The following is a 144179-nucleotide window of genomic DNA, read 5'->3' as shown; positions in this document are numbered from 1 at the left end:
ACTAAAATGCAAATAATGTCCTGTAGTACACCATCAATTCTCGTCTTGCTGGTTCAATCATATGTATTTAAATATTAAATCTAACAAGGAAAAAAAATAAATCTTAGGTTGAATGAGTCCATCCAATATGAAGCATTAGGCTCTTCTTCCTTTTCCTTCTGCCTCCATTTCACTAGTCCTTGACATCCATTCCATTCACTTCTCATCTTTTGTCTTTTTCCCAAGTTCATTCTTTTGTATTGCTCCACCTTGCTTCCTTAATTTTTAAGGAATAATAAAGAATATTTATAAAATAATCCCTGCTGACCTCCTCACATCTTTATTACTGACATAAGCAACCCTTAGCCAGTGCACAATACAGAGAAGTGTCACGTTGTTGAGGAAGGAAAAAAAAAGTTCACTAAGCATCGGTATTTTGGCTGGGTCAGAAAGGACACATTTACCACAAGATAATCACAAGCAGGACTCAGGAGAACTTTTCCAGAGCTTGAATGAACTCCAGAGCCAACCATCATGAAGTCTCATATGCATGCAATGTCAAAATAAACTGATGTCATGTAACCTAGGTTCCTTTTTACTGCAACCTTCTGGGTTTTTTCCCCTTTTCTGTTTTTCCTGTTATTTGGGTTATTTTTGTCCCTGTTAGTTACTTCACTGAAGAACTTCTTAATATACACCTGAAGTAACTTAGAAAATGTGGTTTTAACATTAAAAGTTGTTTATTAGAGTAAACGTCACATCTTTACCTTACCTTAGAATACTATGACCGTGTTCAAAATTCACATTGAATTTCAAGAAATTACTATAGCCAGATAAATCAGCTTTGCTCAGAAAAGTACAAGTTTAGATGTAATACTGACTTGACTAAGTGGTTTCTGAGAAACTTGTGATCCTCTCATGTTTGGGATGTCTCTGTGATGTTCTGGAGCCACATTCACCTGCCTCTGCCAAACTTCAGGGGCACTTTTTCATAAAGTCAGTGGGTTCATCTGAATTCAGGCAGTTCCAGTTAGTAGCAGTTTGGTTACAAGGATTCCAGTTTGGCCTAACTGCCTTTCCCCAAAACCTGGTAAGAGCACTTGGCACTTCTGATCAGCTTGGTTACTATCTTTGTAACCAGTCACCACTACTAGCAGTACCACTGGTGACATCCCACCACACTGCAGCACCCAGAACCTGCACACCAAGGAAGGACAGCCTGGCTGGTGTTACAGTGGTTTGCCCTGACTGACTGAGGATCCTGTAAAATGCCCTTTTATCAGCCTCCAAATCAGAATCATGGTGCCAAGATCTACAACACATGTGCTTCCCAACTCTTGTCCCAGGTGGACATGCAGAGGACTAAGTATTTTTATGGTGTGAAGACCATGAGGCCATGATGGGCTGTAGACACACGTCCTTTACATACAGGTCTTTTACCTCTATTTCCTTGCGTGTACCTAAGCCTCATACATAGGTGTCTCTGGGATAATATAATGTTTCAAATGATGGACCAGTCTTAAATTCACCGTTTGCTTGAAGTCTCCAACCTCCAGATAAAAGAGAAGTATTATGCAGAATAGCTTGTACCATAAATGCACATATGGACCAAAAAAAAAAAAAAATCATTTATAGCTCTTTAAAGTTCCTTGAGATGTGCTGTCTACACATACATAAATTCCTGTTTTCGTAGTTTTTTGGGTTTGGTTTTGTTTTGTTTTGTTTGTTTGAGTAATGTAACTGCTGGTGTTTCTTGCATGTTTCCTTTTTTGGAGGTGGGCAAAAGAAAATCAATATTTATTTTAAAAAATATATAAATAGAACACATTTATGAATTCATAGCAGTTTAAGCCAAATAATTTAGAAGACAATATTTGTAAAAACAGTACTGCTTTCTTTTGGCATTTTCTAAAATAAGTGTGCCGGATTATTTGAGAGAGTGGTCTCTTTATAAAATTTGCTAATATTTTGAAGATGTTACTATTTTAAAACTCAAAGACACAATGAAACATTCCCATGTGTGACAAAAATATCAAGTTCAATTTTTTGCTTTTCTGTTTAACTAGAAAGAAGATTATTCAATAGATTTTGTGGTCTGCCAGGAAACCCACCCAAAGCTCTCAAGCTGCTTTCATATTTAAATGAAAATGAAGAATCTTGGGCATAAGGAGAAGATATTTTCAGTGGAGCCAGGCAGCTTTACATCTATAACGAAGCTAGCCTTTGGGTAGTAAAGCCTGCTGTTGCTGCTATGAGGAGCTCTGGCTCTTCCCATCAGCTCACGTCAGGCTTTTATTTCAGGAAAGCTTCCACCTTGTAAATGCTGTGTGTCCCTCAGCACTCTGCTTGGTGCCCATCCACTGGAAAATTGTCATATGCATCCTCAGAGGGCCAGCAGGACAGATCCTCGACCCCTTAGCACCATACTGTTCTCCTACACACTGCTTTAGCTCTTGGTAGCTCGGTGCTAGTTCATTTTGCTCTCATTTGGGAAGGATAATGAGGAGAATCTTGCTGAGCCCTTACATCATATTAATAATTATATGTGAATAAACACAGTATGAAGAACTATAGGGTGCTATGTTCGGCAGGAATAACAACTACATATTTAAAACAGGATGCTCTGTGAAATGAAAGGCAGGAAAAAAAGGATTGCCAGAGAATGAGATGAGTTTGTGTTAGTTAAAATTAAAAAAAAAAAAATTCTTTGTCCTGCACCATCTACTGAGTGTAATTTTCTTGGGCTGAGAGTCTTCCACTAGTCTTGTTGACTCAGCAAAGACTGATACATAGTTCACAAGCTATTTTTAGCGAATCCATCATTGCAGTGGTAGTTAAGGTAAAAGACATTTAGTAAAAGCTAGGGTACAAAATGAAACCATGTTTTAGAAATTCAGCCATGAATCAGGCTGTGGGGATAACAGTGTAAGTTAATTATGCATGAGCTAAATTCACTGGCAAAAACCCTGTTAATCCGTAGAAAGCCTAACTAAGGAGTCGGTAATGCTTTTCTAACACATAAGTATGAAATCTACATCTAGACTCTTAAAAGTAAAAGTAAATATCCACATTTCAAAACCTGAGTTGCAATAGCACTAATTAGTAGTGACATGACCACATCATCCCCTTACCCTATGGGATATGTCCAGTTGTTCCCCACTGCCTTTTCATTAGTCTCATTTCAAAAGTCCCACGTGAAGAAATTTCTATCATTAACTTGGCTAATCTATAATCAGCTTTCATTGCCGAGAAATTTCCTTCATATTCTCAGATACGAGAGTAGCAACGAGGAAAGTATTAAATGTATTTATTTGCTTTGAAATATTTTTATAGCTAAGCAAGCATTGCAATGAGGTGCTTAAAGGATTAGATGAGTACACCTAATTAAAAGTTCTCTGAGCTGTTGACCATGGAGCTTGATGCAAGATCCACAAAAAGCCTTTCTGGCTCCCCCAGCAGTCAGCACGTCGTTGCTTGCTTATCCTCTAAGCACAGCTTGCCAAGGAAGCGCGGTTACGGCTGCTGTGGGATGGACACATGGACAGCACTGCACACACAGCTGAAAAACTTCCTAGGGTGAGTAGTGTGGACGTTCACAAGAAGCTTTGGAAAGGCTTAGTAGCTGCCATTTCTGAGGGTGCTTCATCTGTTGATGCATCAGTGACATCTGCCACTAACCTGTTCTGCTTCCACGCTGTGACTTCAGCTACCGAGTCGTGACAGCACTTATCTGAGACATGACAGAACTTGTCGTTCGATGACAGGAGAGAACATAGGTAGCAAAGATGAAAGACGTGTTGCCTCTAGCTCTAGATCCCACTGCTAGCACTGAATACTCAGCGTACAGCTTCTGTCAGAGGGTCTCCGAGCACCCCCAGAAACACACAGAAATTTCCAGAATTGGTTTGTATGCGTGTAGTCTGTTGCCACACTTATCTAGAGCTTCCTTTACGTAAAGTTACCGAAGTCTTCTGAGAATAAAAAGCCTCGAAACCCAGTATTTCCCCTAGCCATACAATAAACAAGAGAAAGAGGAGGCAACCATCCGGTTATAACCCCTAGTTCAGTACCCCACACATTGTGTGTCCTCAGATCGTTTTCATACATCTGCTCCTTGTGGCTATTTGTGTTTTCCATAAAGCGTGCCATTGCTTTAAAAATGCACACAATATTTTGTTTTATTGTTTTGTCATTCCTACACACAGACTGAACCCATTTTCATATTATCAGACAAAGTAAGGAAATCAAGAATTAAAACAAGGAAGTGGAGGCTTTTTGAGTTCTCCTATTTGTACTTCCCTTTCAAGAACCTTGAAAAATGTCCTTCGTCCTTTCCGTTTGCAATCCAGGAACAGTAATTTGTGCCAGAGCTGAACGGGGGGAGGATGCATGCTCTCGCCTCAATTAGTAGTGACTCTAGCATGGTCCGTAGTTGTAAACAATGCCGACAACACTTATCAGCAACAAAAATAAAACTAATCAATAATGGGTCAGGAGGACCGGCGGTACGTTCAGCTTCTGGGAATATAAATCCTTGGCAAGATAACAGGATTTTGGCTTCACACTCTGAAACTGCAAGACTTTCTGAAGTGTTTGAACCGGGTTTAGTTTTTAATCTCAGAATGTATTTGTTAATGTCCTCAATACCTGCCACCAACATAGTTGTTGTTATTGTTATTATTATCATTATAATTCCCCACTAACACAATCTTTTTTCAAGAATAAGCAGGTGTGTAATTCACCAAAAGAGCAGCAGGGATCCCAGTCATTTTCACTCTATGCCATTCAAGACAGAGTAAGAACATACGTGCCGGAAAGTTTTGTCAATAAGGAAGGTATCTGAAATTTCGGGTCTTGTGGGAACGTGATGAAATGCAGCAGATACTAAAGGAACGTACAGGCCTGATCCTGTGCAGGGCTGCCTGTTTATGTAATTAGCATTAGCAATAGCTGTACTTGCCGTTCATACTAAGCCACACACAGGACTTTAGATTAATGTAGAGACTTATCTGCTGGGCCTGAGTCAATGTGCCCAGAGTCTCCCTTCTGCTATCAGTCTGTCATTCTGGGATGTTGTTTTGCTCTTTCCTTGCGTCGGGCGTCACGTGGCCTTGGGGCCGCGCTGCACGCAGTCAGCAGGGGAGCAGCGTGCGTGCAGGGGTACGTGCGCAGTCAGTCACCTCGGACTTTGCAGGGAATCACCGTAGCCAAGAATATTCCCTTTCCTGAATTGTGGGAAACCATGACTAGATCCTGCATCGCATGGCTACCCTTACTGAACCATATTATGTCATCTTAAACACAGGTCACCAGCACAGTCTCCATTTTCTAATGAATATAAAAACATGTATTTTAATGGCCATTCTTTCCCAAATGCCCATTTTTCTTCTATATTCATTATTAGCGAACTGCTGCTGCCAATGACATTTGCATTACCAGTGACTGCACCAGACGGTAAAAAAAGGCTATGGCTGTGCTGGTCAATCACCACACGTGGATATAAACCCCTACAGCAAGGACATAAATAAGATCAGGGTCTGAATACAGTGAGTATTGGACTCAGTGAGTAGTCTGATATACAGCGAGTAGTCCAATTATATACGTGTTATATGTGTCATGCTAATATCAAGTATTATAGAAAACTGATGCCAAGCAGACAATACAGAGCTCTGAAAAAAATCTCTTTGTCCTGAGATAATTATATTTCTTCCTTGCTATCAGCCATTTGTGGAAAAGTATTACAAGGTGCTAAACCACAAAGATTCTTATAAAGAGGGTATTAAAGAAGTCTTCATCTCAGCACAAAATGGGAGAACTCCATTGTCTTCAACCTGGATTTCATTTTTCTATCTATGGCACATGAGAACCCACATAAAAAGTTGCAGCTATTAGAAATTATGTGTAGGTAGTGACCTTTAACTATAGCGTGCACCAGTTCAATAAATTAATTCAGCTAAGTGCAAAAATAAAATTGTGTTTCCCTTGGGTATGGCAACAGTGCTTGCCTTGCAGGGATTCATCTAACACTGTTCAAAGCTGCATATGAATATACTGTTTTTTAAAAATACAACAGCACATTCTTATTCTAAAAAGACCTTAACTCCCTTGGCGATTGCCGTATCTTGTGAAAAAATAGCAGGGTGCCCGATCAAGCCAATTGAAGATATAAATTATTGGATGAGAGGAAATCAATATTTTATTAGAAGCACAAGGCTTACTATGATGAACCTTGCAGACATGTGCCTTTCTGTTTATAGGTAAATCATTAGATTTCCTAAAATAGACAAGGCTGCTAGACAGCTGATTTCTTCAGCTCAGGGCAATGGGGATTATAATATAGGCATAAAGGAAGAAGGTACAGAATGGGAAATGTAGCTATAAAAATCCTCTTGAAGGGAAAGGAGAGGGAGGAAGGTACAAAAAGTGACTATACAACCAACATGTATCTGCCTCCTGCTTTCAGAGCTTCTCTTGAACCTTATACTACTGCTGGCAGTGTGCAAAGTTGTTAAATATAGCCTATTTTACAGTGCTGTTTTTCATTACAAGCCGATTTTGAGTGGTTCTGAGCACCTGAAACTCCAACTGAAGTCCATTTGCCAAGATCCTGAGAGGTCCTCGAAATCCTGGGAAGTCATTAATTATAACTTATCCGGAAGCTTTGAAGAGCAGGATCCAAGACAACATGGTGTTAACGGGAATGGCGGCCGCTGAGCTCCCAACAGACACTCAAGACCTCGCAGAAGTGGGCTCTTGCTACCTTCACTGAGGAAAGCGCAACATGTGAGCTCCTTCTGTGCACGTTAGGGAGAGAACTGTCAAACATGCAGAAGTCCCGTGACAAACACAGGCCTCTTAAATCACAGTGTACCCTTGGGCCCCAACACAGGCATCTATGGACATCTTTTGGTATCTTTTTGGCATATTGCAAACATATTTCTCCCTTCCCTCAAGCTGTCTCTTTGCAGGTAGATATGGTGGTGAAGAAATAACCTCACAGGGCTCCAGAAGGCTGGTGAAATGACCGTCCACATATTTGTAGTGCCAAACCCCACTATTGATTAAAATATGCTTGGTGGATTCTGATAGTTCCCACCTGCAGATCAAAGGAAAGCAAGAAGATGTAGTTCTAAGTGGAAAGACTCAATTAAGTGGGCTTACTGGAAACGTACACTGTTACCAAGACCTGAATTTTGCCTGAAACCCCCTGCAGAGAGTACATCAAGAATATTCCCTTCTCAAACCCAGACTTAGTGCAATTTGTGAATCGAACAGAAATCGGGTTAGAGAAGTGGCTAATGGTAACTGTAGTAAGGTATATTACTTGTTTCTCTTTCCCATTGTCTTATTGCAGCTTCTAAATGTTTTTTTCATGGAGCAACTTCCTTCCCAAACCCCAAACCAATATCAGTGTACAAAAAGCATAAGCTACCTCTGTCAGACTGTGAGGAAACATTCCGAGTGCCTTTGGTGAGATCTGGGTGACATCCTCTTTCATAGAATGAGTAGCACTCATGATATGAAATATCATAGCACTTGTGATATTGGTAACGGCAAGTTCAAATTTTAAATAGAAAGTAGTATTTAATCGGTGCGATTCACTTTTCCAAAACAGTGTCATTGCTAAAGGTTTCATTTGGTTAGGCTGCTTTTTTGGAGTATCTCAGTCAATCCAAAATAAACCATCAGCAGTCATACCTGAACAGGTTACATATTTTGTCATTCTGGCATACTATTCTAGAAGTAAAATACTGCCCTTGGCTGCTCCTGTGCAGCTGCACTGCCAGTGCTCGGGCTGGGATGCTCAGCGCTGCGAGCACGCCTGCCTTCTCAGTTGAATTATTTTGGAAATTGCTGGTGCTTTCTGCAAGTGCCACATTGCAGGCTGTTCCTGCTGGCGAGAAATTAGCCCTGGTGCTCTGCCCCAGTGTAAACCAGTATGAGTGACATAAAACCAGAGCCAGATCCATCTGCTCGGATCCATCTTTTTCCATCTGCCACCATGCTCTATAATATCTGTAGGACATTGCCTCAGAATTATGAATCATCCTCTCTAGGCTCTCGATATCCTACTGTAACAGATGGGCATAACATATATTCCATAATAACCATTCTGGGTAGAGCTGCCCTTTGTTATATTAATGAGTTAATAAGAAAAGAGCCAACTAGCTGACATTACTAAATTACTGACCTTTCAGGTAAAAAAGGCTAAAGTCTAAGTCTGCATTAGTAACACAAGAGAAGGCATACCTGTGAAATAATGCATTTCCTCTTCGTTTGACTGGAAGTTGATACGTGAGGTATAATCCAAATCTTTGTTAGTACCACTAACTATGGCAAAGTAATTCCTAGAGAGAGCAAGTCTAATGAGCAACAATAAGGCTAAATAAATGGAATGTTCAACAGCTATGGCATTTTGGCAATACACTGAGATATTTTAGAGATATTTTAATTTATTACTAGCGAGGAACAGATGAGCCCACAATGAGAAGCATCTCTCTGCTGCTTGTTTGGTATGATAAAATCTTAACTGCGTGTGAAGTTTTAAGACGTGAATTGCTTTCTGCTGCACAGTCTAAATTTCACAAAAATTATCCAGGGGCTAGAAAACCATATTGCATGTCACAAGGATTCAATATATTTGATTACCCAGAAAGAAAGCTGAGGAATAATTCGATCACTTCCTTACATGTTTTAGATATTGAAACTGTGTGTGTGACAGGAGCCAGCTTCTCTGCCTGGCTAGCCAGAAAGGCATCACAGGACCAAGTGGCCTAGAAGGTGAAGTTTTGACAGTCACATATGAGAATTTTTCCTTGTGACAGAGGTGTTTAAACATCTGTAAGTTCCCTAGGCAGCAGCACCATCACTTGGAGTCTCTCAAATGGTGTAAGACAGTTTCAAAAAAATCTATAATCCATTTTTTCCAGTAAATATTCTGCATACAAGGCTGCAAACTAGATAAGCAGGATAGACTGTGCTGGCCCTTGAGTCGGTGAATCCTTGCCACTTATCCTGAATGTGAGCAGAGATTTTTCCGGGTGGCTGTAGGAGCTAAAGCTGTCCCTTCTTCTGCACAGCTAGCATGGAAGTATGTATTATCTGTTCCGTGTAACACAGAGGGGAGAACAGGCTGTGCCTTGGAGAAGTTTCATTCCTGCTGCTTCCTCAGCATCGCAGCTACAGCCACTACTGGTGAAATTCAGTAACTCAATACCAAGGACAGGGGAAAAAAAGAAAAACGAACATGAGGCTCAGTATGTGCAACGAGTGGTCTATAACTGACTATTTATAATAGGAGATAGCACAAGAAACAGATTATTTTAGAGCTACAGGCTATTTATTGTAATACATTATAGGCTGACATCCAGGGGCCTAAGGGACTTCAGAATCACAGAGCACAGAGGGTCTCCAGGTCTCCCATTCTCTGAATTTCCATTTGGCTGGCAGTACTGGCAGCTGCTGGTTCCCCTTGGGCTATCAGGTTTTCTCTTAGACTGGTGGTTTCCACTGGATGTGAGGAGTGGGGTAGGTGCCCTGAATACAACAAGTGGTTTCCGGTATTGTTGAGGAAGAACATTTCTTCAGTTTCTTTGCTGATCTCCTCATTGGTGATGGGATTTTTCCCATCAGCACCCCAAAACCTTCAAAGGAACCAGTTACTCTATGTTTACTTGGTGGTGTATGTAACACTTTAGCACTGAAAGTGGCAAAACCAGTCTGCATTTTACATAAGCAAATGATTTTTGAAGACACATGCCCATCTAACTTCAGAGGATGTAGGACGTCATTGCCAAACCCATAGCTTCCTTGCCTTATATGTGTTGATGACATCTCCATAATAATCTACATTTTTAGGTCCTTACTTCCATGCAAATACAAAGCCAACTTGCTCTGAATATTGAAAACCAGGACTAAAATGTGCTTTTGTTCTATGCCTGTGGTAAGACCTAAAGTGAATTCATTTATTGTTCTTGACAAGTGACAGAATTCATTCTCATATTTTAACAGATTTTATCTAAACCTTTTATTTTGTTTTCTGTAATCTCTTATTTGGTTTCAATTCCACAGTGGCTAATTAAGATTTATAAGCAAATCCAGAAACAAGACAAATTCAGCAGAATTAACTGATATAACAATCATAATGCATATTTTTATAATGCAGCTTTCTAGTTATGAATATTCCTTAGACTGTGTAATTCCAGGCTATAGAAAAAGTGCTTGCCCTGCATTTATTTAAGATTTGTACTAATGGCTCTAAGCACTGTATCATCATTAATAACAATAATAAGTAGATCCATGAATCATTAAAAGAATCACTTCTACAGCAGTTCATGATGTTCCTCCACCTGTAAAAATCTTCTCTTCTCTTACAATGCTGAAGGGAGGGCTCTGAATCTCCCCGTGCTTTGCGGCAATTAGAAGCACTTGCTGATTAAGCAAACCCAAGACAGCTCTTGGCTGAGCCATCAGAGAAAGGCTGCTCTGTGGTAGGAACCTTGCCAGTAAGGGACCTTCTTTGCTTTGAGATGGCACACTGGCACAGAGAAAGACCTACCTTTTGTAAAGATACTTCGACATATAGCAAAGGGGCATATGCTGGCAAGACAACACCTCTCCTTGTATTCAAAGCAGTTTCTCCTCATAATTCATCTATTAGGACACAGAAAGAAGCAGCTGATGACTGATATAATGACACATCCCATGCAGTTGCCATTCTTTAAATGTATTGCACATGTGCTGGTGGTAGGAGATAATTGATCTTCATTGAGTTTCTAGGTAATAGCTTTCAAAGTTTCCCTGGAGACAGCACTATCATGATGGATTCATTCATTGAACAACCACGAGACACCTAACATGTTTCAATTAAAAAAAAATTTCCTCCCTCAACCTACAGTTCTTCACTCCTCTTGAAAAATCCAATGAAATATCTTTTGACAGAAATAATGTAGTTTCATACACATTCACCTTTATGCACACATCCATCCAACATCTGCTTCAGGACCACCATTTGTTAAACTGTACTGGACCTTAAAGAACTATAAGAGCCACTTTCAGACTCGTTGTAATGAGATGTAAATCCAGATCCAGTTTATTCATGCTCTGAATTTGTCTTGAGTACTTCAAGGTTAGTATTAGTTATTTGTAGGATTAATTTGGAGATATCCCACTAATTGAAAAATGTGTTAATGATTGTTATCATCTTACTATGTTTAGGTTTATAGAGATGTATATATTTTTAGGAAAAAATTATGATATATTTTTAGGAAAAAATATAGTTGATCTTAACCTTAAAATGTCCAAAGGGACAGAGTTGTTTTAAAGTTGTGATGTGGAAGCCAAAAAAGTATTAGCACAGAAGTATGTAATTCTAAGGGAGCTGAGGATAAAGGCACCCTGGCAGCATGTGTGAAATTCAGCTGCAGTTTGAAGCCAACTCGCATAGCAACAAACATTACAGGACACTGTTAGGAGTTTAAAAAGGAACTTCAGACTAACAAGAAATGATGTTACTATTTCCATACATCCACATTGACAGACATGAGCCACATTCAACTTTTTTTGCCCTGTAGACTCCAACATGAATGGATCAAAATGCTTTATGAAAAACAGTTAAACCAGCACTTCCACGCAGTAGATCTTATGCACTGTAAACAGACAGATTAAGATTTCAGAACTGGAAAGACTGAGAACCAGAGTCATTTGGGGGATCTCATTCGTTACCCATATTCAGAAATTTGATCCGTGACTCAGATGGATAGACTTGCCCTGGTGCTCTCAGGCAATGGCAGAGAACGGACACCCCCCTCCAGGCTCAATGCTGCCAAAACCCCCACAGCTGCACAGCTGTCTCCCCATACTCTCAAAGAGGCAGTGAATTGGTGACATGGTTATGGGTCTGTTGCAAAGTTTGTACAAAATCTGTAAACAAAATCAAATCTGACTATTCTAGAAAGGGAATAATTGCCAGATTGAATTGGAAAACAGATTGTTATAATTAATTCACTTGGACGACACTCCAGTCTCTATAAGCATGACACAATGACTCTTCATTGAGGAACGCGAATGTGACTGTGTCTTCCAATTCTTTATCTATTCCACCATAATGGAGCATGAATAATGTGCACGGAAAGCCAAATGTCACCCAAACTAATGCCATTAAGAATGAACGAACATCTATCTGTGTAGCTGAACTATTGCTGAATCTGCAGACTTATGCAATTCTTGTTCACTAAGAAGCCCATCAGCATTGTATAATGACATGCAAGTGAGTAAGAATTGTTCTGAATGAGAAATAGTAGACAAAAAAAAAAAGCACTACATATCAAAATATACATATAGAAAGCTCTTTTATTTCTGGTGGAGGTTCTCAGCCAGATCATTACGCAAGTAACTTCACATACCTGTGCCTCTCTCCTTACTCCCTTCTTTTTCTGTTTCGGCAAATAATTCTCATTTGTAACTTAACAAAATACATATACTTAGTTTATGCTTTGATAATGATTAGATAATAACACCTACTAAGGTGAACAAGAATAACTTAAAAATTATAGATTGGGTCGAAATGAATCTTTACATTTTTATATCAACAGAAGAAAATAATAGCAGCTAGCAAGATTCCCTGTTCTGCCTGTCCCTCCTTGCCTGGAAAAAGTATTTAAAGACTTCAAAATGCTCCACAGAATTAATTCATCATTTCCATTTTGAAGAAGGAGAAACTTAAGACACACTAGACAATTCATGAAACTCATATAGGAACATAGAATCATAGAATAGTTTGTGTTGGAAGGAACCTTTAAAGGTCATCTAATCCATCCCCCCTGCAATGAGCAGGTACATCTTCAACAATACAGTCAATCATATAGCTCAATAATTTCGTTCCAGCATCGCGTGCTTTTTAATTCCTAGCTCTCAGGCCTGTACACAGCCCCATGGCTTACACTGCTTTTTAATCCACAATGATGCTTGTACACAATCCCTTTTGTAGCCACTCATATCCGCACACCAATGTATATTTATACTTCATTTTCTTCTTCTTCCTTGTGTGCATACAGACAATCCTTAGGATTGGCCAGAAAACTACAATTTCATCATGTGAAGCATTTTGAACTTTCAAATATAGAGACAAAAATTATTCATAACCCTAAAAGCCCCTGACTATTTATAATTAAATCTTGAAATGTAGAGTTACAGTAATGGTACTGTGTAACCTAGCCAACAAAAACAACTATGAAAAATCCTTCCAAACCTTTTTAAACCTTTACTACTTATCCTCCTTATCAATAGGTGTTCATTATTAATTTTAACTAAAGCAGTGAAAGGGAAAATGCAGAGCCAAGGCAGCCTGATATCAGCCTCTCTACACTAATGGCTTGGAAGATATTGTTAGTATGCTCATACCCCTTCACTGAAGAATCAAATTATTTCGGCTTTCATACAGACAACATCCAAGTAAATTACCGGAGGTGCCCTTTACCCCTTGGTGCATTGCCAATTACCAAATGCCATTACTTTCAAATACAATGACATGTTGTGGTAGCACAAGGTTAAAGAGAAAACCTATTTGGAATGAATGAAAGGGCAGAAAATGTCACAAACAGAAACAGAAAGACAGATGGAATAGTTACAGCAGAAGTCAGAGGTCCAAAGCGTGGGTGAGCTGGTTTCCCCAGTAAGATTGCTGGCTGTGAATTAAATGGGATATTCACCTGAGATTCAGGAGAATCTGCACAGTAAAGGATTATGAACTATATGCTAAGTGCCTTATGCAGGCCCCAGTGAAGGAGACAAAAGGTTAGGTATTTACTTTGATGTGACATTTTGTTTAAAACATGTCAGAGAAAAAAACTTTTAGTAGAAAGTGCTGTGCTGTGTCAGGTCAGCCTTTCCGTATACAAATAATGTCCTTTAAACGTATGGATATTGTTGGGTTTGGGACTTGGAGTTTTTTGGTGAAACAACTATGGCATGTCAGATTTACAGATTTATGTTCAACTACTGCAGTCTCTAGGTAAGAATTACCTTCAAGGAGAAGTTTGCCTTCTGTTACTTCATGTTTCCTTATCATAAAAGGCATTTTGCAATCTAAACTGAAATCATTTCAGATTAAAAGCAGTCAAAAAGTCTGGAGTCCAGTTTCCATGAAAAAGAGTACAGCTTGACGTACAGATGTAAGTCTGGAGCACACAACCATTGTATCTACTGCAAAATGTCCACTGTCTTCAACAGAATGAAATTATTACAGGTATAGAAATTACTGGTGGTTATGCCGGTATATGCATTGCCTATCAAATCCAAGAACCTCCACTGACATGAGAAAGAGGCTTTCCAAGTATGTTCTCCATGATCTATCCACAACTGTGAGTAACTACTAGCAAAATAAAAGTAGCAAGTGTGTGGTCAGAAATCAACTGTCCAAATTATTAAAAGTAAGTAAACCAGGATATCTTATTTCTCTCCGCCCACAAAACTTGGCTCTGTAGAACAGCTATAGATTTTATCTTTTGTTGTTGTTGTTATTGTTGTCATTTTAGCTGTACTAGTGCCTATTTCCCAGCACTCTCATCCATTTGTCATTTCATTTTCCTGCAGTTAGTGATTTATTCTTTCCCTTCTGGCTAATAGTGTCTGATTTCAATTACTTCACTTCCTTGGAAGTCCAGTTCCTACAATGAATTGAGAAATTGCCATTTTCTTTATTACCTTGGGCACTTTATTTTAACATGAGCTATGAGAGAATATTTTAGCACAGAGAAGCAGACAGAAACACAGAGACATGGTAACTGAGGGATCTGCTCTGGGGGTATTCAAAGAAGAATGACGTGAGGTCAGTCCAACCTTTCTCTCCAGTTAAACATGTAACGACGGTGTATCTTACCAAGTAAATCCTGATTAATACATCACTTAAAAAATAAGCTCTTAGCTTGCTGTAGTAAGCCTTGTACCCATGACAGTGGCTCTCACAGCTGAAGAAGAGATAATCAAGGAAAGTATTCAGTGCCATGAGTGAGCAAAGGAGCAGAAAAAGATTCATATACGAAAGATCTGGGATGGGTATCAGTTTCAAGCACACTAACGAGACTGCCATATGTGCCATCATCTGAGCTGACTGACAGCTCCCTCAGTGGCCAGTCTGCCAAGCTACAAAGAAACGGAAACAAAAGTACTGCCTTGTATAAAACCAGCAGATGTATAGTTAGAAAGGGTTAAAACAGGAGGCAAACATTTCAAAAGCCCAATAATTTGTGCTCCTTAATTCTTTATATGCTTTTGTCAATCTCCCCCAAAAGACACTTCAGATTTCTAGAAGCAGATTTATGTATGTCTATAGGTGTAACAAAGCTTTTAAGGGTGTAGAAACAGCTAATATATTGAAAGTGGAACTGAAGAAAAATATAATTAAAAATAAAATTAATAACATCATCCTTGCTTTTCTAGACGGAAGAAGAGAGAAAACCAGTGCAATGCAAACTCTGCATGTGGGAATTTCTGTCTCCTCATCTACTGTAACCAAAGCGGAAGGCTGGGCTTCGTCCCTCTCATACAGAAGTTGGTGCTTATCATTGTTAATTATCTACACGCCAAAGGCAGGCTCTATGTGATTACGACTGAAGTCCAGTATCAAGCAGAAAGTGAAGGCTGTCAGTGAGATGCAAAGCTGTTATTAAGGGCTCCTGGGCTGCCCACCATACCTCTACCCCCCTGCTGTCATTTCCAGCGACTCCTCCTTCCTCAGTGGTGTAAATCAGGAATATTGTCCTGCAATCAGGGAAACAGCAGGAGAGTTAAAGGCTAGAGTAAGGGCAGGGATAACCAGACCTGTCTTTCTGGAGAGACAGCAACCCTGAACGGCAGCAGGTAAGGTGACAAAGTACAAAGCCTTCAACAACAGTAGAGGGAACAAAGGAAACCACAGACAAAGTACATTCCTCTCTCTGTAAAATTACCATTTTTTTAAACTTGCTATTATATGAAAAAGATGTTTTGAAGTTTGAATTAAAAAAAAAACGAGTTAAACAGATAACAGCATTTTTTGCTTTTACCAAAGCCAGTTATTTGCTCCAACTGGACTTTAGCTTGTTTCAAAGTCTCCTCTACAAAATGATTCAAAACGTTGGTGAAAGCAGCTGTAAGTGAACCAGAACTTTGAACCAAAAATCAAAATCAGAATCTGTAACAGTTTCCTTACACATACAGCAATGATTAAAGGGAAAAGAGAGTTTGATTACAGGAAGACAGCTGATTTTGGTTTTACTCAGAGTTAATTTTTTCGAATAATTAGAACTCGTCTTGTTTGCTAGATCAAAGTAGAGATGTCCTAAAATACATCTTTTCTGTAGCTATTCAAAACCTGAAATCCATTGGAGCCAGTGAGAATTCAAGAAGAAAGGAGTTCAGTATAAGTCTCTGAGTCTTTTCTTTCCACACTCCCTGTTGATATTGCCGGTCGCTATATATAATAATTCTCTCTAACCTCTGCATGGTTTTTAAACAGTTTCAGAGGGGTATCTCTGTCTACATTTTTAATAGGGGAGACAGATCATCATGCTTGGGGAAACAACTCTTTAAGTAACCAGGAAAATAAATGCACCTAACTAGCCATCCGTTAATCAATGGGAATATAATCTGTAATCGTTGCACAGAAATTCAAATAATTCCCTTGTTTCTTTCCATCCTTTATCAGAAGCACAGATGAATAATCTCATAAGCCCTGAGTATATTAACTGATGCCCTTGGAAGCCCAAGGATCTAATGGCTGTGGTGCAGAGAGCTGGGACCATTAGGCCTTATTTTTATACTATATCACAAAAGCCTACAGCACTCCTATTGCCAGATCACTTCAGCTCCCTGTGCATTTATTTATACATTAATTATGGGAGCAAAATGGAAGTAAAATATCTCACAGGGGTGCATTGAAACTTAATTCATCGGTGTTTATAAAACCATTTGAGACATGCAGATGAAAGCTTATACATTAAGTGTATAAATAGTTATTATTTTCATAACCATTTACAAGGAGTGTTTTCCCACCGCCTCTTCTGTTACGCTTGTATTTCAGCTGCTTTGCTAATGGTCCTCAGTAGATGCGGTCTCAGCCTGGTTGCCTGGTTCCCATGTGTGCCAGGAGAGACACTTAAATACTGGACATGTTTCCATGGCCGCTTTTCTTGATGCATCATATTACTGCCATGGACCTAGATATTTCATGTTATTATTGTAAACTTTCTGCCAACCACTGGTTGACAGCAACACGGACTGGGTTCAAATTTAAAGAGATCACTAATGGCAGCTGGAGCATCTGCTCAGAAACCCAAGGAAGACAAAACTCAATTTTCTGCCTTGACTTTCTCTTAGGCAAGCGAATCAATTGGCTTAACAATATTATCTTATAGGGAGGAAAGAAAGAAAAAAATACTAGTAGAGGAGATAAAGAGAGCGATGAACAATATCTAATTCCTGAAGTACAACAGTATCAGGCAACCCTTCCCACCACAACATCCAAAATAATATGACCAAGCTTATTCCATATGGTAGCTCAAGAATTATTTGGGCCTGATTTCTGGTCCGTCATGGCTCAAGCTGCATTTGAACCAGTGAACTGGAAGTCAAAGACTTGTTTTCTAAACATTACTAGTCCTTTGAGTCATCCACCTCCTGCTTTATCATGGAAAATAATTATTCATTGCCACTATAATTGTTCTGATCCATAATCAAGGAAAAGCAATCCTGGCAGATGGTCTGGGACTGTCTAGGTACAGATAAACACCACACAAGATTATGAAACTCCCTGTGCTGTAACCTTTGGTATTATGAAAGGATTATTCAAAACTGTACAATACTCCAATAAATAAGAAAATGGGACTCACCTAAGTGTTACCAGCTGCCAAAAGAATACGTTAAAGGTATTGAAAAGCTCAAACATTGTGAAATTACTGAGAAATACTATGCCTTTCTGGACCAGTAGTCTTCAGAATAAAAAGGCTTGGGGATCATTTCTTAACACAGCAAAAACTCATCAAGAAAAAAATAGTGTTTGAACAAAGGCTATCTGGTGCTAGTAGAAGCCTTTTTAGTATTTAGAATTGTGTTTTGTACACGTGCTAACACTTTTTAGGGGTCTTACTTGCCTTTCTAGAGAGTAGCCAGAAGACATCTAGTCAAGCTTAACTACAATCATCCTTAATTTAGGTCTGAGGCAGAAAACCACCAACAAAAATTACTGAAGACCAGGATTCCATTGAAATAAAAAACTCATTCATGAGTTATTGAAACCCCAGCCTATTTTTTAATTTCTCTACAAAGTGGCATTTGTGATTAATATGCCTGGGTTTGGTTTGTGGTTGATCTTTAGGCATAAAAAACCTGATTTTCGCGAGTGTCCAGAACTCCAGCTGGCCTCCAGCAGAGATGCAGTATTCATCCTCCTGAGACAACAAGCACTTATTTGAACGAATTGTGTGTCATCGCTTCCGTAACTTCTCCATTCTGAATGACCTAACCTTCGTGGTTAAACCCTGACGTCCTGAAGGTTGCGCCCATATGTTATTGGAAAGGTAATTTACCCTGGATTAGGAAAAAAAAAAGGTCTCCTATTTCACCTGTGCCCCTTCTGTCACCACACGTTAGCACCGGCTGCGCAGGGTAAGTAATTGTGCGGGGCTGGAGCTGAGCGGGTGACAGGCAGCTGCTCCGGACCCCCGCCCGTGCCGGCGGGCAGGGTCATGCCCGATTTCACATACGCAAAGAAGCCCCGGCACGTTCAGTGTTTTAGCTTTCTCGCTGCCACTGCGCTGAAAATTTGTATCCTTAATTTTCTGTTTCTGTGGAACAGTTATAAAGCAGGTGGGTGAAACAGATGGGAAATCGGATACCCTCTTAACACACTGCAGGGGAAACTTTGCAGGCTAGTGTTTCAGATATGAATTATATAATGAAATTAAATGGCAAGAACAAAATAGCGGCTTTAAATACAGCAAAGCACAAAGAAAATTATTAAACCATTTCTTTTCTTTACAATGGTAGCACTGGCACCTGGCTGGGAGGCGGGTAATATGCTCAAACACTACAGTGATGAACATGAGGGGAAACCTGTAGAGATGGCAAAAATAAAACGTAGTGCTCCCAGAAATGTGCATGCAGCTCTCATCCAGTGCAATAGAAAGTTTTATGGGCTATGAGAGATGGGTGAGGGAATCTCTGTCCACCTTCTAGGAGACCAAATATCCTCATGACAGAGCCCATGGCATCATTCATAGCTATTAGGACCAAGATGAAAGCACAAACTTTTCATTACTGCAGGTGTTTCTTCTGCTTCAAGAGTAAGGCCAGTGGAAGAAAGCAGAGGTCTGTGCTGTTTACCGTGTTTACAATGTTTACCTGTATCTGTGCTGCCTGTACAACAGGTAGCCAGTAGTAGAACTAGCATTTGATCTCAGGTCTGTCGACTTCTGTGTCACCTCCCAAGAAAGCCATCTCAAAAGTTTTCCAGATATAAATGCTCACACAGGTCTCCTTGCTCACTTCCCAAGGGCTGAGTACTTGCAGCACTCACTGAAACCAAGCCTTCACCAGTCAAGTATTCCTATTTGTACAAATTTTAGCCTTAATCCAATTGCATATCACTTCCCTGTTATGCATCTCAAAGATGTTGCACTTCACAAAATAGAGACCTTGAGGAACTTTCAACTGTTTTAAAAGGCACATGCTTTTGGTTGTAAGAAACATAGAAATACAGAAATAATTTGAGCTACATTTATTTAACATATCTGCTTAGGCCAAACAGTAAAGTTCAGTCTTCAGTTTCACCCATGCCTAAGGACTGCTTTTGTGAAAATTCAGTAAATGTGAAATTGGTACTGTTTTGCAGAAGCATTATGAAGTGGGGAGATGGAAATTTCATCCAAAAGCTGCTTTCATGGTAAATGTTTCACCCAGCTCTCCTTTCAGAAAGGAAATTGCTAAAAAGGTGTCTAAGGGGACCCAGGAAAGTGGTGGATTTTATTCCTCTTAAAAACAGCGGGGGGAAACCCTTTATAAAATGTTGATACTTCTGCATTCAAGCATTTTGGACAGAATCATTCTTACTGCTTCTTAGCCCAGTGGATTAAGTGACTTCCCATATCCCTTATATTTATTTTCATTTTATGCAATTTGTGAATAATAATGCTGTGGTTACTAATAATGCCATTAAAACCATTATTAGTTTGGTAATCTGTATAGGAATCTGCAAATCTGATTAACAAATGAAATTATTTAGCAAAATCATCTGATAGGTTTTTGAACTTTAACCCAAAGCCACATCCTGTCTACTCTTACAGAAAAAGAACTTTAAACATTTCTCCTCTTTTATTCTGAAGTGATCTCTTCAAAAGGTAGCTAGCTTGTGTAAGTCTTGATCTCATGCTTGTTAAAGTTAATACGTCTTACTACTGTTTTCAATGAGATTTACCTCTGAGTATTAATCGATAATGATTGTTACTAGCTAATATTTTACCAGTTCATTTAAAATCATAAAGCATAAAGTGGTGTGTTGCTAAAAATATCATTAAATGCAAAATAAACTTGATTTCCCTACTACTACCACCAAAAAGCACACTGTAAACTAGCAGTCATTGCACACAAATCATTCAGATATTCATCTCCATTTATCACAGTCATTGCCCTTAAACAGAGACAGAGAGAAGGAAAGACAAGGTGATGTCTATTATGATCTTTAGGCTTTCTGCAAATTCCCTGCTTCCAACACTTAAATAATTCAGCTCTGTGTCCCAAACCTCATGAAAACCTCCTATCAAACTCCATTGGATATTTTGCCATGGACTTAAATTGTATCTGGAACTACACAGCTGTAGGTGAGGATGCTGTTGTTCATTAGTCTTCGACTGAGCCCAGAGGCACTGAAGTTGCTAGGAAGTTTGCTATCAAATTCCAGTGGGCAGCTTCACCCGAATGGTTTCATCAGGGTCCTTGCAGATGTAGGGTCTATTACAGCTTAACAAGAGCAATTTACATGCAACTAATTTGTAATCATGTGGCAAACTATCTTCTAGTCTACCAGACGCTTCCCTCCTTAGCAGGATTTTCCCCTCAATTTAAATTGAGGCAAATTAAATATTTCATGAACTTTTTTTTTTTTAATGACTGCTATTTTTAGGCAAAGAAAACTGAATTTTATTCTATGGACCCCAGACAATTGAGTCATCTGACAATTCCAGGACAAAAACAAAGCTGAAGTAATTCTATGCTGCAGAGTATTCAGCCGAGTGCTTATGTATTTGCAGGTGCTAGCACCACAGAATGTATAGTGCAGCATTCAGATTTCAGGATTATTTTTCTCTTTAAAACATTGCTGTAAGAGGGCCTATTTCCTGTTTACTACCAGGAGTATGCCTATGAGTAGCACCCACTTCCATCTTCCTTTAAGCCTGACTTGCGCTGGCAGAAGACAAACGTATCCAGAACTTGAATGAAGGTGGCAAGAAAAACACTGAGCAGCGATGAGAATTTTCATGGGAAAAAATTATTACTTGCATGTATCTAACAAAAATGTATTTCTGCTCTTGCTTACACTACTCGGTTCCCTGTCATCTGAGCTTTAAAATAAAAACATTTCAGCTTTGCCTGATGTATTTTACCATAAACAAACACTCAGTCACCATGACGACCATGTTACTTATTGTAATGCTTTTAACTTCTAGTGATGGGCAGGGAAGGCTTCATTTGTCTTCTACAATTTATTTAATCGTTCTGCTATTCAGTTTTGCAGCCAGTGAATCAAATCTTTGGGGCCATTTTCATTTTAGCGCAACTCCACTGCAATGACCCTGGTTCTACCAGAAGTTAAATTCCATCCTTTGCTTTCAATGTGCAAAAACAAAGCAAAAATTCTACAAAGTAGAAGACATACGGTAGGTGCACTTAGTTGCTAGATACACCTCTCGTGTTACTCTGTGTGAATAGCCTCGATGCTCCAGCTTTAAGCAGTACTCTGGTGCCGTGGCTGTGATTCAGAGGCAGCTCGCGTGGTGAGCAGTCTTGGGATGGATCACTGTTTGATGGAGCTCCAAGAAACACCTACACGCCGCAGGAAATGGTGAGTCAGATGTCAGCAGCTTCCCCTCTAAAACACCGCAAAATAAATGCCTTCGTGTGGTGCAAGGGTGATGGATTAAGAATTAAGTTAAAGCTCGAGCTAGGTCATTTCGATGATGTAACACAGCTGTTACAGCCATGGCAGCCTAAGGATAGAACCTTGCCCGTACTGTAAGCTCTTACCTAGCACTTGGCTCGGTAAGAGGTTACTTCTAGATGGTGATGACTCTAAAGCCTTTTGGCTGATGGAGATCCCTGCTGAGGGCTACTGTGCGGGCACAGTGTGCTTGGGTGTCTTGGTGTGACGCGGTTAGGTCCTGCCTGTGTCATCACCATGTGGCACAGGAGGGAAACATGGCTTGAGGATTTTAAACCTGAGGTTTATGAAGCTCTGGTGGTGGTGGGACCCACCAGCCCCGAGGTATAAGGTGATACTGAGGTATGAGGGCCCTGTTTTTGCCTAAAGATTGTTTTGCTTAATATGTTTTCACATAAGCACAGGTGCACCCACAGACATGCCTGTCCCCTGCATAATCAGGAATAACAAGGTCAATGCCGGGAGCAAGCTCCCACCCTAATGACTATGTTATTCCTCAGCTTCCCCCTTGCAACCTCAAACAGCTGTCTCCTCGCTCACAGCCTGCCTGGTGTTGGGCTGTGCGGCCAGTCCTCCTGACTCCAAACCATCGAAAAATGGGACTAGCACAAAACTCAGTTGCAGGGTTTCGAGAGACCGTACTTCGCAGCATCCCCTGCCATTACAGATGTGGGGTAACTAAATAACTATCCAGCTTGACTTCTGTCATGACCTCACAGACTCCAAAAGTGAGGGTGGCAAGAAATAATATTCATCCCTGGGAGAGAAATGGAGGCCCTGATTTCAAGGGTCTTTGACGCTGAGGGTCCAGGAGGATCCGGGCCGCAACCCTCCCACGTTTCTGCTCACATGGCATGCACGTGGCAGCTGTGTTTACTGTAATTATTTCTTTGTGATCATGGAGGCAGAACATTTCCCCACTCTACTGTAGTTAGGATGAGAGAAAGGAAGAGAAATTATCACATTTAAGTGTTTGCATCAAATAATCCAGTCCGGATTCAATTTGCTGGTTTATATACGCCTACTATTAGCTAGAGACTTTTTGGTGATGAACGCTCCTTGGACAAGCTGCAGTCTTGACCTCTAGTAGCATCTGTAATGTGTGAAAAGATCACTGTTAACGCAAGTATTCTCCAAGGAAATATTTCATATATTGCTGCTTTTGCTTGCACTCTGCAGCAAGCTACACTATAAATCTCATGTTACATACGTAGAGACAGGACTTGACTCCCATGACTAACCTCACACACTCAGCTGCTTATTTATTGCATTACACATAAATTGCAGCCTGTGAATTATTCAGTACGGAAAGTCACAAATCTAATAACTAACAGATCCAAGACTTTGCAATCTGTCAGTCAACAATTCAGGAATGGTGGAAATCCTCAAATTATTATTTAGTGAAAATCCCGTTTCCTCCGTTGCATACAGGAATTTTTTAGTATCACACATCTCGCACGGAGCAGTAGCCATTTCTACTCCTGGTCCCCTTACACAGACTCTTCTCATGTACTCATTCACTAAGTACCTCTGTAAGACAGTCTCCAAATGGCTGCAGGGAAAATGTTTCTTCAATATTAATGTTTTTGATGCAAGACTGTGCAAAAATTATTTGGAGGTGACAGTGGGAGTGGTAGATCAGAGCTAAAACAGAAAAAGCAGCACAGAAAGAAAATACGTAAGTGCCTAATATTTATAAATAGAAATTATCCAAAGTAATTCTTTTTCTACCAGTCTCCTCCATCAAGAAATAAGGCTTAATGAAAAGACCTATAACCAAAGCTTTTACAGGATCACTTAAGCACTGTCTGTGCTTTGTTTTCTGTGGTGAGAACACGCATGAACAGTTTAATGCGCCTGTCACAGACTATTTGTGTTTAATGTACCTTTGAAACATACTGCACCATTCATTCATAAAGTCAACACATTCATGTGGACTTTCTTCTGGGTCTTTCATTACCTGAATCCGGTACATCTTGTCTAAGCACAAATGTTGTGTGACACTTCCATTTAGAACTGAAGATGAAACTCCTGCTTGGTGCTCCAAATTCATTGTGCATTTCTGCCTTAAAATAAACATAGTTTTCAGTTCACTGCCTTCTGACTTCAGGCAAGTCTTCTTCATGATTTCAAGATACTGGAGTCTTGGTTTTGGTCTTGGTCTCTGCGGAATGCCTGTCTATATCCAGTTGTGCAGCTGCAGCCAGTAAAAGGATTTCCTGCATGTTTACTGTTCTTTAATGACCATGAATTCTCTTAAAATTCATTTCCATCAGAATACTGCCCTGCCTCATGGACATGCCATTAGGACTGTTCATCTCAACAATTCTGTCCAGAGTTTACTCTCTGAGCACCAAGAGAGCACCAAATCAGCAAAGTATTATACGAAAATGGAGAAAGACAAAAGCATCTCACACTCTCACTGAGGAAAAAATGAAATTATGGAAGCCAGAACTCAGGTTTGATGAAGTGAGCAAGAAAAAAATGCTTTTGCAATATACCCATTTGTAAATCAAAAAGACTTTTAGTTTCCCTTGGATAGATTCTCCGGTTCTCCATTTGCCCAGCACTGAGGAGGTTCTCAAGTGACTGCCTTCAGGCTGGCAGAAGCAGGCATGTACAGGCTGTTTCCACAGTGATCTTTTATAGAAGAAATTCTCACAATAAGCTTCCTATTAATCAAGATTTTGTTATCTCAGAAGTCATACAGAATTGTCATCATTCTAGACACCAGACGGATTACTGATGACAGGGGATGTGAGTGGGCAGGATGGGGGCAAAACAGCTAGAATAAAACAGAATGAACCTTGCAAGCCAGACATACTTGGCAACTGTACATTTGTGCTTTAATATTTGTTAGGAACACAGTTCAGCCTTCTACTAAATGTTGACACTTTGGTATGTGGAGTCTTACAACAGCTTTAGTCACGACCCAACTGCTTTAGTCATGCAACAAGTTCACATTCATGACTTCTGTTGCTCATTTCATTTTCCGTTGGCGGCAATGTAAAGAAAGTATACAGCCACAAAGATACCCTTGTCCTCTCGCTGCCTCTACAGTTTCCTTTGTCAGGAAAGCTCTAGAACTGTTGTGGTTCATCAGGTGTTGAATACTTCTTGTGTGTGTGTCCTTCAAATCATTGTTACATTTACACCTGTCAGGGAACTAGGTGGTACAAGGTTGGCTATCAGTTGTAGATCCTCTTATGCTACAGGAATCCTCATCTGCTGAAATCCCTATTGACCAGCATCATTACCACTAGTCAGTCTCTTCTTCTGTAAAAGTTAAATAACTGTGCATGGTCTGCCATATATTTTTGCACCTTAGGAAGTCATTGACATGATTCCAGTTCTCTCTGGAGTACAGGCAAGAAACCAGTTTAGATGGGCAATGGAAGCTGGACAAGCATTCCACTAAATCACTGATGCCACCACTGCATGATATTGAAAAGCAGAAAAGGGTTAACTATGATCATAGTTAGAAGAATTATGATAATGCAAGTAGAGAATTTTGGGACAAAGCTTACTTTTATGTCAAGGAAGGGAAGGGAATGGGATGGGGATGGGGACAGGAAGAGAAAAATAAGAGAAAAGCTTTGGTCTTATATTATTCATTGAAAATAGGTGAATAGGTAGCTTGATTTAATATAACAAAGTATCAATACAATACATAATTGACAGTGAAGTCTATGGAAAACATATACAATCAGTTGATTCTGAGAAAAGATGACCTTCCAAACTCAAGCCAGTCAGGAAATGTCAACAAACTGTGGACTTCGTGTCCCCCACCCCCAGCCCCACCACCATTTTCAGACTGAATCTAACTGTGGAAAGTGTGCTTGTCCTGGTTTCGACCGGGATAGAGTTAATTTTCTTCTTAACAGCTGGTATAGTTCTGTGCTTTCATTTTAGCATGAGAATAATGTTGATAACACACTGGTGTTTTTAGCAGTTGCTGAGCAGTTGTGGTGCTTATACTCAGTCAAGGGCTTTTCAGCTCCCCATGCTCTGCCAGCGGGGAGGTGCACAAGGAGCTGGGGGTGACACAGCCAGGACAGCTGACCCAGGCTGGCCAAAGGGATGTTCCATACCGTATAACGTCATGCCCAGTATATAAACTGGGTTGGCTGGGGGTGGGAATCAGTGCTCAGGGATGGGCTATTGATCACCAGGTGCCAAGCAATTGTTGCATTGTGCATCACTTGGTTTTGTATATTCCTTTATCAGTAATATTGTTGTTACTATTATTTCCTCTTCCTTTGTTGTCCTATTAAACTGTTTTCATCTGAACCCATGAGGTTTTTTTCTGATTCTCTCCCCCATTCCATTTTGGTGCAGGGGCAGGAGGTGAGCGAGCAGCTGCATGGTGCTTAGTTGCCAGCTGGGGCTAAACCACAACAGTGCTTAAAACAGTAAAGTGTTGTGTTTTTTTAATTTGGTTGCCCCTCCTACCAATTGTTTTGGATTCATTCTTTCTGTGGGAACCTACAATTGAGGCAATTGCGACAGGCAAGTAAAATGCTGTATCTGCAGGGAAGGTACCTGGCATTGAACATGACCTACCTCATCCAGAAGTTTTCTGTCTGTGTCATCGCATGCTAGAATGTAAAAGAGGGTCCCTTCAGTGGATGCCGACAGACTATCTCCAAAACCAAAACCTGTTTCAGACAGGGCTCTTCCATCCCTGTGGGAGGCTGTACCCATCTGCCAGCAGGGGCTGCGGTGCAGCGGGGCACAAACCTCAGAGTAGACATGGTTGATTACCCATTTTATCAGGTCTGTGGGGAGACAGACAGCAACCGGCTTCATTCAAAGCAAGCAAATGAGGCATGAGCAAGTCCCAAGAAGGGTGCACGATTAGAAATGCAAGGTTGAGTGGAACAGGGAGCACTAGAATGAATGGTGGATACAACACTTGTGCACGGCTTGCAGACTTGGGTCCAGGCACAGGCAGCATTTGCTAACTCAATGTAGATAGAGCTTTCAACACCATCCAGACTTCACAGAGTACTCAACCCAAGCTATTTTTATTCTACATCAGTTTTATTCTACACTGGCATTACAGTCTTTCAGAGCTGCAATTTTATGATTTGTCTAGATTGATTGTTATAACAGCAAATCTTTTAAATTGGTACAGTTTGTTTGCACTGAAGAAGTGAGAACAGTCGTGTGAAGGAGCCTACCAGCACAGTATGGGATTTTTCCTACATTCATGCCAATTCAAACAGATGTATCAGTCCTGTGCTACCCATTAACATTTTAAGTGACAGAAGATATCATTTGCTGATATACAGAGAACATATAATTAAACAGCTGGCTAGTAAAAGAAACAGCTCACTGAAGAATCTGTTGAAAGTAAACTGCTAATAAATACATTTGGAAGCATACAGTAGTATATTAACTCATTTACGTGATCTGGAGGGAACTATGATTTGCCATAATGAGAAAAACCTTTGGGGTTTTTTGTTTGTTTTAATTTACCTGGCACACTACTACAATCAAATGGCATTAAGGATGACTTCAAAATATAAATTCCTGACCAATTAAACGGTGTTTAAATCATGAACTTAACCACACATTTATTAAAGTTCTGTCTGCAGTGCCCCAGCACTGCAAGCTGGCAAGACAAAACCATATTCCCTCTCATATGGCTTCTGCTGGGAGACTTTGAATATGATTATTAGGGATTGGAGAGAGGCATGGGAACTGATATTATAATGAAATCCACCGATTTATTACAAGCAGAGAAACAAAGAACATTCATTAATTTTTTTACACTGAGGAATAACTTAATGGAAATAGCTATTATTTCATTTGCGGTGTTTTCCATTCAAAAGTCAGCATTTACCCTCATATATTTCACTACACCTGTAGAAGCTGCTGTCAGATACTGGAAGGACAAAGGAATATATGATATAGGTAAGCATATTTTTATATGCTAGATAGCTGGAAAAAGTTGCTGTAGTATTTAATTCTGCAAAATATTAAGAACATATGCTTACATTTAAAATTTGTAAACATGCAAAACCCCCTCTGTTCAGCAACGTACTAATCCTTTAGTACTGTTGAAAGACTTTCATAGAGATAGTTGCTTTCCTGCTTTGAACACTACGTGTGCTCTCCAGCAGTAAGCCAGGCCCCACCTTACCGAAAGAGTAAATACACCCTGTCAATACAAACCAGCTTTGGTATTGAAAAGGAAAGTCCTCAATGGACAACCACAATTCAACATTATTTCCTGCTACAAATGCAGAACATTCATTAAAATCATGGCTGAGTATTGCTGTAATTAGCAGCCAGCCAGAGCAGAACAGCACTATGTACCTGAGGTAGCCACTGACATCTAAAACAAGGATCATTTCTCAATGATCTTTCACCCAAAAACAGTAAGAGTGGCATTGTGGGCACTTCCCATCTCCCATATTCACATATCATGGAAACACCTGCAATTTAAATCAAAATTTTACTAATATATTTTTCCCGTGTTCAGTCTATGCTTAAGAATCTGCCCATGTCAGCTGGTATTTCTAAATCTTAGTGACATTTTCTAAGCAGTTCATTCATAAGGATTAACTGCAGAGTGTCTTACAAGCATGTTACAGACGTGAGCAGTAAGTTACCAGAGGCGGGTATTTAGAAAGAATTATAAACAACACTAAGCAATGTAGTGGATTTCATAAGCTATCTCACATGAAACATTGCCGAAATCTCCTTGATCTTTCCTCTTGTTCTGCTAGCTATAGATATTACGAATATTCTCCTGTCTTTCCTTTGTTTCCTTCTGGTTGTCACAGAATTAAATCCTTAAAACAAAAGCAGCATGACTTGTAAAATAATGATTATTATGCACAAGAAAATTGTCCCCTCACACAAATATGTGTCCATTTTTTTAACGTGTAAACGGGGAGCTTTTGAGTTTTGAACATCACTGTAGAAAGAGAGGAACCTAAGTATCTCTAAACTTGCTGTCAATGTATCCAAATTCTCTGCAACTTGGCCCTTGCAGTAGTATTTGGCCCTTGCAGAAGTATTTGCACACACTCAAACCAACGGCAAACCTATGAAATCAGGCTGATTTCTGAGCTCTGAAGGGTGAGGTAGTGAATAACCACGCTGTACACGTCTGCCACGTCAATACTGTGGCCTGCTGAAACAGCCGTCTTTTGACGGGGTTAGAACAGACCAGAAAAAGGTGAAACTTTGCAGAAAATGTCAGAAGCCTTCATTGAAAAGCTAAACACAGAGAAGAATGCATATAAAAATGGCACTAATAAAAAACAAGATTCAAATATGTTCAGCATCAGAGGACATTTGCAATCACTGCTGTGCTACAGAACACACGGCTCAAGTTCATCCCTCTTTGAAACGCAGCTTCTCTCGTGTTTCCTGCCTTTGCTACAAATTTTGTTGCTCACGCAGCAGATTGTGTTGACGTAAAGAAACCTGAAAGCACCTTGGAATAAGTGGTCATAGCAAAAGAAAGCTGTCACGTGGAAGCAGACATCAAAAAATATTTTAAGACGTCTTTTCTTTTCTCCTTTCCTGTACAGTCTCAGCTAAAATTTCAACCATGACAAGAAAGGGGGTGGGAAGAGCTAGCAGTGCCTCTTTTCAGAAAAGGCTGTTGGCTGCACATCTAAAATCCCTTGTTCAGAGAAAGAGAAAATTTAGGAACAATCTAAGCATCACTGCAGTATTTATTATCAAACCATCCACCTGAAACATGGAGCTCTATTATAAAGTACTGCAGAGGAACAGGGTTGCTGCGGGAACAACAGTGGTCAGACTACCACTGCTCAGTGATGGATGAGGAATGCAGATCAAGAAGCTGTCAAAGAGCTGGCTATTGCCATAGACCATTACTTGCTTCTTTACCTGACAGATGAATTATTTTTCAAAAAGAAATCAGGGCAAAAAGAGCCTTGAAATGCATACTGTGCATCTTTAAAAACTCTTAGTTTTACCTAATGCTAGAATTGTTTTTATCAACAAAACCAATTACTGGGTTAGGATTGCAACTGAAACAGCCTGGTAAAATATCTCTCCACAATCCACAAAGATCAATGGTTAATAGGGCTGAGAAACTTAATTTTTCATCTGCTGCTCCCAGCTAGGAGAAAAGTCAGGCAAGAAACATCATAACCTTCCTTTATATCAAACTTCCATTAGAGTCACTGTTACCTGCCAGCAATATTCAAGACTACTACACTGACATGTATCTTTAATGTTTTCTACATTTCTGACATTGTTCTAGTCCTGTATTTTTTAGCTGTCAGATGATCCTTTTCAGCTAGAGATCAGGGTGGAAAACTGCTGACTACATATGTGAGCAACACCAGATGAGAACATAGTTCTAAAAAAATTCCTATCTCATTATGTGCATACAAATTATAAGGCACATGCCCAATTTAGGATTGATATATATGAACACAAATAAGCAGGCAGCCCAGCGAGCAGTGCACTTCAGAGAGCAGAAGATCCTTTATTTCCAGTCTTATGGAGAGTGAGAATTCTCGGTTCCTGAAGATGAAAAAGGCAGCTCACAGAAGGCTGTTTAAAAATTGACCATCTGAATTGTTTCGCAGAAAACTTTGGGAAAAATGCAGCATGTTTGTCCTGTATTTACCTTTTAATTTTGTCGGGGTTTAAAATATTTGCCATAAGACTGTAGCATTCCTTATCGATCATAAGGGGGGATTTTTAGCCTCTTTAGATGTTGACTTAGATGCATCTCAAATAGTTTCTAAAGGATAAAAACTATCAGGGCTCATTAAACAGCCTCTGATCACTCAGACCTGTTTGAATAACCTTGCCTGCTACACTTATGCTCAGTCTGGGACCTTGATAACAGAAAGCCAGCAACTAATGGTGGGTGGAGCAAGAAGATAAATAACCGGCTCCTTCACCCAGTGAAGTGGTTGCACCGGACAGCCTGTCCTTCCCTGTGACTAAATGCAAGGATTCTTAGGAAAGGAAGCAGCAGACACTGTTCTCAGAAATAAAGGTCAGGTCAATACTAGAGGGGATTTCACTACTCTCTGTGGTAGTTTTTCAGCTGTCTCCTTCTCTGCTTCCTGTTCAGACAGAAATATCTATAGTCCCTGTAGTGCCCTTCTAAATCAGCCTTGTGTCAGCACACTGGTGGTCCAGAGCGGAGCTGGGATTAATCTTTCTTCTCCATTCTGCAACAATAACCCTATGTTCCACTGGAGGGGAGGCACAAGCCATTTTCTTCTGGCTTGTGAACAACGTAACATCATATTATGAGAAGCGGAGAAGAGGGAAGCTTATGTAAAGAGCAATGGAATGTAATGTCCACTTCATTTTGGGGGAAAAAAAGGAACTGTACAAGCAACAAAGTACAAACTTTTTGAAGGAGGGAGAAAGAATCAGCATCCTACTTTTAGAAACTTTCCTTTCAAAGGTGAGCAAAATAGGCTTCATGGAAAAAAACCAAAAAAACCATGTATCAATAAAAACACAAACTTCAGAGGTAGTTTTCAAGAACTGCTATGTAACATCCACCACTAAGGACAGAGACTCCTTTACCATAATCACCTCAAAATATAAATTTAATATGATGCTTTTGATACAGCTAAAAAGCCATACATGACACAGAGGAGTATTAGCAAGGTCATTGCAGGAGTGTCTATATAATGCAGTTCCTGTTGGATGAGTTAAACAAACATAACCTGTATTTGAGCTCTTACATCATACCAAAACTGGCTGTACCTGTTTGTCCTAAGCTTGTAAATTTATGAAAATGTCAGCCACAATAACCTATCTGTGGCTTTGCAGGTATGCCAGGAACATGTGCTCATAACAGGGCTTATCAATTTAGTCTTTAGAATGCAGTTCAGCTGGACTTGAGCTAAGGGTAGCATATTCCCACAGTCACTCATGTTGAATTACGTTTCCCAAAGTCATTTGAATTTAAATTTTATATGACTACTGTTTAAGTACCATGGCTCCACTTCCTGGGAAGTAATTACCAGCTTAATTAATAATGATTTATCCATTCATCATCTCCACAAAATAATTAATTCCCCCCAAAATATCCTTTTCTTGGTCATTATTAAAAGCAAAATACATGCTTATTAAAGTAAATATAGAAATTAATCACCATTCAGGAAGGCCTTAGGGAGTGGGGTTTTTTGTTTGTTTTTTAACTGTGGTCTTTCAGGCACTTGTTTCGTAAGAATTTGGTCAAAATTGTTGTCAGTTGTGCAATGTAATGGTCATCTATGCAACAACTTGATGAAACTGGGGGGAATGCTACCAAGGCCTGACTTTTGACACTTCTACATACACATTAATCCACAAAAATATCATAAATTGATTTTAATGTAATTTATTACATACATAAAGAAACATTAGTTCTGCCTATATCTATTCCTGCTGGCAGCCCAACCTGTATTTGGGTCTGAAGAATAGCTTGGAAAAAGGATGGGCAGGAGTGGGCTGCTTCCATCAAGGAAATACTTTTCTGCCCACTTCCCCAAAGGGCTCCTTAGATCTGGTTTTTGTGTCAGAAGTTTTCCAGAGAGCACAGGACTAGGAATCACACCCAGAGTGGTGCCCTCTTAGGCTACCATGTGCTGCATACAAATCTACTTGAGGAGCATCAAGGGGAAGTCTACAACATATTCCACCAAACAGCACAAGCCACTTCCCAACATTTTCAACAAAATTAAGATCTCTGGTAAAGAAAAAAAAAAAAAAAAAAAAAAATCACAGCTATAATCTGCCACAGGAAATTATATGGAGATATCAATGCCACAGCTGATGCCAGTGGTCTCTAATTAAGTTGCTGGTATTATAAATCAAGTTGTATCTTGAAGTCCCCAAGCACTAAGAGACACAAAGCACACACGTGGTTCTCAGGTCAGAAAGGTTAGTGCTCTGGGAGAAGTTCACACAAAGGAACTGACTGTAGAAAAATAACAATAACTTCCATCACATGTTTTTTTTCCCCATCAGTCAGATTCATCATCTATGGCACAAATTAAATGCTTTTTCTTCTTTAAACATTATTCCATCACCACATCTTGTCCCTGAAATACACTCATAACAACTCATTCTAACCCTCTCTCTGGCTAATTATGCTAAATAAACCAGGGTTTGCTTCAAATATCAGGTTCCCCAAATCATCCTAGTGGACTTACTTGCATCTATTTAAATCCCTTTTTTGATAGCAATATGCCGTATTGCAAATCAAAGTTTACTGAATAGTAAAAGCAGGTTCACATCTGCTAAAATTCCCTTTCCAAGATGAACCAGCTGAACATTTCTTAATCATCATCCAGCCAACCCATCCACCCAGACTTTTCTCCTATTCTTCAAATTAGCAAGGCCACAGTTGAGAGCAATTGTTGTTCCTCTTAGTGTACTAAGTGCACAATCTGGCATTTTATGCAGGTGAGCTCCAGTTAGAACCCCATCTAATTCTGCTTATACAGGAACTTGGTCCTTCTTTTGAGGCCAAAAATCCCTACTTTGTTTGTTTCTTCCATTGACCAGCATGGTTCTAGGCAAATCACATACCTATGAAAATTTATCATTCTTGGTCCACCTTTTTTGTGGATATTTTTGTGTGTGTGGTTTGTTTTTTTTTTTTAAGAAATCATTCTGTAAGTCTAAAAATCTTTTTTATAAGAACTTTGTCAATTTGGCTCTGGAAAACCAAAAACTATCGGGGTGTAGTCTTTCATTCTGGGGAGATAGACTCAAGTTCAGGGCTTCCCAGGGAAAAGCGATGGGTAATGAGTTTCAGAAAGCTCAGTATTCCCTCCAAAGAGGAAGCACTGGGGGTATCTTGCCCTAGCTGTGCTCTTCCCCTCAAAAAGCATTACAAGAAAGCCTAGCATGAGTCAATCCTTCGTCTCCCTTTGGCTAACCACTGTAGTGGTTAGTCACATATTTTTACCACGAGTTTAGTGCAATTTTTCTTGTGCTTTGGTTTCAGTAGGCTGGCAGTTTGCATGCATTATTTTGAAATAGTATTTGATGCTCCATAGCTGAGACTGAAATTGGATAAATTTCATCTGCACTTCTACCCCATTAGTTCTCCAATCCAGAGAATAATGAGGCTGAACTTGCCACAGAAAGGCTCTCAGGTGAATGCAACAAATGACAGTGTAAATTAGAAGTGATTCCACAGCAGTGAGCCTGGGAGGGTCCTTAGCTTCCCACTTCTTGCTTTTTTAACCTTTAAGGTTTGAGAGCAGTGTGGAAGGGTTGTTATTTGCCTCCACCCTCCAACTGAAGGACCCTTGATGGTGGGAGAAGCAATGAAAGCAAGGGATGGGCAAATACTTTGCAGATTAATAAAACATAGAACAGCCTCTCATTCTGCAAACTCTACAAGGTAACGTTCAGACTTGGGAAACCCAAAAGGTATTTGGTAGACCTCAGTAAATGTTTTAGTTTAATTATGAAATTTCTGTTTGGTAATTTTTAGGTGACAGAGGCAAAAAGAAAATAACCTTGCATTGGAAGGAGTCAACATCAAAACATGAAGAAAAAGCAGCCAAATTGTCCTGTCTGCCTTCCAGTAATTGCAGAAGACTTCAAATCTATGACAAAAAAATTGTTATGGAAAGATTTGTGTTGGTTTTGTTTGTTTTTCCTGCATCAAGACATAGATTTACAGTTCTCACAGCCTATGAAATTTATGTTTCCCAACACAGAGCCAGCACAGCATAGATCGGATACCTTCTTGCCTAAACAGACTATGCCTGTAATGTAAAGAGATGCCTTGAATAATATTAGCAGGAAAAAAAAAAAAAAGTCTGCGGTCTTCACTTATTCTCCACCTGCTCTACACTTTTGGAAGAAATTAGGAGCCCAGGTCACAGTCTAGTGCTTTGTGCAGCACTTCTCTAGCAGCATGCTGCTCCTAATACAAATAATAAGTAGGAAATGCTACAGGGAATGTAGCACTTACAGACTTTTTAAAGTCTCTTTTTTTAGGCTGCTTTATAAACTAAGGCTTAATAAGACTCTTAGCTTAAGCTTAATCACCTCCTTTTGACCTGAGACAAAAGGAAATGTTCACAAGCAAGAGGAAGCACTAGAAGTGAACTTTTCACCTTCAGGTTGGAGAGGATCCCAGAACGAGATCTGACTAGCTTAGGTAAGCACAGATACAAAAATAAATTTGAAGGTTAGAACTAGTTTCCTTATCAACACTTTGATAATTTAGTTACACCCACTTATACCTGCAATGATGAAGCTCTCCATTAGCGGTCAGCTAATAAAGATGGGTCGTGCCCAGGCACAGCATTCCTGGGACCTGGACTCACGGTCAGTTATGCTGAGGCTCCTGCCCTTGCCACCTCTCAACTTAGCAAGTCCAACAGCTTGGTTGAGGTTCATCACTAGTGGCCTAGAGATGTATTAGCATTTCTCAATGCTGTAAAGCTTATAAGGATTCCAGCATGAAGGTGCTTATCGTCATGTGTTAAGTGTGTATGTGAAACTACCTTGAGCATTTCTTTAATGCAATATTGGCTTTATAGTATTTCAATTCCCTGTTTTCAATTATTAACATTTTCCATAAATTTCTTGTAAAATCCGTTCTATGGGATTCCTGGGAGGAAAAGCAACACTGTTTCCTTTCATTTTGGTCCCCAGCTCATATCTGGGATCAGCACAGTATTTCAAATTCAACAAAGAGCAGATGCTTGGAAGTGGGTTAATAACTGCCTGGGGACTAGGAAAAAGAAGTAAAGATCTTTAAAGAAGATGTTTAGCAGTCATGCGACAAAAAAAACGTTGAATGTCACAGCTATGAACATGAACGCTAAACTATAGGCCCACAAATTGCTTTGTGCAGGTTATCTGAAGAAAATGGGTGATATGCAGGTAACTTCAAGCGTAAAAGTATTTTTCTTAATTACTTTAAACTAAAAACAAATACAAATAACATCTCTTTCATTGTAATGATCATATTCAAGCAGAATCCATCCGACCTTGATAGAATTTTTAAGAATGTTTCAGCACACAGATTTGCTCCATAATAGCTCCCTCTGCCAATAGAGCAAGATTTTATTACATTTCCACAATTCTCTTGGGAGGCATTTGGAGGTTGTTTTTTTCTTTTAGAATACAGCTGTACCTACTTCTAGCAACTTGCAAAACAGCTAAACTCTGGCTACACTGGAGTCACATGAGTTTCCCCAAATTGCGTCATTGGCTCTCCTGGGAGAAGTCTCAAATAGGTCTATCCAAAATAATTACTGTTTACAATGAGTTTCTATATTTTATAAAAAATGAAATCTTATTTTCTGTTTATGTTATTTTCTGTTATCTCACTTGCATGAAAAAAAGTGGAGATAAACAGTGGTTAGCAATCACAGGATTAACAGTTTTCCTTAAAGGCATCTACATTCCTAATTGTATTTAAAAAAAAAATTATGGGAGTTTTCTCTCAGAAATCCAAATATGCATCATGTTTTGAAAAGTCCATTTATTGTACACTGGGAGTTTTTGTATTTCAGCCATCAGACCTGTCTAGACTCCGGTTATAATATTATCTCCATTTTCAAAACAGCTGCTCATGACCTTCCATGACCTCCATCACCTCCACATCCAGGGAGGATGAACATGCCAGTATTTACCATTTCAAAGAGACCAGCCTTTTATCTCTGCTAACAGCACTAAAACTCAAATCCCTCATAACTTCTAATCTCTTGTGCATGGGTCATTGCAGAACGGAGCTATGAAATCACCATCCTCTCTGGAAAAAAACCTCAAACAAAACCACACACCCCCTACGGTGCCAGTCCTTTGTACTGGAATATCTTCTCAAGACGTCATCTTTTCAGTCAGATACAGTATAACCTTCTTGCAGCCTTACCAGCTCTGTCCCTCCCCGCTTAATCTCACATAGCCCACTAACCCACAGACGGGCACCCTTCCCTCCTTCCCGCCACCACTGCCAGCTCACAGGTCTGTCTGCACACCCAAATGCCCTTCCCACTCCACGCCACGCATACACAGAAAACCCTTGAGGGCTGTGATAAAAGAGCCCCTGAATGTTTTAAGAAGGAAAAAAAAAACCCCACCAAAACAAAACGAAAAAAAACCCCAACAAAAAAACCCCAGTAAAAAGACAGCAGAGAAAGAAATATCTTTAATTCACACAAGGGGAGCAAAGAATCAACGAGCTGACCCTGCCCTTGATCTCCTCCCGTCCCCTGGCCCGGCAGGCAGCCCGCTGCGCCACCGCAGGCGAGGGAAGGAGGGCAACTCGTGCTGCCAGAACCGAACACTGTGTCCGCCAACGCAGGAGTGCTCCTGCCTGCCCCGGAGGCCGCACCAGCGCCGTGCGCCTGCAGCCGAGGCGGAGGCGCCTGCCGCCTCCGTCTGCAGGCGTGAGCAGCACAGCGGGGCGGAAGGGTGTGCTCATGGCTGCTGCGGCCATCCCGCGGCGAGCGAGGGCCTGGCCGCACGCCCTGGTTTTGGAGGGCACGCTGGCGAGCTGCCTGGCACGAAGCTTCACCGTAGCTGGCGAGGGGCAGACTGTGAGCCAGCCTTGATGGGATGTGGCATCCCAGGCAGCGTGTCCTGCTTGGGACACCTACCTTTAGGTGTCTGCTGGAGCACTAAACGCGTTTTGGCTGTTGGATACCCAGCAAGGACAAGCAACGGAGCAATTGATATCATCAAGACCTAAGCAGTACCCACCGCAGTGTGGAACATGAGCTGGGTGTCTAAATGCGCACCTGACGGAGGCTTCTAGTCACAGATGCCCCAAACTCAAAATGAACCCCCCTCACTTCACCACCTTTCAGCCATCTTAGGCCCTTATACCGTCCTTCTCCTTGTAGCACCTTGCCGTGCATAACACCCCGATGGAAGTCAGAAGCATGAGAAAATAAAGCAAACGAAGCTGTGGCAAGGCAAGGAATTGCACCCGTATTTACCCAGCGCCACGGTTAACGCACGGCTCCGAGGACTGTCGTTCGGCTACCGCAGGCTTGCCAGGCTGGACTCCTGTTCAGGGCAGGCAGCTCCTTCAGTATTTGGGCAAGACTTAACATAAACAATAAACCAACAAATATTTAGATATCTATGACAACCCAGAGTGATGGAGGCTGAGATTTCAAGGGCATTTTACAGTTTTGATAATATCTGGCCTCAGATGGGGTCACAAGCAGAGAGAGCTTCCCACAGGGAAGACAATCTCCACAGAGCAGCACATTTACCTACTCTCATAATTTGTTTCACTTCCCAAGGAATAAGCTGTATCTAAACCTGATAAATTTTTGGCCGAGGAAAAAGAAATAGACGTACTAGAATGGCTCCATTAGGCCATTACAATAGAGACCAAGGGAATGTATCTGCATAACAAGCTTGTGCAAGACACACGGCAGTTTCGGCCTGCCTGAGCGCGGCGGTGCGCGCGCGGCCGCAAGGATACGCGCCCTGCTGCTCCCACCTTGCAGCACGGGTAACACGAGCAGGGACGAGGCAGCCGCACGCGCTCCCACGCAGTTTTGCAAGCCAAGCAGAGTGCAGATGTCCGGGGTTGAAGTTGTTCTCCTTCATACCACCAATCAGCTGGTGCATGTATTTTTGTGTCTTCTGGACCTGTAACAGCCCCCTCACCCCCACTTTCTAGGTCTGCTCCTATTTACTTGTGCCAGCTATTATGAAGCTGCTACAGGGATGCCTAGCTGTCCTGAAATTCCTTCAGCCGTTATTTTTTTTTTAGCCCTAGAAGGTTCACCATCACTGTCTTACCTTCCAAAGTTACAGCTCCTGCTATTTGCGGCGGCAGGGTCAATATGTGTCTTTGTTAAATCTAGCAAGGAACTAATTTATTTTAAATTGTTTTCTATTGTATTTTACACTACTGCCTTGAGCCGTCTGGATGATAAGTGGTAATATAAATGATTCCTTCAATTATTAACACTGGTGACCTTTGCTAAAATGCAGCAAGGGGGAGAAAAATACACGCAGGCCGCTTTGCTAATAGTAATAATCAGCCAGGAGGTCTCAGTGGGAAGGGGAAAACGTGGAGCTATATTGTCTGGCAGTTTGAAGAAGGAGGTTGAAGAGAAGCAGCAAGCAGGAGGAGGAGGATTTGGTGCATGTTTCACTCCTACCTCTATATCTCATGGTACTGTCATGTAAAATATAACAGGAAGTTTAGTGAGACGTAAAGCCAAGATGCACACCTGGTCTGGCCCAGCACAATGATATTCTTACTGGGTATGGAGTGATAGGTCTTGCTCCAGCACAGAGCAAGTATGGAGCACGGTATGGAGAGCTAAAGCGCTTTTCTAAAATGCTCTATGATCCTCAAATAGACAACTAGCTTCCCAGTAGTGTTCTGCAGTATTTAATTTCCTTGGATTGAACCTCCATGGACTGCACACCGTTACTAACCACTTGGATCTTGCTAAGCTTATTTCAAGCGTTTGGATTTATCATGATACTCAGGCAAGGGAGTGAATAGATAAGCAATCATCTGCCCCTGCGGATGATGGCAGTGGGTCTGAGACACTTGGTAGAGTAGGTTCTCCTCAGCTGAATGTTGTGGGTCAGATTTCCCAGGTAAGAGTTTTTAATTCAGTCTTCATAGTTTTTAGCAGGCAAAGCATGCGACTTGAAGTGCTAACCCTGATCCCCTGGTATTAGTTATTGTCTTTGATGGGACAGCTTAAACTGTACCAACCCCTGTGACTGTGGGGCAAATACTCGATAGATGCTCATCATTTGCAAGTCAGTCCGCTCTCTGGAGGACCCCACTAAACACCTAAGAAAGACTTTCACTCCTTTCCTCTCCTGCAATAGAAAGCCTTGTCCATGCTGCCTTGTGATACCTAGGCTCTCCCTTTCCCATGGGCTGGTGAATTAAAGAGGTGATGACTGACAGCAGTGCAACAGGTTTTACCCACAAGCATGTCCTGGCAGTACTCACTCCCCTTCTAAACCCAGCAGTGTCTGTCCACACACGAGTCTGGTGATCAGTGACCTTCCCTGGGAGCAGGTGGCAGCTCTCCCCAGCTGCACTTTACGCAGCACCAGGCACTGCAATTAGTTGTGATGTAATTAGGAGTGAGGAGCAGAATATACTTTTGCAAAGATGGTTTGGGAGCCTGAGGCAAAAGGCTTTTGTCCATCAGCTGGTGGGCTAAGTAATGTAGAGATCCTTAAATAAGTGATGCTTAGCTCTAGCAAGGCTTCAGATGATCAGAGAAGGAACTTCATCTCTGTCTCATCTGAGAAAACAAACAATAAAGGGAGGTAATAAGTTCCCAGTGGTTTCTTTTGAAAGTATATCATGAACAACATGAAATAATGTCAAAAGCTTGTGTATAAAAACACACACACAGTCTAACACGTGTTGACTAGAGACTTTCCTCTGATAACAGGATAGTGGAAGAGCTATATTAAAAAGGAGATAACTGCTCTAAAAGGTAAGACCCAAGTAACAAAGGCTTCATCACTGTTTTTCTGACAAGTCCAGACAATGGCTGCAGTTTTCCCCACACTGAAAAAGAGAGGTGTTTTTCAGTGACTTAAAGGAGCATCCAATATCCTCTCCCTCCTCATCCTGGGAAAGAATGTTCTCATCCCATGAGAACATAGCATGGAAAGGGCAGGTGGGGATGGCCTGCAGTGGGGAGAACCTGGCACCCCAAGAAGGGGCAGAGGAGAAACGCCAAGCAGGCACCACATGGCCAGAGCGATCCTGGGTGGTTGCTGCGCCATGCCAAGTGTTGGCATTAAAGCCCAGAACCACCCCAGCACATGCAAGGGCATATTCATGCAAAAATTATCCTCTCATCTCAGTGAGTAGATTTTGCTTTCCTACCATGTGCTAGTTGTGTATTTACTGTACAGTGAACACTGAAATGTATTAGAATAAGTAAGCAAAAGAACAAGCCATATGGTTTCCAATAGTCCTTTGAATTATCTGCAGGCTCATCAGGAATCACTCAACCATGTAGCTGAACACTGAGACCTCAAGCAGCCAGTGACAATTCTGCAGAGACAATTTCATCTTTCTCTCCCTTTCCTGTGGGTCCTTTGAGCTTTGAAGGAGGCCAGCATTTATTTCTTCAACGTTGTGGAATCTCACGCTTCAGAGCCACAGCTAATCTCCACTGCAGAGCTGATGGACTGCCAGGGAGCCACATACAGCACAAAGCAATGGAGGGCAGAGCAGGTTTGTCATCTCCTTGCTTGCCTAAAACCATTTTATCACAAAGCATCCAGCATACATGATAGCTTTGCCACAAAGGACAGCTGGTCCCAGCTGATATGCCGGAGTCCACGTTCAAACGGGAGAGCTCGTCCCCTCTCTCCTGGCTTCTTACTACCTTCAGTCCTCACTTTCTGGATGCTTTGGTCCCCAGACAGACAGTCAGCACCTGCCAGGCACAGTGACAGTATGTCCCTCTGGATGAAACAGCACAAGCCCTTTTTGAAGCTAATCTTCAGTAAAAATGTGTGAACTCCCAGGAGGGGGAGGGAGACAGGCAGCCTCATGGGTCTGGTTGAAAGAGGCAGATGTGAACACCTCTAAATGACATATTTGAATTCGGCTCCTTTCATTAACCAAAGGTCTTTGTTGCCTTTATACCTGCTTAGGAGACAACAGAAAGGAGGTATTGTTGTGAAGCCATTCTGCAGCAGGCAGGAATCCACATTAATCACTCCATACTGTCTGCTGAAAATCTCAGAAAAAAGGGCACATGCCACTTTGAACTAGCCTGACAGTTAGAAGCCACTTGTAAATTAATGCAGATAACCTCAGAAGACTAAGGCTGGCTAACACGAATGTCGTGAGTGACTCGCAAAATGAAAAAAGAAAAGAAAAACGTAATCAATAATTCAGAAGGTTTCCTGAATGAGATATTGTATGATGCAGTATGCTCCAAACTCTCAGCTATCATCTATTCTCTTTCTGCTTACAGCTCACTGAAGCAAGTTAACCATTTTTTGCTCCTCTTTGATGCGTATATAAACATCATCTCATTGAAGTGGCATGGCATGATAACATGTAGTGATGATACTGGATGTGTGCAGCCCAATCTATTTATCTATTACCATTAGCAAGGGTCCTCAGAGACATATTGCCATATTGAAATGAAGTCCCCACCCTTATTCAAGACACAACACTGTATACTTATACTGGTATGTAAATCTAGCAGTGTAATTTTGGATTTACACATCTAAGAGTACAGGAGCTAGTCTTTACACAGTACTCCAGGACCTCACTTCTTGAAACGAAGAAAATTTGTTTCAAATATTTCATTCTATACGTAGCAAAGGCTATCAACTGTTTTGTTTTTCCCCCAGTCCTTATCCATTAGCCCCACAGGAATATTTTCTGAAATTTAATTAAAAATACATATTTAAATTTCTCATTTTGAAATGTGTTTTCCTATCACCATTCCTACTTCCAAACTCTTCAGTTAAATGAGTACATTGCTGTCAGCAGAAGGAATAAGAAAGACTTGTGAACGCTGGACCTTGAAGAGAGCTATCTAGTTGGTAGGATTTTTCCTCAGTGACTTCAGGACTTGTTCTAGCCCATGCTATGCAAGAACGTGCCCCCTTCCCAATTTAAATTAATCTGACTCCTGACGTAACCCTGCAGATAAGCAAAGCTGCTAGAGTTCTCCTTCGGCCTTAATACCTGTCTTTATGTCTTCGTGTTTCAGTTCATTGGCTCAAAGGTGTTGAGTCAAAAGACACTGCAGCTAGAGTCAAAAGCAGCAAAGAGAAAATGCACAGGTACTAGTGGTCCCAGCTGCATTGCTAAAATCCTGAAGATTTGGTGAATCATTAGTCACACCAAGGACAAGGCAGAGTCTGAAAAATCCTGTCTTTTCAGATGCTTCGAGTCCTGGAGAAACCTCACTGCTCTAGGGGGAAAAGTAGAGATGAAGATTCATCTGGAAGTAGATGTCTCTGCCAGGTTTTTTTCCCCACACAATACGCAAGGAAGATGGATGCATATTCAGGGCTTAGCTGCTTACAGATAATCTCAGCTATGGGATATACCTGGAAGGGATTCTATCCCTCATCCCCCTCATTTTCCAGAATATAAATATCCTGGCCATTCAGTTTTCTAGAATGGGGCTCTTTCAGTTGCTGTTTTTGAATAGTATCAATTAGATATTGTCTGGTCAGCAAACAATTGATCTAAGGATAAGGCCCACATCAGGCAGCAAGGAGATACAGGTCCCTACTCCTGACCAGTCCCCATTCCTGACAAACGTCACATTGGCTCTGCCATGCTCAGTCCTCAGCTAAACATGAAAATGCAGTGCATAAAGAGGTCTTTGAAAATGCTGCTTCAATGTCTTTGCAGTTTATGGCTGTAAATCAAAATATTTCCTGATGGGACTGGAGGGTGAATTTCCATTTCTCTGTTCCTCTTTGCTCACAGAGGTCCACAAATCCCTACATTAAACTTAAACATCTTCTATAAGAAATAAAATTCCAAAGAGATTTACTCCCCTGCTTCCTCCATGTTGTTCATAAATTATTGAAATGTCCTTTGATAATACTATGCCCAAGCCATTTCCTCAGTTGGAAATTTAACTGAACATTTACTGTATAGAAATTTCTAACTGGAACATAAATCAGAACTCTTTGGCAAAGCCTTCTGTTCCATGATTAATAGTCTACTGGATTCAGAAATAAAGCTTTTCAAAACACAGTCTGTTGGAGCTGGATAAAAATGCAATTCTTTTTTCATTTCAAATCCTTTAAGTTACAATATCTGTGGTAGACCTTGAAAAGTTACAGGATGAGCCTTAAATTTTTCTCCTTGTAATTTTACAGGTGATGTGTGACATGTCCTACCCTCTTCATTTTAGAGAATGAGATTTTTGCACCTAGAAAGGACTAAATCGATGCATAAGCGACTCGATCTCAAAAGCAGCAAATAGACATCAGGCTTATAGTGTGGTTCTACTCTGACAAGTTGCTGTATAAAACTGGTAATTGAACTTGACCACCTTGTGGTGTATATTCAAAGCTATAGCAAAACAGTGCCAAAACTAAATACCTTCTGCTTCTTATTCCTGTTAGCCTAGCACAATTCATGCAGCCAAGTGAGAGGAAACCGGACTCAGTTTTCTTTCTATATTTTACTTGAACATCACTGAAATCAGTGGAGTGGCTCAATCATCACAGGAGTTTTGGCTGGAAGAGGTAACAGTCTCTTAAGACTGATAGAGCTTTAAAAAACAGACCTTCACTATGGCTGTCGAAGTAAAGAAATGACTCTGCGTGATGCTCCAGATAACATACTTCAAGATCCCAGTCTGCAACAGCCATGTAAATAGCAATATTTTCTACAGAGTCACCAGAGGGTGAACTGGGGCATTTTTATTGCAATTAAAAGGGGGGAGAAAAAAAAAAGGAAGCAAAAAACCCCACAAAACACACAACAAAAGCTGAACTAATCACAGCCCATAAGAGTTGCACTAAAGAATAAACAGAGATTATCACTAGATTTAGAAGGAATTATGTATGAATAGAAGGAAACACAATGAAGCACAAACAAGTGTGGCCAAGCAGTAGATTTCCAGTTCAAGGCAAAGTGTTGCTGTATCACTTAACATTTTTAGTACAGATTACAGAACTGCAAACCAAATCCAGTTGTCACTGAGAGCTGTGATTGGAATTGATTTGCAAGAGGAAGATACCTTCCACAGGACCTTAATGCAATCTTTTCTTCCTTTGTAGAATGAAACAGCAGAAAAGTTCTTGGGTTAAGTCCATCTGAGCTTATCAAATAACTACCATAAAGGGAGGAAAAAGAAAAGGAGGCTGCTGCTCAAACTAAAGATGTTGTCATAAGGGTGTATGGTTATAAAGGAGTTCTCTGAGAAGGATGAAGATGGCTAGGTCTAGTTGATAGGAGGGGCTTTCAGGAGAGCTTTGAGTATCAAGCTTAGAGGGAGCTGTACTACCCAGAAAGCTCTAAACTCTGTATAAAAGGACAGCATGGGAGACAAACATAGAATCATAAAATCTTTGGGTTGGAAGGGACCTTTAAGGCCATCTAGTCCACCACTCCTGCAATGAGTAAGGACTTCCTCAACTAGATCAGGTTGCTCAACTAGAGCCCCAACTAACTTGACCTGGAATGTTTCCAGAGATGGGACAGCTACCACCTCTCTGGGCAACTTTTGCCACTGGTTCACCACTCTTATTGTGAAAAATTTCTTCCTTCTATCTAGCCTAAATCTGCCCTATTTTAGTTTAAAACCATTGCCCCTTGTCCTATTGCTACAGGCCCTGCTAAAAAGTCTGTCCCCATCTTTCTTATAAGCCCCCTTTAAGTACTGGAAGGCTGCAATAAGGTCTCCCCCAAGCCTCCTGTTCTCCAGGCTGAACAACCCCAACTCTCTCAGCCTGTCCTCATAGGAGAGGTGTTCCACCCCTCTGATCATTTTTGTGGCCCTCCTCTGGACCCACTCCAAGAAGTCCATGACTTTCCTGTGCTGAGGGCTCCCCAATTCCTGCAGGATTGTTCCATAAGCATTTGCTCAGGGCAGGAGAGCAGCAGCAGAAGAGATACTGGAGTGCACTGAAGAGCCCGCTCCCTAGCTCCAGAGTGACTGGCCAGATTGACTTGGAAGGGCATTTCTCATACCCTGCTGTAATCCTTTCTTTTGCCAGAAGCTCATGTTCTTTCCCACTTGCCAGGGCAACTGACCATGAGAAATGAATGTCTTACCTAAAAACCAGTAAGTCCCTCAGCTTCTTCAAAACCAATAAATCCTTCAGCTTCTAAGTGTCAGGTTCACCGGGTGGCACAAGTTGAAAGGAGTGCTTTCACTCTGCATTGGTAACATCTGATATTTGCAAAGACTTAAGGGAAGGAAAGAAATGAAAGAGTACTGCAAAAAATATTGCACTTGGCAGGACAAAAGAGAAAAAACGTTGGCAAAAAAGAGACTGGACACTTGTATGGTAGGACTCTCTGGAGAAGGGTCTTATTTCAGGACCTCACTCGCTAACTACTCACTTGCTTCTCAGTTACTTCATCAGTTCTACTAGCCTTTACAGGGCACAAAGGGTCGGTCATTAAGAGATGGAAGTGGTAACAGAAGTTAATGAAGCGGTAACAGAGGTTAACATAACATTTCTGGGGGGGAAAAAAAAAAAAGTAAAAATCATGCTGCTTTCCAGTGCAAAGACAAAAAGAAAGTTCTGCTTGAAGAGAGAGGAGTGCAAACTGTGCCATCTCTGAAGCTGATCTTCATGGCTGCATGTAGATGCTCACTTTAATGTCCTTTAGAGATCTAAAACCCCATGACTTCCTGAATACTTTAACTGGAAAGTTGGCTTTTTTTTTAATTGATCTTCTGATTAATTAGCAAATATGATGGATTTGTGGAGCTTCTTGCATTCCATTAATAATGCACTATCATCTACCGCAAATTTAAAATATTATACAGGGATTTAAATTGAACTGCACACACGAAGCATTTTCTGAGACATCCGTGGTCTTATCTACATATGTGTCACTTTTCCTCCCAGCTTGAAAACAAAGCAGAAGCATACAGTACAGCCAGGGCACAAAAAGGCTGGATATGCCTAATACATCACCAAAAGTACATCTTCAGGCACTGATACTCCCCTTGCCCCATTGCTCTGACATGGGACAAGACCCTCAGGCCTTTTTAATCTGAAATTCTTCCTGGAACTTGGAAAGAACTTCAGGACAAATCCAATAACTCTCTTTGGCATCTAAAAGGTTGATATCATAATATCTAACATTTTTTATGCCTAACCTAAAACTAGCTTTTGCGTAGAAGGAAGGAAACTGTAAGCCTCAGATCTCATTCCTCAATCATTTTGCTCAGAATTTCATGAAAACACTTGTGTCCTTTCAGGATGTGATATGGAGACCTTTCTCCTTCCTTTTCAAAAGTGCCCTGATTTAAGGAACAGAAGAAAGCTTACTCTTAAAGGCAGGAAAAGATTGTATTGGAAGTGTTGCTCCTCACCCTTAATGAAGAGGAGGAGCCACTATAAGGAGATAGAGGACTTGAGAGAATTAGAAATGGAAGAGAAAGGGACATGGCACAATCTTCTCCAAAGTTTCAAGAGATGCATCTTATTTGGGCCACACGATAGCCCTAGGGATGAATAAGCACCATGCAGTAAAGAGGACTATTGTCTTCAAACTTTATGATGCAGAAGCTGCAAGAGGTCTCTTAGTTTAGGAAATTAAATGCCATGATAGAAAACTGGATTCTTTCTTTTATCTCTGCTTGGAAAAGCCAAACAAGTCACATAATCAGGATTTTCTAAGGTGATCAGAATCCATTTCATCCCTATTTTCTGGACACTTACCTCTGGGGCTGATTTGCTAATCTGGATCCTTTGGATCCCAAAGTCTGAAGTGCTACTTAATACTAGAGTAAAATCTCAGGTTCCCAAGTCCTCACGCTGAACCCACAGCATTAACAGAAAGACGCTCCTTGTGCTTCACCTCCTTTCTGTTAGGTACGGCAGAGGAATACCACTGCCTCACCTCCCTGTAGCACCACGAAAGAGCAGTTAATACTTGTGAATCATTCCAGATATACTACTGATTAGTGCTAACAAGAAGCTCATGAGAAAATATCAGTCTACAGAGCATGGGTGCAACAGTTTGCAGTAAATAAGGCCAGGGTTAATACAGAGAACAAGAAGGAAAAGGTAGACTACTCAATAACTGAGCACAGCACAGAACACAAGGCAGGAGACAGAAACACCCACGACAAGTATGTGATGACATAAATCAAAGATTATCTCGTAAAGCAGACATAAGAGGAATTAAGGTGCATGGACAATCTTAATTCCGGCATTTCCTAGTTTTGTGAGTGCCTGACTACAAATTTAAGAATAAATTTTTAAAAACCAAGAATATTACATGGAATACTATCAAAGTTTAATCTAGCAGTTTATTTATAGGTAAAGTTGTGCCTGTGAGAAAGTCATGGTTTAATCAAGACACAAAGGCTGGCCTGCTGCTAGAGCACATAGTTGCAAGTCAGAGTTAAAAACCTGGCTTGGACACAGGTTTCTGTGTAACCTCAGATAGTTAATTTCCTATGCTATAAGTAAGAATAATGATATTTCCTAGATATTTGTGACAAGAATTAATTTTTATTTCCTGGCACATGTGATCTGGCAAGGAAGCGTTCCACTGAGAAAAATACAAAAGAAACCTCAAATGTAAATAAACATTAATCATCATGTCACTAACAACACTACAATTTGTCCTACACTTCCCATTAGTGCTTCATGGAAATTCTGTGACTATTAAAATACAATGCAGTACATTAAATATGAAGCTGAAACAAGTACCTCAATGAAGAAAACATCCTCTGCCCAGAGCTGAAGTGAATAATCAGGTAGAATTTACTATGCTACCAAAATAATTTAAATTATTAAGATTTCATATGTGCTCTTACCTTAGCATTAGCTGCTCACTTGAATATTGGATCATTACATGAAACTCCTGTTGAGAAAAGACTACACTTCCTAAACATTACCTTGGTTTTTTAGTGATTTTGTTAAATGCCTACAGGTGAAAGAAGGCTTCAGAACTGCTGAGAGATTTAGTGTACAACAGGAAAGCAGCAGCTTTCTCCTACTTGAACCATATATGCCTCCTGCTGGCTAAACCATTTGACTCTTCTTATCTGAGTTGACAAACCAAATTCAGTTGAATAATATGTTGATTTATTTCATCTGGAGGGGGAAAAAAAAGAAAAAAGGCAAAGTGTTTTCTCACTTTGTAAGCCAAATTTTTTTCATTTGAAGTAATAGATGGTTCCTTTAACTTTCAGGGAAACATTCATTTTAAATGGAAATGTGACATTTTGGTTCAGGTTGAAAAGATATTTAAGGCAAATTGAATTTGGCTAGAGTTTTTACTGCTTTTGTATTTAACCGAGAAGGTAATACTTCATTATCGTTTGACCCCTAAATTACTTTTTTTTCTTCCAGAGTTTACCTTTGAACTGAAAGATCAGTAATTCTGAGCTCCAGTTTTACCAAAATTTCATCTCCTTTCTAGTCCGTTCATAGCCCAGGGACTGAGGTTTTTCCATAGTATTCTGCTAACCTTGTGCAATTTTGCACCTAATGCCTGATCAAACCCCTGTTTAAAGTCTGATCCAAACATCCCTTAATCCAATCCACTCCCATTTTCCTTTCTTAAAATTGTTGGGGAAAAAAAAAAAATCAATGTATTCTTTAGCAGAGTTTGCCTCTCTGGAAACTATTCCTACTACCTGTCAAGATATAATAGTATTTTTGTTACAATGAAAAAAATTGTAAGACTTTGGTCATTATGGTCATTAAAATATTCAAAAACAAAGCGAGTATTTCTGCCCTCTAAACAGACCAGAGATGCCAAAGAAGGCTCCCCAACACAGTAGAAGAAGCAGCCCCACATCTGTCTACTCTGCGGTATTTCTCATGTCACGTTGGCATCACAGTGTCCCAACAGCCGCCTGTTTCACAGCCGGTAACGCGATCAAATCTTTGCCTAGCCAAGGGACACTGACGTATCCAAGTTCACTGCTGCACAGGTTGACATTTCAACCAATGTTTTCTGACCACCTGCACTGCAGATACGTATTGATTGTGACACAAGCTATTAATGATCACGTTAAAGGACATGAAAACCTCCTCCAAAGAGTCTGCAGGTTCTCTCTACAAGCCTGTTTTCTTTTCCAAAGCTCGTAGGGCAGATAAACCTCTTTTTTTTTGGGTCCATAAGCATCTGTGGGTCTCCTCTTAATTCTTAACACAAGCTGACCAGTAAACTGACTAAATAATAAAGCAATACCAGTGCACAGAGAGAGGAAAAGACTTCACTGTTTCTTCTTCCTGAGCTACATTTTTGGACATATAACACGATATTTCTTTGAAACATTTTTCAACACCTGAGGACATCCCCAGCGTACTCATTTTCCCATAATCTGGATGCTTGATGGGAATTTACTATACATGTTAATAACAGATAAGTCTGTCTAGACCAATATGCAGAGATGCACCCAGTGGCTGAGGTGGTCATTGCTTAAATGACCAAACAAACAGCCTCAGGACCAAAAGTATGATAGTCACCGTCATATTTATAGAAGGTACCTCACTTTTTTTGGCCTTCACAGCTTCCCCTCATGCATGAAAAAGTATACGTCAGCAACTACCTCGCAGAGAGCTTAGATTAAAGTTACTGTAGGTGGGCCCCTTCCTAGGGGTGTTAATGAGGAGCAGACGAGCAGGAATAGGAAACCCTGGGAGGGATGTGTGACCGATGACGGGCAAGAGAAATTGCCAAGCACAGCCTGAACCTGTTGTGCTGTTGCATTACATCAGCTTGTTTGGGAACTGCCAAATAAGAGCTAAGGAGATCAGATTGCTTCATGCAGGACTGCAAGTGGGCACGGCTCATTTATTAGTGCTCAGCCTGAGCAAGGGAGATGCAGTCTACAGAGAGGAAACCACCTACTTTAATAGATCAGAGCAGACTTAGCAGGGCAGGAAACTTAAGCAATGAAAAGCAGAAATGAAATTATTCATTTAAAGCTCTTGTTAAGATGTGGAAGATGAAATAACTTCCTGAAAAAAATGAATTCATATTTGCAGGATGAGCTAGTAAAAATTTTGTTTTCCAGTTTACTTTAAGGCAAACCTAGGCCTCAGGGGGATTCCTCTTCTTTTCCTTCCCGTGAAAAAGCCAGTCATATGCCTTGCCTCAAACAGCACGACTGTACTGTTTGCTATAAATCATTCTCAGCAGGCAGCTGCGCAGAAGGGATTCAAAGGGAAAAGGTGATAATTGCAGCCTATAAGGGGTTTTTTTGTTGTAATTTTGTTGTGGGTTGTTTGTTTTTTTTTTTAACCTGACAAACTGTGTTCAGTTTATCAAATTGAGCTCAATCAGAATGAGAAATGGAAATAATAAAACTGGCTTCACAGCACACCATGCATTCCCCTCACGATGGACCTGCTCTAGGAAAGAGTCTGGGCTGAACAGCTGAGTAGGCTGTTGTCTTTGAGACCCCTCCAGTTGGAGGACAAAACACTTCAGCATAAATCTGACAGCCCAACTTGTATCTTTCTGCACCTGAGGCTTTCTGGAAATCTTGTTGTTACTCAGATTGTGTGTATTTGTAACAAAACACGCTGTCGTCGTCTGTTTGTGCTTAATCCCTCAAAAGCCTGCTGCTGTACTCGCACTGTGGCGGAGTGCCACTTAGCCTGGCTCCAGCCTCCCAACACACTCTAACAGATGCCACAATGATTGCCGGAGCTCTTGTTTTTCCTGCTGCAACATCTTAAAGTCATCCCCAGGTCTGTAATGTGACATCAAAAAAATGACCTCGTGAGGTTCCGGTCTGTCTCGAGCGACTCTTTGCAAAAAAACCTCACTTTACGTGCTGTTCTGCTGCTTTTCAATCTCTGCATTCCCAGCTGGTGCTCTGGAACATGCTGGGTACTTTCTTTCCCACAAACCCTTGTAGGAAGAAGAGATTTGCAGGCCGAACTCTGTCCTTTGTGGAATTTTCTATGTCTCTTTTTCTGCCCAAATATTCATGCAAGGGGAAGCAATTCAATGAATACTAATTGAAGTAGACTCCTGACTTTCTCCTTGCTGCATTAGCTCTGAAAGATTAACACGAGCAAAATGTGCTGTGCCTGTCTCTATTTTCATTGATGCCACCTGCAAAAACTTGAAATGCACAGAAGTCCAGATATGTTCAGTGAGGTAGTGGCTTAGGGAAAAGGTTTTGGTCTGGTTTTTTTTTTGGTGGTGGTGTGTGTGTTTGGTTTTCACAGAATCACAGAATCACAGAATCACTAGGTTGGAAAGGACCTTTAAGATCATCAAGTCCAACCATTAATCCAGAACTACCATGTCCCCTAAACCATGTCCTGAAGCGCCACATCCACACGTTTTTTGAACACTTCCAGGGATGGCGACTCCACCACCTCCCTGGGCAGCCTGTTCCAATGCCTGACCACCCTCTCAGTGAAGAAATTTTTCCTAATATCCAATCTAAACCTCCCCTGGCGCAACTTGAGGCCATTTCCTCTTGTCCTATCACTAGTTACTTGGGAGAAGAGACCAACACCCTCATCGCCACAACCCCCTTTCAGGTAGTTGTAGAGAGCGATAAGGTCTCCCCTCAGCCTCCTCTTCTCCAGACTAAACAACCCCAGTTCCCTCAGCCGCTCCTCATAAGACTTGTGCTCCAGACCCCTCACCAGCTTCGTTGCCCTTCTCTGGACACGCTCCAGCACCTCAACATCCTTCTTGTAGTGAGGGGCCCAAAACTGAACACAGTATTCAAGGTGCGGCCTCACCAGTGCCGAGTACAGGGGCAAAAGGAATTACAAATTTATTTAATTACAAAATTACATTTTCCCCCAGGAATTACAATATTCATGTTTTTCCTGCTTTTGGTTGAACATGAAAGCCAATTGTCCACCTGAAGAAATACTCAGTTTTCTTCTAAAAAGTAAGACTATGATTTTGCTCATCTTACACTCTTCTGTTTTTTTAAAGTGATTCTCATGGTTCTAAATGAGAGAGGACTGCAGTTTTGGATCCCACCAATTAACCTCTTTGGCACATTGAGGTTCATGATAGAGTGGATATCATAAACTATTTCTACATGTGCATAACCAACACTGACAGTCCCAACATGCTCTGGAACTTAATACAACCTTATTTTACTGCTCTATTCTTTGTAGTCATATAATAATACTTAGAAGGAAATAGTAGCACAGGTCCATTGACTGCTTCAAGTCGAACCTATGGTGTCCATCCATCCTATTTAAATTTGGTTCAGTAATGACATTTTCCCAAACGAGAGCAAGGGGGTCTGTCCAAGAAATGGCACCATCAGGAGAGCACCATCAAGAAAAACATCAGCACCTTGTGCCAGAAGGGAAGGAAGGGATGACCCAGAGGCAGTTGGGAAAGTCTCCAGTGTCCTCCATGGAAATGACCTAAAGCTTTGCCAGAAAGCAGCCTGACACCTGCCAGCCCAAGCAATGTGCTGTGAAATCTGTGTGGGATCCTCCTTCTTGGCGCTATTCAGTTTTAGTATGTTAGTTTTAAATTTATTATTTTTTAATGCAACTTTAATCTTTTTTTCTACCATGTAACAATTTGTTTCAAAAATAGTCGGTGTTACGCAAAACAGCAGATTGTACTGAGAAAATGATGTTTCAGCAAGAATCTCAGTGCAACCCTTAGCATCCTGCATACTGATTTCAGAGCAGAAAAAAGTATTTCACAACTTGCCACACATCCACCCTCTTGCTTTTTTTTCATTGTCTTTCTCAATCACCTCTTGGAATAATTACTTGGGTCACCTGGCTGGATAAACCAGCTTGCTGGAGGACTCTAAAAACAAAGCAGTCTTCTGTATATCCCAGGCAACAGGTCACAAAGTCAGAGCAAACAGCTGTACTAGATCAGGTCATGCCCTGGAAAGGGAAATCAAGTGAACAAACAGAATGAGAATGTGCATAAAATGCAAATAACCATTTTTGCAAGAAAAAACAAAAGTGATACAGAGTAGCTAAAGCAGGTCCGGTTAAGAGACATATGCTTATAGGGGAAGAGAGATATTTTGGAAATAGTGGGTGGGCTTTGGAGAAATACGTCTTGACTTACACAATTAATACAAAATAAGAGCAAGAACCAGTAGGGGCTGTGTAGCATAAACAGCATATAAAGAGTAGCACAAAAACAGGGGATTTTTTTTTTGCTCAGTCCAGAGAAGGCTTCTTTTCTTTTTTCTTTTTTTTCCCCTAAAGACAAGGGAAGGCTCAGCCATGAGGGGTTTCTATATACACTATACAAAAGTATCAGCTGTGTTTGTAGGAATTTTTTGTCACCCCCATCTGCTGACAAAGGAACCCTGGTTGAAGTGTTTGCACCCTCTGTGAGTGCACTACAACTGCTCTGTGTTGCAGTTTCCCAAGTTGATGGAAAAACAATAAGGCAGCAGGGGAAACTGAGGCCTCACATAGAAGGTAGTCAACATGAAGACACCAAAAAAGCTGCAAAAAGACAAAAGAATTCACAGCAAAAGACAACCCCAACCTTGTCTGTGCTTCCCAATGTGAAAAAAACCCTTCACCTTCTCCCTTATGTCTGCATTTGTAACTTCTTCCAGGCATCCTGGCAAATAATTTCTATGGAGAGAGACTAGGAAAGAGAGACAGAGCCTCCCTGAAGCTCTGCTGCTTGCTTCCCTACTGACTGGTCACCACATGCAGAAACATGGCTCAGTACAAGTAGAGGTATGGCTGGAAGTTTGTGCCTCTCTTCTGAAAACAGCCCAGCACCACTGCTTCCCAAATTGGCGACCCAGAAAACACTGCAATCCGGATTGTCAACCAAAGAGAAAAGGTAGGAGGGGAAAAAACAAGCACAGTTAGATTACCAGCAATGCACTGTTTTCCACAGGGATACACAAAAGGAAAGATTAATGACAGCTCCTCTGCCCTTGCTGGATGACAGGACAACAGAGAGAGAAAAAAACAACAGGAAAAGCGTTTTCATCATCCAGAAGGTCTTTGTTGCAATTTTTTTTTCCATCTTTGTAAAACATTACATCATAAAATAAAGACAATAGCAGCAAAACTTATCAAGATGGTACAAGCGCATTCTGCCCTGTACCTGGTAATGACATTTATGAACTTGTCCCTTTTCGCAAAATGCCATTCTAAAGCACCATAAAATCTTACAGAGAGAGAGAGAAAGAGGGTCAGAGACCAGAGAGTAGATTAGATAGAACATCCTTGCAAGTGGATTTGCTGATTGCTTATACTATAATTTGAAGTTAATCAGGAAAAATAGTAGATCAGCATGCCACCGGAATGTTTCCCCAAATTTTAAGAAAGTTCTTTTTAAATGCAAGGCTGAAAATGACTACTAAGGGTTTCTCAGCCCTGTCCACAAGGTCAGATCAAATTCTATTAGAACTTGGGAAAAAATCAGTCTAAAACCACATCGAAACACTGGCCTGAATAAATCTAAGTTGTTAGGAAGCTGTTTTCCAGATACAAATCCTGCCTTATCCTAATTATAGATACTACATGACTCCAGGATCTGAGAAACTGCTAAATGGTAGGCTGAAAGCTGGTATGTTTGGCTTACGTCTCACAATAGGCACCATAAGCTTTCCTCTTCAAGCTCTCACAAGGGAAAAAAGAGCGTGTGGGTGGAATACGTTTGGGAGACTAACGTATTCCCTCTCACATGCCAAATATCACCTGCCTGTGATTTGCTCCCAAGTTCAGCCAAGGAAAGCAGATCCTATTTGCCTCAAAAGGCCACCTGCTAGAGAAATGTCTGCTTTCCCCCGAAAGCAGCAGCACTAGTATTTGCTGGTGACAAGCCTCAGCTCAGACATGACCTGCAACCAGAGAGGAAGGAGCGCGGAAGTTCATGCCTACTGGCACGGAGCAGAGAGGTGTCCCCACTAAATCTGTGCGCAAGAGCCGATTATGTGCGCCGTGTGAAGGGCGGGCACAAGCACGTGTTCAACTGGTTCCTGAGAACTCACCAGCGTTGAGGGTAAGACCTGCCTTTAGAGTGACCTTCTCAACCCAGTATGATCCAGCTCCCAGGGCACGTGCTCGCTACATCAGGACACCCCCAAATTAGCTTTTGCAACTGCTTCCTCGGTGTTTGATTTCAACAGCATGAGTCAACAAAGTCTAACCTCATTACGCACTTCAGTTGCACGGGCAGGAGGAAAAACACATGGTCCAGCTCAGCAATGGCATTAAGGAGGGTAACTGCTACTGGTAGTAAAGGAGATGGGGACCTCGAGAAGAATTGGGCAACCTAAAGGAATTTGCAGATCTGCATTTTTTTTCTGATATATTTCAGGCAACTAGTTTCAAACATTAATCTGCAAGCCTTTATTTTAGTTTCATAGATTTGTTTTGATTTGCTTTGTTTTTTCATTGATATTTAATTGCCCAGGGACCTGTTTCTGAAGCTGGGTTTATATATATTTAGTATTGATATAATGCTGTCACAGTAAGCATAAATGGCACTGTAGAGTTAAAACAGCAGATCTTTGCTCTAAAAAGCTTAAAAATAACAAGCTAGCTCCACTTTACTGCACTGACTTGGTGAGGGAAGATTTTGGCCTCAGATTAGACAAAACATAGTTCAGAACAAATAAATGTACAGGAAGGACCGAAGCAGTTCCCAGTCACCTTTCAAATTCGTATCTGTTTAGTAGAAGACTTCTTGTTCTAGGTTAGTATGCAACATAGCATAAAGCTTGGTCTTGCCCTGTTATTTATTTTTCGTGGGCGATGGGAAAAGTGAGACTAGCAGACATCATGCAACCTAACAACAAAAATAAGCCCCTGAGAAAACCAAAGCTGGCAAACAAACAGCCCATGTACTGCATAAACACAAATTCTTCAGGAAAATGCAGGTTTTTTAAGGACAGGATTTTTAACACCCTGAACTCACAGACATACTTTCATTTATTGTGGGCTAGAGAATTTTGCAGACGGTCTCTGGCATAGCCCGTTAATGGCTTTGTAAGAAGCAGACTTGTACTAGAGACATCATAAAAGCCAGACAGCAGAAGCTCAGATGAATTATAATTTCACAGCAACAACCAAAATCAGATTTCATGAAGATAAATCACTGGGATTTTTATTTACTATTATTTCTAATAACATTTATTAGAAATAATGTTCCCTATTAAAGGATAATGAAATTCACAGACTGCCACATGGATGAAGTTACAAATCTTTTCAAAACCACTCATGCAAAATCTGCACAAGTTCAGTGATGGTCAATGGTTCAGGAGGATCCCCAAAGGAGCATGCCAGACTTCTCCTGCACAAGACAGTAGAAAGTGGGACTGCAGAGCTGAAAGCTGTAGGAAAACAGAAGCTGAGTCGTCCTCTATGTGTGAGGGCTGCGGCTACAGAAAATCCATGTTTCCTTTGTTCTTTCAGGTCCCAATTCCCATGTCAAGTCATGTTGTGCTCAGAATAGGATCTGAGAGTTGAAGTCAGTAAGTCACCCTTTTGTTTGGTTTTTTATTTTCAGGCTGCTGTAAAAGGGTCTAATTTAGAGCAAGGAGTTTTAGATATTGTTCAGACTACCTTTTGCTAAAACTTTCAATAATGGTGGAACAGCCTCACTAGAAATCACATCACAATTTTTTTATAAGTATTATTAAATGCCAAAGGATGAGAATTTTAGTCATACAAACACCTTGGTTTGAACTGAGATTCTCTCCCAAGGTGTTGCATACAAATAAAAATCAAGGGATGGCCTTTACCAGGGGAGAAGCAATTTAGGACATTAAAACGTCATTTTAGTCATCAGACATTTCTGTCTGGCCCCCATGCAATACACCATTTGTACTTTCCATATTATAATAAAAATTATGTATATTGAGGTATTTAATAGGCATTCATATAGGAGAAAATATTTACGCCGGTAGCCGACTGGCAGCTTTCTCGGCAAGTTTCACAGACACAGAAATGGAAAGGGATGAAAGAGAGCGTTTTGTTTCATGTAAAAGGTCATCAGATGCTCTGTTCAGTATCTCACTGCGAGTTTGTTCAACATCGCCCTTTGTCCCTGCAACTATCATATCCCAAACCAGGAGACACTGAAGACACAGCTGATAAAACATCAGCGAGGGACTCCTCCATGCCATGGCCAGGCAGAAACTCGAGTGAGACACACACACTGTCAGCTAGAATCTGGACAGGGGACAGAGTGAGAACTCAGAAAGTCTAGAGATTAAAAATGTGCCAAGATTCCATCATCCTTCTATCCCATCAGAACAAACAGTTATGATTTCACCACCAAACTTTGCCTTCTCTGTCACTTTGTCCATACTGACCTGTCTTCTATGATTTGCCCACTGTCCAACTCCCTGCTCACTCAGACAAGTCCTGCACGACAGACTTTTGCTTTCCCTGACCCTAATCAGCTCTGGCTATGACGAAGCCTTATATTTCACATACAGGAAACACGTCTCCCATATCCTTACAGCTGCCTGTGCATCTCTGCAGGACTTTTCCATTAGAGGAAAACATATCTTGTGAGAAGAACTCAGCTGAGGAACAAATAACACTGCGTGCATGATGTTGGTTTTGGCATTTGGTAACCAGGGAGAACTGTTAGCACAATCTGTTATGTATTGCATGCTTTCAGAGTCAGATGAGATGCTTTTGTGTGCCTGATCCTTCATACAAGCAAAGTGAAGGATGGTGTAACCAGGCAGTACTTTAATTCCCAGGACCCAAATCACGTGTCTGAGCACTTTTGAACCTTTTCTGGAATTCAAATGCAAATCTAAATTGTAGTTTTCACTCCTAACTTCCCACCAGGCCACAGTAAAACCCCAGATCTGAACAACATAAACCCTTAGTACATGCAGGTATGCTTCACCCACCCTGGCACTACAGAATTAGCACGACACGATTCACTGTATTTCTGAGTGAGACTTCAGAAGATTTGCTCACGTGTGGCACCTGAGGCTGAACTTCATCCCAGGCCTGCCCAAAACCAGGAGCACCAGGAGGGCTAAAGGACTTGAAGAGACCTGCATCTTGCTGGTGTCTGCCTGTGGCTTGAGGAGGATGGGATCTGTGTCATTGTGAAGCCAAGCACAGGGCTGCGTAGCACAAAAGCCTCCAGGAGTCATGGCAGCTCTTGGGTCAGAATAAACCTTCCCTGGGGACTGGGCTTACTGCCCTGCCTCCAGTAAGCTAAAGCCAGAGTGCAGCCCTGCACCTGAAGAGATTCATTGGTGAACTAAGCAGAATTCAATTTCTGTTGGATCTCATTGAGTTATAGCAATCCCAAATGCCCTGAAATTTTTCAAACATTGGTTTTTTGATCTTAATTTTCAGACCGATAACGAAATTAGAAAGATGATATGATATTTCAAGTGAAGTGAACCAGCACAGAACATACTAAGAACTTCTTTCCTCCTCTGTACTAGTGGAATTTGGCTCACTCCTGCAAATTGTGCGGAGTCAATTAGATATGCAAATATGCATAGTCAAAATTTGCATTTGCATTGCCATGCTCCTATTCATATCCATGGCAATCACGTATTCTGGTGACCATTAGATTCTGAGTTGGCTCATTGCACATAAAATCTCAGAAACTATCACAGAAAATGAAGCGTGCACTTTTGCGTACGTGGACGTGTGCATGCAGTTCCTGTGTCTGTAAGACCTGAGAGTGTCTGTATGTTTGAATAAGCTTGTAAGACTCGGTATGTCTCTGCCATCTACATCCGTGCTTACTTTACCTATAAGCCTACAGTTTGAATTGCAGAAATATTTAGGATTTTTGAAGGTGCAGGGAAAGCATCGCTGGTGCAATCATGCGTATCTCATTTCCAGCATGCAAAATCTTCTATCTATCTGCAAGGGCAAATACAGTAGCCCACAGGCTGAGGCTACAAAAATTTAGTGTGTTTTGCAATTCCCATTAATTACTTTGCAGTCTTTTCTTTCAATATTTACTGTGAAGTCTAGGTACATCTGTATTTCTTATATCCATATGTCCAGACAACACAAAAGATTTTTAAAAAATGCCTGCAGTTTTGTTACATTTCACTTTAGTCTAGAAATGCAGAGAGCTCATGTTTAGATTTTATCAAGAAAAGAGATAACAAATGTCAAACAAAGATAGTACCTGAAAAGAAATAAAACAAATAATTCAAAATGATTGTTTAAAAAGTTACAAAATATGACAGCATTAATGGCACTTAAAGCTATAAGCACTTAAAGGATTACCACCACATTTTTTTCAACTTCTTTTCCTAAATTTGTTGGGTTTTTTTTTTTCTGAGATTATGATTGCAGCTTATGTCTAAACCCAAACCCAGCAAAAGGGGCAGAAAGCCCTGAGATTCTATGGTTGCCCTGGCCCTCATTTGAATAGCATATATGCTCTTATGTCTATTTTTAAAAATTCAGATTCAGCTACAGAGAACAGCAGTTTGCTGACATGCAAAAGCTATAGCTTTCCTTCTGTCTTCATAGTCTTACAGCATTAAAATTGAGGGGTTTTTTTCAGTGGTAGAAAGTGTGAATGAGAAATTCTTTTAAAAAAACAGTTGGCCCACTGTTTTATACACCTAGCCAAATATCATTAAATTAATGTTTCTATTCTTTTAAACAACATAGCACAACATGTTGCATTTTCTTCATATTCACTTTTCTTGCTGTGACTTTACATTGAATATTTCCTACACGAGAAAAAAAATTCATTTGTTTCTTTTCCTCCTTTTGTCACCAGTTAAGATAAATACCCACAGTTTTTTTCTTTTTTTTTTTTTTTTAATGAAAAGAGCAATCTGACCCTTAAATATGTCTGTGTTGATTTTTCAAACCAGCACGCAGCTGGTGGTTGTGTCCATGGACATTCTTTTGGAGTTTAGAAAGATAATGAATCTGATTCAAAAATGGAAAAAAAAAAATCTAGCTTGGATCACGTGCCAAAACGTAAACTAAGCCTTACTGAAAGTTTCTAGTTCACTCCAATCATTTCTCCTCTTTTTAATCACCAGGGGAAGGCTTTATGGATGCACACTCCGTTACAAAGATACACTCTTTTTCATCTCTTTCAAAGGCTCTTCTTACATGTCTGCCCTTTGTCTAATATTATGCCATGGTAGGAGCACTCTGGTCATATTGCCGTGATTCAATCTCTTCCTTTGTGTCTTGCCCTGGTAATCTTATACAGGCTGAAATTTCCATGTGCGTAGCTTTCTGTTGCCATTCTGCAGTGCTGTGTTCCTGGTTTGTTTTGGCAGAGCAAGCTTGAGTCTTTATGGCACAGTGAAATATTCTTCGATGCTATATAATTCAGACTGAATAAGGAGTCTGTATAAGGCACGTGTCTCAATATATATATGTATATAAAAACATTAACATCGTTAATTCAAGTCAAGCATCTTTTACATTTAATTTCTGTCTTCAAGTAATGCTTTGTTTTCATGTTCCTTTTCTTTGGTTTCATTGGGGATCACTCCATTCTCCATGTCTGAGTGCTGCTGGATGCAGTTGGTCAGGACTGCAGTGCTAGAAGAGTTCTCAGAATTACACATCTTCTCCGTCTCCTCTTCCTTTTTTTCTTCATCCAAGGAGTAGTTTCGAAAGGTCTCATAAATTTTACGCACATCCTCAGGGATGGTCTTTTTGAGGTCTTTATTTTTCCTTTTGGTCATCTTAGCAGACGATCCAAACTTGTTAATGATGTTGTCCTCGGATGCCCCCTGCCCGTGCTTGTTGAGCTGATCTGACCCTTTAAGGCGCAGGTTGTTAGGCCTGTTGTTGATGCTTTCCTGAGATGAGGCCTTGAAGCGTCCTGTTTCCAAGGCAGTAAAGACAGAGCGCTTCTCTGGAGAGAGCATGTCTAAGGAGTGGGCTCGCTGGTCTAGGCCCAGGCGCCTGCGCTCCATGCTCCGGATGGTGGCTGCCCGCTGAAGTTTGTCATGGATCTCCACGCTGAGCCGCCTCCGTGTCTCTCTGAACTCGGCCGTCACGTTTGCTTTCCACTCCGCTGCGTGGGCTTTTATTTCTCCAACCTTTACGACAACAAGAAAGAGAAATTAATTTAAAAAAAAAAAGAAAAAGGAAAATGAAGCACCAGTCTTAGGAAAGAACAGCAGCACAAGCACTTTCTTCTTTGGTCTAAAATCAGGGACTGGTCCCAGCTCCAGTGCATCTATCCATTCAGCAGCAAAGTTGTTACACTGGGCAAGCTCTAAACACACCAACTAGTGACTAGCTAATGGCTTATGTGCCATATAACTTGTCTGCCTGTTTCACATTTCTCCTTGGTTAAGAGAAAAATTTCTGGCTTACAATGTCAGCGGTAGACGGTCAGGAGCGGGCAAAATTAATCATATATAGTTATAACAATATGCTTCAGAACAGCACAACAACCAGTGTGCCAATACAGTAATGTATTTCCCCATAATACTCATGGATGGAGCTGTTCAGTCCCACTGAAGGTTCTATTCAGTGCCACAGACCCACAGAGCAATTAACATTGGAAATACCTATTAGATAATTTCAAGTGGACCTCTGACTGATCCAGTCTAGTGTTCATGCTCAGGGACCAATGTCGCTGTCTTTAATGGAGGTTTCCATTGCATAACTGTCCAAATACCACCCTCTCAAGCCAGCTGGAGGAGTTCTCAACACATATCCTGTGTGGGCACCATCAGCATGTCCTTAAATGTCTCACTACTTTGCTCTGTTTTACTGCTTTGCACCTGAGAGCAGAATAATGATTAAGAATAAAGCACCTATATGGCTGCTGTATTGAATGAATATTTCTTCCGAAATGAGAAAAAAGAAGATAAATGACCAAGCAATATCTCAGTCAACATGGGCCTTTTCCAAAGTTCAGCTAAAGGAGAACAGATTCAGGAGCACGATGTCTGCAGGAGCCCACCAAGATCAAGGGTTTGCTTGGGCTATTGTAGCCAGAACTCAGTTTCTGCATTCAGTGGTCCACAAGGAAGTCATCTTTGGTTCCTCAGGCCAGATGAGCAGGTGTCTGAGTGAATTTAATCATATTCTCCATGATGCTGGCTACTCAGTTTCTTCAATTTTTAATAATATGGTACTCAGTAAGGGGCCTGAATCTAAACTGTTATTCAGAACCATATTCCCTGGCATAGGGAAAGGTGGGAAAACTTAATATAAGACCCCGGTTTAAAGGCAGATTCTTGTTTCATAAAGAAGAAAGCCAACTAATGTCTTCAAAACCCATGCATATCCAATTTTTAAAAAGAAAACACTGAAATTTTTATCACAATTTTGTAGCTAGTTTCAGAGTGAAGACTGGCATCTCTTATTCCATAATTGCAATACTGCTGATGTGTTCTCTGTATTTGGTAGTACTGATAGAGGTGTAACAACCTAGGTTGCTTCAGTTGCTTTTTTTCCTCCCTTTGTGAAGAAGTTAAAGATCAGTGGATACCAAAGGCAGCCAGTGGAGTAAACCATGGGGAATACTGAGTGTTGGTTATGCAGAAGAACATCCCTCTTTAGACAAGCAGGAATCAGGCACTTAAAGCTCTCTTATAAAATTACAAACCACTGAGAAATTACTAGTCATACCTCTTCTTTTGTCTTCTTGGACAGGACTCTTAACCAGTCTCCAATCATACTCAGGACAGCTGCAAAATAGGCAAGGCCAACAAGGATCCAGAACCACACTAAGGGTTTATACCACTCCCGGTAATGGATGTCAGCATTTCCTCCTGAAATAAGCATATACTTATGCTTAGGAATCATGAGATGCCAAAATTATGACAAAATATCTGCAATTCTGAGAAATTCCTGAAAGTATTTCTTGGCTGTTGCCAACACTAATAATAGACGAGAAGCCTGTCAGATGGGAGGAACACAGTCTATTCTTAAGACTCTTCAAAATTACCCGTTGTTTTGCTGCTATGGGACCTGCCAGAGCACCTAGTAAACACTTTTCTTTATGTTGTTCATACTCTGAAGCAAGTCTACAATTCCTGCTTTGATAGTACTTGCAAGAGCATGAACGCATTTCCAAGAAAAAAGTTTAATACAGCTAGTCTTCCTTATTCCAAACTGCCTGCAGCCTGGTTGTTCAGAAATTTTACGGTTCAACCCCTTCAGGTTATAGAGTTTCTGGATTTTTTTGGTGCTAGCTACAGGATTGAGAGGCCTATGTGCAGGACAAAGAAAAGTAGCTTTGTCTTCCCCTGCAAATCAGGATATCTGACAGGAAGCCAACCGTGCATCAGCCCTCATAATAAGGGCATACTGTCTGCTTGGGTATCAGTTATAGGGGTGCATTCTCTGGCCAGTGACTTGAGAGGAGATCTGGATCAAATGAAGCAACAAATATCCTATATGGTCTTCATGCCAGTCTCAGGATGAGCTGGTAAAACAAGTATGCAAGACATTTGGCAAATCTAACTGACTACAAAGAGCCTAAAATAAGTGCAGTAGCAGCCAGGCTGCTGCCTACCACAGAAGAGAATAAACTTTTCCAAAAGAAAGCAACCACAACTGCACCTTTGAGACTCCCATTCCTATCAGAGTGCTATGTGCACTGCAAGAATGAGAGCCAGGGAGAGGCAGGCACAGCCCTGAGCTGAAGAGAGCAAGTGGCAAAGAGTCTGCACAGCCCCATGGACACAGCCATATCCCCCAATACAGGTGAACCACCACCACCTTGGTGGTACCTGTGTAAATCTCTGCCTGAAGAGCAAGCCTGCCAGGGGACTCAGGCAGAGGATTGCATATTTCCAGGGGACTCCAGCCTTTGTGAGACAAGAGCTAGACGCCAACCTGTACCTCTGTATGACCACAGAGAGATTTTAGGATTTTCCCCCATTAAAATCACCAGACAACACAGTTCGGCATTTCCCCCTGAGCTTTTTGCAATCTAAGATATTCCTATGACTCTTTAATTTTATCCAGACTCGGTATGAGTGTATGTACGGTGTTTGAACATCCCCATGGAAGGTCAGACATTTAAGAATTGGCAGGGACCCAAATAGTGGTTTTGATGTTAATCTCTCCCCGTAGACTGCATGAATCACTCTCTTTTTTCCAGTCCTTGAGTGTGAAACAATGGGAGGTGGGGACCGCTGTTGCTATGGTACAATGAGGCTCTTCTGATCATACATGTCCCTGAGGAAGCTTGCTATCAAACAGATTGTCTAGGTCTATCTTACGGAGTAATCAGGCAACTGAGAAAGCATGAGACCACTTTTTTCAGCCTATCAGACATTCTGCTTTTTCAGGTTCCATCCACAATTTTATCTCCAACAGTAGTACAAAAACTTTCCCAGCGTGCCAAGAGCTGGGACACATTCTAGGTGGAATAAATCAGCATAGCTCCATTGATGCTGTTTTACCCAATACCACGTAGTATTTTTGATTTGATGTTGAAGGGACAGAGATAGAGAGACTAAAGTGACAGAAAATAAAAGTGACAGAAAATCTGTCTCAAAACCAGCAATAAAACCCAAATCTCCTGGTGATCACCTGCCTTAAACTCTTGTCATGAAATCACCTCTGAAGTTTTCTCATTCAGGGTCCTCCATTTGATTTTTGAAAAATCCTCGTTGTTAGTAGTGACTCAGCTGTGGATTATATTCTCCTAATCATGTTGGATATAGAACAATTTAATTTCATATCCAGAGCTTTTTTACTATTATATTATATTATTAAAGAAAACAATACCAAAGTGTGTTATGCTTAAGAAAAATATTGTAAATTATTTTTATTTCACATGGTGATACCACAAAGACAGAATATCAGTGAGCTTCTCTTCACATTTAAATGGTTAAAATGGACCAAGCTCATACAATCACTACTGTATCTGAATGCTCGTAAAACACTTCTTTTTCATATCTGAAGCTCTCTTTGTTCATTGCCATTTTTCCCTCAATAATTCATGTCTTCTATACCACTATGTCATAAAAAAAGAGGATTAGAGTCTTCTCTACAAAAAGACTTGTCTGCAGCTTTTCAGCAAAGGAAACTTTAATATACCTGTAGTTTAATTTGATGTTTTTAACTCATTCATCTTTCACTGATTTACAGGAAGTAACAAAACAGTAGCATAATATGGCTGTTTGCAACACAGTTAAAGGCATCTTAATGCCTTTAATTAGGACCACTAACAGGAATGAGGAGTAGAGGTCATGCACTAATGGGGAGAAAAAAATCTCTCATCTCTCCAGCCAACAATCTTGACTCCCTCTTTGGAAACGGATAAGGATGTGTATTTATAGTACCTGCTAGTACCGTAGTAACCTTGGAGAGCATCCTCCTAGCACTGAGATGCATACCCCATCAGTCCTTCACTTCCTACATGAGTCTTCCTTAACAGGGCAACTGCAATGTCAAAATTTCATCCACGGTTTTGTATTTTTCAATTTCTGCAGCTCCTGTAGTAGCAGCCCACTACTGCATCTGACCAAAGATTTCTCCAGCCCCATGGCTCAGACCTCCTTTGTAAAAGCTTCAACCATTCATCATTTTGGCTCCTTGCTTCTGCAGTCAGCTTCAGATTGAGCCCTAATGGACTAATACAAATCTTGAATTCAATGGGAAAGTCATTTGACTTGTGCATAATTCATTGCATGATAAAGGTTAATCAGGACTTCCCAGGATCCCGTTATCTACACTGCTGAAAGCTTGCAATCTGCAGATGGTAAGGCACCAGGATCTTAAATCAACCCAGTGTTGTATTGCACAGCAACACCGACAGAACCACCTGGCATCATTTCACTGGAATATAGTAGGATGTAAAAAGCCTCCTCTCTACACCAGAAAACAAATTCTAAGAGCCAAGGTCCTCATGCACAGCACCTAGGCTCAAAGCTGCTCACCTGCTACAAAGTCACCGAAGCCAACAGTAGTCAGAGTGACAACCACAAAGTAGATGGACTCCAAGGCTGTCCATCCCTCGATGTGTTTGAAGATAACTGCAGGAATGGTCACAAAGACAATGCAGCCTGCCAGGATGAAGAGGATGGTAGAGATCACCCGGATCTTTGTTTGACTCACTTGCTTTTTCTAGAAATGACAAAAGGAAAAAAAAAATTTGAGTGGATTTCTGCAACTGTATACCTTATGAATGGGAAAGTGATTGTGCTGGTGTCACCTGGTACGTGTCCTTCTGCCTTTTGTGAGCTTGTTAGGTGCAATACAACCCTCACTCCCTGTTAGTGAGAGCCTTGCCTGGGTAATACTGAACGTCTATGTCTGGCCCCAGAAAATCGTGATTTCCATTTTCCATGCACTAGGCGGTTACTAACCTACCAGAAACACAGGCTGGAATAACAGTGTTGAGCTTCCAAAAGGCTCCAGTACACTCCAGTTCAGGTTCAATGTGTAAGAAAAAGTGCACATTCACACGTCCATATACGTATATGTACACCCACATTGCCTCACCATCACCAAGCATTCAACAAGCAAGACCAAGACTAAAATGAAAATAAACCTTTTTTTCCCTCTAAAATCTTGAGATTTTGTGTAGAAATAATTCATGCTTTGGATTTTCTAGACTCAGGATTTCCAGCTTTCATTCACAAATATGAAGGTTAAAACTCCTTTTCGAAAACAGGTAGCTACGTTATCAGTTTACTCCAGTAATAAAAGATTTATGCCAAATACCAAACAACCTGAGATAAAATTACCTACGTAAATCCACACTGGAAAGCTCTTGAACAGAGTGTATGTTGCTGGCTGCTATAAACTGAATACAAATATGAGCAGTGTAATTGCAACATTTTACACTCCTGTATCATATAAACTCTCAGTTTATTTCATATAAACTTAGAATTTATTTCCAGTAATATTGATGCAAGCCTGGATTAACATAACTGATTCTGTCAGATTTATTTCAGATTTTATCTGCTGTAAATAAACTCAAAATTGAATAGAGTTTCACGAGAAACCTGGAAATTACTGGTAATCTTACCGTGGATTAATTACAGTGGCAGTGTAAATTCTGTATTTATCCTAGAAAAGGAATGTGGAGGTCACTGTAAGTCACATATTTCCAAATTAGTTTTCCAAATCAAGCATTTCCCTTAACCCAGAAATGAGATCTCATTTCAGATTAGGACATTGCCTAGACAGGAAATAAGGTCTCGGAAGTTATCTTTATAATATATAGAAGGGATATTGCCTGAACTGGTTAATATCTAACCAGCTTGTGAGAGTACTACTGCTTCCACTAAAGCATGAGCATTTCTTTTAGAGGTGCCAATGTCAGACCCTCATTAGGCACTCATCTATCTGGGATGCTCTGCACTTAGAACCCAAGTAGTAGTATAAATATGCCATGTTTCATACATGCTTTTAATTCTGAAACTGTTTGAGATGATCCCTACACAATTTTTTTTCTGAACAGAAATGGTTAAATAGGATTAATAATATAATGCCATAAATAAGATTAATCAAATACAAGACATGGAAAAAACTGCCACTGAAGTACCAAGGAGAAAAGCAACACAAGAATATAAAGTCTGACTTATTTCCTCTTTTTCTGGAGAGTCATTTTGAGCAATTTGCTAAAACACTAAAGGATGATCTAGCTTCTTTAAGAGGCACGTTCACAATGGCAGAATTTCAGACTTACTGTATGTGTGGTGAAGGGAAAGCAACTGATCACACGGATGTTCCATGGTCTCTTAGATTGGCACACTTGCTTTTTGTCATGCAGGATTTAAACAAGTTGTTGTTTATTTACTAGTTTGGCCAAGGTGACTTGTTCACTTCTACTAAATGCTTCAGTTTCCCGATAAGGAAAAATGAAATGGCAGACAGCTTGCTACAGTGGGAGGTAGGAGGCACATGCAGTGCTGTGTAGTACTGGGAATCCTTGGACAAAAAGTACTTTCAAACTGCCAAGCACTACTAGTAAAGCAAAGTTATGCATAGTAATCCTTCCTCCAGTCCTCATATAGCAACATTAAAATGCATTTCAATATATGTCAGGAGCGTCTTGTCTCATGGTAGAAACAGGAGTGGAAAGAATGACCTATAAATCAGTACCAAATGTTCAGGACATCCTTTTGTTCCCGAGCGATAAATTCAGCTGAAGGTTGTTGGGCGTTTTTTTAAGTAAAAATGGTAACGCTGTTAATGAGAGGGTCTGCAGAAAGGCCTGACTCATGGTTATTGTGCACCTCAGTCACTCGCACAAAAGCAGAGCAGCTGAGAGTCTATTTTTTTCTTACTCTTCCACCAGTGCAAGTGAAGTCAGAAAGCAATGGTGAATCAGGCACGGCATTTTTAGAGTTACTGAAAAGAGCACAAAAGCAAGACTCAGCAGTAGAATTGCTTAGTGAACAATAACACATGAATGTCATAACACAAGTGAAAAGAAGGGGTCTTTTTACAGTGAGATGTACATTCAGAGGACATTCGCAGTGCAGTATAACTGCTACAGATCCAAAAAATGGTACGTCATAAATGTCATTATTCATGGAATATGTACATCGTAGTAATCACACATTACAAAAAAGCTGGTTTGCATGGGGGTTTTTTTTGCAGAAGGAGATGGCCTTGCTATTTTACTACAAAGGACATCATTTTGCTCTGCCCAGGTCCTCAGGAATAAGGAAACACAGCCTTCACATTCCAGTTTTGGCACAGTTGTACCAAGACAAGACTAGATTAGCCTAAGACAGTCCAGTATTACACTGTGTATATATATATATAACATTAAAGGTTGAGAAATTTGAAAAGGTTCATACAAACGTCTCTTTTAAATAGCATTTGCAATCTGGAGTCAAACACTGGCAAATAGCTGAGCAGCTCCAGCCACACTAATGCATCCTCTGAGCCCATTTTGTGGCATAAATAAAGAATTTTCCATTTTTTTTTACTTTCCATTTTTTTTCTACTTTTTTTTTTAGTTTTGTTTTACCAACAAGTTCTCTCCACACTGATGAAGAAGATAATTTGTAAGACATTCATAAAATATAAATAAATTACTGCCTGCTAATGAGAGAGACATTTAAATCCACCTAGAGCTAATACGGAAAAGATTAAAGGAGGATCTAAGAAAAAACCCGAGAGTTTTCTGTGATATAACCACCTATGAGGGGCCATTTCCATTTACTAACAAAGGTGCTGATTTCACTCTTAAGGTGGCTAAGTGCCAAACAGGCAACATCACTATCATCATCTTGCTCATATTAATTCAAACAACCTACTGTCAATCTACTCTAGTGCCAAGAGGGGTTAGGACAGACATTCTCATGAAAATACCTTTATCTGTGGAATTTAGTTCTTATGTATCTTTTCCACCAGTAACTGTGACCTCGCTTTTTCCTTATTTTTTGTTACATACACAGGGGTCTTACCAGTTTTGGTGTTGCTTAACAATTTCAGGAGTTAAAAGAAATCCCTCTTTTTTTCTTTTCTTTTTTTTTTTTTTCTCTCTCTCTGGTCCTACAGATCAAAGCTGATGAACTGGATTCTTTTACGGCTCCTGCCATTTCCAGGTGAATTAACTCAGGCACAATTTTTTGTACCTGACTGTTGACAACTGTTGACAACAAAAGGACCAAACAAGGTTCTTAAGTTCCCAAGTTGAGACCACAGAGTTGATACATATTGCTTTGAAAGGGCAGTAGGAGACTTTAAGTACAGAACCAAAAGATGCTACAGCTGTTTATCAGACTAGACTAAATGCTAAATACATGGAACATATATATTTCCATGAACAGCATATTTCAAATATGCTTATTCCATGATTTTGTAGTGTCACCTCCCATTTCACATAAACTCTCTCAATATACAGTACTACTCAACCAAAAATAGCACTGGAACATTTGCTGCTCCACAGTGAGCTCAGATGGTTGCTCCGTCTTCCATTTTCTTTTCTGAATTCCTGACAAATATCCCCAAGACTCCAAGGAACTTGTTTACCTTTTTGTCTAGATGACCAATGTCATCTTTTTAGTGCTAGTATAATGTGCCTGCATGGAACATACTGTCCTCATCTCTCCACAAGGCTCTGCATTTTGGAGCACTCCTCCAAAGAAAACACATTTCTTTAATATTTCTTTTGTCCCCTTCACCTACTCTTAACTTTACGCCCTCTCCCATGCTGCCAACTACTTTTGGAACAGATTGTCTCTGCCCATGCACTAATTAAACAGCTTGTCTTCTAAATCATTTTCTCCAGATCAAAATATTTTAACAAGAGGAAAGCCAGTCTTTGTATTCAAAGCATAAAACAATCACATATAGCAATTTTATTTTTTCTCTGCCACAAATGTTAGGTATGTCCTTAGTCAAAACATTTTTGCTAGGCTAGTGTAGATAGTGCAGATAGTCATAGGTTCACACTGGTTGCCTTTCAGCTCAGTCAAATGCAAGCCAGCCCTGGTCCAGAGCCTGGCACATACCTCAGGAAGGTGTGATGCCCATCTCAACATGCTGTATGGAAAGACTGGCATAGCGCTGGGCTCACAGAGCTCCTTGGTGATCAGCGGTATGGTCACATCAACCTCATCAACCTTAAAGTTCAATGGCAAGGTTCACTCTATTAATTACCTATACCTCTTACTGTGGATTTCTTTCTAATTTGTCCTAGCTCCTTCACATTCAAAATGAGACTGAAACTAAATGTATTTTAAATATCACTGGCTTAGATATAACATCTAAGAACAATATAACAATCTTTTGTTCTTCTGTGTTCTCTGAACACAGACGGTTCCAACTGGCTCCAACAGACCCACTGCAGGACACTGCTGAACTTCTCAGACAGGATGGTGGCAACTCTGGGAAAGTGTACTTGAGAAAGGGCAGAAATGCTGGACAGGCAGAGGAGGAGGGAATAGAGGAGGGAATGAGGGAATAACAAGGTCAGGGCAGTGGGAGGTGCTCCATGGCAGAGCAGGTACTTCCCTGGAGGGACCGCAGCCCATGGAGGACCAGTAAAGGACCGGAGGAAAACAGTTGAGAAAGAAGGAGCAGCAGAAAGAAACCACCGTGTCCTGACCCCAACCCCTGTGCCACTCACTGCTGCGCTGGAAGAACTGAGTGTGCCCTACAGTGATAACATGGGTAGAGGAGAGGTGTCTGGAGTGAAGAGAGCCTGGGAGTAAAGCTGAGCCTGGAAAGGCATTTTGAATGTTTGCCTTCTTTTGTTTCCAAACACCCAATTAGTAATTAAATATTTATGCTAATTGGCAATAAATTAAGTTAAATTCCACAAGCCAAGTCTGGTTTTCTCATGACAGTACTTGGTAAGTGATTTCGCTGTCTTTATTTTGACCCACAAGTTTTCTCACTCTTGTTCTTCCTATTTTCTCCACATTCCACTGCAGGGAGGCGAGTGAGCAAGTGGCTGTGTGGGTGCTTGCTGCCAGCCAGGGCCTACTCACCCCATCAACAGCCCTTGAAAGTATAGCAGCAGAATTCTAAATAATATATTTTAAAATATATATGACATTTCAGACACTTCCATGGGTGAAGAACAGTGGTTTCAACCATTCCACTAGAGACGGGCTTCCCCTACTGTCTAACCAGCTCTCTTGGTACCTCAGTGCTATTTTAATTCTTATGTTTTATAAAGAACTCTGCTATTGCTGCACAGGAAGCTGCAAAATCCATACCCTATTTCTTAACTGTAGTAAGTACCAGAGGGGAGACAGATATAAAAAGCTGTAAGCACTTACATTTGTTACTAAGCTTGGGAGAGACAATCCTGAACATATACAGGGCACATGTCAGAGTAGTACATATTTTTTTCCCCATAAAACCACAGTTCTTCAGGGCGTTTGTCTAGACCCAGATGGAATATGCAGCTTCTCACAGAGCAGCAGCTTTCTCTAATGTTATTTTTGTAAATCTCTAGGCATGGATCTTGCTGCAGTCATAATGTGAGTACTGATGCTGTGTTATGAAAATACAGAAACACTGGCTTGAAAATTTTCTAGGCTTGATATACTCCTTTCCAATCTTCTCCCTCTCTCTAGAAAGCACACATAGGGCTTTCTGATACACACCAACTAATTTTTGCACGTTGCTTTTTATGTTGCTAAAGAAACAAAAATAACAATATTGAGCCCAAACCTCTGTTCTGTATTCAGCCCAGGAAAATAATAAATGTTGAAAAAGAGGGATCTATGTATATATATGTTTTTCTCAGACATTGGAGCAGACAAAGGACAACAGAGGTTCATGACACAGACTTAAGCAATTTCAAAGGATGCTCGCAAGGGCCGAATCTGGAATGTATTTCTCCTTCCTTCCTTCAACCCCCTTCTGAGTTACATCTACATTCCCTTCTCCCAGGGAGTGCAAGAATGGTTTAATAATGGTTGTTCTACATCAATTCCCTGTACCCGAATGGATTTTACCTTGCCATTCCTGGTAACCCTGATTTTGATCAGTGTTGAGACAATGCTTTCATCTTGTTCATCGGTGCAATTCAGGGGAAAAAATAAAATGCAGTTATGATGATGCAAAGAAAAGTGCCACAGAGCAGCAAAGCTAGATTTATGAGTATATGCTCAGCATCTAATAAGAAATGCACTGATACAGAGAAAGACAATTAGTGTAGCTAGATCAATGAGAGATCTAGTTATCTATTGCATGACATGGCCACTTTCAAAGACTTAGCAAGAAAAAGAAGATTGAACTTCATTTTAGAAATATCTCCTCTTAACAGGGTGTAGAAATTCAATATTCCTTTTTTTAGTGCTGTTTGGGCTTTCATTTTTTGTTCCATTATTTCTTTGTTTTGTTTTCTTGCTCTACAGTGCAATAAAGCATCCAGATTCTTTCATATTGCTGAGTTTTCAGAACATTTCCCTAGTGATTAGGAATGTAACAACATCAAAATTCATAAGGCTAGAGTAGATATTTTGTTGGACTAGATATTGAAAGATTAAACAAGTGACCTTTTGAAACAGGGAGTAGACCTTCAGGCTAGACTTCCTGAATCTGTTTCTAGACCGCAGTTTTCAGTTTCTGCTTAGTTTGGAATCACTAGCTAAGCAGCCTTCCCTTGTCCTTCTCAGGTACAACAGCATACATCATTCTCTGCAAGAAATTCTTGCAGAAGTCTCCAAAGCATATTTTGTATTTACCATGAGATTTCTTATATATATTAACACTATAAATATTACAATATTGCAGTCTTTCTAAAGAAAAACACTGTTTGTGACTAGCCAAGTAACCAAAGAGCATTCTCGCAGGTAACTAGCCCACAGGGAGTAAATTTTACTTCTAGGTGGGATACAGATCCCAGAAGAGTGGAAGGAAAGTAAAAGGAGGGAGAGAGAGCAGCTCCTTCCGGGAAAAAAACATGGAAAGAATGGAAAATGTCTCACCCCTGGAAGTGTCCCTTCATGCCACAACTCTCCCCCTGCTCCTCCCAGCCTTCTCCATTTTGCAGGAGCTGCCACTGCTTATCTGCAAAGGTAAAAGGAGGGCAGGGAGCACCTTCAAAAGGAAAGGTCTGGCATAGGGTGCAGGGTGCATCAAATACTTTGTCCGATGGCTCAAAACAGTTCTTATTGCCACAATGATACGTGTATGTGCCAAGGGAAAATATGAACATGAAAATTACATCAGAGTGGTTAATATGATAGCTTGACAGTCCTGAAAGGTGCAGGTTGACTACGTAAAGCAATGTAACACTAAATTTGCCACCTCCATCCAGTCTGTCTGTAACCTTGAAGTAGCATCTCTTAAGTGAAAAAGTAGCAGAGTTGTCATGCCTGGGATGAGGCACCATGTACAGGTATCCTTGTGAAGTAATTTCTATCTACTGCCTTTCAAGATCCATCACCCCCCCTCACACTCAGCCTCTGATGCTTCCCCCAAGGTTGTCCACAGGAGTTTTGGAGGATGTTCTGAAGAACGCTAACTAGAATGGCTCTATGTATTTGTTGGGGGAGAGAAGGGATCAAAAATCACCATATTATGTTGCAATTGCGTTTCTGTCTTGCGTTTTCTTTACTCCCTATACTGCAAACTTAAACGATCCTGAGGTTAGGATTTTTTTTCGGATATAAATCAGGTTTTCAGAGATGGCAACTCCTGCATTAGAACCCTGGCGCATAGGATTTGGTATTTCAGCACTGCACTGTCATGAACACAGAGAAGTTTCCAGAGGAATATGACCAAAACTTAAGGCAGTAACAAAAAGGGGTTATTCACTATTAGTGCTTAGGAAAGAGTTTAACTTCCAAGTTGATGGTTGAAAACTTCACATATTCTTTGACATTAATCAGCAGCTTCCACTGAAATATCTTATTTTTTAAGCTTCATACAGAGTATCTAAGAAACCATAGCTGCTCAGTAAACTCTTGCCACAAATGGGTGATTTATGTTGCTTAAAGAACCACTGTCAAAGGTGTTAGCAAAGGTCGTTTTAATGTAATGTAATGTAAAAGTGCAACTTGAAGTTCAATGGCAAGGTTCACTCTATTAATTACCGCATGGGAAAATATACAAAGGAAAATTGCATTTGAGTTAAAATGATTCACAGAGAGACTAGAGATAAAAGGGTAAGGAGGGCCCTCCCATTGAGTCATGAGGTTCAGAATGGACCCCCTTGCTTTCTAAAGGCCTTCTCAGAGAGGAGTTTAGTTGCAGCTGGATCTAGACATAGTCCCAGACTTGGTCAACAGTTTATGTCTATAGGATTATATATGCACATTTCATTAGCATCAATGCAGCATGCAAAACAAAGTTACCAAGGCAAAATGAAAGTCATCAAACTACAGGGTTACGTGCAATATCAGTCACTTACCAAAGATCTGCTGTCGGTAAAAGGTCTCTCAGCCTCAAAGACCAACTTTGAGGCACGTCCCAGCTCAAGGGGAGATCACCGCCATGCAGCCATGCTGCCTAGCAGGGAGAGTTCAAAGAAGGCTCACTTAGGCTGTCATATTTATGGGGTAAAGTGGTTGGCTCATAGTCAAATTACATGTGATAGAAAAGGTATGCATGAGACTCCTTGTACTCATAACTTACTTTTTTCCTTGATAAATGAGTCTTGGAAAAGCCACCAACTATTCATGTGTCAATCACATGATTGGTGTTCAAGCCCATATGCATTGATGCTCATTGTGTCACTCTGTTCTTTTTGGGGTTTTCAGAAAACAGATTGAAACTAGAGGAGTTCATGGCCCAGCTATGTCTTAGGCCTTTACCTCCTCCAGAACCTGCACCAAACCACTGCCAGTCTGGTCAAGGGGTTGAGCACACCCATCACAACTCTTAATCATGCTTTCAGCTGCTGTTTGTCTTGTGTTTCATGAGAGATAATTCCTTGAGACCCATGGGGTTTATTTCCAGTGCAGTTCCAGTTCACTACAATTAAAAGTTATGGGACTAATACTAATTTTAGCAGGAGACAGGCAGGTATAGTTTTAACCTTTAGAACAGTGGTTCCTGAACATGTGAAGCCATGAAGAAGGACCATGTAACTCACTTCCTTACTAAGAAAATTGGGATTCAGGCTTTGCATGGAAATGCAACTCCTTGCCTCTGCTTATACTGAGATCATTCTGAATACTAACCTGGTTTCAAACCAAATGAGAGGTGGCAAAGCTTGGCATTTGATACAGAGAAAGAAATAGTGCTCATCTTTTTTTCACAACAGAAAACAGAGAAGAAACAGATAGAGGGAACAATGGCTGGCAAAAGGACAGAGATCATATTCCAGAGATAATCCCTGATGAACATAAAAAATAGCCTGAGTACATTCAAATTAACAATGGAAGAAAACCCCTTCCTGAAAATTTACTTCATCATTACTCGATTGTTTTTATGTTCTTCTTTAAGGATGATAAAACATCATCTATAGATCAATCCATCATCCATAGAAGGGTTTGGAAACCCTTCTAATCAGTATCAATTGCCAAATACTCTCTTAACTTGCACTTAAATCAGTTTTTTAGCCACTAATTGCCTACTACACCTGTCTTTGGTTTATTAGTTAATTCTGTGTAAAGGTTCAAACAGGTGCTAAAATATTAGGCAACCTACAAAAAAAGCTAAAGTAGATAAAGAAAAACCCTGAAGATAACAGAGGATCTTTGGTTCATATACTACAATAGCTACAGTCTGTCCACAATCAGAAAGTAATGTAATGAAAATTGTTTTCCAAATGAAAAATGAACTATTACAATTTACTGTAATACAAATAGATACCTGAGCAGTGACAAATAAAGCCTTTGTATTAATCATGTATTCCTGACTAGTTTTTGTACAATATTCTGTTTTTAAGAGCTGTAAAATATTACGAGCACTGCAATTCAGTGACAAGAGTATGACTCCAGTAATAAGAATTACTGAAGGCTTGAACATCTAATATTTTTAAATAATAAAGAAAAAAATAATGAAAATATATTAAAAGGCCTCACATAAGCAGGCAAAACAGTGCAAGATTTCCTCTGAAGTGCCCTGTAGTCAACAGCTACACTGTGCAGTGCCTGACACTCAGAGAAAGGTGTTACAGTAATACCAGTAATAATTACTTTGGGGTATGGACTTCAATGCATATCGGGTTTCAGTTTTGGCGCACTGGAGCTGACTTGAGATTTCCAGACAACACTATACTCTGAATTTGAGCTAGTTTTAAAGTCTGGTTTTAGAATAGTCTTTCCTCCTCTGTATATGCTATCATCTTTTTAGTGAGACTGGTTTGATTCTAAAATTGGAGCAATTATTCTCTTCCTGGTGTTGACATGTTCTCCCTTCTTAGAGCTGCTGCCTTCTCTTTCTAATAAACCCAGGAATGCCCTTTCAACTACCACCAGGCTCAACACCTCCTGGGGCTCTCTTCAGAGGCAGACTCACTTCAAGACCTTCATGATACTCTCTTTGAAGTTGCCTCAGGCTGATGCTATACATTTTGCAAGTCCTTACAGGCCTAACAGTCATTGTTGATATAACCAAAATTCTTTAAAGATCTTTCAGACATGTCAAGATCTGAATTTAACTGTTCAGGTTAATATTAACCCTTAAATTATATGCCAATTTGCAAGAGGTTATTGACTTGCAGGAATAAAGAAAGATGTGCTTCACAGCCAGTCCACGTAAGCTTTAGACTCTAAACTTATACTCGGCAACAAAAACCAGTGGATAAGAACAAATCAGCAAAAGGTTTGCTGCACTTAAGTTACTTTCCCTGAAGCAGATTATCTGTAAGCATCACTAACTGAATCAGATACCAAGTTAGAAATAAAATGCCAAAAGCTGGGATCCATAGATTTTGTTACTGATTTTTTAGTACTAGCATACTATCTCAGCACTGGGCAGAAAAAGATACTTTCCTGCAGCTCAAATATAACGGACGAGGAGAGCAATCCAAAGAGTAAAACCCACATATTCAAGACCATACCACAAGTCAGTGGTTGAACCTAAAATAGAATTCAGAGGCAAATTTGGCTCTTGTGGATGATGAGTCACATCATGTAATGAAGTCACAGCTCACACCATTAGTTGTTTAGTTCACCCACAGGATTATCATTTGCCTGTATCTTCTGTTGGCACTGGAGCATGAGGACTACTAAAGCAGGTGATGATCAGAAGAAAAATAAAACTTCCTGCTATCTTTCCATCACCATAATTAAAGCACTGATTAGAAACATTAAAAAAAAGTGTGAAGATACTGTGTCCTGCAGTATCTCAAGGAGAAAAGTATTTCAGTCACAGGCATTGTAAACTTACCACTCCTGCCTTTCATCCTCCAGTCACACTTCTGCCACTGGAAGACATACTACAGTGAAGTGTCCAGATGGCCCTGGGTCTGGACTGCTTTACGTGCAAGGAAAGCAATTAGAACAACTCTTGTTAAGAAGGGCATTGAAGGAATACATTTGTAGAGCACAGACAGGCTAACTTTTTCAGATTAGCTCTTTGAAAGAGCTATGTTACTGATGAACTAGGGGAGAATGCACCCAGAGTTTTCCAACCTGGAGCATGCATCTTGACAATGAAGCCCTGGGTTTCAGAGGTGCTCATGCATTTTGACTTAAACAGTTGTCAGCCACCGAACATTCCACCCATCAAATCCATCTCTCGCCAATTTAGAGATAAGCATGTTGTGGGGAATGGTGTCAAAGGCCTTATATTGTCTCACAGAATCACAGGAATCAAATGAAAAATGTTTCAAGTCAGCATACTCTATGCTCTGCATAATGCTTCACTCCAAGCCTACATCACCTTTGGTCTTTCCATAATAAGATGATCTTGTGCATGAGGAAAGGATTTGCTTTTCTTCCTCGAAGTTTTCCTACAGGTAACTTAGCAAGTTCTATGAAACATTACTTTTGCTGGTGAAAGGGAATTCTGGGAATTACGAGGGAAAATTTTCTCTGTCACAGAATTATAGAATCATTTAGGTTGGAAAGACCTTTTAGATCATTAAGTCCAACCATTAACCTAGAACTTGCCAAGTCCTCAACTAAACCATGTCCCTAACTGCAACATCTACAAGTCTTTTAAATATCTCCAGGGATGGCGACTCCACTACTTCCTTGGGCAGCCTGTTCCAATGCTTGACAGCACTTTCAGTGAAGAAATTTTTCCTAATATCCAATTGAAACCTCCCTGGCGCAACTTGAGGTCATTTCTTCTTGTCCTGTCGCTTGTTACTCGGAAGAACAGACCAACACCCACCTCACTACAACCTCCTTTCAAGGTAATTGCAGTGAGAAATAAGGTCTCCCTTCAGCCTCCTTTTCTCCAGGCTAAACAACCGCCGTTCCCTCATAAGACTTGTGCTCTAGGCTCTTCACCAGCTTTGTTGCCCTTCTCTGGACACGCTCCAGCAACTCAATGTTCTTGTAATGAGGGACCCAAAACTGAACACAGTATTTGAGGTGCAGCCTCACCAGTGACGAGTACAGCGGCATGATCACTTCTCTAGTCCTGCTGGCCACACTATTTCCGATACAAACCAGGATGCTATTGGCCTTCTTGGCCACTTGGACACACTGCTGGCTCATGATCAGCCAGCTGTCAACCAACACCCCCAGGTCCTTTTCTGCCAGGCAGCTTTCCAGCCACTCTTCCCCAAGCTTATAGTGTTGCATGGGGTCGTTGTGACCTGAAGTGCAGGACACAGCACTTGGCTCTCTTACAGTTGGCTTTGGCCCATCAATCCAGCCTGTCCAGATCCTCTGTAGAGCCTTTCTACCCTCAAACAGATCAACCAACACTCCCACCCAACTTGGCGTGGTCTGCAAACTTACTGAGGATGGACTCGATCCCCTCGTCCAGATCGTTGATAAAGATATTAAACAGAACTGTCCCCAGTACTGAGTGCTGGGGAACACCACTTTTGACTGTCCACAAACTGGATTTAACTTCATTCACAACAATTCTTTGGGCTTGGCCATCCAGCCAGTTTTTTACCCAGTGAAGAGTACACCCATCCAAGCCATGAGTAGCCAGTTTCTCCAGGAGAGCTCTGTGGGAAATGGTGTCAAAGCCTTTGCTGAAGTCTAGGTAGACAATATCCACAGCCTTTCCCTCATCCACTAAGCAGGTCACCTTGTCAGAGAAGGAGATCAGGTTAGTCAAGCAGGACCTGCCTTTCATAAACCCACGCTGACAGGGCCTGATCACCTGCTTGTCCTGTGCGTGCCACTTGATGGCACTCAGGATGATCTGCTCCATAACCTTCCCTGGCACCAAGGTCAGACTGACAGGCCGTAGTTGCCCAGATCTTCCTTCCGGCCCTTCTTGTAGAGGGGCATCACATTTGCTACCTTCCAGTCAACTGGGACCTCCCCGGTTAGCCAGGGCTGCTGAGAGATGATTGAAAGTGCCTCAGTGAGCACTTCTGACAGCTTCCTCAGTACCCCTGGGTGGATCCCATCTGGCCCCATAGACTTGTGTGTGTCTAAGTGGTGTAGCAGGTCACTAACCATTTCCCCTTGGATTATGGGGGCTTCATTCTGCTTCCCATCCCTGTCTTCCAGCTCAGGAGGCTGGGTACCCAGAGGATAACTGGTCTGACTATTAAAGACTGAGGCAAAGGCGGCACTAAGTATCTCAGCCTTTTCCTCACCCTTTGTCACTACATTTCCACCCGTATCCACTAAAGGATGGAGATTCTCTTTAGCCCTCCTTTTGTTGCTAATGTATTTATGTTTTATTTTATTAGCTATTTTGTCTTGGTGGAAATGGCCCAGAAATTTGCTAGGCTAAGCTCTGAACACTGAAATTTCAGCTCATAAATTTTGTATCGTTTTGGAATAATACTGTGTACGTGCATCAGTGTGTTGAATTTCACACTCCATCCTGACAGCTCTGTCCAGAGACAGGATGCCAGCAGATGGCAGATTGATCATTACACTGGACTGTTCCCCTGTGGAAGTTCTTGAGTGAATTTAAAAAAAAAAAAGTAGCTTATTTCCTCATAGAAAATCAAAATGAGTAACACTTTATTAAAAAAGAAAAGATAGGGTGTTAATATCCTCAGTGCATTTTTAGCAGCTCATATAATAACACGCTGATGCTGGCTAGTAATGAAATGCAATAAAACAAAATAAAAGAGATTGTGTTGATTTTTGGTATATTTTGATTAAATACCAGGGAGCGGAGAGGAAATTTTTCCATCAGTCTTCCATAACTCAGTCTGCTCAGAAATGCAGGTACCAGGTCATATATTCAGAAATAGGATCTTACTAGCTAAAGTATCACTTAGGTTATAATACATTTATCTATTAACAACGTCCCAAATTTTTAATTCAGTAACAGGAGTGCAAATCCAGAATGATTTCACTAAGCAGGAACTGGATTTGAATTTATGGCTTTGGGAACAATCTCATCTGAAAGTTTGATTCAGCTGCCAAAAATTGGAAGAATTGATGCTGATATGGGGCTGGAAGAGAAAGTGCAGGGTGGGGCTGCCTGGCAGGAAGCAGATGGGGTCCCTGGGCTATGGCATTAACCTAGGGAAGAGGAGGTGAAGGTAGTACTTCAAGGAACAACTTATTTGAACAGCAGAGTTCGGTGAGAACTCACCAGTCCTGCACTGGTGTCAGGTATAATGCTATGGGTTTGATGTGAGCCAAGGGAAAGAAGAGAAGGAAAGTGAGCAAGGGAAGAGATAGTAGAGCAAATGAACAGACAGAAGGGAGACAAAGAAAAAAGACTGTATTTTTAAGTGTTCCTCCTCTGCACAGTTACTCTGTTGTACAAAGTTTCTTTCTCAGGATCTGTTTTCCATTCATTTTCAGATAAGGAATTTGCAAAGACAATTCCTGTCACTTGTACAGTAACAAAAGAGATCAGAGAAGCCAAAAATCTCTAAAAGGAAGTTGTATCTCTAAAAGAAAGAGTAGTAGGTTAGATCTGATGTATTCAGAAAGACAACAAGGTTTAGGAAAGGTAGAGCTTTGGCAGTTGCTAAAAGAAAGCTTTTCACGAGCTCAGTGGGACTTCCCTTACTCCTGCCCCAGCCCCATCTTCCAACTAAGAATTACTTTTCCTAGGACTGTTTCAAGGTTAAAGTAATGCCTAATGCTGTCTTTCAGGAAAAGAAAAAACAGGTGTATATAATTTTCATAACACTTACATGTCTCTTAAATCTAGAGCAAACCATTTCTCAAGAGATCAATGGACAAACAGGTCTAAGCTGAAAACCTGGAAGACAGCTAGCAGATGTGTCTGTTCTGACAAGTCCCTGGCTCAGTGAAACTATGAGCTGTTTACAGGGGCATTGAGTTTCAGCACAAAGTAATGTATTTTCTTGAGATGTGAGCTTCAGGGGAGCAGCCTTGCCACCATCCATGTCTCTGGCTGCTCGTTCACATCCCTCTATTGCATTTCCCACCCTACCAGCTGTGTTGCCAGACCTGTCCTCAGCATCATGCTGTAAGCCAGAGGAGTGAAAGCAGTAACCAAGTCCAGGAACTGCACAAAGTGGCTTCACCTCAGAAGTCAGAAGATCCTGGAGTGCTCTCAGAAGCATGTTGTGCCCGGGCTGAATGCCTGCATCTGTACTGAACTGCAAGATGAGAGATCTGTCAGGTTATGCTCATCCCATCTACTTCCAGTGGGAATCTAAACACTCGTTACAAGGTTTGAATAAAGACTATCTGAATTTAGCCTATATTTGACTCATGATAATGACAGCTGCTGTGTTCTGTAACTGTGCACTCTGCCTATGGAGTGCTTTCCTTTCTATCTTTAGATGCTTGAAGCCTCTGTGTGCACAGAGCAAGCCAAAGGAATGGGGTTTGTTCTCGTGTTTATTATAGAAAGTCTCGGGTCGTTCATAAGATCCCTCACATATGTAAGATAATGATACTACTTTTATGTTTTTATGCCACCTTGGAATTAATATTTCATTTCTGTAGTGTCTGGAAAGCTTTGCCATGTGAAAATTATTTACAAGAATTATCAACAGCTTAATTAGAATTTGAGTGTTTACATGGTTCTCTGATTCATGACTGAACCCAGATATTGAATGCTTATGATCAGTGCATACAGTGAATCTGGTGACCCTGTACCTATCCATTTTCTGGGGGATCACACTTATATGCATGTGAGAACAGACTAGTAGCCAGATTATTGAAGATGGGGCATATAGGATTAATCAGTAGCCGAGTAGGTAAGGCTTGTGTGGGGGATGCTTTGGTTTACATCTCTGATCTGGTTGATGTTTATTTACTTGTACTAAACACAAAGACTCCAGTAGGACAGATGGCATAGACTAGCAAATGCGTGGTCTTTGGGATACCTCCTCATATCCCAGGCTGCATCACTCTGCCAGTGCGTCCGAGTTCTAAAATGGTACATGAAAACTTCCTGTTTTTACAAAGCATTATTTTGCAATGAAATACTTCCAGCCCTACCTAGCCACAAATGAATAGTTGTTTTCCTGGTTATCTACACATCAAAGCAGTAGCAACATTTTTGGATTACAAGATGAGCAGTGGCCTGTTTTCAGCTCCTCTGCCGAAATATTCTGTCAATAGTGTGGGGGTAGTGTGTATTTGATAAGAGCAGATCTCTTTCCCCCTTTATGGAGTTTGAATTGTTCTTAAAATTCCTACAGAGCGCGTGGGCTGATCACTGCAATAGCCAAATGTGGCATTCTTAGGTTGTAATTTGTGCTGCTAATTAATGTACGTTTGGTGGGGCTCCGCACAGGTCACATCAGCCTCAGCACAAGTGCAGTAGCACAAGTCCTCTGGGAGGAGTCCTCCTTTCATCTTTCCAGCTATGCTGAGGGGTACCAGGGGCAAGCTCTCCCTTGCATGGCAGGGGCTCCATGCTCACAGACACACTGTTGGATGGAGCAAGAGACGTGCGTTGAGTGAAAAGGCTGCTGTGCTGACAGAGAAACTTTCTTCTCCTTCCCACCTTCCAGTGTATGCATACTGCCTCTTACCTAGCTTCAAAAATGATCCTTAACCACAACGTGAGATCAAGTTGCCTTCAAATCCCATCCACCCGTACAGATGATGACAAAGTTGCAAGGATTTCAGGAACTCTTGGCTGCTCTGACACCAGCCACGCAACATCCCTAAGGGTGAACTGAATAAACAGAGGCAACTGGAGACAGACAGAAGCACAGTGTTGAGGCATATGCACAAGGAAACTTGATATATTATAATGATGTCCAGGACACATGCAAAGTTTCTTCCCATTCCCTTCCTCAAGGATACAAGCTGGACTATCCCAAATTGCCCTTAAGGGCCCACTAGAAGGCAGATAATACAGGTAGCTAGTGAATACCATCACTCAGCTACAAGCCCTGTGGGGGCAGACCTAGCACTCATTTTCATTACTGTTAATTGCTTTTCAAAATGGGATGATTAGAACTGCATGTGATATTCATGGTGCAAGTGCATCATGGATTTGTCCAGCGGTAAAATGGTCTTTTGTTCTTAAACTCATTCCCTTTTTCACTGCCACTAAGTTTCACAGTGTTATTTTCAGACAACTATCCATAGTAATCCCAGGTCGCTTTTGGAGTAGTGAAATTTTATGCTATCCATGTATGAATATATTAGGCTTTCTTTCCTCAAAGTTAAGAAATGTGCATTATGTTGTATCACCAACACTGGATTCCATTTATCATCTTATCACCCTTTTGCAGTTTCCATTTTTGCTATTCTGAAACATCTAGAGACATAATTTACAGACACAGTCACCTGCATATTCATCTCCTTGTGTGAACCATCCCAGGCTATCTCTGTTAAAACAGTAAGATCCCAGCAAGAACTCCTTTAAAATCACACCAATAATGCTACCATTCATTCCTAATCTCCATTTACCCTTTAAACACGTACTGACATGTAAGACCTTCTCTCTTACCTCATTGCAGCTTCATTTCCTTATAGCTTTTGCTGAGAAAACTTGACAAAAGCTTTCTGGAAATTCAGTTTGTTATATCACTAGGTCATTGATACACACTTAGTGATCCCTCAGCTAGCTCCAAAAGATTTGTGAGGCACACCACCCAACATTTTTTTACACTTCTCAGTGTATTTTTAGCCTATGTTTGTTCCTTTTAGTTTCCTCCTAAATATTCTCCTAATTTTTATGTCTTCCCTTTAAAGGTGGTAGCAGGTTGTTTTATGCCCACAAACATGCTGAATTTGAGTTCATTATGGAGACGGTTACAAAGTAAGAAACGAGTCAGACATTGAATTAAATTTTGTTCTCTGCTCAGGATTAAATCAAGAACTGTGACTCCACTTGTGGATTCATCTGATTAGGTCCAAACATTTATGGAGTCTAACAATGTAAATACAATGTGATAATAAATTACATAATTACTAAAATAATAATGACTATTATATTCTGCATTAGCTAACAATATAAAGTATATCATGTATAATATGTTAATGATCATATATAATATGTCAAATTGTATGTAAATAATCATATAAAGTGAAAACACTGATATTAAGACTAGTTACTAAGATGTATGTAAATTGTAAACTACATCAGGAATATATCAGATAGCTGAACCTCATTACTAGGAATATTGAAGGAAATTATGTATAACCCCATCCACCAAATCACAAAAGAACAGATATAATGGATTTACGGGAATCAAAATAACAGGAATAAATATACATCTTGGCTAAACAAGGGGACCACAGATCTCTAAATTACTTTGGAAGCTGGCAAAATACCAAGGAGGAAAAGAAGTAGTTTACATGGTTATAAACAACAAGGAGCTGCATTAACTCAAGAAAAGGAAAGAGTACTTTGAATACTAAAAGAACTCACATTATGTGCCAAAAGAAAGGACTACATTCTATATGAAACATTAGTATCAGCATTCATCAGTGAATCTTAAAATACTTCAAGTAGAGCATGTATTATTTTATTCATAAACTATCATGCTGACAGTTTAAAGGTCTTGTCCACATCACCCAGAAAGCCAATACTACAGCTGACAATTATTCCAAGATTTTCTGACTCTCAATTCATAGCATGACTTTGAGACTGTAGTTTTTCTTGGGCAGAAGCAGGTTGGAAGGTTCAGAGATTCCTGAGAAGCAGGTAAAATAAGAGGCTAGGTAAAAAAGAAATTAAGGATCTTGGCTACTTCTGTTTTTGCAGGCCCAACCTGAGCCACCTTTCAATAACCTTATTTTCATTTCATGAAAATGTAGGCCATTTTCAAGTAATCTCCAGTCAGGCATGATTGCCCACCCATAATCACTAGTCACTTTTTTCCACATTTAGCCTGAGAGATACTCCTTTTGGCCAGTCTGGGACACTTCACAGTAATTTAATCAGAAGGGAAATTGTTCATACTCCAGTCTAATACCCAATTACTTCCTTTCAAAAACAGTTATAAGTAATTTGCTCTCATCTGTGGGAATGTTTTAGAAACAGATGCCTGTTAAATTAACCAGCTTGGACAGCTTCTCATCCACTCCATCCCTGGAAAGACTTACCTCAGGTCACTTCTAGAAGTTCTGTTTCAAAGAAAGAATCCCTGAAGTGAACCATTGGCAAATTAGCAAAACAGCATTTGCCAGGTCTGCAGCACTGCTTGTGAAAGAATTGCTTACAGTGATACAGACTCAAAAATAGAGGCTACTGGCAACATGAAGGAAAATTACATATGAGAAGGTCTATATGGAAAACTAGTGTAGGATGTATCCATGGTAGGCAGGGCAGGAAAATACCATGAAGTCAATTCCAGTCAGTGGCATTATGCCAGTTTTTGCAGCTGCAGATCTACTCAAACACATCTGTCCTCTTGCAGTGAAAGCATATCACTCAGCCATCTCTCTTCCCAAGTTCACATTCACTCCAGTCACCCTGCTTTCCAAGTCTTTTAAGCTTTATTAGTAATACAGTCAGGACCTACTCTGCACCCTTGTTCCTCCAGAAGTTACACTACATTCTCCTTGTTTTCAGTGAATGGACATACACATCCAAAGTAACCTGGGGTGTTTTGAAGGCTGTTTTACAACCAGTCCTGGTAAGGAACCTAGCTTAGGAGATACATTCCCAAGAGATGGCCTCAAGAAGGAAATTCAGAGCCTAATTTACAACCCCTGCATCACCATCTAGAGAAGTCTGTTTCCCTCCGTTGACTATAGAGGCCCCTGAGGAGGTTAAGCATCATCTCAACTAGATATGTAAATATTACATGGTGCTCAACATATGAAAAGGACTCCAGGTAATAGCAACAGAATTAAAACCAACACAAGCAAAAAACTGACAGTGAACTTACTCTGAAAACTTTTTCCACCCTTGCAATACCCTTCCCAAAGATGGTTCCAAGTTGGTCTCCAATCCCAGCCAGCAAGAAGCCAAACAGTGGAATCCCAAAGATGGCATACAAGATGCAGAAAACCTTGCCTCCAACAGTGCTTGGGGCAATATTCCCATACCCTGAGGAGAAAAACAACTGTCAGACTCTCAGAAATTATACATGGCTTTTTAGAAAAACTAATGGGTTTAGAAAAACTGCTGGTCCTGCAGGCATACCTTTGCTCCACATGTAATTCCTATTTACAGACATTCTATGGAATGACATCATTTCCCAGGTGAGCTACCCCCTGTGATTTAGTACGTCTTGTATAGCCTCAGTTACCCATCTTTTCTATAGAATCAGGACCTCTCTAAAGTTATTGTTTGATTAATTAACCTAGCTTGACTTATCATGGCACAAAAATCCCTCTGTTCTGGTCTGATGCTAGCATGCTGCTGGTCCTCTTGGACTGTGCCAATGACCTCCTGACAGGAGTGTGATTCACCTGACAAGGCTCATTTTCAGTGGTTAGCTCATAACTTCCTCAGCTCCTCATCACACTGATTAGTTACACTGCGGCCTCCAAACTGTACCCACACTGTGCAAATCTGCTCTTGAACTCTTTATTCAGTTCCCTTTTCTATTTGACAATAAAGACCCTCACGTTGGTATTTCATGAGGTTTTTTAATAGCTTTTAACAAGGAAGTTGTTAAAGCCTTCCCTCTGAAGATCCTACTCCATTTATCTTTAAAAATCATTATTGATGTTGTAATAAAGGTGCATACATGTCTTCCTTCCATCCTGTTAGGGAATCGTGGGGCTGTTGGAAAGATGACAGATTCTGACCAAGACATAATTCTCCAACTGCTTATCCTGAGTGAAAACTCTCATTTTGGCCCAAGCATGTTTGGGCACATTTGTAAGTCCCAGCCTTGTAACTCCAGATAAAATATTGGGAACATCTGATGCTGGCAGAAAGGCAGCTTTCTACCTGTCCTATGCAGTAAACTACACGTAGTCACCACAGTTTGTTCAGGCAACTCTTCCGTTCCCCGCACCACCCATGTGACTTTAACCTTAGGAATCTACGTAGAGCATTATGACACCAGTAGCCACAGTACTTCTGTTAAAACATTAACGTTAAAGAGAAAAAACAAGAATTGTGGCATTAATATTTGCACCTTTTTATATAAGATCAGGTATCCTTACTGAAATGTTATAGAAATTTGTATTCTGACTATACATAATTATTTGAAGATAAAAAATGATCATGCAATCACAAATCACTGATGAAATAAAGTGGAAGCACAGAACATCCAGAGAGATGGAGATCTAAGAGAGTGTCTGCTTCATCTACAGCAATTCCTTCTGGTCCTTGGGAATTAAGCCTGGGGTCCCAGGTCCTAATCCTGTTCCAGTGTTTGTGACACTGGCACTGGATATATGGGATGATGAAAGGACTATGCTGACACACAACACTACCTCACCCCACCCCACAGTCCTTCTCATGTCTGCATTCATGATGCTAGATTTTTCCTAAAAGTCCAAGAAAATCCACAGCCTAGTGGACTGAAGTTGACCACATAGTCTGCTGAGTGTGTGCCTAAAAGGAGCCCTAGTAGGGATCAGGTGGATAAAATATAATCATTTTCATGCCCAGAAACAATACGTAGACTTTATGCAGCCTATAAAAATTTCATTCATGGACAATTTAAAGCAAATACGGGCAAAAATCCAGGATCTTTTCAATAAGTTAAACTAGCAGATGTCAATGAATATGCCTACATAAACTATGCCTACATAGTGGCATTTATTTTAATGAGTAATTTAAAAGCTTGTCACTTGGGTCTACTGAGTAAACAAATATTAAGGGAAAGTTTTCTGACATTTGATTCAGAAATGTTTTCTTTCTTGCCATCCGCTGGGTTTATGCTACCGTTAAAAATACGTGGTAATGTAGCTGAGTATACAGAGGAACACAGGGAGGAGAACGCTCTTTCGCCCTCTCTCTGACAACAAAGAAAAGGCAGAGCCAAAGGCACAGACTCCACTGTTTGAGATGATCACAACAGTAAGTCTTGTAACTGCCACAGGATTTTTTTTGTTGTATTACCTGCATCGAGAACTTGCAGAATTCAGTCAGATTCTCAGACTTTAATGAAGGGTTATGTGATTGTCAGATTATTTGTCTATACAGTCACCAGTGTGTGTGCATCACAGTTGTAATACGGAGAATCACTTTATCCAATATTTAAATCAGAAGAATACTCAAAGGCAATGCAAATAAAAAGCAACAATTTGCCAGTGATTTCCAAATAATCAGATCTCTTGACCTCTAACTATGACACCACTGAAATCAAGCTTAAGATTATAAAACCACTGTATAATTATCAGCAGGTTAACTTTATCATTAATGTTATCAGCTTATAATTTTTTTCCTTCAGACAGGTCTTCTGAAATCCCAGCTGCTTGAACAATCTTCCAAGAAAGGAACTGGCTCACAGAGAAGAGGATAAAAACCTTAGCATATCTAAGGCCAGCATTCAGAGATCAAGAGACTAAATACATTGGACACATGTATAGGGGGGACAGATGATAAGGGCCTGAATAACGAACTTACTAAAATTAGTGTTTCAATAAAAGTAAATGGAGCAGTTCAGGATATCCTTCAGCTAGTACAGAGAAATGTGTCAATATTTCAAGGCCACGAATTCTAGAATGGAAAAAAAAATTTTCTTTTTTTACATGATGTACAATTCATGGAATTCCTCCCAATTATTAGTATGAAAGCAAGGAAGGATTTTAAAAAAGATGTGATACTTATGTGAGTACATTTCCAGTTCCAAGGAGTAGTGTATGAGAAGAATTACTTATACCAAACTTCAGAGCATAAGCCAAAATTAATTGATGTAGCTCGGAAGAAAGTTACCCTTATGGGTAAATTAATCTATAATATTAAAATGCAAATTCCCAACAACCATAGAATAGTTATTTCCTTGGGTACTGGTTCTTGATCTTTTTAGTGAAAATTAAGACCACCTGCATGTACATCAAGAACAGGGTTATAAAGCCTTAGCTACATCAGTGCTACTTGTTTTCCGTTCACCATTGCTATTCTACCCTAATTGTGTAAACACCTTCTGATGTTTACCCAGTGGCTCAATGCCCTTGACGCAGACCAGAGGCATGCCTTCTGAGAATTGAGAGAAATACTGTTCAGCCACTTTATTTCTTTGTGATCTACCTTCCTCAAATTTATTGTCTCAGTGTGACTATGTATTTTAAAAGATAAACAATAAACATACCTATTGTTGTGATGACTGTTCCAGCAAAGAAAAAGGCACTTCCAAGGTCCCAATGACTGCTGTTGTTAGAGGAATTTCCTATGGGGCTGACTCCTGCATTATCAGCATCAATAGCATGCTGCAAAGAAAGAGACAACAAATCAGCCTTATGCATGGCTTACCATATCCTATGCAAGTCAGTATAGGCTCCAAAGGGAAATTTGTAGAATACCTGCTCAAAGTATAGTCGCATCCTCTGTACACAAGAGCTGAATATATGACTGCATTACATAGCGATTAAGGTGAAAGAAAGGTACAATGCATAGACAAATGACAAAAGATACAAAGCAATTTAGAAGTAGAGGACCGACACCCCAAAGAGATCCACAAATACCATTCTTGTAGCAATTACCAAAGGAAAAATTCCGCAATGGGAACAGCTGATGTTAGAAGCAACAAGAAAGGTGGTAAATACAAATTATGTTTGTGAAGTCAACTGAAGCTAGTCAGCCGAGGATTTTAATTCCCAGACAATTAATAATTGATTAAGTTATTTATATTTTATGCTAACTAAAGAAAAAATAGATTACATATATGCCATTTGAACTAAACAGGTAGGAGAGCTATGGAAACATGATGAAACAACTTTGTCATCAGCTAGGACTTCCCAGTTGCCACACTGGACACGATCGCATGTCCACAAATGTAGCATAGTACAGAGGCTCACAGCTGATGCTTGAATGAACTAAATCCAGAACAGAAGCTGAGGTAGCTATACCTCTTCCAGGTCACTGTCCTATGTCTCACACAGCACTGAATCAAACCAGGCGGGCATATCAGCCTGCTGAATGTTTTCTTGGGAATTTCTAAAAATGCACCATATTGTATCATGGGGACAGACATATTTGTCTTTCATTGCAGCTTCACAATCCAAAGGAAGATAGAGCTAAATACATCAGCCTTCAAAACACAAAAATAAGTCTCTCATAGACATCTGACATTCAGCTGAATTGCTCTAAGTTCACTTTTGAGACGCCCTTTGTTACATATTCTCTAGTTGCTTGTAGGTCTCATGCAACCTATTGCCCATCATAGAGAAATTCAGACCTCACTCTGGAACAGCAGCTGAAATTACTGCCTTTCAAAGTAAACCTCTCCTTCTCAAATGTTCCCAACTGAGATTAATTTCCATAAAACCAATGCAAAGGAACCAAGCTTCTCTCTTTCTGCCTCCTACCATTTCCAGCTCTTTGCCTTTCTCCCATTCTGTTCCAAACTCACTTCATGTTGCTTTTATCATGCTACTCATGCTACTGCCAGACCTTCCCCTTCTCTCTCACTCTAATATTTGCTCCTCCTCCTAAATATTGCCACCAGCCTTTAGCCTTGGTTATTTCAGTGAACTTATTGCTGGTCTCAAGAGGAGAGGCAAAGTGCTGTCTGCTACATCTTCTCTTTCTTTGACTTTGTTCAACACAGAATTCTCACCTATCAATACAAGTTTGTTTTGACTTGTCTTATTCTGTTTCTTTAACCACTTCTTTTTTCCCTCTGACTTATGATCTATGAACTGTGACTGTCATTTTTTATTTCACCTTTTTCTATACAGTCCATGTTAGCAAGGTTAACCATTCTATTTTACTGTTGCCCCACTTCTCATCAGTTCATGTCTATGATTTCTCTCCTGATCTTCATACATTCATAGTCTCTTGTGCTTTTAGCACTGACTTTTAAATACATCCATTTAACACCTATTCTATAGCTAGCTTTCATGATACACTTTTCTCCTCATTCACCTGTTCCCTCTGATGGCTCATTTATCACATATTTTCTTTTCTTCCTCTTCCATTTGGCACTTTTCCTCACTCATTTTTTGCCTGTATTTCCAACTGACGTCATCGTCACAAGTGTTCCTCTACCACATTTTTTTCCTTGGGCTAGTTTCAGCTAATCTGCTCCCCGGTTTTTAGTTATTCATCACATTGCCCCACAAAAAGGGAAAGGAGTGGGAGAAGAGGTGCGTGGGCAAGAACAGAGGCCAGGTATATCTAAAGAGATCAGTATAGGATAGCCTTTTTTAACAGTGGAGCTGCTACCTGCCAGGCTAAGCTGATTGTGAAATCACAGCATGACCAGTTGCATTTCATGTGAGCAGAAAGCCAGGGTTCCTCAGCACCTATCCATACCTCAAGAAACAGGGATATAGAGAAAGGAAGTGTTCAGGACCAAACCCTTTGAAAGGGCTTCTGTACCAGTTGCTGGCATACTGCAGGTGGTGTGAAAGCAGAGATCATTTGTTTGTTTACCAAGAAGAGCATAAATCAGCATAACAGACAGCTCGCCTGCTTAAATAGGCCATGACACACTGTCAGCTACCCCGGCATGTTACTTCTGCCAAGGAATACTGCGTGCCTTCCCCTTGAGTGTATGAATGTCAGCGAGCTAATTACAATACTTTAATCACATTTCAGTTTATGCAGTTTAGCAAGTCTATTAGGGCCCAGCACTAACCCCTGAAGTGAAGGAGCGTCCCATTGCCTTAGGTAGCTTTAAGCTTCTCAGGCTCCCTTCTGATCCAGAACAAATTCATTTTTTCTTTAAAGCTTGACTGACATCATTCATTTATAAATATCCAACTATCCCAGTGCTATCTGTTAATACACAGCATTTTGTACACTGTGATGGAGGACAGAGAGCAGTAAGAGGAGAGCAGCCCTGCAGTTAGCAGCACTTAAATATGCAATTTCAGGTCATGCGGCAAGTAAAGGATGCCTCACTACCACCACCACAAGTCCATCTACACAGAAGTATCCTGCTAGATGAAGACTGACACAAAACTTGAACAAGAACACAATCACTGGCAGGACTCTCCCAGTTCACGCAGACCATGAAATTTTGCAAGTTTCTGATCTGTGAAGCTTCAGATAGGCTTTGCAGCATGACCTGAAGAGATGCATCCTCAGGTTATCTTGGGAGCGGGGAAAGAACCAATCTCCAGAGTGCTAACTGCTCTGTTGACAAACCTTCCACATTTAGGACATTTTAAATTAGTAGTTTCAGGTATTTTTATAGTTGAAGTATCATCAAAAGTAACAGGTCACCAAAGTACCCACAGCTGTTTCACACTTACTCCTTCCCTGATCCTTTCTTCCTTCTCAAGAGGAGTTACATGCACAGTACACAACATTTTTTTTCAATATTTTTTATGAATTCAAACTGCATTCTTCTTTAATGAATAGTTATTAATCTATGGTTATTTATCTGTTTAAATGCCACCCATTCAGGGAAGGCAATAACTTGGACTACCTCAAAGGGCTTTTTTGCCAAGAAATTGTCTTTCTTGCTGTTCAAATAATAGATGTGTCCTAAAGCTGATAGGCAGATAGGAGTGAGGAAATGACAAAACTACTAAAGTAAATCCAAGTACTCAATTTTATTTTTTTTAAATATATATTTCTGATCACAATTTTCAGTATGGTTCCCTATCATTGTATAGATGTGTATTTTGCTCTCGGCTCCCTTGGTATCAGCACACAACAGTCCCTCTGTAACCAAAAAGACATGGTCTGGTGAATCTTCATGGGACTGAAGACAAACCCCCAGCATATGTGGGGATACTGGGATGACTGAATCCTGTATTCCCAAAGAGAGTACATCCAGACACCATGTCAGTCTGGAATAGGCTTTATCAGTTCCATCTGTTGATATTCAAGCAGCAATATTTAAAGGCTATGAGGCATGGGCCCACCCTGGGCTGCCTAGTTGTTAACATATAGGAGTCAAAGTCCAAACAAAGGTATAGAAAACACTAACTTGTCTCACCAGGGGTCAAGAGTTCCCCCCATAAGGTAAGATTGAAATAGTATCTCTTCTCTATGGATAAAATAAATTATATTCTCCTTATACCAAATAGAAACTACTGGGGTTTCACCATCTCAGTCCCTGCCCCAGCAATGCCGTACAAATGTTGGGTGCCAGCTCCTCGCAGCCCTGCCCTGCCCTGCCCAGCAACAAGCTTCGCTGAGCTGGTGCCTGACCCATGGGCTGCTGTCCTGGCCCAGCCTCACTGGCCCATTCCCCAGAGAGAAGCCTGATAGTCTGGGCTGGGGCATGCCCCTGGCTGCCCCTGGCCAGCCATGCTCCCTGGCTGGCAGTGGTGGGGTCCACAGCTGCCAGCTCCATCCCCTGGGTGCAGGTGGGCCTCACTGTGCGCAGATACTCATCTATCTGATCCTCCTTGGTGTGTGAGTGGGTACATGCCAGCCTTCACTAATGTTTTAGGTACCTTGATTAAGACGATTACATCAAGAAAAAGTCTGGAGTTATGCCCATAGGCAACAAGATAGCTGGGAGCTAGTGCAGCTGATGAGGAGACAGGAACCAAACAGACTGTTTCTGGTTTCTCTGGGAAGAAAGGCTTTTATCTGGTTCATTTTTTCATGTTTTTTTAATTTCTCCAGTAAGATCCCAAGCATGGGGAAGACAAATCTTTTCCGAGGACAAGCATAATAACCTTCTTGAATGCTGAGCTACTCAAAGGATGCATCCTATGTGTAACCAAGGATAGGAATTTGATAAGAAAATTCTTGTCATCTTTTTTCTAGTTCCATTAATTCCTCTCCACAGAACATGCTAATCCAATAATGATTATCTCCCTCTACAATTCTTTTCCAAGCAGATTCCTATCAAGCATACAAAAGTTGTTTCAATTGCCTTTCATGCTCTGATGTTTCTCTGTTGTGATTATTAGGATGCTTCTCATTAGCAAGCAGCTTTTAAAGACTAATCCCTTAATAACTTTCCTCTGTGCTCCCTACCTCTCTACTTATTCTCACCACCCCTCATACAGCGATTAAGTGATCCTCATTGTAAATTCCCATTTATTCACTTTTCCACAAGAGCATTTCTGAAGAACCAAGGCCAGCAATTTTTGTTCAGGTATAATCAAAAGTAATAAGCCTTGAAAGCCCATTCCTTAAATATTTCTGACTATCCCATAAAGGCCTTCAGGTGACAATCAGCCAGATAGTAATCTACCTACACTTATAGTGACTTGATTGTTGTGCATGCATTGTGTCTGAGGGCAGACCCACAACATTCAATAAGGGACATGCACAAAGATCTAAGTCCAAAGGGCTTAGCTCCCTGCAAACTTCTTAGCTAAGTTCTGGAAGCAATGTAACTACAGGACAGCTGCAGACTTCTGCAGCATCTTCAGGTCAGTCTGCCTGCTATACAACTGGAGTATCTCTTGACTGAAGTTATGAGCTAGGCTGCTTGCACCAACTTCGATAGGACCCGAGAGATCTGAATTCTTTTTTCACATCCTTTTAGAGGGAATAAGATAAAATAAAGATCAGGGGCAGAAGGGAAGTTGGGACAACTTCCAGAGGCACGGGCAGAAGGTTCAATAATCAGATATCTACCATTGTTTTTCTTCACAGTTTGAATAGCCTTTTCCCGTCTTCTGCAACAGGCAAGTCTTCTCTACAGTTAACTCAAAATACCTTTTTTTTATTCCTGCATCTTCTAGAGGTTTCTTCTAGCACATGAAAGCCAACCAAGTTCTCTTCATTTTACAAGGAAACACCCTGAAAAGACAAGCTGACTAATGACACTAGTGAACCTGTCAAAAGGCTGAAAAATGAAACATCTTTACAGGATGTTCCCTTTCTTGCTTAACTTCAGGGCAAAAGTAGTTCAGAACACTACTTAAAAGTGCCTATCCAAAATGTGAACACTTACTAACATAATTAGCCAGTAAAGCCTGACTAACTTATTTCCAGCTCTGCTTTCTTTTCAGCTTACATTCGGCTAACTCCAATGAGTTGCTGTAGTCATTAAATATGACTTAGTTCCCGAGTGGGTGATTTTTTTTTTATATTATTATCACTGACACTCCTAAATTAAACCCTGAAGGAAAAGGAAGTAGAAAGCAGCCCGTGAATAACCTACATAATGTCTTACACTAGCAAACCACTCTATGTTACGTCACTGTGCAGGGCTCATTATGAAAGCAGGGCTCATTACAAAAGTTTTTACTCATACATGGTGCACAGGATACATAGAAATGGAGTATGAATACCTTTATGAGGCCCATAGGAATTACTTTGCCAAAATACATTGATGGTCCTTGTGCCTGCCTCTCCTAATGATAGATTCCTTTAATCTGATCTTTCTGAGAGGCATAATGTCTCCATGATACACTCTAAGTGTGCATTATTACAAAGACTTCTTTTTTTACTAATAAGCTTATGCTATGTCGTATAAGAACAAAAAAAAAGTTTTGTAATATGTCAGCAGGTGTAACTACCAGTGCTACTTTTCTTTTCAGCTGTATGTCTGGTCACTTCAGCCCTGTGCCTTTGGCTATTTGTTCAAATGGGTACAATACAGCTCAATGTACTTGAAGCACCTAAAGGTTCACTGTCTTTTACCATACTCTAGATTTCACTTCTCTGAAAAACTCAAACATGTTGAGATAGAGCACATGACTTTGTCATTTACCTGGGTTGGGGCAACCCCCGGTATCAATACAGGCTGGGAGATGAAGGGATCGAGAGCAGCCCTGCCAAGAACTTGGGGTACTGCTGGATGAAAAGCTGTACATGAGCTGGCAACGTGTGCTCACAGCCCAGAAGGCCAACCATATCCAAAGCAACGTGGCCAGCAGGTCGAGGGAGGGGATCCTGCCCTTCTACTCCTCTCTGGTGAGATCCCTCCTGCAGTACTGCCTCCAGCTCTGGAGCCCTCAGCACAGGAGAGACATGGACCTGTTGTAGCAGGTCGAGAGGAGGCCACAAAAATGATCAGAGGGGTGGAACACCTCTCCTATGAGGACAGGCTGAGAGAGTTGGGGTTGTTCAGCCTGGAGAAGAAAAGGCTCCGGGGAGACCTTATTGCAGCCTTTTGGTACTTGGAGGGGGCTTCTAAGAAAGATGGAAACAGGCTTTTTAGCAGGCCCTGTAGCGATAGGACGAGGGGTAATGGTTTTAAACTAATAGAGGGCAGATTTAGTCTAGATAGAAGGAAGAAATTTTTCACAATGAGGGTGGTGAACAACTGGCACACGTTGCCCAAATAGGTGGTAGATGCCTCATCCCTGGAAACATTCAAGATCACATTGAAAGTGTTTCTGATCTAGTTGCAGATGTCCCTGCTCATTGCAGGGGGGTTGGACTAGATGACCTTTGAAGGTCCCTTCCAACCCAAACTATTCTATGATTCTATGATTTTCATATTTTGGTATTCACCATTGTGCCAAGTTATAGATCACATAAGGCATTAAATAAGGAATTTGCTTCACTGCAACAAATGTCTTCAGAAGCAGAAATGGGCTTTACAAATGTACAGCTAAGAACGTCCACTTGAGGTGACTTTGGACAACACAGACTGCACTGTGAAATACTTGTTATTGCTAAGAAAAAATTATGAGTCGTTGTGTTAGTATTAGGCAGACCTGAACCAAAACCCAAGTGATAAATACAAATTTAAAATACTTTGACTCTTCCTAGGGATTTGCATTGCTTTCATCAGTATATTACTTCTGAAGTCTATGAATAAACTTCACAGTCTGGACTCAGCAATTCACATTTGTGCTCCAGTACTAATATTTGCAATACGTTATTGGAGATCAAGTTGGAAAGGATGTCTCATCCACACTAAATTTTAACAGCTTCCTCATACAGTGCCGTACATCTTCTTTATAGGTTTTCCAAAGGAGAATGCTTTGAAAGATTGACATTTAGGCAAAGGCAAAAATTTTTCCATCATTAGCCTTGTAAAGACCATGACACTCCCTTCCTCTTCTCCTTAGAAGGTTGTTCCAGTGATACCCCCATAGTAAAAGGTTACAAGCCAGCTATAAGATATCTTTTTTTGTATTTTTTCCATATTCTCCAAAGCACAGAGGTGAATCAACACAGTCATTCTGGAGAGTATGATCTGTGTTCATCTAAAGGCTTTCTAAAGGTAGGCAAATAACATTAATTGTAAATAGCTCCTTCAGCGGTAGCCCTGTGCTGACTGCACACAGCACAGCAGCCAAGACCCATGCAGGTTGCCACATCAGTCTGAAATCACAGTTGTAACAGCAGATGCAGCATTTGGTGCAATGCAGAAATGCATCGTGCCAGCCAGGGAGATGTCACTTTTGAGATCATCGATACGAAAGCATGAAAGCAGAATGTTAACCCCCTGACATTATCTTTAAGCAGCGGTTCATTGTTCTTCTGTGCAAGTCAGTTACAATCAGAATTTTCAGCATACCCAACCACAGCTCTGGAGCCAGTTTCACCTCCAGACATGATGCAGAAGAATCCAAATGAACTTGTTCTTTATTGACAAATCTGTTTCAGTATTTCACATCACTTGGCCTGCAGACATTCAGAAGCTAAGCCGCTAGACCCATTTAATTTACATTTACGAAATTATTTCCAGTTACCCAGTGTAATGCCTGAGGACATACTGAAATCTCAGGAGATGATAAAATTTGTTCAGATTATCTGCCTTCTAATGACACAGCATGCCTGTTTTTTATTTTAGTTTCACCACTTTTGAGGTGAAAGAAGGAAAAATATTGTGTAAAATAAAGAATTAAAACTGGTGCATAGCTTAGGCTAGAGAATAAGGGTTATTTAGGAACCTTTGTGCTGCAGTCAGTATGCAGGCATCTATCATCCTGTTGAGCTGTTTTGCTTGTTGCACCTATTATGTATTCTGCTTTCTGCTAGAAAAGAAAGCATTTTGCATATCTTTTAATAGTGACATTCCCATCATGTTTTTCATATTTTTAAAAAATCCTTTAATCAATCAGAACAATTATACCTGAAGAGTTGAGGGAAATACAGATCTCTGCAACACTGCAATGAGAAATACATCTGAACTAATATCCCTGAGCAGAAGTCACCCTGCCAACCAAATATGTTCACCTGTCTTTTGCAGACAGATGAAGGATGTGATCCAAGCCAGCCCTGATCCAAAAGCTGTATAGTCACATCAGCACAATACCGCTTCCTGCTGAAGCAGGTTTGGCTTCTTAGCTACAGTACCAGGCTGCCCAAAGTTACAGGTACACAGCTTCTGACTCAGAACTGACCTGTCTTCTGTGAACACAGAGCACAAGCAGGGAGAGCCCACATCTATCTGTAAAGAAACAGAAAGAATTTGTTTTCCTTAAGAGAGGCAGAAGAGCATTGCTGTCTACACAGGTGAGCAAGGGAGAAGAATCAATTAAGCAATAGCACGTTGTCTGTGGAAGACCAACTACAAGGACACTGAACAAGTTTAGGCTGAAAAGTAGGAGAATGCTTTTTCCATTACAGCAACGAGACAGTGGAACAGCTTCTTAAAAGAAATACTAAGCTTATAAAATTTGATTCACTTATAGAAAGGGTTTTGTAACACAGTTGGGTGGATGGACACAAGAATCCAGGAGATAGCTTTATGTTCTTTCAAACAGCCTGAAATCACAATGGAGCTTTAGTGCAACACTCCAGGGGGAAACACTTCACGCTCTTGGAAGGCTTAGATACCAATTCAGGTCTGAAATACGAGGCTGAAGTTCAACTTTTGAATATATTCCTTAGATAGCTCACATTTCTTATCTAATCTCTATTTTCTCCAGGCTAATTTATAGGTTTCTACATGGGATCCTAGAAGATATTCTACTGAAGTCTTGTAAGATCCACAATATTTTCCTTGTCTAGAGTTTTAATCAATGAAAGATAACTATCCTTGATAGACCTTTCTTGCATGTTATTCTGTTTTCCACTTATCCCTACATACTTGATATTTATTTTCTTCAGAATTGATTCTAAATCTTTTCATACTAGACCAAAGTTCTGTAGTTCTTAAATGTCAATTATTTTCTATTTCTAATTGTATACTTCCTCATCATTCATTTACCTAAAAATTGCAATAGTAAACCTGTAAATTAATGTACCAATAAGTTCATAATTCCTGGCTGAATATTTACTTCAAAATTGTCACCTCTTATTTTCTGTTTGCTCTCCTGGTTGCTGTGTTTAATCTTGGAGGAAGAATTAAGAACTTAATATAATTTGAAAATTTACAGAGATGATGGGCAAATGTCTTGCAAATCTGCCACCTCTCACAAAAATTTCTTCCAGATATTAAGTTCTGATTTTCTTTGCACACATTTTTCATTATTCTAGTGAATACATTTAGCACCTATTTACAATGTTTTGGAGACATAGTTTCTGTTTCCCAGAGTTGAAAATGACTGGGAAAGAGCCTGCTCTTCACACTGCCTGTTGCATGGGCTCTGTGAACAATTTTGTTCCATATCGACTCAGCTGATCAACGAACCACCAAGCTGTTTATCCTAACTTCCAAGAAGTACTGTCTTCTTTACGTGGCCTACCTGAATCAGTGTCTCCAGCTCTAGCTGAGTTACACAAACATGCTCCCGAAGAAAGTCAGCCTTCTCTAGCGCGATTGTGTTCTTCTGCCTGCTTTCGAAGGGCTGCTCCAGGGCACGGAAGACAAGTCCTCCCGTCACCAGGTAAACTACCACCACAACAAAGATGGCCACCACTGTTTTCCACTTCATGACTGTCTGCAGGCCTTGAGAAGGGGCTTCCATGGTAGCAACAACAGTGGCTCGGGAGGAAACGGAGAGTCGTGGAGCTGGGTAATGCCCGTTAGTTTTGGACTTCGGTTCACAAGCGGGCACTGGTGAGGGAACAGCCACTGAAACACAAAGTAAAAAAACCTTATTCAAAATCAAATCTCTAAGGGTATGACCTTGTTCTTCATATACATCTTTCCTAAATACCATTTTCAAGACTCTTGCAAAAAACATGTTATTCACACAGATGCGATTCTTCTCATCTGGAAGGCTCTGTATCTGTTTTGTCCATCCATACACAAGCCACCTCAAGGGCTTGCTTCACCCATTACCTCTAGAACTGGACAGGCCACTTGCATAGGCAAAAATTTCAGAAGGATGCAGGAAACCATTTATCCAATAAGAACATGAAAATTTTGACTAGTTAGGGCATAAATTACACAAGGTGGTGTTTGGTGAGGGACCTTGGTAGTGATTTGTGCCCTTAAATCATAATACTAATAGTATTAATAGTGCTAGGAAATTGAACTCTTAATGATCAGCGATCGCTACCTGGCCTGGCATCGACAGAAACAGAAAATGCTTTGCAAACCACAATGCTGTTTGGCTCACCAACAAGCAGGCCCGTATTATTTACATGGATTCACAAAATGATCATGTCTGAAAATGTTCTTAAAGCCTAGAAGCTTCACAAATTTTAGCAAAAATTGTTCTTCAGCCAAAGCATACTAGATATCTGAGGTCAAACCAAGCGCAACAATGGACCACCCAGCTTGGGACTGAGACACGTGACCTTAGCAGTCCTTCAGAACTAATAAGCCCTAACTTCCAGCCAGCCTTATTAGCCAGATCACTTTGTCAAGCTACCAAGGTATCTGAATCAAAGCTGGCTTGCCTCCAAACAATTCAGGTGTCTCAGCATCACACTTCCCCACTCTCTGTTGCCAATGTTAGCAATGGCAGGATGAGGCCAGGTTCCTCAGCATCCACTGGCGTAATGGTACCACATGCAGGCTTTAAAGATGCTGGATTCATTTTAAACTAAATCCCTGCTGTAATCTTAGCACAGTGCAGCTGTCACTGGCCTGTAATTTCTTTGAAAACAGATTGATTTATTTCATATCAGACCTAAATCAAATTACAGTTAAAATACAGTCACTTTAGCTGCATTCTCTGGACTTATTCCCAAAGTGTCTTTGCTGTTTTGCTCAGAAATTAAAGCAGAACGGTTTACAACATCTGATCAGAGTGGCACCGTAAACTGATTCTGTACCATTTGAACATACAAGGTGATCACACCTTGAGTTTGAAGTGAGCTACAACTCTTTCCCAACAGAAACCATTTTATGATACTGAATAATTTAAGAACTCATCTGTTTACTACAGTCATGTTTTCCTAGAAGCGATACATCTCTGAAGCACTGCATTGAGGATAGAGCTTCCAGCTTACTTGCTAACCAATAAAATACGTAGATCTATAGTTGCTTTACACTTACAGTTAATATTTCTTTTCATATGTGACTTGGTGGATGCAGATACTAAATAGATTAGAAAGGATACAAGATCAGAGGAAAAGCCTCTGTTGATCCCCTTTGTGTGTATCTCAGTTTTGCAACACCCTGTGGCACAGCTGTTTAGTTTGACCATCATGGTTCCCAGCACTTATCAGCCAAGATGGAGTGCCATCAAACTTAAAAGGATGCTTTCTCTTGCCTCCACATATATTTCATGAAAGTTGTAAGAACTTCAAGTGACAATAGGGAGAAGAGTGACAGTATTAGAAAGAAGTCACATTTTTTGTAAAAGGTATCAATTAGTTCATTCTCTCAATCTCCTGAAAGGAAAGGATTATTCTAATAGATACAGTGAGTTTCAGCAGGAAATATCAGAAAAGTATTCAGAAGAAACATAAAATAGAGAGGATGTGAGAAGCTGTTAGAACCTCCCTTCCTCTATAGGCAAAAATATCTTAAATCTGCGTCACAACGTCTCCTTACTGAACTAAATAAATTTGAGTATTCCCAGAAGTGGCTCAGCTGATGTAAACCAGTGTAACATAACTTCCACGGATACCATGGCATTCAATCAATTTACATTAGTTAGAGCCCATAACTACTGTGTATATTGTGAATCAACACAAAATCTGCAAGTCTGAGGGCTGATTTTGCACACTTGAGATTACTCAACAAAATAGTTTCAGGATCCAAGGCTCACATGGTAAGAAGAGAGCAGAATTCATATGACAGAAACAGCATGCTACAATTCTTTGAAACGGCTATCTACCTTACCATCACTGGCATAGTCCAGGGTAGGCTGGGTGAGCCTTTCAGAGGAGAGAGATGCCTGGCTTTGATATCCCACAAATGGTGAGTCAGGAGAAAGGAAGTCAAAAGCTGGTAGAGTTAAAGCAGCTTTTGTGAGTTTTCTTTTCCTCTCTGCTAGTATAAATGTTTTTTCTTATTCAAATCGTATTTCTGGCAAAGTGTTAATATCAGCTTTACAGTAAAATCATGGCCTGTTTGATTCTGTCTTCAAAGGAAAATGTGTTGTACTGATTTAAGAACAAGATGGGAATTTCAGGGTAGGGAACGTAAAATGTTCTTATAAATACTGTGTCACTTAAACAGCTCAATGCATTACTGTGCTCGGCTTGCTTATCTCTAAAATAAAAGATAACTATTTTGCTAAGAAAAGAAGAACTGTGTTGAAGTCTCTCATTTTCTACTGTTAGTAATAACTACCCTAAGTGTACGTAGAAATGTTGATCCTAAAGTATTACATATGATATAAATCAACACACAAGAAGACTCTAAAGCATAACTCTAAAGATACTAAAGCAGCTAGTTGGGCAACTGATGTATAACAGAGATGGTCTTACAAAGCTGAAGCAGAAGACACAACTGCAGTCAATACCACAGAGATGCTTCAGAGTAGATTTTAAGCAGCAGTTAGGTACTGGAAAACCAGTGTATCTATCTACTCCATCTAGCAGCTATCTTACTCCTTATGACAACAGAGTGGAGTTAGTGACTTGAGCACATGGTAAGAAGTCAGAAGTCCCGATTTCTAATTGGAACTCTGCCTCCATTAACCTGTGGTCTAGAAAAGTGCTACCATTTGCCTTTAAACCATTGTTTCACCAACTAGAAAAAGATAAAATAGTGCTTGCTTTTCTAACATGAGTGACCTGTAAGAATCCATGTCTGTACAATTTTTGAACAAACATATGAACATAAAAGCTATATAAACTTCCAGAAGCTTAACAAGTAGTTTTACTAAAATCAAAGGATGGACCACAGTGCCAATTCAACAGTGTGCAGAGGTATACAAACAGTTTAAGAAAATGAAGGACCACATAAATTCTTGGATTTGACAAGAATCCAAGATTTGACAAGAATTTGATTAGAATTTGTCCTAATTTGATTAGGACAAACTTAGAGCAAAAGAGAAAAGGATATGTTTACAATAAATGCAGAACAATCCCTGCTTTATTTATCCACATTTTTTCAAAACAAGCTGCTGTCAGAACAGGCTTTCCCAGAACAGAGTCTCATCCATGTGTGTTTGTTAAACTGTATCAAAGAATACTTAATCTGCCTCACTGAAAGCAATAATGAATCTCCATTCACATGCATGCACTAAATTAGTAGACAGGTAACCTCAAAGGAACAGGTACCCTCAAAGGAACACAGCAGTGTTTTGCCACAGGCCTTACCCCAGTAAGAGGATGCCAGTGAGAAAGAAAGGTGAGTTCCTGTTTGTTTGGATAAGCTTCAAAATAAAGCAACTGAAGATATTGATGTTACAAGTCAAATCAAAATGTTAGGATCTGTTACAGCTGTTCACCTCCAAGAGTACCTACCGCACTACCTGCGCTCCATGTACTGACAAACAGTACAGCCAGGCCTCCCGTTGATATGCGAGAAGCTTAAATACCTGAGGTTTCTACTAATATTGATGAGAATTAAGGAATCAAAACTCTCACTCACTGACTGTCAAGAAGGCTGGGGCAAAGCTTAACCCAACTTAAGCAGTTAGCAGTTGGACTAGATGACCATTGTAGGTTCCTTCCAACTGGAATATTCTATTCCAAAGCAAAACGCTGTACTGTAAAACATTGGAGCTTTGAAACAATGCACCATAAGACATTGCTTCAGATTAAAAATTGTCCCTTATTACTTCAGGTATGCTTTGCTTTAAGAGACTGATGTTTCTAAGAACAGCTTAGACTAATTTCTGCCACAAACATTTAGGTATAGTTGGCCCTGCTTTATAGCAGCAGGGTGAACTAGAAAACCTGTTATAACTCTGCGAAAATAGTTCCTATTTAAAGGGAAAATCTCCAGACAGAGAGGTTCAAAGTACAGCCACCTCAGAAAGACAGCTTCAAATAAGAGCCAAAATGCTGAGGGGGTGTTCCACTGGCTTTTGACTATGAAAATGTTAAACATGGCTTTGCCACACTGATCTATATCCTAGCATCTATCCTACCGAATATGCCAGGAACATAGGAGATACCACAGAAACCTGGGTTTAGAAGGAGAGTTTCTCAACTGGTTTAAACCAAGTACATTTTTTTTTCAATTAACATACCTTCCTCTGTGGTATTGCTGTCACAATTTTTATATCCGTGAAAAAATGTAAGTCAGGTTTAACAGAGTGTCTTATTTAGTACCTTATTTTCTTCCATGTTGCTGTGTAACACAGGAATGTATGTACATTTTCATAAGAGTATAATAGAGTATTCTTGACACATCTGATGCAAGAATTTTACAGGATTCAGCACATAATTAGATTGAGGCCATATATACTTATGCATTCATAAGCCCAGCAGCTGGCTTTAAGTTTAACACATGAGTTGATCAAAAATGAAACTGGACATTTCATCTCCCATTTTAGTGGGTCCATCCAAGGAAAACAACAAAATACTTTCAGCTCAAGTAAAAAGGTTCCTTGACATGCATCTGAAGGTAAGTACCAGTATGATGGAAGTTTTTTTTAAAAGACAGGAAATTATGCTTTCTTCAAACATTTACATACTCAAGCACTCAAAATTTCCCATGGATTTTTCCTTATTTTTGTCTTAAAATTAGAAGTTTAGTTTGAATCATGAAGTAATCTTACCATGCAGTCCAGTTTCACTGAGAAAATATATAAGGAAAAAATCCTCCCTACAGCTTTCAAAAGATTCTACATTGGGTTATCAGCACTTGCACATCCTTCCTGTAGCACTAACTTAACAAGCCAGCATTTCCTCCTGCAGTAATTTAGAAATACAATGTTTTGTCAAGTGTATGAATTTGCAGAACAGAGACCTGGAGCACCAAGACTCAGAAATGTCTGTGAGGTGCTAGCCAAGGCCGCTGAATCGACAACTAAAAGTAGGTGGGTCTACTTTCTCTAAAAGGGATCGTAAAGGACTAGAGGGATGAAGGGACTCCACCGGCCATAATGGTTTTAGTGTCCTAGCAGGAGCCTAATTTATTTTGTTTTCACTGGACAGAATATTCTAGTTGTTCGGGTTTCCCTCCACCCCTCTTCTGAAATGGCCACACACTGAAGTTAACATCAAAAGGCTTCCTGATCGAACAGTGTGGAAAGGCAGGAAAATGAGCAGCCCACCAGCGGATAACATATGATCTTGCACTCCAAGGCTCTGGCTCATCTCCAGATGACGTTCCTGGAGGATATGGGCATCTAGCATTTGCTTCCAATCTCACAGCCTTCCCACAGACTCCCCAAAGTGATTTCAGCTACTGTCTGCTTGGGTTAAGATAGCAGGGCTGTGCCTGGAAGTCAGAGCAAGAATAAGAGGTGTGTTAGAGGAAGAGCTGAGGCAATCAGGGTACTAAGCTATCAGCGATATGAATTTCTCATTAATATCTCACAAACGGAGAATGCATGTGCGTTTATGGATGAAGGGAATTTCTATGTCCGACAGGAAATGGGTGATTGCTATATGCGTGACGGAAGTAATGAAACATGGATGTTTCTGTCCATGTGTAACCAAAAAATCATTAAGCCATTAAAATTTTACATTATTAGGACACAGCTAATCATTTCCCCCACCTGCTTTGCTTGCTATTCCAGCCCCCACCCCACCCCCATTCTTCATCTCTGTCTGTTGTGTATTTTTAACAGGTTTTGTAAAGTAGAGAGCATCCATTTAACCAACACAATGAATGCTGGATTTTTACACACTGGGCACTCAAAAATCTGATGCTGGTTTAGAAAGTCTGGCTTTTAGAGCAAAAATCCCAGCAGACAATGATTGTGTCTGCCTTTGTGTTTGTGCAGCATCTTTGCATCATGTGGGCTAATTAACAGGTGACATTTCAGCTGTGATCAAGAAATAGGAGACAAAATCCTGCCTGCAGGCTACGATTATATATGGGGCAGAACACTAGTATCCCTGTGGCTGTTGTTCTGGATTGAGGCACAATAATAACCACTGATGTCTGGGGACCATGGGATCCATACAGCCACGGATCAAGAAAACCACCCTCAGCGCTGACATGTTTTACACCAGTTTGGCCCTGGTCCCTCTGCATATCCCCAAGGTGTTCAACCACACAACTTGAGCAGTGACAGTCATCGCGAGCCTGCCACACAAGGGGAATTTCACCCTACTGTTTGTATGGCATTTTGCTGCAAGCTGTCATTGAAGTGAGAAGCATTACATTTACCATTCATGAAAGCAAAGCTTGACGTATTGTTTGTTTGGAAAATGCACAGAGTGCCTCTGAGCATATAGCTTTTCACTGCAGCAGTACCCCACTGGTTAAACCTAGCATTACTTTCCCTGAAGTGGATTCTCTAATGCAGTATTAGCACTGCTGACTTCAGCAACATCTCAGCAGCCTGCTGCAAATGTAGTCATCAGTGGCAAGGCATTCAACAAAGTATGGAAAGAGAGACAGGTAAAGGCAGAAAGGGCAACATATATTAAACCAAAAAGATTGAATGTGCTGATAGAAAGAAAGTAGCATGATTGCTCCCAATTGTTCCTTTCCCAGAGTGGGGCAGGGGGAAGGGAGGAGTATGTTAGGCTACAGAACTGCATAAGGAATAAAGTCACTGTTTGATTCCTATTGTAGGATAACGCTAGTGAAACAGAGTAAAAGTTCGTATATTGAGTTCTTTCTGTTGGTGGGGAGAGAAATGTCAGTAACATGTACCAGAGGGAACTATGCCTGACATTGCTTTGCCATCCCTGGCAGCAGCTTTGGGGAAAGTGTCGTATAAAAAGGCTTCTGCAATTTTTGTACCATTTTTCATATATTCACAGCTAGTGCTCAAAATTATGATTCTCTGTATGTTTCAAAAAAAATCTACATAATTCTGCTTCATCATTTGTAATTGAAACATACTAATTAATAGCTCTTGGAATACCCAAACTGCTTAATTGATTTGTAACGCAGTTGTTAAGAGAAAACAAAAAAATACCACTGTTTTATAATGCAGCTTTCATTCTTCTTCGTTAGAAAACTATAAGCCTCTTCTCTGTTCCTGGAGAACTTCTTTAGTGGCAACAAGAAACTTAGCTATGCAGTAAGTCATCAGAATGAATCTTGCCTTCCAGTGAAGGACACTGTCACTCCTATTTGATATCAGTTTCTTCCAAAGGACAAAACTTGTGGGAATATTCTCCAATTTCTACTGTCCATACTACCAGAGTATTGCTGCTTCCATTTAGTTGTGCAGCAAGTGCCTCGCTGAAATCAAGTACCTGGCTATCTGGTCTCTGTGGCAGTGTATTGGGTTTAGGTGGCAAGGTGTTGGTAATGGGGTGGCTACAGTGGTGGTCTCTGTGGGAGAAGGCCGGGGGATGCCCCATGCCGGACACAGCCATTTCCTGCTGACTCCAACAGACCCAATCACAGGACACAGCTGAGCCCATTAGTGCAGCATCTCTGTGAAAGCATAATTAAGAAAGGGAAAAATATTCTGCAGGCAGTGAGGAATGAGGAAAAACAGTGTGAGAAACAATCCTGAATACACCAAGGTCAGTGAAGGAGAAAGAGGTGCTCCAGGAACTGTAGGAGACATCCTCTTGCAGCCTGTGCAAGTTTTGGAAGAGACCACAGTGGAGCAGGTATTTCCCTGCAGCCCACGGAGAGGACCACACCAGAGCAGATATCCACACTGCAGCACGTGGAGGACCCCAGACCGGGAGGCTGATATTTCCTGAAGGACTGCTGCCCATGGAGAGACCATGCTGGAGCAGATTTATCCTAAAGGACTGCAGCCCATAGGAAGGACCCATGCTGGAGCAAGGGAAAAGTGTGAGGAGGAATGTGCAGCCTAGAGGAACTGTTATGAACTCACCACAACCCCCCTTCCCCATCCCCCCTGCACCATGTCGGGTGGGGAAGAGGAAAATGAGTCAGGAATGAAGGAGTGAAGTTGAACCTAGGAAAAAAATTAAGGAGGAGGAAGGTATTTTAAGATCTGTCTTTTTTTCTCACCATCCAAATCTATTTTAATTGGCAATAAATTAAATTAATTTTCCCCAACTCGAGTCTGGCTTGCCCGTGACAGTAATTACTAAGTGATCTCCGTGCCTTTATCTCAACCCACAAACTTTTCCATTGTATTTTCTCCCCCTGTCCTGTTGAGGAGGAGGAGTGAGAGAGCAGCTGGGTGGGCATGTGGCAGCCAGCCAAGGTCAACCCACCACCGACAGGGGCAATAAAGATGAGGACACAACTCAGACTGCATTCTTCAGCATTGTTCTTCCTCTGAGCCTCACCAGTCACGGAGTGCATATGGATTTTGGTAAAAAAGTTATCAGTCCATTACAATCATGCCCTGAGAATAACAACGTATAGATCAGAACTTAAACTACAGTGAGGAACACAAGTTAGCTACAGAGAAAACAAGCAGCCTTCCAACAATAATGCCTTTTTGTCATTCTCTACTGGGTTTGGGTCAATATGGAACAAAAACATTCATTTGTCTTGTTGAGTGGATTTGATTTTTTCACTTTTTATCATCTTTCATTCTCATTTTTCCTTCCCACACATAAGCTTTTATTTCACTCATTTTCTATACACATTTAAGAAAATGGATGTTAGCAGCATACATTTTCACATAAAGCTAAATGTCAAATTCATTAAATATTTCATGCTGGCAGGAAGTGCATACACTCTTAACCAATGCAGGAAAAGTAGCAATACAACGTGGTATCTCTGACTGACAATTTTAAAAATAGAAGAAAATCACAGATTTTTTAACATCATGCAGATGTTAAATGGCTAGAAATTGGGTGCTGGGTAAACTTGACTGGTTGGATTACTTATTAATCTAGTTATGATTAGTTTAACAGTGCATAAAAGATTAAAAAGTCTATGCAATTACCATTCCCCTGAGCTATGCCATGTCCCGTTTCTTTGTTTTCAATGGATTTTCTGAGGCTGTTGGAAGACTCTCTGATATTCTATCATTTCACTTTAGCAATTCTGAACCTATTTTCCCCAAAGAGATAGAAAATGTATGTACAAGTGAATTTAATTTTAGTCAAGAAAGTGTAGTGAGAAAGAGAGGAGGGTCTGAATACCATTTTTATACTTCTTGTATTTCTGAAAGGCGCTGCCATTTCTAATTGTAAATTCTTTAAAGCACAGAAGAATGGCAGTTCAAGCACCCATCTCACAAGGAGCTTTGAAAGCAGCAAAAGGCAAAACTCACAATGGCTGCTTAGGAAAATAAAAGTCTGCAGGACTCAGTGCCCTTAACCATATAAAAACCATAAAATCTCCCTATGCCAACAAATCCAACCTTAAATCAGTTTTTGTGTATGTCCTTATTAATAGTTAATAATATATGTCCTTATAATATTATAATTATTTATTTCATAGAGAATAAACTCTTCAGACAGGGGCCCTAACATCAGCAGTATTTAGAACAGGAGTGTCACTGCCTTGAATATACTACAAACAGCAATAATTACCATATATCACCATCTTTCAAATCACCCTGGAAAAATCTGATGCTGGACAACAACAATTTTCATTAATCTTTCATATAAGGAATTCAAAAGTATTTTTAGGCTCCTTCTTGCAGACTGATCCAACTTTCATTAAGATTTGCACAGAAACCAGGTTCAAGCAAAAAAAAGCTGGGTAGTTTTGCTAGCATAGTGCTGAGCTTCTGTTTATAGGCCTAGCCACTTAGCAGGACATATTTGGTTCAAAACAGTGTTGTACCAGACAGGTTCAACTTCACAGTTTCCTTGGGCTGGCCTAGCTCAGACAGCAGCATTCAACTCTTGCTGAATACAACTGTGTAGGTATAGCCTAGACAAAAAAGAAATTGCTTGACGAAGGTCACACAACAAACCTTTCATACAAGTGCATATAGTTAGCAACCAGTGAAGACAAAGATACTTTTTTTTTCTTTAGGCTAATAGAAAAGGGAAGGAAATTCTGAATGGCACAGAAAAGGCTGCTCTATTCAACATCTTTCTCCGCTTCACTTATCACCAAAATATTGAATGGTAACTAAATACTGACATGCTTCATTGTAGCTGAGTATTAAGAGTATAGGAATATAGAAGGAGAGAATGAGTTAGCAAACTACACAAGGCAAACACTGGATCTGTATTTAAAGAATATTGGAAATACCAGTCTCTTCCTTCGATCAGTTTTGACTGATCTCTTATCTTCCTTTGAACCACAGTAAATCAAACTCCACCACATAGTCAAATGTCATTTGTCCATGACACAAAATTATTATCAATGCAGTCATCTTTTCAACATCCCACTTCAATTTTCATTGCAACTTTCCAAAGTATTATCTTAATATAAATGAAAATGATGTTTGGATTAAGTGTAAAAATCTGAACTGTAGTATCACAAAGAAAAATAAAACACTGACTAAATGAAGACAGTGATGAATTCTTACTTGGATCCCTTAAGAATAAGGCAAGAATTAACTGATTAATCTGTAGCAAGGAAGTAGGGGATTACATATTAGGAAAAAGTCTAGCTACAAGGATTGCTAAGCATGGGAACAGCCATCGAGATGTTGAAATCTCCTTCACTGGAAGAATCTAAGAACAGGGCATAAAATCATCTGCCAGAAATCATTTAGGTCAGTGTTTTCAATCTGTGCTCTGCATAGGTCTATGGACCCAGGAAGAAAAGCTATCAGTGAAGGGTAACAAAGAAAAACAGCCTAGTGTTGTACGCTCGTATTCATCATCCAGGGTCTGTAAACAAACTGGTGAAATGTTAACAGTATTAAAAAAAAAATTAAAAATAATTCATCTTGATATTCTAGACTCACAGCAGGAAAATGCTCTTGAAATCCTTTCCCTCCCATTCTGTGTAAGATAGTCAAACACATCTCAACATTCCTCTTTGCATCAGTTGTGCCAAGTCTGTAATAATCTTTCATGATTATCCAAATAATTCAAAGCGTTTCACAAATAATAGATAAACCCCTGTGACACTGAGGAAAAACAATACTGTATGTGTTCACAGTTTGTCTCATGTAAACACTGCCACAGAGATGCTAGCAAATTATTTAAATTCAAGAGTAATTTTGAAAGTTGATTAAAACAAGGTCTTTGTCAATTGTGCATCAAGCAGGTACAATGATTTGCCAAGGTATTAGCGAATCTTCAAGTTCCTTTAGGGGACATGCCCTTTTCCACTATACCTGACAAAATGCTGGTCTGTCTGTTACAAGATTAATAGATTGCCATAAATCAGATTCCTTTCTTTTGTTGGTTATAAAGGAAACAAACAAAAAAAAAGATACCCATGTGTAAGCTGTTCTTGCTGATTATTTACAAGAACTTCCAGATTCTGACACAACCTCTCTGCCGTCAGAGCCGCAGTCAGAGCCCGGCCACGAACCTAAAATGGACTGGCCAAGAGTTACTCTCTTGCAAACACAGCCTTAGAGCTCCTGCCTACTGAGACTATGCAAATGGCAGGGAAACAACAGGAAGCCCAAGGCTGGCTTGCACAGGTATCAGCCAGAACTTATCTACTGATATTAAAAACGTCTCTGCAAAAGTCACGGTCATGGGATGCTGGGATACTTTCCCCTCCCTCCTCCCTCTCCCAGGCACTGCGCTTTTCTAAGGCATACGTGACAGCTCAGTGGTCAAAAGAATGAATGTGCTACAGCAGGACATGAACTCCAGGAATAGCTGAAAGCATCTTCATTTTTTTCTTTCTGGTTTGGCTTCAGGACAGCAGTCTCAGGGGGTTCCTAGCTAACGCTTATTGGCATTAACATGAAGATGCACTGTTACTGACACCATTTGTAGCACTACTTACAGAGCTGCCAAGTCCAGACGAATACTTGAGGGAGATTTGTCTTCTGCTGGAGTGAGATTGTACACTGCTGGAGGGCAGTTCGAATTTTGTTTGCCTTGCTTTGCTTTCTCTCTCTCCTGACCTCCCTTCCACCCTGCCCTCCTCCAAAACCATCCATCTGCTCTTGTCCCTCACTTCTCTCCAACCATGCTGGCAGCGTGGGAGGCAGCATACCCGTAACTCCCTGCTCAGTTTCTCTTCTCGGCACTCAGCTACCCTCCCCGTTGCCTCTGACACTTGAGCCCAGAGCAAGCAGCCAAGCCCATGCTCACATGTGACAGGACTCATCAATGAACTTCAGGTAATGGAAAACAGAAAATAGAGTAGAAGAACATTACAGTGAGGAGCAGGAAGAGTTGAGGGGAGATTAGAAGTGACTGACAAGTCCCAAATAAGGAGCCCTCCTGATTCAAGATTGGTGACTGTGTTTGTTCCAACACACTCATTGGCAGCAGTGCTATCATCAGGTTTATGAAGCTATTTATAGAGAAACTGAGTACAGAGAAACCCAAGAAAAATTCTCACCTTTCCCTTTCTGAAATAGGACTAAAACCAATAGATCACTGCTAAAACCTGTTTCCCTAGCATTACATCAGTATTTCTTGCTCTTGCTAAAATTGGGAGTTCTAGTTCATGCAGGTCTCTGCCCTGTCAAGAGCCAAATAGGAAGCAAGTGTTTTTGGCTCAAGTTCTTAGGGAACAGAGATGACTTTGTGAAAAAGAGTTCCTGTCAGAAGAGATGAGCATACCATTTTTTTCCTCATTAGATAATATATAGAAAAACTGCTTTCTTGTCAGTATGTCACAAGCCTTGAGTACAAGCACCAAGGAATAAATAGCTGTTCTCTGGTTGTCTGCAGACTTCACCCTTCAATGAACAACAGACAGGTTGAAGCAGTGATGCTGCTGCTTATCCATAATCTACTTTTTTAAGACTAATAACAAAAATTTCATTGCGCATGACATGACCTTGGTTGAAATGAGTTTATTACTTTTCCTCACCAGGAAGTGTCCCAGGGTTCCAGTAATATTTAGGAAAAGTATGAGTCTCCTACCACAGGAGTTCAAGATCTTTGGCTTCAAAATGCTCATAGGATGATGTAGGGTCAGGGATTTAGCTGGTGTCCTTCTGCTAGAGCAGCTGGACTGGGATCTTCCAAATACCCTATCTCAAGCATTCATAAAAGAAATTCAGCCAATGGTCTCATGGCCAGACCAACCAGAAAGGAAACCGAAGTCTTGCAACTTCACATAAGAAGGCCTGCGTACATATAAAAGAACATTCTTGTTGACAGAAACCTAGTGGTAAGACAAGCAAGTGGAGGAGACAAACAACAAAGCAAAGATTCATGCTGGCCTTCCTAGCAGGAATCTATCTAATCTACATTTGAAACGTGATTGATGCTGGCTGTCTGCCAGGGGTACAGCCTAACAGTGGAGTGAGGGAATCTCTTGATCACCTCAGCCATGCGAAGGGGACATTAGCAGCACCACTGACTATAGTATAGACTGGAACTGTGACATGCCAATACCTTGCTCAGCTAGGGCAGTACAGTATCTCCTGCGGGACTCTCTTAGGTTAATAGCTAAGGAACAGATCTTTCACACATGAGTAAGGCCAGAAAAACACAAGCAATATAACCTCTAACCACAGAATAAGAATAGTGTCAGCACTAATTGTTCCCCTTCAAAGATTTCTTGGGGCATCCTTATGGACGTATCTGCATATTACTGACTATACCTAAAGAGCTGATGCTCCTCTGTAAAAACAAGAAGTAGGAATTTCTGCATCAGTCTAGTGGTGTCTTCCCCAGTCTGGCTAATGATTGGAATCTACAGAAAAATACTTTGAATTCAAGCAAAACTCATTAATGATCCACCACTTCAATTAAGTGATAATTTCTTAATTTTTCTGGGCACCAGCAGTAAAAGTGGACCTTTCATCTTGTGGTAATATCAGAATTTTGTATGCTTCTTACAAAATCAGAAATTTTGTAAGAAGCATATCAGTTGGACTATTTTTTAGTTCACTGGAGATATACTATTTGCATATTCTGAAGACCCAGTCTATTTAGTAGTCTTAAGTTCCTATACACAGTAACAGTCTTAGTTAAAGTGAACGAAGGTTTTTCAATACTTTGAAAACCTATTCTGGAACAGGATGAGGAATACATACAAGATAGCTATTACAAAATTTCTCTGTGCAGAAAAGATCTTTCACAAGGAAGAGAAAGTTGCTGTTTGAAATGCACTTGTTCAGCATAGCCATTTTTATTTTCTCCTATTCTAAATTTTTTTAACATACACATTTTTCTTTTACGCTTTCGGTGTGTAAGTTTCGCCAGTAAAGCTGCCACAGTCGGAATGACTTACCTGTCCAGTCTGCATGTAAAACAACTATTAGAATGTGACTGCGAGTAAGCAAAAGGAAGTAGGTTAAGGAGACTTCAGACCCATTATGCTGCTCACGGCAGTATATAATAAACAGAACAGATGAACAGTGTCACTGGGAGGCTGTTTAGGCACACAGGGCTCCAGGTCAATGCCAGGCTGATTCTGGCTGCACTAAGCTTGTTATATAGTATATAATTTAGGGTATATTAGATGATAGTCTGGTGAATTGTTGTTTTAAAATTCCACAATTTTACAATACACAAGACTTTTCTTATCTCATGCTCAGCTTCTGTTCAGATGATACTGTAGAAATATAGTTGTAATTTGAACTATGATAAAACTTTATAGCTACACAAGGATGGCATCTGCTGATATGGTATGGCTTCTAACATCTCGCAGTACTTCACAGTGTTGCCATACTGCATCACTGACATATAGCTAAATGCGTTTACAGATCAGACTTAAGAAAGAGACAGCTGTGGCCCTCTAATCAGTTTTGCTCACAATTAAGTTTCACCTAAGCAAAAGTATGACTGCAAAGTGTATAGCAGGTGGACATGAACTCATCCTCCTGCACTCAGAGCTGGTGAAAACAAATGAAATCATTGCTAATAATGCCATGCTCAAAGTAGTATTTTATAACTTTCAGCAGAGCTGTACTAACCGTGATGGTGTAAATTCTTGTAACCCCAAAGCATAAGCAAAACAAGAATGAATCCACCATGAAAAAGTGGCATATACCTGCCCTAAATCCTCCTAGTGAGAAGTTACCCAAAGCCATTTGAGCTGAAGTTCAAAATATGAGCAAGAACAACCCTTGTCTCATCTCTTTCCTTTGCTATAACTTGGAATACATCCCATTAGCGTCAATAAAATTGGTCAGTGCACCCTGGAGAGTGATTCTGTTGACCCTAAAACAGACATCTACTGAAAGTTCTCCAGGCTCCACAAACCGTATTTGACTATATCTCCCCGAATCATAGCAGGTCCGTAGAAACTTAGAATGCCTCTGCATTTCTAAGACCTACCTGTATTTAGCTGTTTTATTCTCCAACTAAGTCACACTCAAATAGCGTAATTCAGTTGCCCATCCATATTATACAGTACCAAGTGAGAGGTCCTAGGATATCCTAATTGGCCTTAAGCTCTTGCTCCAGGAGGGCAGAGGTCCCTTAAGTCCATTATCATATATACCAGGCCTATGCAAGTGTCTCAGCTGCCTTACAGTCAATGACAGCAGATGGCTCTTTTTAGAAAACTGAATCAACAAATAATGTCTGGTAGCAATGAGAAATTCAGGTCACAAGGTTACATGTCAGTATAACACTGTAAGCCAGTAATGAACTCTGCTTCTCATGAAGGCAAATTAGTGTGGTGGCTGTAGCATCATGAAGAGGTGTCTCTGGTGCTGTTTCTGTAGCTGTCATGATTGCTGCTACCCAAGACCTCTCTGCACCACCCTTTCTTGTGCAATTCAAACTTAGCAGTAATTTAAGTAATCAGTGATAGATCTGAGTTAACCTAGAGGAATGTCTTTGAGACGTGTGAGCTGCTTGCTTCATTACAGCTGGGAGTTTCTGCAGTACCATTTCTTTTATAATTCTTTCATAATTGAGGTTTTTCACACATAGTAGCTAGTAACTGCCTTTTGTTTCTTTAAAATGAGAAGCTGAAATTTGAGACGATAAAAGTCCTGGACAAGCTGTCAGTATGTATTTGCTGTTTTCAAATCATGCCAGTACTATTACATTACAGTATCAAGTAAGAGAGAAATAATCCAAGCACCCTTTAACAGCGTATCACTGAATCTTAAGAATCTCAGTGGCACAAGTTTAAGGTGCCAAAATCCAAAATCCTCACCCAGTAAAGTCAGCAATATGTTGTTTTTTCTTTCTAGGGAAGAAAAGATGAGTCACTTCTGCTGAGACATGAACATATGGCTCTAACAAATCTAGGTACTCAAAGCCTGATGCTTAAAGCACTGTGATGATCCTGTAGGATAGTGATACCAAAATAACTTCTATTGCTTTGTAAGAAGATTTTTTTTAGGGTGTTAACTTTTGTAATCCCCTACTAGTAAAATAGTCTATTGTCTTCAGCAAACAACAGTCACACAGTCATGCATAATCTATGGATTATCAGAAAGACAGAGAACTGAAGCAATTTAAAGATCTACTGAATGCTTCTCTTTAGGGGCAGAATTGAGGAACAAACAGAAGAAACATAAGCATGTTTCTCCAGTGAAGGACTAGCCAAATAAACAGATCATCATCTGCTAAAGATACTTACTTTGTGAGATGAAGATATTTTGTAATACATTTGTAAGATTATTTATACTGTGCTTTAGTTTTGCTCACAGAGGAGGATCCTGATACATGCCCAAGGAACCAATAGAGAACATAAAGACACTTCTTTTTTCAAATATGCCCTAGGTTTCATGCTTACTTCTAAAAGGTAGAAAGAACATCACATGCTTGAAAACAGTGAATTCTAGTTGGAGGCAGCCAAACTTGTCTTCATGTCCACCTTTTTTTTTTTCTCAGAGCATTTACAGCCTTACCACAGGTACACTCTTTTCATTCTGCATTTTCTGCACCTCTGGCAGCAGATCTGACCCTGTTACACTTTGGGTCCATTCTTTCATAATCTACATTACCTGAAGCAGCTTTACTTTGTCTCTCCTTGTTAGGTCTTTATTTCTTTTCAAATGCCCTCTAAAATTTCAAATAGCAAACTCAAACAAAATGCTAGACCTAACTATGGCTGGACTTTTAAAAAAATCTGAACCCACATCCAGATTTTGCAGCTGATCACCACCTCTATTCAGGACTCCAGATCCTAAGTGCAACAAGTTTCAATCCCTTTCATATATTTTATATGTCATGCCCCTTCTCACAACTCCAGCTTTCAGCAGGATGTTCCTCTTCCATTTTAAAAATGGAAAAATTAAATTAAACCAGGCTTGTGTATTCTCTTGCACCCTTTTTCCCCTCTATACGGGTTTTCATAACAGATTCTATGAGCTTACTGTCTTTCATTTCTACTTCCAACACACTGAAATTTCCACTCTAACCCCAAAATCTTACCAGTGATCCCCTGTGCTTGTATTTTGGGACATCTGAATAACAGATAATAATACATGCATTTGGGACATTTTGCCAATAATAAGAATTGTAATAGCATAAGAATTGTATTAGCAGTTAAAGAAAAAGGTTAAATACGAATTCTTGGTCTCAGCATTCCCAGACCAAGAAAATATCCCCTAAATTCTGTGGTTTATTAACATGGCTAGAGATTCATAGTTCACTTTTGAAATACCATTTTGTTTAAATAATTGGAGTTAATGTTTGATTTGAACTGTGAAAAGAGCAGAAGTACGTTGGGAGAATAATAATGGTCCACGGACTAAAAAGGATTGGTGCTACCACTCTGAAGTACAAGGGTATATGGTATGTGCCATTCTCACTTGTTGTTTTCTCTCATTGGAGTGACCACTGAAAACTGCATAGCACGTTATTTTTGAAAGTCAGCAGGTTCATCTTAGAGCACATTTTCCATTATAGTTAAACTGTTTTTTACATACATGCTCTATAGACAAACAACAGCAGAAACTAGAATATGAGCAGCCTCTGGCTGACAAAGGTCCCAGGATGTTTTCAGTTTTTTACAGAAAACAAAAACCAGAAGTATTCCTATAAAAAATGTATTAAAAAAGGTAGTATTTAGCCTTTTGCTGCATGTCACTTCTTTTACATAAAAATTATATAGAAAACAGACAACTGTTCAGCATTTATATTCTCTGCTTTTGGCTTTTGCTATTACACTGAGATTATAACAAAATAAAGGTTAGGCATTCCCAAACTCACTGAATTCTGTAATACTCTACTGGTTGAACACTAGTGTGTTTGTTACCCCTTTCTTCTCTTGGCCTCCTCATTGTTCCCTCCCCATTTCACTCCAGGTACTTACCCTATTTACAACACAACATCTAGGGCCCCTGTTCTCCCAGTGATTCCAGTCTCTCCTTTACTTTTAACTCAGTAAAGCCTGCAGGGACAACACAGTTCTGATACTTTTAAAATGAAGAATCTCATGTTTCTTGCTTCTTTCACTCTTGAAGTGAGTGGTAGAATTCCTAACTCTGGATTAAATCAAGAGCATAAGAATTAAACTGTATCACCATATATATGCACTCTTGTGTCTGAAGCTGATATAGTCCACATGCTAGCTACATAAATCCAAATGAATGCCAAAAGCTGAACCAAAACCTACCTAATTACAACAGATATCATATATCTTTCTCCCAGAAGAAAACTCCATCACTTCAGTTAGCATCAGTTTTCAAGAGTTGCCCAAGGGACATTTCAGTCCAAAAGCCTATTAATGGATTACTCTTGTACCTATGTGGCAAAAATAGCACTGATATTCTTCACTGAAATAATAATTCTGTCTTAAGCTCTCCCACTGCTGACAATTCTACTGCTCTCCCTGTCTTTGACTTACAGCTTCAGATTGCCTTTGATTCTTTTCATTCCCTTTTTCTCACAGTACAGATGACATCTTAATGATACCCTACCCTTCATCTTTCTTACCTTGACTAGAGTTCAGTCTTTCCTCACTATTACTAAGGCGGCTGTTGTCCAGTCCTTCACTCTGCCACTTTCTTATTACTAATTTTACTTTTATGAATTCTTAGTTTTTCCATTTCCAGGGCATCCTAAAGAGGAAAATGATGAAACTAATAGCTCTCTGCTGTCTTTCTTCTAATTAGTCTCCTGCTAATTCAGTCATAACTTCCTATCTCTTACCACACTAGGATCCGCAGTATTCATCTGCCTCTCCTGCAGGCCCCACATAGCCTTTAGTAAAGTTCTGATTTCTTCATACTCTTTTATTTGTTTTCCAAACTCTTCAAAATTTCCACCTTACTGCATTTGGCACTATTGGGCCTACACCATGCACTGCCAGGAGTGTCCTCCTGTTTATCCAATTTCTATTCTCCTTCAAATTTCTCTTTAAAATAAACTCCTTACAGTTTTTATGCAACCTATACTTATTAGGCACAGCAGAGTCCTGGTCTATCAGACGGGTCAGTAGCTAATACAATTTCGTGATACAGGGGTACTGACCCTGCTGACCATGGGTCATTTACTGGTATCAGAGCTACTTTTTTACACATTATAGCTTTCCACAGCAGTCTTCTTACACTCAGCTAACTAAGAACTGACTTACTATTGCAGAAGGATATAGTCTAACTCACAGTTACACTCCACTTCTTTTCATATATCTTCTTGAAAACAGAGGACAGAATGAAGACCCTCATTCTACTTATATATGCCTTTATAATCAAGTTTGCCTTCTGCATTGGTCTCTTTGAATGAAAGGACAGAAAAAGCAGGAATTGCAGCAGTTTGTAACACTCTGCAGGCAGTGTCAGTTTAATTTACACTGAGTGGCTGATGCTGAAGATTTTTCCAACAAACAGTCATCAAGGGATGATCCAATCCCAATACCTGCAAGAAGGCATTTGAGACTCGGCTCAGTTGTCCCACATATAAGTGTCCAGTGCTGCTTGAGGTGTCTCAGGTGAAGTGTGAAATCCCATGGCAGGTGACACAGGACCTATGGAAGACTTGAGTCCCTCTGGAGCAGCAGTTGGGGAATATCAAAGGTCTCTAGGTACCTCTAATGGGAAACTCAATTGAGTCTTCACTGTCTGTAAAGAAGCGCAAGTAATACTAGTTTCCTCTAGTTGTAAAGTGTAGAGATAACCTTATTTCTTAATTGATGTGATCTGTGTATGATGACAGGCTGTTTTGTTCCCTCCTAATTGTTTTAGCATTTGATTACAATACATATGCTCTTCTTTCAATAGCAGATCTTAGATTGCTCTAAATAAGTTAATTATATTTCACAACACCCTTGCGCAGTAGAGAAGTATTAATATTCCCGTTTTGCCATCAAGGAAAAAAGGAGGAAAAGAAAGGGTAAGTGACTTACTGAAGGCTAAACAGTAAGTCGGTGGCAAAATCTGAAAAGGAACTCCAGACTCTCAACTACAGCTTAAATTCCCCACAGACCACTAACTCCCTCGCTAAATGTAAGGATGATAATAAATGCATGATTTTAGGGTTCCAAACTGCAGAAAGCCATCCTAGACAAATGATGTCTTTGTGAAAGGACACGGGAACTTGTATCAAAACTTCAGAGTTCTAAAAGGTCGGTGTAGAGATAAACATCCACCTGGAAATTCAAAAGGCTTTGACAATCCATATCACTGCAATGACAGCAAAAAACTGCAGGCACAAAGGATGGAACAAGGCTGAACTCCATTTTCTGCCTACTAAGAGCATCACCAAGATAGGCATCCTTCCCTTGGAAAAGACATCTCACCATCACTCTGCAAGACAGTCGTGCTTGGGGATAAGTTCTGAGCCTACTGGAAAAAGTCTCATCTACCCTACTTTTCTGAAAAAAAACAGCGATTTTAAGCAGATAATTTGTAGGAAAAAAGAATTGATATTGCTGTAACATCCAGATGCCTCAGTGAATGAGGGAATCACTGTGTTTTAGGTACTATATAAAAATATATGTGCAAAGAGATTATAAACCAATTTAAGCACGGACAACAGGTGGGTGTAAAAAAACAGCAGGAGGAATGCAGAAAAAAGGAGAGATAATAACAACAATTACAAGAATGAATGTCTTCATATGCTGCTATAAACCCAATCGTATATTCTGAAAAGTACAGACAGGAAGTTGTATGAGGTATGAAACTAAAAATCTGGTCTTTCACTAGTTTCAGTTATTATTGCTTTACCTGAATGCACCAAATGGGAGAAACAAAAATCAGTGATAGGGTGATCAAATCTTTTATCATTGTATATATCCAGGCTGCTTCCACCAGTAGCACAAATGGCAGGCTTGTTTCTTAAAATGTAAGGCCAGGTAGTGCGAGATCCTGTACCCCTACGCAATGTGTCCAACTCTCCCTAAAACATTCTTGAGGTGCCTGCTTGGGTTTTTCACCCATTTCTTACCCCATTCACTCACTGTATATGAATGGTTTTTTAATCAATATATATGACTGTAAGGGACACATCCTAATGACTTTTTGGGATTGAGTTTGATCTGTTTGTTAATGGGATTATATATTTTGATTGCCTGGGATAGTAGACGACTTCACTGGATGAATCTGGATCCTATATATTTCCAGGTTTATGAAATATTTGGTCTATCTAGAAAACACACACAGCATTTACAGGGAACACACAAATATACTCTATACCCAAGACAAGTGAAGATTCTACACTACAGGATAAAAGCACAGTTCGGTCTCCATGCCCTGTTCGTTCCAGTTTAATGGCTGAGAAATCAGTCTCCCATTAGCTGTCTGTCAGACACCATCTCTCATGTCAATTCTATTCTTTTAAATCTGTTCTCTCCACAAAGTCTTTCTATGGTATATTGATCTTTACTGATGTGAACTGAGAATACCAGTTTTATGCCAGATGAAAGCTACCAGCAGACTCTAATCTATTTATCTATGTAAGTATTTATAGTTCAGTCAGCATGGAGTTTGAGCATTAATTCATTTCAATGACTATCATTCTGACCTAGGTTCAAACCAGCAACATCATCAGTCCCAAGCCAGCCATATCTCCACAACAAGGCCCTGGCCTTTAGAAATGTGTATAGTTTCTGGAAAATATTGCCTGGAATAATCAGATCTAAACAATCTTTGAGATATCATAGCTCTCACTTACATCATTGGACTGCTAGCTTGCTTGCCAGGAACATCAGTTGATATATTTCAAGTACTGTTAACACAAGTTAGCACAATTCTGACTAGACAAAACTGTGGAAACTGCACGTTCTCTGTCTGACAACCAGAATAGGGCACAATCATAAAATACGCACTGAAATGAGCCTGGTATTTAAGTGTGAACATTAACTGGACATGAGCTCTGCTTTTAATATTTAAGACTCTCTGTATCCATGCACCACCAGCTTTCTACATGTTGATCTCTGTTTCTCTACTTCAGTTCTTAACTCCAAGGATATCACATAAGATGCAAAATATAACAACATTCTTCACTTGTACATGCAGAGAACAGACAACATATGTGACTGTAAATCAAATTCATTTTAGGGCTTTAAGTGATTTTGTGTAGATCTTTGCTAACATTTATATCTACACCAATATATTTTTGTTTCAAAAAGAACAGAACTCTGATCTACCTTGTCTTCTACCCACATCACTAATTATTCAGCAGGATTATGTGAGTACAATGTCATTGCTCTCTTCCTCTATTGGTTAAAGGATTGGGCCTTAGACAACTTTTCCTTACCAATTTGCCTTTTTCCGTTCCACCAAATTTCATCTATTTCCTGTGTCCCTTGAGGAATTAGAAATTAACATTTTTTGCTTCCTTCCTGGCTATACATTAGCATCCTTGCTGACTGGTTAATGAAGTCAATACACGGAGGGGAAATAACTGCTAGGATTCTGCAGTCCTTAGCAGGGATTCATCTTGGCAGAGAGGAAACCTGCTGGATTTGAGGTCTTTTGCCTGTAGCAGTACTCTATGGTTTTGGACGCATTAGTAAATTGTGACCAACCACCTGTTGGATCCATATGCTTTAAAGCTGATTGCCAAGCAAAGGAGTTGCATATAGAACACCATCAGTACAGCCTCCTGCGTGCCTTCTCAGGGGAAGGGAGGAAAGGGCTTTTTGTATTAAAAGGTATCCTGCAATACCTAAAACAAATAAAAATGAAGCAACAGCAAACACACATTCAGAAAAGCACCTGTGAAGAGCAAGTTTTTGCCACACAGAATTTTGACCCTAGGATAAGGAATATACTGTTATTAAAATAAGCAAGTCTCTGTTAGTGCTACTACCCATGTGTTCATTGTGAAGCTGAGGGCGGAGGAGGCTGATGTGTCAACTTCAGCCTTCACCTAATTAAAGATGTAGTAAGGCTTAAACTAAAGCTTAATTGCATATACAATTCAAACAGCACGTGAGATCTGCTCAGCAGAAAGATGTCTGTTCTGCTGTATTCCTTCTACACCAGGAGAAACTGTTTCTAACGTTTCATTTTGTAGACGTGAGGGCATGGAGGATGACAGACAAATTGACCACTAAAACCAAACCTGCGGAATAAAGATGAATAATCCAAGCCCGTGCTACCACTTCATACTTCCAGCAAGCACTGCTGTACAGTGACCGGCTGCCAGCAGTTCTGCTGCAAACCTGAGCATATGGCTTCAAGTTGCTCTGCTCCTGTACTGATGCACAGAAATACTGATGCACCAGTATACAAATTACCAGTAGGAGTTTTTTCAGTCACTTCTTCTGTAGGTTGCATATGAACCTCCTCCCCATGCCAGGAAAGGAGAGCATTTCATTATGGTTTATTTTAAAACACCACTTGGATCGTTATATTGAAAACCACTGCACTGGCGTAAATCTCCTTCCACCATCACACAATCACACTCCCCAAGACAGACTCAAAGCTAACTAGAGAGTTAATCAAACTATCCACTTGGGCTGATCAATTGTTAACAGGACAGAGTAAAGAGTCTAAAGGTCCCTTTGGGCTCCATTATTTAATGTGTCTTTTTACACCATCCACACTACGGGTTATATTGCAGCAGCATTGTGCTCCAGTTGCTTGCCAACAAACATTTGCCATGGAGGAGCCCTGAACAAGCAGTCACATCTGTGTCCACTCCTGTACCACCCATTTAGGAGAGACAGTGATCACTAGAAACAACAAAGGAGCCACAGATAAAACAAACAATGCTGTGAGCCAGAGATCACTGCCATCCCAGGCAAGTTTGACATGAAAACACTCAAGAAAAAGGGAGGGGAGGGAAGAGAGATATCAAATATAGAACTATAAAACTTACACCTAGAAGAGGTTTTACCCATGCACCCACCAACCCCACATCTGAGGAGCATTTTCTAACACACTACTAGGATTGAGCAAGAAAGACTGAGCAGTGCACATGGGAAGCAGACAAGCATCCAATGTCTCCTCCCATTTGGAGTCAAATAGTCTCCTACAAGTCACTAAACACAAGGAATAATAATATCTGCTATTATTATAGTAATGATAGTAATAGAGAATTACCAACCTTGAGGATCCCAGTTCACCTGTTTTCTTGGAGTCTCGATTGGAAATTTCATCGCTTCCTTTTTGCACAGGGAGGAAAAAGAATTAAATAAATTCCCAACCTTCCTGTCTCAATGCTGCAGTCAAACAAATTAATTTCAAATTATAGGGAGCCTGCGCTGTTTGACTGAGGGGAACTGGTGGTTGCCAAGGAAAGAAATACACAAATAAATCAAAGAAGGTGGGGAGGGGCAGGGAGTGGAGGGGTTTGTACCGGCGAGGTGAGGAGGGGTGCAGGCACCCCGGCAGAGCGGGAAGGCTTGGGGGGAGAAGGGATGGAGGGAGGACCGGAGAGGGTCTTGGGGAGGGCGGGAACGGAGCAGGATGAGGTGGGCGGCGGGTCCAGGGTGCTGCTGGCTCCTAGGCAGGCTCCTGCGGCTGGCTCGCCCAGTCTACCTGCAGGTGTCAGGGTGGCGGGGTCCCCGCCGCAGCCCGGCCCCTCTGCTGCGTCCACCTGAGGGGGCAGCCGGGCTGGCGGGCCCGCAGGCTTGCAAGGATCGCGGCGTCAGCCAGCCCCCTCCCCGCCCCCCCGCCCCCGGGACACCTCCCACACGCGCACACGCTCTGTAGCCTCAGCCACCCCCCAAAAATGAGCCCACCTCAGTTTCAGCCCCGGGCACTACAAGGGTAACAAAAGTCAGGCATGGGAGGTGAGCCGCAGCGGCATGGCTGGGGCGAGGCTGGGGACCACCCCGGCTGAACGCAGCGGCAGCCTGGCTCGCCGAGGGGAGCCGGAGCAGGAAGAGGAGAAGAAGAAGAAGAAGAAGGAGGAGGAGGAGGAGGAGGAGGAGGAGGAGGAGGAGGAGGAGGGAGCCACCCTATAGCTTTGGAGGGAATTCACGGAGCCCCTCTCTGCACCGGCTTAAAAAGGGGGTGGGAGAGGGGGCGAGGGGAAGAGGCTGCGAGTCCCTTTGTAAGAGGCGGTGGTGGGGTGCCCTAGGGAGGGGGCAGGCTCCGGCTGGTACTCACTGGGGATCCTTCCCCGGAGGAGGATGCAGGCTTGTTTGGCGGAGTTTGCAGCCGGAGACACGCTCCACCAAGCTACGATCAGCAGCGGCGGCGGCACATGGCAGGAGTACGGCAGCGTCCAGAGCCTCTGCGGCGCCGGGGAAAGGGAAGGGCAGGGGATCGTCCGAGCCCCCGCAGGCTCTGGGCGACCAGGATCGGGCAACGCGAAAGCCAGGGGAGTCCCGCTCCCCTTTCTCGCACCGCTCCTCCCCGCGCTGTGGACAAGGATAAACACCTGGTGTCAAGGGAAAGGCTGGCACGGCAGGGCTGAAAGAGGTAGCCAGGCTGCAGGGAGGGGGCAGGAGGCCTCTCGGAGCCCCCCTAAGCTCTCAGGGGGCTTCGGGAAAATGGAGGACACTTGGCTTTACCTTCTGCAATTACCAGACACTCGCTGCTTTCCAAGTCTGCATTCTCTCTCCTCCCCCCTCCTGCTCCAGGCTTTCCCTCAAACCCAAACCAGGCTGGTAACACCAGAGAGGTCTCCAGTTCCAGTTACAAGACGTGCCCCAGCTCCCCTCCCTTAGCCAGGAAAACAAAACCCCAGCCCCTCTGGGGGCCTGAAGGAAGACTGTGCGAGATTAACCCTGTCCTGCCTCCTCTCTTCCACAGTGGAAATCAACTCCTTGTGTGCAGGGGATCATTCACTGGGGATGGTTTAGGGGAGAGATCCACAAATTCACATGGGTCATGGGTCAGAGACCCACATCGGAATCAGTCCTGAGGTCCATCGCCAGGACCTTCTGAATCTTCAGGAAATGTGGTTGTGATTGAAACCTGGTGCCTGAGACAATTTGTCCCCTGTTTTTTGCCCTATACTTCTTTTTGCTCAACTGCCCTCTCTTTCTTGCTTTCCTATCTGTTGCTCACATGTGAGCTAGCCTTGTAAGACAAAAGGGAGAAATCTGCCCTGGTGGGAAAAAAAAGGGAAAAAAAAGCAGTCTGAAATGTGTGGCTCTCCTCAGGAAATTCTTACTGTGGAGGTTGTCACACTCTTTTCACATCCACATTCAGAAACTAAATACACACGTCCATGCTTGTCTCCAGTCTTTGTCCAATCCTAAACAGGAAGGGGAAATCAGTATTTGTGAATCCACACCTTCATTTGGTGGGGGTGTGCAAGGTCCTGTAAAGCAGTATGTAGTGTGAAGAAACTAGATGGAAGTAATGCAGCAAGTTTTCTTGGGGGGAGGTGCTGGGTGTCTCTCCTTTCCCTAATCCAAGCACCCCTGTGGCTCTTGTTTTGTGCCGTACAGGAGGAGGCGGGAAAGGCTGCTCTAAGGGAGGACATGGTGAGAATGATAATGAGCCTGCTCAGTAAGACTTGAATTTGAGATTATTGCAGTGATGACATCAGGAGCACAAGGTATTTCCTTTGCAAGCAAGCCACAATGCATACTGAACAGGCTTCGGGATTCCTGTTGATGTTACTTCTGCAAACTGAATGGAAACAAAAGTGAGGGTAGGCTTTGCTAATTGTGCTGTGAAATCTCTTGAATCGTGGCTGGGAAATGATTACAATAACCAAAAAGGCTTCAAAGAAGGCTACTGACCCCCAATAAGATCACTTATCAAATATGTATCAATAAAGAACTATTTATCTATTTATACACACATATATATAACATACATATGCATGTATATAACCTTTCCTCAGCATTCAAAACAGTTTCCAGTTCATCTTCCTTGTACATTACCAAGAAAAACTAACACATAGGCATATATTACTCAATTGTGTCACCCTAACCCAAGCACTACTTTGTGCCATAACTATCAGCAGTTAACTGATAAGGTGGGTATTGTGCCACAGACATCTGTCCACTGAGATTTCACCTACGATCACCAAACTCAAACAGGCCACCGAAAGGCCAACAGCATTAAATTCCTGCTGACATACACAGCAAGTCTATAGTCTAGAGATGAAATTTTCAGGTAGTTCATTACCAGAAACACATCCTGATTGTTACTGCCTAAAGAAAAAGAATTTTCATTTTGAAAATTCTTTATTGAATGGCCATATGAATCCTTTATTACTAAACTGACCTTAGAGAGACATCTTATATTTGTTTCACTTACAGCAACACTAAGTAACTAATAATGCCATATTCCCGTTTCTTGTATCCTTTTAATGTTCCCATATTCCCAAAAAGTGTCTGTAAACTCTACATAAACGTTTGCTCTAGCTATATGGTTTAAAAATCTTCTGGCAAATCAATTGTGATTTGTCGGGTACATAAATGCACGACATCATGTAATTGTTTTGCAATTTTTTACCATGTTATGATCATGGAAATCTTGCTCAATTATTTTGATGTCTCAGACCTGCAGGTTTTCTAGTGGGCCAATTTATTCCCAAAGTAACTCATTTAAAATCAATGGGGTTACTCCAGAGATGGATTTGGCACAATGAGCGCATCTTTCACTGACAGCACAGCTGTTGCATAGAAACGTAACTATTATCTTATGCAAATAAAAGGCCTTTCACCCCTCAGTGATGTCAAATTCTCATGACAGGGAGAACTGGTGCCTTGAAGCTATAGTGTTTCAAGCTGTTACTCTGTCAACTTTTATAAGCCAAGTGTATTCAGTAGTGTTTAATATTTAAATGAAAGACCACCAAGAAAAAAACCCTAAATATAGCATGATCAATCTGTTTTAGTACCTGCATAAAAATTTTCAGGACTTGACTTTATTAGACTGGTCTGCCTAAATTCTTCCTTTTCATTTAGGGCTCATTGTTCAGACTTCATGTCCTCAGAGTTGGTGTTAGTTGAAAATCAGTGCCTTACAGGACTGAGCCTGTGACAGTCACAACACAATGGACAAGAGGCTTTCTATTACAAGCAATGTCATTGAAAGAAAAGTAAAATGCTAAGTGCCCTTTTACTGTTCATTAGCAATATGGCATGAGTGATTTAGAAGCTGTTCTGATGTAAATCAAAGCAAGCCATAGCAGTACAGATGAATAAATAGTTCTTATACCTACTTAAATCCAGTGAGCAGTAAAGGAAAAATGCATCAATAGTAGATAGAAATCATTTGTAACTTGTATGTTCCACCTCTTGGATGCACTAAAGAGATGTGATACGGTTAGATGGAAGTCTAGACAGTTTTTGTGTCACCACTTTGCAATATGCTCATTTGTGTATATAACTGTTCAGTTTATGGTTAACTATATGGTTGTTTGAAATCTGGTATTTCTGATTGTGAAGATCATACTTCTTTCAGTTTATTGCCACAAGAGTGTTGTTATTTACACTCAGACCAAGAGAGACGGGGAATAATCCATGTGAAGTGCATCCTGTTCTTTATGTTCTATCGACCCATCCTTTACTAGCATGAATTTGGATAGGATCCAGTTCAGGATCCTTTTATAACTTCTGTATTCTCTAGGAAGACTTCTGTCAAGGAGGACATTTAAAGTCTTCTCTCTAAGATAACCTGAAGACCTTTTTTTCAGATGGTTTTCAGAAGCTTTAGTGTAGTTAGGAATCAAGAAGTTAACTAAGAATCAGGACTACTATGTACTGTGTAAGGAAAAGCAACCTACTATTTTTATTTTCTTCTACTGCATGCAGCTTCTTATCACTTTTTAAGTCACAGCATGCAGTGCTGTGTCTACATTCATTCAGGGATGAATCCACAGAACAGAAAATTTACTTATTGGCAGAAATGGTTTCAATTAAATCAGTGAGTCTACCTGAGGCAACTACACCTCAGTAATAACCTTTGCCATGATGTTATCTTCTCAGATCTGACCTGTTTGAGTTACTACAGCCTGTCTGCAGGTTTCTTTGGCCAGAGACACTAAACCAAATACACTGTGGATCCTGCCTCTCACATCCTAACACATCATTCATAACCTCAGACCCACTTGAAGCATCAGCCCTCTAAATGCCATAACAGGACAGGAGGTACCTGGTTTGCAGTTTGTAATCATCTTCTTCACCCTCAGTTCTTTTCTGGTAACCATTCCTCATTACTAAGACTCCAGCTTTCAACTGCCTGTTATATCAATCCCTTTGTATGGCCAGCAAGGACTACAGTGGTGTAGTTACCTCTCTTTTTGATTCTATCTGAAAAAGTACATGCATGTTATTAGTGTAATTGCAGCTTTTTTTTTTTCAGTAAAAGATCTGCCATGTAAAAAAGTATTAACTCAAGCTGCATAGTAGTGAGTCTCTGAACCCACTTACATCTGTTTCACATTAGTTTAATTTGACTTCAGTACAATTACTCCTGAATCATAGTCATGGGAGAATTACAATCTGGCTCTTAGTTTTTCCATTATGTCCCTGAAGAATCCTCATAAGATCAAAGGCTGATATCTGACAAAAATAGCAAGCCTGATTGATAAAAACAAGCCATCAAATTCATCTTATAGCAGTAATATTCTCTTCCCTCCCGTCATTCTTTTTAATATTTCACACTAGATAGATACATGATTCTTTACCTGAGCAGGCTGATAACTTTCCTCTATATTAAACAGGAAATTTGGGGGTTAGCTTTCGGAGATACCCGTGTTTCTTTGACATTCTCCCCCGTAGCAGAGTCACGAAAGGAAGGGGACACGCAGAAGCCAGCCCAGCCCGCTGCTGGCTGTCAGGACCCTGGACAGTTACGAGCTGGCGGGCTGCCCGCCACGGCCCGGCTGCCCACTTACCCGCCGGTCTCGCTCACCCGGGGGCTGGGCGACCCCCTGGGGCTGATGGGGCGGGAGAAGCAAGCCGTGCAATAAAACATGGGTGGGTGCTTCCCTGGGGCACGAGCTTCCTGGCCTCATGTGAGAGTTTGGCCTGCCAAGGCAATGCAGTGTCAAGGCAGAATTTGTAAAAGAATGTAGCAGCAGGCACATGGGAAGAGTAGCACACAAAATGTCTGGAGAGGGAAAATGAGGGGCGGCGGATGAAGGGATAGTCAGCGTCAGGAACACATCAGCAGAAGTATGGGCAACAATGCTAGTGACGTGGTAAAAAGGGAACAGGAAAACCCCAAAGCCTGTGGAAGGAATGAAGGTTTGGAGAATAGATGGCCTTGACATGAGAAGGGTAAGGATAAATGAGTGGGACACAGACTCTTTAGCTTGAAGGCAGAATGGGGGATAAAGGAGTGGAAGTGTTTAATGCACTACAGAAATATATTAAATCACACCTGCACAAAGGGAAGTCGTTCAAGGAGTAATATAAAATTGCACTGCTTGAATAGATGAAGGAAAATAGAGCCAAATAACATAGTTTTATGTATATGCCTGTTGCTCTAATGTTTTTTTTTGTTTAATGCCTCCATGTGTAAGAAATACACTTACCAACTTTGTTCTTAGACGCAGGGATCTTGGGCAAGACTCCAGATTATTTTCTGTATTGCTGCATAGCCTGGCTATGTCCTCCTTAATCTGCAGGACTAGCAGAGCTAATTCAGCTACCTGGAAGAATACTTATCCTGTACTCTGACTTTACTTCCCACAGACTTGTCAGCAGCCTTATCAGCCAGTAGGGCAGGGCCAGGGGCCATACACACCAAAACCATTAATGCTGCTCTCAGAAGCATTGTCTTACCACCCATTTTATTGAAAACTGTCATCATTTCTCAGAATCAAGGATGCCACTAACTGCACCTGTTCCTTTCAATGTTTTTCAATGCAGTATATCATCTCAGCAGCCTATTAAATGTGGAGGTTAATGCAGCTATAGAATAGTTAAAGTAGGGAGGAACAGTCTGCACAGACACCATTCACTGTGACTAGTCCTCCTATAGCTTTCAGTTGTGCCTATTTCTTTTCTGCTCTGAACAGCAGAGGAAGAAAGAAGCTATACTGAGCATTTAAAGGGCTGACTACAACTCTTGCATTAATCAGCATCACTTTTACAGAACTTAGAAGAGCTTTACTACTTTCTAAATTAGGTAACGTATTTGTCACATGTAGTAAGAACCTGTTCCCAAAATATGAAAGCAATTGTATTTAGCATGAAGCTGAGGAATAAGGAATGAGATGAGGCTTCCCATTCAGTTTCACTCCCAGCACTCTCCCACATCTTTCTTCAGCTTTGTTGCCCAGGACATGCATCTTTTCAGCCACACAGATGTAGAACTTTTGCAACCAGTAGTTTAGCCACTGTTTGAAAGGCTAACACTCTGAATTGCCTGCGTCTCTGTATCTGCACACCACCGGCACCTTCAGTGGTGGATCTCTCAGGGGAAAATGACTTCAAACTAGGATGATATTTCAAGCAAAATCAAATCAATAAATGATTATTCTGTTGTAGGAAGAGTGAGGGCTATGTTCTGAGTGTAAATTAGAAATCATTAATATTAATTACAGTAATAGTGTGCCAGGCACTATAATAACAATCAGGAAAACAGCTCATGACTGAATGTCTTAATACACTAGCAAGGAAAAAGCTATGCCTGAATTTCTGAAGATGTGTAGCCTAACAGTAGGTGCATCCCAATTTGAGTTTCTACACAAGTTGTACATGCACACACATACAGATTCATGAAAAAAAAGTAAAAATACAAACCCCTGAGTGGAATCTAGTGGATATGGTAAAAAAGAAAGCAATGAAAACACTAGATTTATCCTAGTATACAATGTTACATTCTACAACAACTACCATTCTCCATTTCATTAACTGTTTCATAGTATTTTGTGGAATAAGACGTAGTGGAATTACAACAGTTTAGATGCAACATGGCAAGAGACTGCAGTGTTATTCACATGTGGCATACTCTCAGCAAAGTGAGAAGCTCACTGTGAATCAACCCATAGGCAGTGGCTTCTCACAGTTAGCAGATCTGCTACAGCCTACAGACCAACAGGTGACATGCATTTCATTCTGCTACCCATGAAAATAATTATGTCACTGCATATAATTATAGTACAATTCTGGACTATATGTATTCTGGGAATATAAAGGCAATAAAGAGGTTATGTGAGTTGGGAATTGTACTGAGATAACATACCTTTATGCTGAAGAACAGAAAAATGCAATGTACATTAACTTCCTAAGCTAACGGTTGCAGGTTGTCTAAAGGCATGTATAAAGGCAGCCTCCTTTATACATTTACATATTGAATGCACATATTCTTTAAGCCTTTTATGGAGTAATTCAGGAATGCATCCCTACAGCTCTAAAACAGCTGCAGTTACTTCTGTATGTAATACATACAAAAGCCTTGAGATCTTCTGTTTAAAAAGGAACAATATAAACCACTATATATTTTTTACATCTTTGCATTGTATTTGTCTATATAAAGATCTCATTTAGGTGTTCTAATCTGCTTCCTTACTATACAAAATAATGCGATGCAGGTGACCTCTAGTTCCCAGAAACATAACATGGTTGTTTAGAACAGTTAGATCAAAATTACTCATATTACAAAATGCACGTACAACTCAGGTAAGCATTCTGGGTTTTTTTCATTTTTCTTTTTTTATTGTCACAAAAAATAGTTTTGCAAGACTGTCTATTAAGGGAAAGACCTCCTCCTCATTTAGAACACTTCTTTGAAATACTATTGGGGATTGGTGACTGTTTCATTACAGCAGCTATCAACCCAAACTTTCAAAAGTGACAAGTGATTTCCATCCCCAGATGAAGACACCTTGTAAAAAACAGTCTTTAGACAGTGCTGAGTATTCAGTCTGGGAAAAAGATGCCCTTTTAAAACACCTCCAGTTGACCATTCAAGAATTCAGGGATCCAAACCAATTAGTCATGATCCATAATTATAAATGACTATAGCACAAGTCCCCAAAGGTATTTAGGCAAGCAACTCTGATTGAGTCAATAGCAGTTAGGCACCTAAATATCTTGTGGATGTCATTTTAAGTACACACCACCAAATCCATCAGTACTGTAATCATGCTAATGGAATAAAAGAAGAAAAGAATTTAGCACAGAACTACATTGGCAAGCATTTTGAGTAAAGGAAGGCAATGGAATGAATGAAGGCTCTGCCACCATCATAATTAGCTATCTGCACCAAGAGTGGTAAAAATGGGCTCTATTGTAGAGTTCAGAAGTAGTGCAAATGTGTACTTTTATGGTGCAAGATTTCTGAATGCCAAGCTGGAACTCAAAGCAGCTATGGTTATAAAAATGTTGACAGAAATTTGACTCTACTAATGTTAGATGCTGCTAAATATATAAACAGGCATGGAAGTTTGCTATTACAGGTCCTTGCTAGATAGATCAATAACTTGCCTTTGCCAATGCCTGTACTTGGTATTTCAAGGAGAAAAATAATACAGCTAATTTTATTTTTTTTAGCATCTTCCAGCTGACTATCTGAAAACACTCTACTAGCAAAAGTGAATCATGGAAACCTTTTAGAATAAATATTATTATGGCCATTTACAAATGAGGTTATTGGTATATAGAATGGTCTAGCTTCTCATCTAATTTCATGAGAATCCTGAAAACAGTGAAAAATGAAAATGAGATTTTCCAAAGCCCAACCATTTAATCAGAAGAAAGGGTAATTTTATGACATAAGAACCCACACTGGTATACTGAAAAATATTGTTGTTAAATAGTATAAGAATCAAGACATATACATAGCTGTTACTATCATTTTGCTTGGTAAAAATATATCCCTTATTCCAGCAGTTTATTCCATACAAAATCTTTGCATAAAACCACCCTCCTTCTCAATTACTGCAAACATCTATAAATTATACATGCTGGCTATTTGGGTTATAAGTTAGCATTTCATACTACTTTCTGGAAATATAGCATCATGCTTTAATTATAATAAATATCTCATTCTTGATTTTGTAACAGTCCAAAAAGAAAAAATCACAAAGGCTTTTTAATTTTTCATTTTGTGTAATCACAGAAATCTATACCTGTCAATTTGTCCTTGTATGTCAACTTCCTTCTTCTCACTTCCATAATTCTCTTTGTCTTTTCTATCTTCATTCCACTGTCTTGAGAAGCAGTGGCCAAAACTGAATGAAACACAGGTATGTTCATTACAGATCTATTGCAACTTTTTTTAATTACAAAGCTTTTTTTTTTTTTTTTGCATTATCTTCCATGCTTTTCAACATTGTAATACATTATGTTTCTCTCAACTGGGTAAAGACATACACTCAAGGCAAACTACAGAATTTGGGATGGATACTTAAACAAGTGGGTTTTTTCCTTCGTTTATGCAATAAGCACAAAACAAGTTTTGAGACAGAGTCAGTAGGTGCTTTGTGCATGAAAATTCTCTAAGATTGTGGGAGTTTGTCACAAAATTTTCCAAAATTAATAATATTTCAGGTTTGGATTTAGGAATTATGTCATTAAAAAAACCATCTATTTTTGGCCTACTTTATCCTCTACCATAACATTCATTATTCATTAATCAGAGGTTAGTAATAAAAGGCCGTCAACTTTCTTTTGTTAGCAGTTGTTTCTGATTCACACATAGTGGTAGGAGGAAATCCAGTTGTTGCAAACATTGGATACACAACAATCTGAAAGCCCATAGCATCTTTAGAGCTGGAGAGGCTGCCATGGGAACTGACAAAACTAAACCAATATAGCTATTCATTTCATCATTTTGGAGAAACAAGTTTTCAGATCAGTAACACTGCAGCAGCCACAACACAGTAAACATAAGCTCATTACCAGTAATGTAATACTAAAAACCTACTGAGATCCAAAAGAAATGGTCAGTGAAATCTTCAAATGAAAAAAAATTATCAGTAGACAAAAAAAGGCAGTCTAGCTCTACTTTCAGCAAATGAAATGACAATCATTTGTTCTTACACACAAAGAAAAAGCAGCAGAATTGACATGGCTGAACTACCCCCATCCCCATTTGTACTTTGTAAATCAAAGATATTTGCTACTGTCTCGACTTTTAGTAAAAGAACCAAATTTTCTTCAGTCATTTCCAAAGCAACAAGGAAAATACACCTTTATAGCTGCAAATCTAAAGGCAACAGTCTTACAGGGAGCCTTGTTCACCTCCATTTTGCTTTGATCATGCATGCTTTGTTTTATGTGTCATCTTCCATCTCAGCTATTTTATTACACCTAAGAATTGCTAATGTTGTTAAAGCCAAGAACAAGTGAGGCTTTTTAAAACTTGTATTAAGCTTTAATCAGTCAAGTGACTTGTGTCTTAAATTGCTATCTCCTCAATCCCTAGACTTAGAGACATGATTAACAAACACAATTAAGAATCAAATTACTACACCTCCCATAAAGTGGATAGAAATTCCTTCCCCATAACCTCTGCTGAGGTGGAAAGAACTTGCTAATATTTTCTACCTCCTGGTATTAATGTATAGTTTACTGCGTACTTACTGAAGAGTATGTTGCCTTATGGTTGTCAGGTGTCTCAGCCCTTCATGGATGAAGGTGAGGACACTGGTCCTTATCTATCAGACAGAGCAAGCTTATGAAGTTTCACAACAAAATGAAGTTTCTCTAGAAATCCTTCCGTAGTTCTGAGAAAACTGAAAAAAGGAAAAGAGAACTGCATGGGGAGAGGAGTGTGACTAGCCATAACCAAGCTACCCAGATCAAGGTGATACCAAATAACTGGAAAATTGTAAACACAGTGTCTCTAATGTAGAAAGGAGGAAAATGATCCAGGTAGCAACAGGCCTGCTAGCTTGACCTCAACACTCTTCAAGGATATATTTTAAAGAAAGCAGAAACCAAGGGCATGTGGAAGTAATTAGTAAATGCAATAAAACCTAACAGGTTTTATTAACCAAATAGAACCTGAGAGGTTCTTGAGATGCACTTAGCTAAAAGGGAGACAAAACAGGTTTTCTTGACAGGTAAACTACAAGGATTGGAGAGAGGTTACTGGTAATGATCCTGGAAGACCAGCCTTGGAAGACTTTTGATACCTTCACAGTACATTTTGTAAAATAGCTAATTGTACATATTTATAATGTATGGGATGTGGGAATGACAGGAATTGGAAGGTATTGCCAATACTGAAAAGGAACAGATTATAATTTGGAAAGTATTTATTAATACTGCAAATTCCTGTGGTACAGATTAGAACACATTTAGTATTAGTAGCACCAAGTGCAAAGGCATGATGCATTGGAGGACAAAGAAGAATTATTAAGAACAGTAGACGACACAGGAGGAAAAAGACATGGGAATATTAACTGAACATGGGAGGCCTCAGAAAATAAAATTCATATGAATCAAGCAAATGTTTCTAGCACAGATCTTACTAGAACATATGAAGAAAAACATGAACTGGGGGAATGGGAATCATAACTTCTGAAAAGTGAATAGAAGAGCATGAGACTAATACTGGTGCAACATTAACTGAGTATACATTGATCATTAATTTAAAGGTTTTTAGCCATCTAAGGAACTGAATTTTTGAGCAAACTTTTAAAGAGGGCTTTTAACTTTAAAAACTTTAACTTTTAACTCTAACAACTTTTAAGACAGAGATTGAACAGCTTATGGAAGTGATTTATATGATGATGGTGTCTGTCATTAAAGAAACTATTATAACACATAAGACTTCTCCCTGTCTTAGTCCTGTTTTCCTTCATTTCTACATTGTATAACTGATTTGCTTATTCAGAGTAAATTCAACCCTTTCTAGCCTTGTGTGGAATTGCTATACTCCATTACAGATATTCATGTTTAATATTAAAAATCACTGGCCCTACTCGCTTCTATGACTTTACATTATGGATAAATACTATTCGATGTTTATGTCTCATCCATATCATGTAATGCAGTTTTGATATTTTTTATTCAAAGGATAGATGTCATTTCTGTTTTTATTGATGATAAGCACAATGCAAAAAGACTCATCCCAAAAATGCAGACAAGTGCATTAACTCTAAGTGTCTCCATTTTTACTACCAACTATAAATCACATTAAGGTGATTTAGACTGCAACCTACTCAGGCACCCAAATTGGTGTACGCAAGGTCACACAAGTCACTGACAAAGCTATAAACAGACCCTGAGCATCCTGACTCTTGGGCCTGTGAAACATCCATCAAACTGAAGTCCCTTTCTTTTCTGATGCATCTAGTGTGTTAATGGGAACAGAAAAAAAAAAAGGGTTTATACCAAATTTTAAAAGAGTAAAATTCAGGTTCTGTCTAAATCTGAACATGGATACTCCTGAAGTCTTATGATGTCAGTAACAACATACAAATTTAGTAAGTAGTAGGCATTTTCCTTGGAATATAGCTTTTAGCTGAAGGGAAGTCCTAGACGATGTAACAGAAAGTACTTATGGTGATTCTTCCTAAGATTTTCTTTTTAGTATTAATGCAATGATTCCACAGAAAAATTACTCTTAGAGGATTTCATTGCAACAGTTAAACTTCACACATTCCATTTTGATTCCTGCCATTTTCTTGCCCACTCCTTTCTTTCACACATAGTTACAAGTGGCTAGCATGACCAAAATTGCTATTGCTTATAAAAGACAGCATGCAAGAGATTTTCTCAGTCTGTTTTTTCATCGTCCATTATTCATAAACACACAGGCAATGTCATTACAGCACCTTTTCAAAGAGAAATAAAACCCCAAAATTCTTCCAGTTGGGAATTTCAGCCTATTTCTAGTAAAACTGTATTTCACATTCATGCAGATGTTGAAAATCAGTATCAAAGTTCTCTGGAAAACCATAGTATATCTGTATTGTCTTTTGCAGGCGATTCTAAAGCTGCCCTTGAGAATTCTTCTCCCTGACCTTGGCAAAGCTGAAGGAACTTTCTTCAGCACATAGGATCCCTTTTGTTCAAGCATGTGCACGGATTAATATACCGCTAGGCAAGCCTGAGCATGCTGTAGTAGTAGAAGGTGGATGGGCCACACAAAATGCCACGCTGACATTCTTCTGTCTGCCTGCCACAAGCTGGGTAGACAGAGATGATCCATCTCAGCCTAAGCAGAAACAGCTTCACTGGATTTAATGGAGTTGTATCATTTATATATGTCTAATCTGAGTCCTAATTTTCTGATATTGACTGGAATATTAAAAATATGTTTTCATCCTGTTTCTCATTAATTGCTATAAGTAAGCATTTCCATGTAGCACAAACAGTAAATTTATTAGAAAATAAAGCATTTCTTATGGTCTAGACAACTGAGTTATGACATTTACATAATTTTTTCCCTTTAAAATTCCAGTTACTCCATTAGTTACTGTAGTCTGCATTCTTTAATACCTAATAGTTCAAGTAAAGCAACGAGAAAAGAACAGCCCCTCAGCAGTCAGCCCTAATAAAGGACATTTTTTCACATACAAGCCTCCTGTCTGCAGACTTTCACAGGAACAGTAGATAAACAGAAAATGACACAGTGTAAGAATAAATATAAGCAGATCTTGAGTTACCCCAGCTACTAGGTTTTATATTACAGCTGAGAATAACATCTTATACAATTTATAGAGGTTTCTTCCTTGCCACATTTAAAAATACTCTTGTATCACAGGGATAGATGCATTATAAGACTCTGTATAGATCTGAAGAGAAAAAATAGTTGCACAGAGAACAGCAGCTTCCTGAAGGGCTTTTGGTAGTAGTTATTCATACTGCAGGGGAGACTTTTTCTTCTAAGTTGATAAATAATGTGGCAGTTTAACACTGTGTTCATAGAAACCTTACGTCGTTATATATTCCTATAGTTGTCCTCATCTACCTTATCACATTCCCTCTTACTTTAAGTTAGCTCCCTTACTGCATTCTAAATTACAGGTTCTTAAAAACTGCAGTTTTTAAGACATGGACCATCTCCTCTGAATTGTTTCTGCATCATCATTCCCACTGGAGCCCTAGTTTTACAAAAATCTCTGACTACTGCTGCCATACAGACAATAACAAAACAACTAAATGTGTTGCCATGAAAAAAGGGAAAGAGTCTCCAACCCTGCCAGAACACATAACTTTCTATTGTTTAGAAAGTTGCAATGATATTTCAAGAGTGTACATGATTTCAAATAACTTGAAGAACCATATGACCAAAGAACATGCAGCAAACATGAGGCAGAAAAAAACTACCATTCATCCTGGAAAAGCATACTTTTTTTTAAAATAAAAACAAACCCAACAACCTATTACAGTAATTATTAAGTCTTTTCTTTTTTCCCTTCACACCAGCTGCATGAGAGCTACTCCAATTGTTCAACACAGGAATTTCCTAAATAGGTAGCAAAAAAACCTGCCCAGACAGCCTGTTTAAATGCATTTAGAAAGCACTGCCTCCTCTGATCTTTCAGGGAAACATTTTCCTTTCCACATAGTCGTAGAGGAACGGATTGCAAGATTAATGGTCTGAATGCACCAGCTGGGGATTGCTGCAAGTCAGTGGCAGCCTGCTGCAAGCAGCAACTAGGGGCTTGGAACACTGACATGCAGAGCCACGGGTGGGTGACAAACTCTCCCTGAGAAAGGGCACTGATGCCAAATAAAAACTCAAGTAAACCCAGGAGATTCATTTCCATCATAAAGTACACAGTGTGATGAATTTAGGGCTTTTCTAGAATATTCTGAATATGATGTGCAGATCTGGTTGTTGGAATGTTTTCTGCCTGCATATGTAGGTTTACGTTGATAGTTGTAAGGAAGAACAAGCTTGAAAGAAAATCAATGGCTTGAAATAAGAAAAGACTCTCCAAAAACCTGCAGATTTGAATTTTCTAGTGTATATACAAACTATTTTTTCCAAGAAAGCCAAATCCCACAAACGTAGAGTTCCGGCATTATGAACAGATCTCTGTCCCAAGTGAGCGGGTAACTGAGGTTCTGCCAGACACACCATCTTTTTCGGAGGAAACTCGTCCTGTCTCTAGGCTAAGCATGCAAAAAGTAAGTGGCCATCATATGGGGTATTTCCTTTTTTTTGAAACCTTTAAACTTTAATCTCTAATGACTTTGTTCTTCCACAAAAATAAACAGTACCTTGGGCTTAAAAATGCTGCTTTATTGCTGAATACTACTTTAACTGTACATTTTCACAACAGTTAGGTGTCTATATTGGATGATACACAGGGCAGAGGTAGTAGACAAGAAAGCAATAGTTCTGTAAGTCTGTGTCAGGGTAGGAACAGATGTCCATCTACACTTGCAAATGTCACTTGCAAATATATTCCTGCTGCTTTCATTCCCTCCCAGTGTAGGTACATTTTAAAATCATGTTCTGTTGTAAGGTATTCCAAGGAAAAGATGAAAATGCCCTGCTGAAAAAGACAGCCAACACCATTCAGTGCTGTGTTTCCTCTTTTCAAATTGGGAAAGGACAAATCTTACAGGTTTTGTCATGCTATTGCTTCTTCGACAATGGTAGGCTCTCTGCAGCGATCTGTGTTATTTATCTCTCTATTGTTTGGATGGATCAAAGTCCAGGACTAATTCAATTTCTGCTAAGGCTTATTTATATTTAGTACATGTTACAGGACTTAATGTGTTAGCACATTGCTATACATCTGGGTTACTTCTTAATTACACTTAAAATAAATATACTCTTACAGACCAAAGGGAGCCAAAGGCCAAAGGACTGTAAGTCAGACCAATTAGAAGTACATAAAGCTTTGGTATGTGTTGCCAGTGGAGGTAAAAAATTTCAGAGCCAGGACATCTCTAGATGCTGTGGCTGCTGATTGAGAGGGAACTAGTAGAAATCACTACATTCCCTCAGTGTTGCCTAGAAACCAGGGGAACAGTTGTGATATGTTTCTAAAAATGCTCACTTACATTTGGGTGTTTTAATTATCTATGTGGTGGAAAAAAGTATGGGAACAATAGGGAGGAGACTATGAGAAATCCATCATTTGGGTTGGACAGAACAGCCTACTTACTGCATGTTCAGTACCACACACTGAGAATTCGGGAACGTGAAATTCAGAATTCAGATAATGAATATGTTTCCAAGGCTTATATTACCTCTCCCAGACAAATTTAACCCAACTACATTTATAGATGATTTTACAGAAAACAGCATTAGACTGCCAAAATGATTGCTACAACATTGCTACAAGAACTAAGGCCATATCCAAAGAGTACTTCATATAGCTAATGGGAATACCTAAGATTATAAAGGAGATCACAGGCTGACTACCAACAGCTAGGGGTTAGCAAGACATTTCAGCTAACATTCAATATCAACTACTGAAAGGTCTTGTGAAGTATTTGGTAGAGTCTACACAAAGTACTGAGGTAGATAAGCAACAGGTTTTATCTGTATGAATGTTCATGTGACTTACTGGGAGCTTTGAATGAGGCCGAAATAAGGAAGAATATTTTTTTCAAAACGCCATCCCCTTGATTTTGCTACGATTTTGAAGTACATTCAAACAATTTTTCCTAGCATGTAAGGAAGAGTAGCAAATCACATGAAAAACTGTATTTATCCTATAATTAATAATAATTTCTAGATGGTGAAGGGGAATGTCGCTCCAGCTGGAATGACACGTAGCCTTTTTTGAGGTGCCTGGCTATGGAGGTGACTGCTGTACCCGTGGCTGATCAGTGAGAAAAAGCTTCACACAAAATGTACACACAAAAGGTTTTCCTGCAAAAATCCTCAGAGATTACACATTAAGGAAAACAGGAACCTCCCTGACAAAAAGTAAACACGAGCCTATCGCTTCTTCAAAAAGTTAAAATCCAACACATCAGCATGAATACATTCAGCAAGTGCTGCTTTTCAAAAGTTTACTTTTGTGGTTCATTTCTAAGGTGCTGTTTAATTTGAAAGATACTGAGAATTAGTTTCTTCAGTTAACGCACTGAGAATGCTATAAATTCTCGATTTGTCATTCGCTCTTTTGAAATATGAGCAATTTGCCTTAAATCACTTCCTGGCATCCATTATCCCTCGATTTCCTGTCAAGTTACAAGAAAAAGGCTTAAATAATTAGGGCACCTTTCACTGACGAGGCAAAACTTTCGCTTGGCTGCAATGCACCGGTTGAACAGACATGTCGGGGCTGAGCTCGAGGGGTG

At 40.3% G+C, this 144179-nt stretch overlaps 1 protein-coding gene across 1 annotated transcript; it reads right to left on the bottom strand.

The window, feature by feature from the left end:
* Positions 1 to 61158: 61158 nt before the first annotated feature.
* Positions 61159 to 126242, bottom strand: KCNK10 (potassium two pore domain channel subfamily K member 10; the record flags this gene model as incomplete). Its single annotated transcript, XM_081999945.1, has 7 exons — positions 61159 to 61782; positions 63329 to 63471; positions 66595 to 66781; positions 87420 to 87580; positions 90747 to 90864; positions 101110 to 101438; positions 126191 to 126242. The coding sequence occupies 7 exons, from the start codon at positions 126240 to 126242 to the stop codon at positions 61159 to 61161; spliced, it is 1614 nt and encodes a 537-aa protein (XP_081856071.1).
* Between the last annotated feature and the right edge of the window lie 17937 nt (positions 126243 to 144179).

Source organism: Phaethon aethereus, assembly GCF_964289735.1.
Source record: "Phaethon aethereus genome assembly, chromosome: 5".
Lineage (NCBI taxonomy): Eukaryota > Metazoa > Chordata > Aves > Phaethontiformes > Phaethontidae > Phaethon > Phaethon aethereus.
This window is presented reverse-complemented; position numbering and strand designations above follow the sequence as displayed.